Raw genomic sequence first — 126,808 nt, forward strand, 5'->3', positions numbered from 1 at the left:
AAAACACCCTGTCAAGACAACTCTCTTGATCTAATACTCCTATTGTCTGGTGGTTCTTTAGAATAAACTGATGAGAGGAAACTATGCACATCCAATCATTCTCTTGTCTGAAATTGCTTTAAGCCATCTCTTCACAGCACAGAGGTTGGTGTCACCTTAATTGGAGAGAACGGGCTTGTGGTAATGGCTGGACCGGAATCAGTGGAATGGTATCAAACACATGGTTTGATGCCATTCCATTTGCTCCGTTCTAGCCATTCTTATGAGCCGTCCACTGCTTTACAGGTACAGGTTTGCTTGTCCTTCTTTTCCATGATGTCAGACATGGAGAGTATTAAGTTGCTTCAACATCAAATACAAACAACTCGTCAATGAATGGTGTGTGTGAAATACTGTAATACAAAGCACGGCAATCAGATGACAAGTGAGCAGCATTTATAGGGCAGATGGATTTCTATCTACATAGAGTAAATGGCACATTAGTGGTTGATCAATCGGAGAGGGAACTCAAGGAAGATTGAAATTCCCACCTTGCCTGCTGTGTACCAGGAACAGGAGCCTCGTGAGGGCTGATCACATTGCAGTAACCAGAGGTGGTTACCTGATCCCACCTTGCTAGCTTTGTGTTCCTCTGGCATGCTCAGGGGTACAGCACTCACAAAGCCCCTCTTTCTATCGTTTGGTAAACATCGACTTGTTTATATTCTGGGGTTGGAGCAGCACAGTGATCCAGAGAGTTGTCGCTGAAGGTCCCGGGTGGCCCCCAAACCTCCCGTTTTGCTGCACCCCAATGAAGGCATGTCAGACGTTGCTTCCTGGAGGACCCAGGAGCACGGTGACTGGAGCCAGCCTGCAGCCGCAGCATCAGCCCCCCAGCGGGTCTGGATCTCTCTCATAGCAGGTGAGCTAGATCCATTGAAAACCACACTCTCCCTAACTGCTGCCAGAGGCATCAATCTTTACTAGGATCAATGAGTATTATATCTGGGATTGGGGTTTGTTTTATGTGGTCTCTTCTAAGCTTCACTGAAAACAGGCACGGTCTTTATTGCAATCCTGTGATTGAATGAAAATGAAACAAACAGCTACTATTATCAAGGCATGCTATCACAGATAGTGAAACTGCCACGTCCGTTTGTGACATTACAAAGAAGTTACTGTATACAATGAGCATTTTTTTTCTCCCTTGAACATCATTCCCGACGCAGCAACAAAAAAAATGTGCGCATTGTGCGACGCTCCTCAGCTCTGCTTCGTCAACAAAACAAACACAACATCCGAGGGGTGGCCAGTGACGCTGTTTCTCTACTGCGGATTCCGTCTTTAAAGGATGGTTTAATGAGAATACAAATGTACATAATGTTGTGCTTACCAAATAAACCCGAGTTGATACAAGCCTAGGTAATAAGTGAACCATCCATTTAAGAAAGCCTACCTTGAAAGGCCAGAGTTTGTCCCGGTCATGTTCTGGATTATATTTCTGTCAATTTATGGGACTTTTTTGACTTGAGCAGCTCCGGAGGCATACATTCTGTGTAGTCCCAAACTGTGCACGATGGCAACAAAAACAAGGGGTTGCTTTCAGTTCACTCACTTACTCCCTCTCATTGGGGGTGACCCACATACATACTGGCACGAGAGGATGATACCCATAGAGATCCTATTAAATTCCTATCAAGTGACATACAGTTCCTTTCGGTATGTATTCAGACCAATTGACTTTTTCCACATTTTGTTAGGTTACAGCTTTATTCTAAAATGTATTAAATATTTTTTCATCCGCATCAATCTACACACAATACCCCATAATGACAAAGCAAAAACAGGGTTTTAGAAATGGTTGCAAATGTATTTATTTTTAAATTTAAAAAAGATTCAATTTACATAAGTATTCAGACCCTTTACTCAGTACTTTGTTGAAGTACCTTTGGCAGTGATTACAGCCTCAAGTCTTGGGTATGACGCTACAAGCTTGGCACACCTGTATTTGGGGAGTTTCTCCCATTCTTCTCTGGAGACCCTCTCAAACTCTGTCAGGTTGGATGGGGAGCGATGCTGCACAGCTATTTTCAGGTCTCTCCAGAGATGTTAGATTGGGTTCAAGTCCGGGCTCTGGCTGGGCCACTTAAGGACATTCAGAGACGTGTTCCAAAGCCACTCCTGCGTTGTCTTGACTGTGTGCTTAGGGTCATTGCCCTGTTGGAAGGTGAACCTTCACCCGAGCCTGAGGTCCTGAGCGCTCTGGAGCAGGTTTCCATCAAGGATCTCTCTATATTTTGCTCCGTTCATCTTTCCCTCAATTCTGACTAGTCTCACAGTCCATGCCGCTGAAAAACATCCCCAAAGCATGATGCTGCCACCACCATGCTTCACCGTAGGGATGGTGCCAGGTTTCCTCCAGAGTTCAATCTAGGTTTCATCAGACCAGATAATCTTGTTTGTCATGGTCTGAGAGTTCTTTAGGTCCCTTTTGGCAAACTCCAAGTGGGCTGTCATGTGCCTTTTACTAAGGAGTGGCTTCTGTCTGGCCACTCTACCATAAAGGCCTGATTGGTGGAGTGCTGCAGAGATGGTTGTCCTTCTGGAAGGTTCTCCCATCTCCACAGAGTAATTCTGGAGCTCTGTCAAAGTGACCATTGGGTTCTTGGTCACCTCCCTGACCAAGGCCTTTCTCCCCCAATTGCTCCGTTTGGCTGGGGGGCCAGCTCTAGGAAGAGTCTTGGTGGTTCCAAACTTCTTCCATTTAAGAATGATGGAGGCCACTGTGTTCTTGGGGACCTTCAATGCTGCACCATTTTTTTGGCACGCTTGCTCAGATCTGTGCCTCGACACAATCCTGTCTTGGAGCTCTACGGGCAATTCCTTCGACCTCATGGCTTGGTTTTTGCTCTGACATGCACTATCAATTGTGGGACTTTATATAGACAGGTGTGTGCCATTCCAAATCATGTCCAATCACTCCAATCAAGTTGTAGAAACATCTTAATGATGATCAATGGAAACAGTATGCACCTGAGCTCAATTTTATAGCAAAGGGTCTTAATGCTTATATAATAAGGAATTTCTAAACTGTTTGAATTTCTCTTTGTCATTATGGGGTAGTGTGTGTATATTGATGAGGATAAAAAAAAATAATCAATTTTAGATTAAGGCCGTAACGTAACAAAATGTGGAAAAAGTCAAGGGGTCTGAATACTTTCCAAAGGCCCTGTAAAACAACAATTGACACAACAATCCATTAATTTCAATTTAAGCTATTATATAAAATACTTGATACAAATAGGATGCTCAGTATATGGGGCATTGAACAGTCAGCCTTGTGCAGACTCTGACTCAAGGAAACATAATCAAATAACATATTTTCTGGTACTGTCCATCGGTGAATCGCTTTTGGAGTCTGATCCCGGAATGGTTGTTATGTCATAATATCAGAGTTCAGATGGACCTGCAAACTGTATTGTTAGGGGATCTGAAAAACCACGATCAGTCAATGGGAAATATCATTATACTATTGGGTAAAGTATTTATTTTTAGGGCAACATCAGTAGACATTTTACAAATAGGGAGGTTCAGGACCATGTAAGACATCATAGTAAAATGGAGGGATGTTTCCTGTACCACAGTATAAGTCATAATACCCATAAAACCTAGCGGTCAAACAGGAAAATAGTTCCAATGGTTTTTACACCATTCATTTTCCCATAGGAGATTTTAGACACTTAAAATAAGGGATGTGTTTAATGTAGGCTTAACCTGGTGTGACTTTTTGATTACGGTGTAAATTTCTCAAGGACAGGGTTTACTTTTATCAATATGTTCGGCTCTATTTTCCTCTGAGTCGAAATATGCTTAAGCGTTTTGAAATCTGCCACACACGCTTAAGCGTTTTGTCAGAAAAAAACATGCACACATTTAAAAACAATATGCTACCTATTGTTTTATCTATAAGATGTCTTGCACAAAAAAATATCTGTATTATTACTATACTATTATTAGTATTATAATTGCTAATTATATAATGATATCTGATTCTGGTGTCACAGTGTACTTTAGGGGCAGTACTTATGTTTGGATATAAAGATACATCAAACATTGAGGATGAGATTAAGCTGAGATCAAGCTTGGTTGCATATTGTATTGCGTTTATAAAATAAGCACCATCCCCCGAATTCGGGGGATAGCCCTGACTCCATGATCCTAGGTCCAGCAAATGCCATACAACTCTCCTTCTGTGGCCTCCAATTGCTCTTAAATACAAGAAAAACTAAATGTATGCTCTTCAACCGATCGCTACCTGCACCTGCCCGCCTGTCCAACATCACTACTCTGGACGGCTCTGACTTAGAATACGTGGACAACTACAAATACTTAGGTGTCTGGTTAGACTGTAAACTCTCCTTCCAGACCCATATCAAACATCTCCAATCCAAAGTTAAATCTAGAATTGGCTTCCTATTTCGCAACAAAGCATCCTTCACTCATGCTGCCAAACATACCCTTGTAAAACTGACCATCCTACCAATCCTCGACTTTGGCGATGTCATTTACAAAATAGCCCCCAATACCCTACTCAACAAATTGGATGCAGTCTATCACAGTGCAATCCGTTTTGTCACCAAAGCCCCATATACTACCCACCATTGCGAGCTGTACGCTCTCGTTGGCTGGCCCTCGCTTCATACTCGTCGCCAAACCCACTGGCTCCATGTCATCTACAAGACCCTGCTAGGTAAAGTCCCCCCTTATCTCAGCTCGCTGGTCACCATAGCATCTCCCACATGTAGCACACGCTCCAGCAGGTATATCTCTCTAGTCACCCCCAAAACCAATTATTTCTTTGGCCGCCTCTCCTTCCAGTTCTCTGCTGCCAATGACTGGAACTAACTACAAAAATCTCTGAAACTGGAAACACTTATCTCCCTCACTAGCTTTAAGCACCAACTGTCAGAGCAAGGTGAATGCACCAATTTGTAAGTCGCTCTGGATAAGAGCGTCTGCTAAATGACTTAAATGTAAATGTAAATGTACTGCACCTGTACATAGCCCACCTATAATTTAGCCCAAACAACTATCTCTTTCCCTACTGTATTTAATTAATTTATTTATTTTGCTCCTTTGCACCCCATTATATGTATTTCTACTTTGCACATTATTCCATTGCAAATCTACCATCCCAGTGTTTTACTTGCTATATTGTATTTACTTTGCCACCATGGCCTTTTTTTGCCTTTACCTCCCTTATCTCACCTCATTTGCTCACATCGTATATAGACTTGTTTATACTGTATTATTGACTGTATGTTTGTTTTACTCCATGTGTAACTCTGTGTCGTTGTATGTGTCGAACTGCTTTGCTTTATCCTGGCCAGGTCGCAATTGTAAATGAGAACTTGTTCTCAACTTGCCTACCTGGTTAAATAAAGGTGAAATAAAAATAAAATAAATAAATAAATAAAAAATCTAATCTAATCAGCAACCAACATCTTAGCCGTTACTCCAAGAGGTCTGAAATGATTGAACACTTAAAAGTAGGCGTTTGACAAAGGTTGTTACAATATTAACAGAAGATTCAGTTGCTCATATCAAGCTATATATTTACTTATATATTTCTGGGGGATTCATAGCATGTCATGATGTTTTTTCCTGCATTTATAACTTTTGTAAATAATCCACTGGGCCATGTTGAACAGGCATAATCAAAGTGTGTTACTGATATAGGCCTCAGTGTTTACCCATATACGTTTTTATTCTACTCTCTTTACTGTGTCCTTCCCTCCATTGTCGAGTTCAGACAACGTATTTGATCGCTGATTGGTTGAGGGAGACCATGCCCTGGCAACGTGCCTTTGTGTGGCGATTGGGTTTCTGGTTACCATGTGATGTCCCTTTAAGATGTTTGCTTGTAGTCGAATGACTATCCGCAATCATGGCAGGGATTCAGGAAAAAGATTTGTGCACTGTCTGGGTAGGAAATAAGTCAAGAGGACGTCTGCTATTTGTAATGCATGGATATTTTCCTCAGCGCTGAATGAAACCAAGAGGCACGCAAATATTTTTTTGCTGCAGAGCTTTACTTTTTTTAGGGCATGGATTTCGAATTGTCAAATTACGTTTAATTTATTATTTTAGCCAGAGCAAAGTGCGTGGCTGCTAGCAAACCGCTAACTTAGCTACTAGTTGGATAGACGCTATCCTACTAAATGAGCTACTCTGTTTATTTTTTAGTGTTTACTAATATATATTAACTAGTTAGCTTTTTTTTACCAGTTTAGTCAGTCTTAGCAACTTGTTTGTGTCGATGACTCTCGACAGCCTTAAACATTCTCCTATCCTTTCAACTTTGTTTAAAATGGCAGACGACATAGAATTGATAGGAGCCTGTGAATTAATAAAAGGTAAGTGAACATTTGCTAGTTGGCGATGTGTAAACTTTCTGCTAATTAATTATCAAGTCAACGCGAGTATTTTCGCCAACCTGGCTAGCGAGCCTTGTTTTGCGAGCCAGTCTAAGCTGTCTGTGATTGACATGAATTGGTTGGAGAACTACTAGCTATGACTAACGTTACTGGCTAACCTGAAACGAATATTGTCTCATTTTCAAAGTAAACTAAGAGCGAATTCATCTGATATTTTCAGATTAATGTAGTTTTGTACGGGACGTCAGCTAGCGAGCTACCTTGTAATCACAGCTCGTGGAAAGCGAGTGACAATCGCATGAGTAAACAATGTTGCCAAGTCTTCCTTGGTGAAGTGTGTTAAACTATTTGTTTGTTCTATCGATGGTGTGATGTCTGTTTTTATGGCCCCTGAAGGTTTGCTGTTCATACATGTATGTACCCATGTTTTTTCTTCTTCAGATCGATTATATTTTGCTACCCTAAGAAGCAAGCCAAAAAGCACTGCAAACACTCACTACTTCTGCACAGATGACGAATTTATCTATGAAAAGTAAGTTTTGTTCTCCCTCGCAGTATCTCTTCGCACTTTCATTAGCTTCAGTGCATTTGTTTAGATACGGTCCACTGGACAGCGCCAACAAGTGTCGCAGGGGCTGCTGAAGAGCTGTCACTGCAATTATGTAACAGCTTTTAATTGAACGTTTTCCAATTCAGATTAATAAAGCCACTGTGTTCCACTCGGCTTGGAGTTGACCAATGGTTTACATCAATGGTTCCCAAACTTTTTACAGTCCTGTACCCCTTCAAACATTACACCTCCAGCTGCGTACCAGGGTCAGTTCAATTTCAAATGTTGTTTTTTGCCATCATTGGAAGCCTGCCATGGCAAAAAAACAACATTTGAAATTGAACTGACACTGGTACGCAGCTAGAGGTTGAATGTTTGAAGGAGTGTGATTTTTTTTGTTGTCACAATCCTGTTCGTGGGAAGTGACAAAGAGCTCTTATAGGACCAGGGCACAAATGATGATAAACCATTTAGCTCTTTATTTAGCCATCTTACATATAAAACCTTATTTGTTCATCAAAAATGTTTAATTTACTCACCACAGATTAATGAGAAGGGTGTGCTTGAAAGGATGCACATAACTCTGAAATGTTGGTTATATTGGAGAGAGTCTGTCTTAAATAATTTTCCACACACAGTCTGTGCCTGGATTTGGTTTCATACTAGTGAGGGCTGAGAATCCACTCTCACTTAGGTACGTGGTTGCAAAGGGCATCAGTGTCTTAACTAGAGGTCGGGCGATTTCAAGTTTTCATAACAATCGGCAATCTGCATTTTTGGACACCGATTATGGCTGATTACATTGCATTCCAGGAGGAGACTGCGTGGCAGGCTGACCACCTGTTATGAGTGCAGCAAGGAGCCAAGGTAAGTTGCTAGCGAGCATTAAATTTTAACATAGTTCAACATAGTCACTAGTTAACTACACATGGTTGATGATATTACTAGTTTATCTAGCTTGTCTTGCGTTGCATATAATCTATGCGCTGCCTGTTAATTTATCATCGAAACACAGCCTTCTCCAAACGGGTGATGAATTAACAAGTGCATTCATGAAAAAAGCACTGTTGTTGCACCAATGTGTACCTAACCATAAACTTCAATGCCTTTCTTAAAATCAATACACAAGTATATCTTTTTAGACCTGCATATTTAGTTAATATTGCCTGCTAACATTAACTTCTTTTAACTAGGGAAATTGTGTCACTTCTCTTGCGTTCTGTACAAGCAGAGTCAGGGTATTTGCAGCAGTTTCGGCTGTCTGGCTCGTTGCGAACTGTGTGAAGAACATTTCTTCCGAACAAAGTCCGTAATTAATTTGCCAGAATTGTAAATAATTATGACATTGAAGGTTGTGCAATGTGTAACAGCAATATTTAGACTTAAGGATGCCACCATAAATGTTTTTTTTTTTCTTTTGAAATGATGGTTTCCGGATTTGACCATATTAATGACCTACGGCTCTATGATTTGATAGAGCAGTCTGACTGAGCGGTGGTAGGAAGCAGCAGGCTCGTAAACATTCATTCAAACAACACTTGCCTGCATTTGCCAGCAGCTCTTTGCTGTGCTTCAAGCATTGCCCTGTTTATGACTTGAAGACTATCAACTCCCGAGATTAGGCTGGCAATACTATAGTGCCTATAAGAACATCCAATAGTCAAAGGTATATGAAATACAAATGGTATAGAGAGAAATAGTCCTATAATAACTACAACCTAAAACTTCTCACCTGGGAATACTGACGACTCATGTTAAAAGGAACCACCAGCTTTCATATGTTCTCATGTTCTGAGCGAGGAACTTTTTTTTACATGGCAAATATTGCACTTTTACTCCCCCAACACTTTGGTTTTGCATTATTTAAACTAAATTGAACATGTTTCATTATTTGAGACTAAATTGATATTATTGATGTATGATATGAAGTTAAAATAAATGTGTTCATTGTTCATTCGGTGTTGTTGTAATTGTCATTATTACATATATAGAATCAGCCGATTTTAATTGGTATCGTTTTTTTTTTGGTCCTCCAATAATCGGTCGACCTCTCGACTTAACAGCGAGATTTGCCAAGGCGGAATACTCTGAGCGCAGCCCAATCCACAAGTCTGGCAGTGGCTTCTGATTAAATTCAGTTTTCACAGAACCACTTGTTGCAATTTTGAGGCTCTCTTGTTCAGATATCAGTAAGTGGACTGGAGGCAGGGCATGAAAGGGATAAGGAATCCAGTTGTTTGTGTCATACTTCTCAGGAAAGTACCTGTGTAATTGCGCACCCAACTCACTCAGGTGCTTCGCTATATGACATTTGAAATTGTCCTTAAGCTTGAGTTCATTTGTACATACAAAAAATCATACTAATGATGGAAAGACCTGTGTGTTGTCCTTGTTAACTCAGACTGAAAATAACTCCAACTTAATTAATTATAGCCTCAATTTTGTCACGCACATTGAATATAGTTGCGGAGAGTCCCTGTAATCCTAGATTCTGATCATTCGGGCGAGAAATAACATCACCCAGATAGGCCAGTCTGAGAAACTCGTCATCATGTAAGAAGTTAGACAAGTTTTTATTTATTTCACCTTTAACCAGGTAGGCAAGTTGAGAACAAGTTGTCATTTACAATTGCGACCTGGCCAAGATAAAGCAAAGCAGTTCGACAGATACAACGACACAGAGTTACACATGGAGTAAAAACAAACATACAGTCAATAATACAGTATAAACAAGTCTATATACAATGTGAGCAACTTAGGTGAGAAGGGAGGTAAAGGCAAAAAAGGCCATGGTGGCAAAGTAAATACAATATAGCAAGTAAAACACTGGAATGGTAGTTTTGCAATGGAAAAATGTGCAAAGTAGAAATAAAAATAATGGGGTGCAAAGGAGCAAAATAAATAAATAAAGTAAATACAGTTGGGAAAGAGGTAGTTGTTTGGGCTAAATTATAGGTGGGCTATGTACAGGTGCAGTAATCTGTAAGATGCTCTGACAGTTGGTGCTTAAAGCTAGTGAGGGAGATAAGTGTTTCCATTTTCAGAGATTTCTGTAGTTTGTTCCAGTCATTGGCAGCAGAGAACTGGAAGCAGAGGCGGCCAAAAAAATAATTGGTTTTGGGGGTGACTAGAGAGATATACCTGCTGGAGCGTGTGGTACAGGTGGGAGATGCTATGGTCACCAGCGAGCTGAGATAAGGGGGGACTTTACCTAGCAGGGTCTTGTAGATGACATGGAGCCAGTGGGTTTGGCGACGAGTATGAAGCGAGGGCCAGCCAACGAGAGCGTACAGGTCGCAATGGTGGGTAGTATATGGGGCTTTGGTGACAAAACGGATTGCACTGTGATAGACTGCATCCAATTTGTTGAGTAGGGTATTGGAGGCTATTTTGTAAATGACATCGCCAAAGTCGAGGATTGTTAGGATGGTCAGTTTTACAAGGGTATGTTTGGCAGCATGAGTGAAGGATGCTTTGTTGCGAAATAGGAAGCCAATTCTAGATTTAACTTTGGATTGGAGATGTTTGATATGGGTCTGGAAGGAGAGTTTACAGTCTAACCAGACACCTAAGTATTTGTAGTTGTCCACGTATTCTAAGTCAGAGCCGTCGAGAGTAGTGATGTTGGACAGGCAGGTAGGTGCAGGTAGCGATCGGTTGAAGAGCATTTAGTTTTACTTGTATTTAAGAGCAATTGGAGGCCACGGAAGGAGAGTTGTATGGCATTGAAGCTTGCCTGGAGGGTTGTTAACACAGTGTCCAAAGAAGGGCAGGAAGTATACAGAATGGTGTCGTCTGCGTAGAGGTGGATCAGGGACTCAACAACAGCAAGAGTGACCTCATTGATGTATACAGAGTAGAGAGTCGGTCCAAGAATTGAACCCTGTGGCACCCCCATAGAGACTGCCAGAGGTCCGGACAGCAGACCCTCCGATTTGACACACTGAACTCTATCAGAGAAGTAGTTGGTGAACCAGGCGAGGCAATCATTTGAGAGGCAATCATTTGAGAAACCAAGGCTGTCGAGTCTGCCGATGAGGATGTGGTGGTTGACAGAGTCGAAAGCCTTGGCCAGATCAATGAATACGGCTGCACAGTAATGTTTCTTATCGATGGCGGTTAAGATATCGTTTAGGACCTTGAGCGTGGCTGAGGTGCACCCATGACCAGCTCTGAAACCAGCTTGCATAGCAGAGAAGGTATGGTGAGATTCGAAATGGTCGGTAATCTGTTTGTTGACTTGGCTTTCGAAGACCTTAGAAAGGCATGGTAGGATAGATATAGGTCTGTAGCAGTTTGGGTCAAGAGGGTCACCCCCTTTGAAGAGGGGGATGACCGCAGCTGCTTTCCAATCTTTGGGAATCTTAGACGACACGAAAGAGAGGTTGAACAGGCTAGTAATAGGGGTGGCAACAATTTCGGCAGATAATTTTAGAAGGAAAGGGTCCAGATTGTCTAGCCCGGCTGATTTGTAGGGGTCCAGATTTTGCAGCTCTTTCAGAACATCAGCTGAATGGATTTGGGAGAAGGAGAAATGGGAAAGGCTTGGACGAGTTGCTGTTGGGGATGCAGTGCTGTTGACCGAGGTAGGAGTAGCCAGGTGGAAAGCATGGCCAGCCGTAGACAAATGCTTCTTGAAATTCTCAATTATGGTGGATTTATCAGTGGTGACAGTGTTTCATATCTTCAGTGCAGTGGGCAGCTGAGAGGAGGTGTTCTTATTCTCCATGGACTTAGTGTTAGTGTTGCAGGAAGCCAATTTCTGCTTGAAAAAGCTAGACTTGGCTTTTCTAACTGCCTGTGTATAACGGTTTCTAGCTTCCCTGAACAGCTGCATATCACGGGGCTGTTCGATGCTAATGCAGAACGCCATAGGATGTTTTTGTGTTGGTTAAGGGCAGTCAGGTCTGGGGAGAACCAAGGGCTATATCTGTTCCTGGTTCTAAATTTCTTGAATGGGGCATGTTTATTTAAGATGGTTAGGAAGGCATTTAAAAAAATATCCAGGCATCCTCTACTGACGGGATGAGATCAATATCCTTCCAGGATACCCCGGCCAGGTCGATTAGAAAGGCCTGCTCGCTGAAGTGTTTCAGGGAGCGTTTTACAGTGATGAGTGGAGGTCGTTTGACCGCTGACCCATTACGGATGCAGGCAATGAGGCAGTGATCGCTGAGATCTTGGTTGAAGACAGCGGAGGTGTATTTAGAGGGGAAGTTGGTTAGGATGATATCTATGAGGGTGCCCGTGTTTAAGGCTTTGGGGGGGGTACCTGGTAGGTTCATTGATAATTTGAGTGAGATTGGGGGCATCAAGTTTAGATTGTAGGATGGCTGGGGTGTTAAGCATGTTCCAGTTTAGGTCGCCTAGCAGCACGAGCTCTGAAGATAGATGGGGGGGCAATCAGTTCACATATGGTTTCCAGAGCACAGCTGGGGGCAGAGGGTGGTCTATAGCAGGCGGCGACGGTGAGAGACTTGTTTTTAGAGGTGGATTTTTAAAAGTAGAAGTTCAAATTGTTTGGGTACAGACCTGGATAGCAGGACAGAACTCTGCAGGCTATCTTTGCAGTAGATTGCAACACCGCCCCTTTTGGCAGTTCTATCTTGTCTGAAAATGTTGGAATTTGGAATTAAAATTTCGGAATTTTTGGTGGTCTTCCTAAGCCAGGATTCAGACACAGCTAGAACATCCGGGTTGGCAGAGTGTGCTAAAGCAGTGAATAGAACAAACTTAGGGAGGAGGCTTCTAATGTTAACATGCATGAAACCAAGGCTATTACGGTTACAGAAGTCATCAAAAGAGAGCGCCTGGGGAATAGGAGTGGAGCTAGGCACTGCAGGGCCTGGATTCACCTCTACATCGCCAGAGGAACATAGGAGGAGAAGAATAAGGGTACGGCTAAAAGCAATACGAATTGGTCGTCTAGAACGTCTGGAACAGAGAGTAAAAGGAGGTTTCTGGGGGCGATTAAAATAGCATCAAGGTATAATGTACAGACAAAGGTATTGTAGGATGTGAATACAGTGGAGGTAAACCTAGGTATTGAGTGATGAAGAGAGAGATATTGTCTCTAGAAACATAATTGAAACCAGGAGATGTCATTGCATGTGTGGGTGGTGGAACTAATAAATTAGATAAGGTATAGTGACCAGGACTAGAGGCGCTACAGTGAAATAAGCCAATAAACACTAACCAGAACAGCAATGGACAAGACATATTGACATTAAGGAGAGGCATCCTTAGTCGAGTGATCAAAAGAGGTCAGTGAGTTGAGTGGTTGGTTTGGGGGTCACTGCGATTTAGACAGTTTGCCAGGACATCGGTAGCAAGCTAGCATAGGATGGAGGTCTGTTAGCCACCTCTTGCGTTCCGTCAGTAGATTCGTGGGGTTCCGTGTGGTAGAGGGGATTAGTCCAAATCACACAACAAAAATAAAATAAAAACAATAGATATAGTTAGAGGCCCAAGAAGAAACATAATAATAATTAATAATAATAATAATAAAAATAAATACATTGTCCGATTGTCTATTCTGAGAGCAGCCTGTAAGACAGCTAACGGTTAGCAGGCCGCAGATGGGCGTTCAGGTAACGTCGCGACGGAGGAGCCAGCCGGATCTCCTTCGGGTAGATAACGTCGGCAGTCCAGTTGTGAAGGCCCGGTGGGGCTCCGCGTAGGCGGTGAAACGGGTCCGGATAGGTGACTGCAGCCCAGGAGTGATTGACGGAGCTCAGGAGTGATTGACGGAGCTCAGGAGTGATTGACGGAGCTGGCTAGCTCCGGAGTAATTGATGTTTGCTCCGGAATCGACGAGAGCAGATAGACACACCGATAGCAGCTAGCTAGCTGTGAGATCCGGGAATGAATGTCCAGAGAGCAGTTGAAATCCAAGGACATGGAGAGAAAAATTGGTCCGGTATGTTCCGTTCCGAGCTGCGCCGTACAAAAACTGCCGCTAGATTTGAGCTAAAGGATAGCTGATGACCACAAACCGTGGTTAGCTGAATACTAACGATTTGCCAGTAAAGAAGCTAACTAGCTTCTGAACTAGCTTCTGATTAGCTTCTAGCTAGCTCCTGGCTAGCTTCTGGTTAGTTTCTGGCTAACTTCTTGGAGTTTCTGGCTAGCTTCTGGCTAGCTTCTTGGAGGATTGCAGATTTGAGGTAAATAATACTTATTTATAAATATAGATTGGTGAGGCGGGTTGCAGGAGAGTGTTTTGAAGATGAGTTGATGGAAAATAAAATGTATGTGAAAAAAAGTTGTAAATATATATATATATATATACAGGACCCGACAAGACGAGGACAAAAGACGTCTGAACTGCTATTGCTATCTCGGGAGAAAAAAAGTGAAAATGATCGCCAGTAAAGGAAACTTCAAGCTCTTATCTCAATAAAATAAACTTGTCAATACTTTGCCCCTTGATAAGCAACGCACTTCTGTATGTTGTGAAAGCGTTACATGGTTGCTGCCCATATCATTGCATAAGGCAGAAAATACAGGAAAGTTCAGGGGCCTTGCTTTAACAAAGTTATCCATTTTCACTGTTGTGTCAAATGTCTTTCAAGCCGTCAGGCATTCCCTTGGCAGCCAGAGCCTCTCAGTGGAGAGCCTCTGCAGTGTCCCCAAGTGGCATCAGGAGCAACTGCTTGCACGCATGTTACCACTCCACTATGTCTCCCTGTCATGGCTTTTGCACAATCAGTACAGATACCAACATGAGCAGCAGCTACATACGGACCGTTAGTGGAATTCCCACGAGAGAGTAACAGTTCATGTGATTGGATGTTAATTATTTGACTAGGCTACCTGTATTTGACATTGTGTTGTTATTTTGCTGAACACGAGATGGTTTAATTTGTATTTTTTGGCAGTAAAATGAGGATACTCAGGCGAGGAAAAAACCCCACCCAAATCTATAGCCCCGTGGGAATATATAAATGGACTGTTTGAAAATGTGAAGGGAATTTTATTTTTAAAGGGAATCGCATTTTTATTTGCTGTACCCCCAGGTCTACGTGTACCCCAGCTTGGGAATACCAGGTTTACATAGTGCAAGCGTTTGATTAACCCTCCCTGCTGAACTTGTGAACAGGAAAGTGAAACACAAAATTCTGGTTCAATACAAAAATGTAATTGATAAGAAATATTACAGATGGGGTTCATTCCTGAATTAGGATAGCTAAGTCATCTCAATATTAGGAAGTTCTATGTTGAATGAAAATGTGTTTTAACCAGTTCAGTCTGACATTTTTTAAATGTTAATTATATTTCAGCTTCTATGCGGATTTTGGACCACTCAACCTAGCCATGCTATACAGATACAGCTGTAAACTCAACAAAAAGCTGAAGGTAAGTCATGTGCCTCTCTCTGTTCGTGCCTTTCTACCCCCATTAAGAATGTACGTTATGCATCTGTGACAACAAATCAATTTGTGTAGTTCTACCTCGCACGCCCTCATTGACAACAACCGCAAGGTCTGTGGCATTTGAAAACATGCCAGCACATACAGTAGTGTAGTTTATGGGGTTAGTTATTAGATAATTGCAAAACCCACACACTGCCCGCTCGGCTAGAGTTTAGCTGCTTGCAAGGACAATACTAAATTCAGAGAGGTCTTTAGCAGTAGTATATGAGCATCTTTTTCTGTCTCCATGTCATTTTAAAACCATTGTGCAACTTGAAGGGTAGGTATGGAATTAATGGATAAAGCACAAGTCCTCAGACCATTTAAATCAAAGCTTTGGCAAAGTAATTGGCTTTCTGTTTTCAGCCACTGACTCACCTGTCCCAAAGTTGGCACTTTCCCTCGGACAGAGTCATTAGAGATGCCAGGATAATCTGTGTAGGCTGACACAATCTGCTCCAGCTCGTAGTATAGGCTACAATATTCATTCAGTGGCCAGTTTATTAGGTACACCCTTCTAGTACTAGGTTGGACTCCCCTTTGCCTCCAGAACAGTTTGAATTCTTCAGGGTGTGGAATTTAGTATCAAATGACCTAACTTGTGGAAGAAAAACATTACCCACATCACTGCCACCAGGTTGTACCAGGCAGGCTGGGGCTATGGAATGAATCATACTACTTACGCCAAATCCTGACTCTGACATCAGCATGACGGAACAGGAACTGGGATTCGTCGGACTAGGCGTTCATTTTCTACTCCTTAGTTGTATGGTTTTGGTGATCACATGCCCACTGGAGTCGCTTCTTGCTTTTAGCTGAAAGGAGGGGAACCCGGTGGTCGTCTGCTGCAATAGCCCATCCGTGACAAGGACTGTTGCGTTCCGATATGCTGTTCTCCACACTACCGTTGTCCTGCTGTTATTTGCCTGTTTGTGGCCCGCTTGCACGATTCTTGCCATTCACCTTTGACCTCATCAACGAGCTGTTTTCTCTCACAGTACTGCTGCTGACTGGATGTTTTTTTATTTGTCGCACCATTCTCGTCCGGCCGTTTCTGAGGTACTGGCACCGACAATTATACCACACTCAGTGGCATAGGTAACTCATTTAGCCCATTCTAACATTCAATCAAACAGTAACTGAATGCCTTGATGCCTGCCTGCCTGCCTGCCTCACGAATAATGTTCCCTCTAAGCTGTGTGCCTGCGCAGGCGTGAAGTAGCCAGAGACTGCCGCGCAGCTCCCCGGGACAGAGTGCAGAACAATATTAGCCACTTGCAACATACCGAAACTAAACAAACTACGCAAGGGTTCTCATGGTTGTAGGGTTCTCATGGTCATGACTCAGCCTGTACTCTAAACAGACCGGCATAAACAATCAAAGTTGCCATAGGCCTATATGCAAATAGACCATGCCATATGTGGATCTGTGCCATTTACTTTGAACTGGACTGTGTTTACAGCTGTGGTTATGAGTAGATGCACTTGTTTTAAGATCAAACTAAGAGCTGCATGCAGCATCAAACAACCTAAACATTTTCAGTCACCTCCTTGTCTGGAGGACAAGTAGATGAACAGGTTCATGTCGAGCCCTGCGTGTTTCAGAAGTCTCATGGAATGTAGGCCTACATTGAACACCACACATTGCTACTGTAGGCTTAAGGAAATGGCTGTTCTATCAATGTTAAAATATTATGGGATGCATTTTCTTCATTGTTTTTGATGGTAGGACACTCCGGTAGGAGTGTCAATTAGCCACAGTAGCCTACTTGGTCACTGTTTTAACTCTAACTTAAAGCGGGTACAGACTCATGTTGTTTAAATGCATATTTGAGAATATTCGCATAAAAATCTGTCGCCGGTTGGATGGAAACCTAGCTAGTTAAAATTATTTCACTGGTCATGCCTGTCAAGTACATGGCATGTTATTTATAAAGCTGTCTTTGTTCTTGTTTGTGGATGTGCTTTTATCCAGGAGTCATAACAATTCTGCTATTCACGATTTATGACACTAATGCCAATTTTTACATGAATTCAGTTGCTGTTAGGCTAACCTGAGAATTTGAGTTATGGTTGTCATTCTGGGTGCTTAAATTCTCCCAATATGTTTATTGTTCAGCAATCTCAATTATATTCAGAGGTATGTGAGGTAAAGGAGATGTGAAGTTTTCGCTATGCCTACTCAATTTTCAGCTCTCAATTGCCCTTTTTAAAAGCCCACCAGGCCAAAACCTCCCAACTAGCTCCCAACTTCCCAGACACACACCAATAAAGTTGCCAATTTAGTCTAACTCATGCCTTTCTACCCCATTTATGAATGTTGCTCTCATAAAGAGAGTTTAATTAATAGAGGTTCTGCGTCTTTTTGTCCTGTCATTTTTCCGTTGAAGCAGACGATCTGTAGATCTGTCATATGTAGGTGTTGGTCAGTGTTGAAGGTAAAGTCTCAATCAAGCATGATGTTTTTATGGCTGTCTCTCCCTCCCTCCCAGTCCATGCTACCACGCTTTGCCTTCCAGTGTTTGTGTTGTCAATAGTGTGTTGCCTTAGGGACAGCATTCCTTTGAACCTCCATTGGTTTGAATCTGGTACATGAAAGCTGAGATGTAAAAAAAATAAAAAATAAATTAAAAAAATGACAGGAAAAGTGGACAACCCTGATTTAAGAAATGACACCGTTTGGAGGATGTGAACATCCCATATCTGTGGAACTTGATCTGGGACGTACAGAGCCCATTTGATATGTGTTGCCCCCACTCACCTACCCCATTTCCACATCCTCTCACCACTCATGCTTGTGTCTGGCCTGGCTTCCGGTTGGTCTGGCTTAACCTGCTTAGCGATGCAGTTCACCTGTTTTAACCCTGACCTTTACCCAGAGGCCTACATCCTCTAGAAGCCTTGTTAGTTAGTCTAAGTATTTTACGTATAAAGTGAAAGTATTAGAGCAGATTGGGTCTATTTCTCCCACAGTGCATTGTAGGCTATGTCCTATTGCTCATAGCCGTCAATGTATTGGGAACACTGACAGTAGGCTACATTTTTCTGTGATAAAGCATTTTCTTCGTATGAAGACTAGCATATTGTTGCCATTGAATGCAAGAACTACAGTGGGGCAAAAAAAATCCCTGAAAAAAAAATCCCTGAAAATCACATTGTAGGATTTTTTTAAATGAATTTATTTGCAAATTATGGTTGGAAGCTTTTGTTATTGACCAAATACTTATTTTCCACCATAATTTGCAAATAAATTAATTAAAAATCCTACAATGTGATTTTCTGGATTTTATTTCTCATTTTGTCTGTCATAGTTGAAGTGTACCTATGATGAAAATTACAGGCCTCATCTTTTTAAGTGAGAGAACTTGCACAATTGGTTGCTGACTAAATACTTTTTTGCCCCACTGTAGGTTGCTTCCCTCAGGCTGAGATGATGATGATGATGATGATATTGGCATTTTTCTAATTTGGGCAAAAGTCCATCCACCACCCTCTCTCTTGCCTCTGTCCTCTTTTCTCTGTGACCAGGAAACCGGTCAAAGTGACCTCCCCTCCTCGATAGACACCTTTTCATTGAGGATAGTCCTTCGTGGAAGAGTTTTGAAATCTGCCACACCCCCTTTGAATCAGCTTTTGTTTTGTCAAAGGAGGGAAAAAAAGCACATGCTACTTTATAACTATAAAATGTCTAGCGCATGACTTAATTAGTTTATCACTTTACACATGTATTTTTGGATCCACCCCTGTAAACATAATTTGCGTGATGGGGGGGACTGGGTTTGTCCTTACAAGCCTTTGTGGTTTCATTTCCATAACCAACTTCAATTAGGCTAGAGACCCAAGCATGTTCCTCATATTGCTGATTAGCCCTGTGTAGCAGTGACTATGTGTATGGATGGATGCGTCTATCTTCTAGCTTGCCTGTGCTGCTTCTGAGTGCTTTGGCCTACTCGGGCAGTGATTCTGAACGAGAACACTGACCGCGGCATACACCGGCAGCCCATCTGCCAGCGGCTCCTCTTCCTGCATCCCTAGCGGATCGGTGGTGTCCTGAGCGTCTGAGCAGCAGCTGCCCCAGCGTCTATCTGCATCTGTCCAAATAATATAGCCTAGTGTAATATCATATACAAGCCAGAACCAGATGTGCCTTTAGGTCTATTAATTAGCCCCAAAACTGCCACGTTCTTGTGTCTTTCTTATTGAGTGCAAAATAGGAGGCTGCTGAGTTTATCGTTGTTGATTTCTGTATGTTTCATGAACACTAGTATTTATAGGACTAGTGTATTTCTAAGCTAGATAGGAATACGTCATACACAGTACTGTACAATCTTTGGTCACCTAACTGTTGTTTCGACGTGGTTGAGTTTTCTGTTACTCATCCAGTGTTTGTGCATATCTTTATCAATTATTCTAATCTAAATAGCTCTAATGTGAAGAGGTTCTAAATGAATGCGATTCGTTTTTTTTCTTACGTGTTTTTTCTCCTTTTGTCTGCAGTCGTTCACACTGACCAGAAAGCGAATCGTGCACTACACCAGCTTTGACCAGCGGAAAAGGGCTAATGCTGCTGTTTTAATTGCTGCCTATGCTGTGAGTATTGCCTTCTATCTATCTCTCTCCTCTCTCTGCAGGGAAGGAAGTTAGGCAAGGAGAAAAAAGCTTATATTGGGCCATTGCGTCATGCTGCACCCCTCAACAAAATGCAGCTCAACTCATTTTGCATTAGTATCAATGTACCCAGATGGCCCCTATGCACTTTTCCCCTAGCGTGTTGTTTTTGTTGTATCTGCAGTATTGTCTACCCAGGCCTTTTTTTCAGGGCTTCTTTCAGTCAGTGCTGATTTCCTTTTAAGGTGGCACAACCCCTTCCAGCCAGGTCTCTCTCTGACTCTTGGAGAAACGTATGGGAGAGGACTGCTATAGACAGCCCTATTGTCCTGCCACAGTGACCCCATCTTCCTGCCCCCTTTGAATGCCCAGCAGCTCCTGTTGCATTAGTCCCTATTCATTTGGTCCCTTGCTGCCAGACATGGTTGAAGGCTGTCCTTTCACTCCCAGTCGGATACCAGCCTTGACTGTAATGTGTGACGGCATCTCTTGCCAGCTGGCCGCTCTGTCACATGGCAGTAAATGAGGGGATTTATCCGGTTCTTCTGTTGTTATGCTATGATGAGGACATGCCTTATGACAGAGCCCGGCAATGGCATGATGATCTTTTCAGGCAATGTGGGTCACTAGTATTTACTCAGTGGACTGTGCCCAGTCCTTACCCCAAGGGAACAGACAGAGGAAAAGCAACTGTCATGACACACTTTGCATGTAATGTAAGGCCCTTCTCTGAATATTTTTTCATTGTGATGCCCTGCCTGGACTAGAAACATGATATAGGCTCTATCAGCCCTTCTGGTTTTCGCCCTTAATGGCTATGACAATGATTGGTAAAATGCAGTTGTTGAGTTTCTCACAGTTAACATGGTTTTCTTAACTAGCTAGTCTATATACATCCCAAAGTATATACTTATAATGGCCAGGGTTGGATTGAATAAGGACCGTGGTCTTGTTAGCCAACCCAGGCAGGGCCCCAGTCTCATAGCTCTGGGATGAGATTTGAAGCATCGTTGCAGCAGGGGCCTTGCTGGATTATAATCTGGATTTGGCATCTAATCCTGGTTGACAGTGGCAGGAGGACAGTTGCGTGCCATAATACCCCCCCCAACACACCCACCCCTGAGCTGAACCCTGTACATCATGCTATCCTATGCCCAACTGTTCACATGCTAGTTTAGTCCTGTCAGCATGTCTAGACACTAGCCATATTGACACATGATCAGATGCTTGTCAATGTCTGTCCATGCTAGAAATAATGTATTTACAGCACTTTCCAAACAAAAATAGGATTTGATCCACTCACCAAATAGATCCTGTCACTTTTCCCTTTACATTTCCTGTATTGGCCAATAGGAGACTGATGACCTTGTGGGTTGTGGGAGTTGAATTGCATTGATGGTGTGTCTAATCTGTCACTCAGTGACCCTATTAAAACTGCTGTCATTTATTCCTTCCTAGACAATCTCTCAAGGGTAGATGCACAAGGCGAGGCGCTCCGCTAAATTTAGCCTGAACCCTGACCCGAAGCCCAAGATGAACTCCCCATTCAATGACTGAAATATCAGCACCTCTTTCAAAACCAGGCCATATCATTTATTTCCTCTGCACGAGTCATTGGCTCACAAATGCACACAGAGGACATGGCATTCAGAAATCAATATCGAGCCTGACGAACTGCGTTTATCCACTTAGATGGGATGTGAGGTTTGTCTGCAATGTTGTAACCTCTGTTCTGCAGTGTGTCTAGCTATTTAGCCTAGGGGGATTGTGTTGTCTTTAATAATGAGAGAACATGCAGGGAAGGTGGCAGGGCTTTCCTCCCTGTTGTTTTCTCTCCAAGTGGGTCTACATTGATCCGGTCAGGTGATTGTGTGGGCTCCGTTGAGTCCTCCTGGGCCTGCTCTTGTTACAGATGTTTTAATACCAGTCACCCGCTTTGAACCCAAGAGAATTATATGTGTGGGACGAACAGCTGTCCCTGTGGGACTCCAAATTCTGTGTCACGTGGGACAACACACACACACACACACACACACCAGCAGTAGACTTTAAGCTGGTGCATTTCAGCAGTATCCAGTTGTCTGACTGGTGAATATTTCATGAAGTGGGAGCAGCAATAACAAAGCTCTGTTCTATTTGCTGAGGGGACACAGGCTTCATGCACTGCTTGGCCTCCATGTCACCAGACCTACTGATATACAAGCTGCATACACAAGCCCACTCTCCCATACAAGCCTCCTTCAAGACAAATCTTCCATTCAACATTTTCACACCAGCGCTGGTCGGACCTGTTAAAGTTCATAGAAAGAAATCAGTCAATTGAAATAAATTCATTAGGCCCTGATGTATGGATTTCACATGACCGGGAATACAGATATGCATCTGTTGGTCACAGCATGATCATGCTGAAAGTTGAGGTGATGGCGGTGAATGATTCGCACAACAATGGGCCTCAGGATCTCATCACGGTATCTCTGTGCATTCAAATTGCAATCAATAAAATGCAATTGTGTTCGTTGTCCGTAGCTTATGCCTGCCCATAACCCCACCGCCACCATGGGGCACTCTTTTCACAACATTGACATCAGCGAACCTCTCGCCCACATGACGCCATACACGTGGTCTGCAGTTGTGAGGCCGGTTGGACTTAGTGCCAAATTCTATAAAATAATTTTGGAGGTGGCTTATGGTAGAGAAATGAGCATTCAATTCTCTGGCAACAGCTCTGGTGGACATTCCTGCAGTCAGCATGTAGTTGCGCTCTCGCTCAGAATTTGAGACATCAGTGGCATTGTGTTCTGTGACATCTGCACATTTGAGTGGCCTTTTATTGTCCCCAACACAAGGTGCACCTGTATAATGATCATGCTGTTAATCAGCTTCTTGATATGCCACACCTGTCAGATGGATGGAATCTCATGACAAAGGAGAAATGTTCACTAATGGGGATGGAAACAAATTTGCGCACAACTTGAGAGTAAGCTTTTTGTGTGTATGGCTGATTTCTGGGATCTTTTATATCAGCTCATGAAACATGGGACCAATACTTTACATGTTGAATTCATTTTTTTTAAAATGGAGTGTCCGGGATTTACGTACAGAATAATATGAAATTCTCCGAGACCAGTTTCGTTATTTCCAGAGGGTTTGTTTACGTTCTTTGTTTACTGTGTTCATAGTTCTGCTTAATTCTCTACATCTTCAGTGGAAATGAAATAGCAGATGTGTTGGTCACATGTGTTGGTCCTTGTTACATTCCCTGTTTTATATTAGTGCTCTAAGAACAAATATTTTCAAAACCTGAGTAAATCAGGAAGCTGAAGGATTACCAAAATGAGGGAATGAACTGTGGCTTCAGTGATTCCAAGCCATGGTTTACTAACTGCGTTCTCTCACACTTCCTCTGTCTCGCTCTCTCTTACTCTCTCTTACTCTTTCTCTCGCTCTTTCTTTTTGTCTTTCTCTTCTCTCCTGTCTATCTACCAGGTCATCTACCTAAAGAAGACCCCAGAGGAGGCCTACAGGGCTCTGATGTCAGGCTCCAATGCTTCATATCTTCCCTTCAGGTAATACCAGACTAGCCATGTCCACTCTACCACACAGCAGCATGATTTCTAACCACAGAAACAATCATTTGATAATTGTCTAGGAAGCACATCTTGGCTAATTGCCTTACGTCACAGCTGCACCTGACAAAGACCCGGGTCACAGCTGCACCTGACATAGACCCGGGTCACAGCTTCACCTGACAAAGACAGGCCCGGGACACAGCGCCACCTGACAAGACAGGCCCGGGACACAGCGCCACCTGACAAGACAGGCCCGGGACACAGCGCCACCTGACAAGACAGGCCCGGGACACAGCGCCACCTGACAAGACAGGCCCGGGACACAGCTCCCTCTGTGTCTTCATCCTCTTATTAACAGGATGTGTGTGTCTTAACAGTAGATTGGGCCTGTGTGTATACAGTATCATTCAAAAGTTTGGACACCTACTCATTCCAGGGTTTTTCTTTATTTTTTACCATTTTCTACATTGTAGAATAATAGTAAAGACATCAAAACTATGAATTAACATATTATTTAATGGAATTATGTAGTAACCCCAAAAAGTGTTAAACAAATACAAATATATGGAACTGGGCTCCCGAATGGCGCAGCGGTCTAAGGCACTGCATCTCAGTGCAAGAGGAGTCACTACAGTCCCTGGTTCGAATCCAGGCTGTATCATATCCAGCTGTGCTTGGGAGTCCCATAGGGCGGCACGCAATTGGCCCAACGTCATTTGGGTTTTGCCGGGGTAGACCCGGCAAAACCCTTTTGTTCTTAATTGACTTTCATTGTTAAATAAAAATTGGCACATGATTCCAAGTGTTATTTCATAGTTTTGATGTCTTCATTATTATTCTACAATGTAGAAAATTGTAAAAAATAAAGATAAAGCCTTAAATGACTAGGTGTGTCCAAACTTTTGACTGCTACTGTATGTGTACATAATGACGTATTACCTGAGGCTCCAATAACTTCCGGAGTGTCTCGTGTCGTTCAACCAGGTCAGGTATTAGACCTGAAAAAACAGATTCTATGCCCTCTCTGAAAGTAATTATACTTCATATAGTACGGTCTGTAGCTTTCCCAGGTAGGTTTGTGGCAATGACGAAACATTTTCTATATCCTACAAGTTTAGCCAAAACATTTTCTTCAGTTATTAGATCTGCCCTACTCTGAAACAGAACACACATTTGTTTTTTACTCTGGATATTCCAACCACTCTCTCCCGAGCATAACATGGACTGATCTGCTTTCCCGTAGCATAAGACATCTATGCCTATTGTGGATCAGCAGAATCACACTTTTTAATAGGATTGGATGACATTTCAGAGGAGTGAACGTGGTAAATGGAATAAACAAGAATGTTATATCACTCACACCGCTGTTACGTGCACACATTGTTTAATCCTGATGTTAGCCTGGTTTGTTTGTCTCGTCATAACACAAACAAACAAACAGTTGTCATGCATCTGGATGGAGTGGACTGTTTAGAATAGATAGCTGGATTAGATTAAGATCTTTAATTTGGAATTATGATGGGGCTACTGTTTTCCAAGCTATAATTTTAGGATTGGTTAGGATTGTTTTTGCAATTATTCACCTCAGTGTTAGTTTGACCTTTTTCCTTGAACAAATACCAGGAACGAGGCTATAGTCGTGTGTGTGTGTGTGTGTGTTGGCTATACTCGAGTCTGTAGCAAATAGCCTTATCTCACCAGCTCTTTCCTAATGAACTGTGGAGTGAGTCACACCCTCATGACCACCGTCCCATCGGCATTCCAACCAAACTCCACATGGAGGTCAGGAATTTGGGTGGAGGGGAACATTTAATGAGGGACAGCGAGGTTACGTCGTCTGGTAAATAAAGTGAAAGCATGTTGATGTTTTACCCACTCTCTGCCATTCTCTACCACTAAATTGACCTGTATGACTGCTTTCTTTACTTGTCTTGTCCACAAAGACTGTGATTCATTGCCCTGTGACACGGGTTGGCAGCCAGGCTCTAGGATTGATTTGGGTATTGTTGGCTTGAGTTATGATAGTGACAGATATTGGCCCTGCGGGCTTGTCTCAACCTGCCTGCTTGTTTGGAGAGAATGGAGCTTTTGACAGTTTACATTAGTTGTAATGGGCCTCTAGCAAATGGGATGGCACTTGCATAATATGTTGAAATTGATGAAGAATGAACAAGGGGAGAAGGGCGAAGAAGGGGATGGCGTTCTCATCATTCCATTATTAGGCTCTCTGGTCCATCACTTCTTCAAACTGTAATGTTCATTTCATTTCCCCCAGTGTTAGCTTGAGGAATTACGAACACAAATGACTAAAGTCAAACAGCAATTTGAATTGCTTTAAGAGCTATGTGTTCATTCCCACCTAAACTACAGCATATAGGCCTTGTTTTCCATAGTTGTGTAAAGAGGCTGGACCAACCCTCCTCCTTCCACTCTGTGAAGCCAGCACTTTTTTTTTGTTTAATTTTGAACTGGGTTTGATGGATATCTCTGAGCTACTTTTAGAAAGTCTATTTCTAACTGGGCCTTTGACCTTGACTTTTCTTCCATCTCTCCCCAGTGGTTCCCTTCAGAGGGTCAGTCAGTGTGGTTAGAATATTAGCAAGCTGGGATGGAGGGAGGGGGTGATGGAGGGACAGACTGTACCCCGGTCCTCAGCTCACATAATTAGTAGGGCAGGGACAATACCTGTATTGCAATATTCACTAGTATTGTGACAAGGAAATAAAATACGAAGCGGATTTGAATTGTTTAGAGAAACGGCCCAAATGTTGGCAACAATTATCATTATTTTGTCATCCAGAGTCACATTTATTTATTTTCCAAGCTATATAACGCAATATTTTACATACTGCAGGTTTTTAAAGGACCAAGGAGTTTGACCTGCTTTGTGTTTTATTTTTTTACATGGAAAAACTATTACGGTACTGGTATCATCACAGCCCTACTAATTAGTGGTTGACTTATTTTAGCTGTGTGCAGACTGGAGTTTGAGATGGTATTGCTACACTGTCATGACAGGGAAACGGACTGACTCACACGCACAGTAGTACATTGATACACATTACGATACAGAGACTCAACACATTGTGGCATATAATCACACACATGCACAAATGTTTTTTCTGTGTGTGGTGTCACGGTAACTGAGCTCCTCATGCTTCCGCCGCACTGCTTTGTGTAGGTGGCCTCTTGAAGGTTCTTGGTTGAACCTCTTCCCATTCACGTTGATGTTCTTGTCAGTAGCAGAACGCTCACAGCCTGCAGCTTCACTCCAAGAGTGGAAAGGGAACACAACAGCTGACTTTGACCCAGATTCTTTCTGCCATCTACAATATGCATATGAAATGAGGAATCAAGTAAACTTGCGCATAATGTACATTCAGTTTGTGTGTGCATAAATGTGTTTTTGAGACAAACTATGTTATTGGCTAGGCCAAATAGGGCTGCAATGCAAATGCTTGGATTTTGTGAAGGATATCTCTAGAAAAATCTCTCCCACATTGTCTGGTGTTCTCTCTCAGGGCCAACTCAGCACGCAACATCCCCATAAGAACATGGAGAAGGTCTTCCGCTTTGCACCATGAATATTCAGAGCCCTGTTTCGAGCTCTGTTTGAAAACAACATTTTTTTTATTCTCCTTTGTCTCTGGCCTATTATTTAGTGTCCATCTATCCCATGATATGAGACACTGCAAATGGTAATTGTTTCCAAGGTGACTCAGTGTCACCCACAGCCTTTATATCAGGGGTTCTAGATCTAGGATGTCATCTGAGAAGTGTATGGTGACCTCAATGTTGTCCTGGCGCAATGCCTGGTTCTATTGGAGCATTCCTCTTGGTACCCATGTCCCACGAAGATGATATCATTATTTTACAGGTTTGGATAGAGGGTTACATTTACATTTAAGTCATTTAGCAGACGCTCTTATCCAGAGCGACTTACAAATTGGTGCATTCACCTTATGAGATCCAGTGGAACAGTCACTTTACAATAGTGCATCTATTGCTTATTTGTGTCTGTGTGCAAGTGCAATGGGGATGTTTGCTGTATTTTGAATCTGATATGGGTGTGTGTCTGGAGGGTTGTTATCAAATCACATTTATTTATATAGCCCTTCGTACATCAGCTGATATCTCAAAGTGCTGTACAGAAACCCAGCCTAAAACCCCAAACAGCAAGCAATGCAGGTGTAGAAGCATGGTGGCTAGGAAAAACTCCCTAGAAAGGCCGAAACCTAGAGGAACCAGGCTATGTGGGGTCCTCTTCTGGCTGTGCCGGGTAGAGATTATAACAGAACATGGCCAAGATGTTCAAATGTTCATAAATGACCGGCATAGTACAATAATAATGCAGACCAGTTGAAACTGGAGCAGCAGCACGGCCAGTCGGACTGGGGACAGCAAGGAGTTCGTCAGGTAGTCCTGAGGCATGGTCCTAGGGGGATGAGGATGCTACATTGGCTGTCCTCTGCCAATCTCTCTGAAGTACTTAGGAAAACATGGAGAATATATAGCTTACCCTATTCAAAGAGAACCTTGTATACCCCTCTTATCCATCCATAACTCTACCTATAAGTACCCATGTGTGGGCTCCAGTTTTTCCAATGTCTGATGTGTTCATTGCGACACTCTTATCACTCACTCATTTTTCAATGAATCGTTCACTCACGCCTTCATGTCTTTGTTTTTCAGGGATGCCTCGTTTGGAAATTGCACATACAACCTGACGATTCTCGACTGCCTACAAGGAATCCGGAAAGTGAGTTGTGTGTATTTATGGAGTTATTGGATTTACAGTTAATTGTAATGTTACATTGAACTTTAATAATTTTTGTAACATATCTTGATTGCTTTCCTCCTGCGCCCTCTCTTCCTCCCTCTATCACCATTCTAAGCACTTTTTATATCCAAGGCAAACTAACACTTTACAGGAAGTGATGCTGGTCTTCAGTTACTCAGTAACTACCATGGTACCCTAAATGTAAACACAGTACTTATTTTCGTTCTGTCCTTAGGTTAACTACACATGTCAATGTTGATGTGTAATTACCTTAATTCTGTATGAGTTACCAAATTATTTGAAACCCCAAACCATCTACATGGTATTTATGCATCATAACCTGAAGTTAATAACACCTTCAGCCTAAACTGAGGAAATCTAGACCTATTTCAACGTAATGGGTTAGGATGAGTCTTGCAGTGTGACGGGGGTTACAAATGAAAGTTTTTCATCTGTCTCATAGGACCAATTATAAACTGTGTGGTTCGTGGCCTGAATGCTGATTTGGCAGACAGCCGTGGTATCGTATACCACGGGTATGACGAAACATATATTTTTACTGCTCTAATTACTTTGGTAACCCGTTTATAATAGCAATAAGGCACCTCTGGGGATAGCCATGGAATATTTTGCTAACGGCTGTATCCAGGCACTCAGTGTTGTCGTGCTTAAGAACAGTCCTTAGCCGTGGTATATTGGCCATGTACCAGACTCCCTCAGGTCTTATTGCTTAAATAACCTGCTTTTATCCAACCAAAATTGCATTGAGATTCCATGGTCAAACAAACCTGCCATAGCAGTCTAAAGAAGTGTCTTTGTTTACAGCTTTGCCCGCACATCCTGACCTAGCATTATTAAGACCATAATCCCAGACTGAGGGCAGAGTTCTGTAGTCCGGGTGGGTGGAGGATCCTATGTTGTGTGTAGTCTATGGGGTATGAGGGTGTTCTACTTTGTTGGGGGGGGATGGTGAGCAGTAGGAAGGTAGCATGGACTCACGTGGCACAGCATGTGGGGCACACTTCCCTGCAGGTACATGGACGAAGGCACACGCTCGCTCTCTCACAGTGGCTAAGCTGGGGACTTATGGTGCCGGCAGTGTGTGCCTCGGTCTGTTCTTATCATGGCTGACTAAGCCTCCTCCGATCAGACATGGAGGTCAGTATTTGGGTAGAACGTTCCCTGTAGATGCAGGGTCTCTCAGAACGTTCCCTGTATTTATTGGCAAATCTAGTGGTCAAAAGGGAATGAGAACTATACAAACAAAACCCAGAACATCTTTATGGTGCCACCTTAGGCTTTTTTTCCTGTATATTTCTGTGTAGTGTGTGCAATTAGTCCATTTAGTTGCTGGAAGTCATGGAGAAAGCTTTACAGTGCTTGTGCTGTATTTTTAGCTACAAAGGTTCTGTCCACGTTTTGACATGGAATTGAGGGCCTCCTTTTAAAATGGGATGATGTGAACTTATTACGTACTTAGCATCAACACTTGGTTGAAACTAGAGGTGAACCGATTAATCAGAACGGCCCATGAAATAATCCCTAATTAAAAGTTTTCATAGCAATAGGAAATCTGTATTTTTGGGCGCCGATTTAAAAAAAAATATATATATATATTTTTTTTTAAATTTTCATACCTTTATTTAACTAGGCAAGTCAGTTAAGAACACATTCTTATTTTCAATGACTGCCAAGGAACCGTGGGTTAACTGGAACGAATTGCAAAAATCGCTGAAGTTGGAGACTTATCTCCTCACCAACTTCAAACATCAGCTATCCGAGCAGCTAACCGATCGCTGCAGCTGTACATAGTCTATTGGTAAATAGCTCACCCTTTTCACCTACCTCATTCCCATACTGTTTTTATTTATTTACTTTTCTGCTCTTTTGCACACCAATATCTCTACCTGTACATGCCCATCTGATCATTTATCACTCCAGTGTTAATCTGCAAAATTGTATTATTCGCCTACCTCCTCATGCCTTTTGCACACATTGTATATAGACTGCCCATTTTTTTTTTTCTACTGTGTTATTGACTTGCTAATTGTTTACTCCATGTGTAACTCTGTGTTGTCTGTTCACACTGCTATGCTTTATCTTGGCCAGGTCGCAGTTGCAAATGAGAACTTGTTCTCAACTAGCCTACCTGGTTAAATAAAGGTGAAATAAATAAAAATAAATAAAAAACTGCCTCGTTCAGGGGCAGAACGACAGATTTTCACCTTGGTTTTACATTACATTTAAGTCATTTAGCAGACGCTCTTATCCAGAGCGACTTACAAATTGGTGCATTCACCTTATGACATCCAGTGGAACAGCCACTTTACAATAGTGCATCTAAATCTTTTAAGGGGGGTGAGAAGGATTACTTTATCCTATCCTAGGTATTCCTTAAAGAGGTAGGGTTTCAGGTGTCTCCGGAAGGTGGTGATTGACTCCGCTGTCCTGGCGTCGTGAGGGAGTTTGTTCCACCATTGGGAGGCCAGAGCAGCGAACAGTTTTGACTGGGCTGAGCGGGAACTGTACTTCCTCAGTGGTAGGGAGGCGAGCAGGCCAGAGGTGGATGAACGCAGTGCCCTTGTTTGGGTGTAGGGCCTGATCAGAGCCTGGAGGTACTGAGGTTTCCGTTCCCCTCACAGCTCCGTAGGCAAGCACCATGGTCTTGTAGCGGATGCGAGCTTCAACTGGAAGCCAGTGGAGAGAGCGGAGGAGCGGGGTGACGTGAGAGAACTTGGGAAGGTTGAACACCAGATGGGCTGCGGCGTTCTGGATGAGTTGTAGGGGTTTAATGGCACAGGCAGGGAGCCCAGCCAACAGCGAGTTGCAGTAATCCAGACGGGAGATGACAAGTGCCTGGATTAGGACCTGCGCCGCTTCCTGTGTGAGGCAGGGTCGTACTCTGCGGATGTTGTAGAGCATGAACCTACAGGAACGGGCCACCGCCTTGATGTTAGTTGAGAACGACAGGGTGTTGTCCAGGATCACGCCAAGGTTCTTAGCGCTCTGGGAGGAGGACACAATGGAGTTGTCAACCGTGATGGCGAGATCATGGAACGGGCAGTCCTTCCCCGGGAGGAAGAGCAGCTCCGTCTTGCCGAGGTTCAGCTTGAGGTGGTGATCCGTCATCCACACTGATATGTCTGCCAGACATGCAGAGATGCGATTCGCCACCTGGTCATCAGAAGGGGGAAAGGAGAAGATTAATTGTGTGTCGTCTGCATAGCAATGATAGGAGAGACCATGTGAGGTTATGACAGAGCCAAGTGACTTGGTGTATAGCGAGAATAGGAGAGGGCATGGAACAGAGCCCTGGGGGACACCAGTGGTGAGAGCGCGTGGTGATTCATTCTCGCCACGCCACCTGGTAGGAGCGACCTGTCAGATAGGACGCAATCCAAGCGTGGGCCGCGCCGGAGATGCCCAACTCGGAGAGGGTGGAGAGGAGGATCTGATGGTTCACAGTATCGAAGGCAGCCGATAGGTCTAGAAGGATGAGAGCAGAGGAGAGAGAGTTAGCAGTGCGGAGCGCCTCCGTGATACAGAGAAGAGCAGTCTCAGTTGAATGACTAGTCTTGACCTGACTGATTTGGATCAAGAAGGTCATTCTGAGAGAGATAGCGGGAGAGCTGGCCAAGGACGGCACGTTCAAGAGTTTGAGAGAAAAGAAAGAAGGGATACTGGTCTGTAGTTGTTGACATCGGAGGGATCGAGTGTAGGTTTTTTCAGAAGGGTGCAACTCTCGCTCTCTTGAAGACGGAAGGGACGTAGCCAGCGGTCAGGGATGAGTTGATGAGCGAGGTGAGGTAAGGGAGAAGGTCTCCGGAAATGGTCTGGAGAAGAGAGGAGGGGATAGGGTCAAGCGGGCAGGTTGTTGGGCGGGCGGCCGGCCGTCACAAGACGCGAGATTTCATCTGGAGAGAGAGGGGAGAAAGAGGTCAGAGCACAGGGTAGGGCAGTGTGTGAGCAGAACCAGCGGTGTCGTTTGACTTTGCAAACGAGGATCGGATGTCCTCAACCTTTTCAAAATGGTTGACGAAGTCATCTGCAGAGAGGGAGGAGGAGGGGGAGGAGGATTCAGGAGGGAGGAGAAGGTGGCAAAGAGCTTCCTAGGGTTAGAGGCAGATGCTTGGAATTTAGAGTGGTAGAAAGTGGCTTTAGCAGCAGAGACAGAGGAGGAAAATGTAGAGAGGAGGGAGTGAAAGGATGCCAGGTCCGCAGGGAGGCGAGTTTTCCTCCATTTCCGCTCGGCTGCCCGGAGCCCTGTTCTGTGAGCTCGCAATGAGTCGTCGAGCCACGGAGCGGGAGGGGAGGACCGAGCCGGCCTGGAGGATAGGGGACATAGAGAGTCAAAGGATGCAGAAAGGGAGGAGAGGGTTGAGGAGGCAGAATCAGGAGATAGGTTGGAGAATGTTTGAGCAGAGGGAAGAGATGATAGGATGGAAGAGGAGAGAGTAGCGGGGAGAGAGAGCGAAGGTTGGGACGGCGCGATACCATCCGAGTAAATCTCGGGCAGTGTGGGAAGTGTTGGATGAGAGCGAGAGGGAAAAGGATACAAGGTAGTGGTCGGAGACTTGGAGGGGAGTTGCAATGAGGTTAGTGGAAGAACAGCATCTAGTAAAGATGAGGTCGAGCGTATTGCCTGCCTTGTGAGTAGGGGGGAAGGTGAGAGGGTGAGGTCAAAAGAGGAGAGGAGTGGAAAGAAGGAGGCAGAGAGGAATGAGTCAAAGGTAGACGTGGGAGGTTAAAGTCGCCCAGAACTGTGAGAGGTGAGCCGTCCTCAGGAAAGGAGCTTATCAAGGCATCAAGCTCATTGATGAACTCTCCCCTTCGAGGGAACCTGGAGGGCGATAAATGATAAGGATGTTAAGCTTGAAAGGGCTGGTAACTGTGACAGCATGGAATTCAAAGGAGGCGATAGACAGATGGGTAAGGGGAGAAAGAGAGAATGACCACTTGGGAGAGATGAGGATCCCGGTGCCACCACCCCGCTGACCAGAAGCTCTCCCGTGTGCGAGAACACGTGGGCGGACGAAGAGAGAGCAGTAGGAGTAGCAGTGTTATCTGTGGTGATCCATGTTTCCGTCAGTGCCAAGAAGTCGAGGGACTGGAGGGAGGCATAGGCTGAGATGAACTCTGCCTTGTTGGCCGCAGATCGGCAGTTCCAGAGGCTACCGGAGACCTGGAACTCCACGTGGGTCGGTGCGCTGGGACCACCAGATTAGGATAGGGTAAGTAAGGCCACGCGGTGTGGAGCGTTTGTATGGTCTGTGCAGAGAGGAGAGAACAGGGATAGACAGACACATAGTTGACAGGCTACAGAAGAGGCTACGCTAATGCAAGGAGATTGGAATGACAAGTGGACTACACGTCTCGAATGTTCAGAAAGTTAAGCTTACGTAGCAAGAATCTTATTGACTAAAATGATTAAAATGATACAGTTCTGCTGAAGTAGGCTAGCTGGCAGTGGCTGCGTTGTTGACACTACACTAATCAAGTCGTTCCGTTGAGTGTAATAGTTTCTACAGTGCTGCTATTCGGGGGCTAGCTGGCTAGCTAGCAGTGTTGATTACGTTACGTTGCGTTAAAAGAACGACAATAGCTGGCTAGCTAACCTAGAAAATCGCTCTAGACTACACAATTATCTTTGATACAAAGACGTCTTCAACTGGTCCAACGCAATAACGACCTGCCTCTCTCTCGTTCCACTCCACAAGGAGACTGACTGCCTGTTACGCGAATGCAGTAAGCCAATGTAAGTTGCTAGCTAGCATTAATCTTATAAAAAACAATCAATCATAATCACTAGTTAACTACACATGGTTGATGATATTACTAGATATTATCTAACATGTCCTGCGTTGCATATAATCTGACTGAGCATACAAGTATCTAAGTATCTGGCTGAGCGGTGGTAGGCAGAAGCAGGCGCGTAAACATTAATTCAAACAGCACTTTTGTGCGTTTTGCTAGCAGCTCTTCGTTGTGCGTCAAGCATTGCGCTGTTTATGACTTCAAGCCTATCAACTCCCGAGATGAGGCTGGTGTAACCGAAGTGAAATGGCTAGCTAATTAGCGCGTTAGTGTTTCAAACATCACTCGCTCTGAGCCTTCTAGTAGTTGTTTCCCTTGCTCTGCATGGGTAACACTGCTTCGATGGTGGCTGTGTTGCTGGTTCGAGCCCAGGGAGGAGCGAGGAGAGGGACGGAAGATATACTGTTACACTGGCAAAACTATAGTGCCTATAAGAACATCCAATAGTCAAAGGTTAATGAAATACAAATGGTATAGAGGGAAATAGTCCTATTCCTATAATAACTACAACCTAAAACTTCTTACCTGGGAATATTGAAGACTCATGTCTAAAGGAACCACCAGCTTTCATATGTTCTCATGTTCTTAGCAAGGAACTGAAACGTTAGCTTTCTTACATGGCACATATTGCACTTTTACTTCTCCAACACTTTTGTTTTTGCATGATTTAAACCAAATTGAACATGTTTCATTATTTACTTGAGGCTAAATTGATTTTATTGATGTATTATATTAAGTTAAAATAAGTGTTCATTCAGTATTGTTGTAATTGTCATTATTACAAATAAATAAATAAAAATCGTCCGATTAATTGGTATTGGCTTTTTTTGGTCCTCCAATAATCGGTCGACCTCTAGTCGAGACGTACTACAGCTGAATCTCTGTGTGTGTGTATTTGGCCATGTCATTCCAGAAAGAGTTGTCAAACACCCATTGGACAGGAATGTCTCAGATCCCACTGTACATTCCAGCTTTTTCTGCCATCTTCCCCAAAAGGCCCTAGCGCCCACCTACTCCACTACATCACTCCCCAAAAACCTAGGGAATGTCTCTTCCCATTGTGAGAGGCAGGGAATAACAACTTAATCCGTGGCGATATTGAAATTTACGGGAGATTTTAATCTCCAGTGCCCATTTATTTGAAATGAGGATTTGGGGTGAATTTAAACTTGCTTTGTTAATTGTCATGAAATGTATACAAGTCCTGGTATAGGTATAGGCTAGTATATAGCCCTCAGAACAACTTGCCCACTTCCCTTTGTTGCTGTTTTGCTGGTGCTTTAAGCACCCATTTCCCCACCTCGTTATGGTCCTGTAATGCTGTGAGTCTCTAATGTATGGTGTTGGCTCAGACGGCAGCCTGTTGTGTTAATTACAGGCTGTTTCAGTTCTAATCACGGTGATCTGTTCCATGATTCACTATTTGGCTGTTTCTCTGCCCGGGCTTCTCCCAGTGACCTCATTAGCATGCCACTGTGCTGAAGAATTAATCACTTGACACACTGTGTCGTGTAGCCGTCTTCATCGACCTGGCCAAGGCCTTCGACTCTGTCAATCACCATATTCTTATCGGCAGACTCAGTAGCCTCGGTTTTTCTAATTACTGCCTTGCCTGGTTCACCAACTACTTTGCAGACAGAAAGGTGAAATAAAATAAATAAATAAATGCTAGCCTCTGGACGCAATTATTATTTTTTTTCAGTTGAAGTCGGAAGTTTACATTTAACAAAATTTTCAACCACTCCACAAATTTCTTGTTATCAAACTTTAGTTTTTGCAAGTCGGTTAGGACTTCTACTTTGCATGACACAAGTAATTTTTCCAACAATTGTTTACAGACAGATTATTTAACTTATAATTCACTGTATCACAATTCCAGTGGGTCAGAAGTTTACATACACTAAGTTGACTGCCTTTTAAACAGCTTGGACAATTCCAGAAAATTATGTCTTGGCGTTAATTAGCCTATCAGTAGCTTCTAACTTAATTTGAGTCAACATCCCAACCGTGAAGCACGGGGGTGACAGCATCATGTTGTTGGGGGTGCTTTGCTGCAGGAGGGACTGGTGCACTTCACAAAATAGATTGCATCATGAGGTAGGAAAATTGTGGATATTTTGAAGCAACATCAAGACATCCGTCAGGAAGGTAAAGCGTGGTTGTAAATGAGTCTTCCAAATGGACAATGACCCCAAGCATACTTCCAAAGTTGTGACAAAATGGCATAAGGGCAACAAAGTCAAGGTATTGGAGTGGCCATAACAAAGCCCTGACCTCAATCCCATAGAAAATATGCGGGCAGAACTGAAAAAGTGTGTGCGAGCATGGAGGCCTACAAACCTGACTGTTACACCAGCTCTGTCAGGAGGAATGGGTCAAAATTCAACCAACTAATTGTGTGAAGCTTGGGGAAGGCTACCCAAAACGTTTAACCCAAGTTAAACAACTTTAAACAAGGCAATGATGCCAAATACTAATTGAGTGTATGTAAACGTCTTACCCACTCTGAATGTGATGAAATAAATAAAAGCTGAAATACATCATACATCTCTCCACTATTATTCTGACATTTCACATTAAAATAAACATGGTGGTCCTAACTGACCTAAAACGGGGATTTTTTTTACTGGGATTAAATATCAGGAATTGTGCAACTGAGTTTAAATGTATTTGGCTAAGGTGTATGTAAACTTCTGACTTCAACTGTATATACATGAAAAACAAATATTGTATGTATGAAAAGCTGATCCATTAAGATGTCTGGAGAAAAATGAATAAATCCATTGCAAAATAATGCGTTAAATCCTCAAGCTGCTTGGAAATTAGTGTTGGGTGTGTTCTATTTTTACTCACGCAAAAGATGTGAGGTCCTCATAGGCACTATAGCTAAGTGTACTGGGCAAAATTGGCATAAATTGTGTTGACTATCCCTGTGTCCAGTGTTCCCGCCGAGGAGATTATTTTTTCAAAACCGACAGACTGCCTCACGATCGTGCCTTGAGGACAAAGTAACGAGGCTGATGGGCGTAAAGCTTTTCCAAGGATTTGACAGTTTTTACTTCCCATCTGTTCTCTTTGATCAGGCAAAGGTCTGCTGCAAACGCAAGTAAATTAGAAGCACATTGTGTTCATCAGGCCCAGTCCTAGTAGTTCTGCTACCACCCTAGGCCAGATCAACATATGCTGCCCCTGTGTCATGTATAGTATATAGTCTATCAATCCATTCCAAAACTTGAGTAATAATGTGTATCATGTATCAACATTGTTGCCAACTAGTCACATTGGATAGTTGCAATCATTAGGATGCCTATTGCCTATAGTATGAAACAGAGTTATCAATAAGCCAACTATATCACACATGACACCAGTCATGACCCCACGATAGTTCAAATGACAAACATAATATGAATTAGCATGTTACCTTAAATGCATGGCACTGGCCTCGTTTCACAGGAGCATTGTAAAATAAGCTTTCTCTCAATGAACCAGCCTTAACAAATGTTTATTTTCATATCGGATTTGATTGTCCAACAACAGTTTTATAACGTCTTCAATTTGTGGCTGCCTTGAGTGCGTTGGGCTAAATTACATTTTTATTTTACCTTTATTTAACTAGGCAAGTCAGTTAAGAACAAATTCTTATTTTCAATGACAGACTAGGAACAGGTGGGTTAACTGCCTGTTCAGGGGCAGAACGACAGATTTGTACCTTGTCAGCTCGGGGGTTTGAACTTGCAACCTTCCGGTTACTAGTCCAACGCTCTAACCACTATGCTACCCTGCTGCCCCAAGAGGCCTAAATTGTCATTTGAAACTGCTGTGTTTTGTAATTTATTAATTAAACTGTTCATACAAATAATCAGGCCAGGTCGTTCATAATTTATACATTATACATTTTAAACCATTTTATATTTTTTTATTTCACCTTTTAACCAGGTAGGCCAGTTGAGAACAAGTTCTCATTTACAACTGCGGCCTGGCCAAGATAAAGCAAAGCAGTGCATCAAAAAACAACAGTTGCACATGGGATAAACAAAAGTACAGTCAATAACACAATTGAAAAATCAATATACGGTGTGTGCAAATGGAGTAAGGAGGTAAGGCAATAAATAGGCCATAGTAGTGAAGTAATTACAATTTAGCAAATTAACACTGGAGTGATAGATGTGCAAGTAGAAATACTGGTGTGCAAAACAAGTAAATAGAAACAATATGAGGATGAGGTAGGCAGTTGTATGGGCTATTTACAGATGGGCTATGTAAAGCTTCAACGATTGGTAAGCTGCTCAGATAGCTGATGCTTCAAGTTAGTGAGGGAGATATGAGTCTCCAACTTTCCAGTTATTGGCAGCAGAGAACTGGAAGGAAAGGCTGCCATAGGTGTTGGCTTTGGGGATGACCAGTGAGATATACCTGCTGGAGCACATGCTACGGGTAGGTTTTATGGTTACCAGTGAGCTGAGATAAGGCAGAGCTTTACCTAGCAAAGCCTTATAGATGACCTGGAGCCAGTGGGTCTGGCGGTGAATATGTAGCGAGGGCCAGCTGACGAGAGCATATAAGTTGCAGTGGTGGGTGATATGGGGCTTTGGTGACAAAACGGATGGCACTGTGATATAGACTGCATCCAGTTTGCTGAGTAGAGTGTTGGAGGCTATTTTGTAATTGACATCGCCAAAGTCGAGGATCGGTAGGATGGTATGTTTGGTAGTGTGAGTGAAGGAGGCTTTGTTGTGAAATAGGAAGCCGATTCTAGATTTACTTTTGGATTGGAGATGCTTAGTGTGAGTCTGGAAGGAGAGTTTAGTCTAGCCAGACACCATGGAATTTGTAGTTGTCCACATATTGAGTCCGAACCTTCCAGAGTTGTGATGCTGGGCGGGTGTGGGCAGCGATCGGTTGAATAACATGCGTTTTGTTTTACTAGCGTTTTAAGAGCAGTTGGAGGCCACAGAAGGAGTGTTCTATGGCATTGAAGCTCGTTTGGAGGTTTGTTTACAGTGTCCAAAGAAGGGCCAGAAGTATACAGAATGGGGTCGTCTGCGTAGAGTTGGATCAAGGAATCATCCGCAGCAAGAGCGACATCGTTGATATATACAGTGAAAAGTCGCCCTGAGAATTGAAGCCTGTGGTACCCCCATAGAGACTGCCAGAGGTCTGGACAACAGGCCCTCCAATTTGACACACTGAACTCTATTAGAGAAGTAGTTGGTGAAGCAGTCATTTGAGAAGCCAAGACTGTTGAGTCTGCCGATAAGAATGTGGTGCTGCTGCACAGTACTGTCTTTTATCGATGGCGATTATGATATCGTTTAGTATCTTGAGCGTGGCTGAAGTGCACCCATGACCAGCTCGGAAACCGGATTGCACAGCGGAGATGGTACGGTGGGATTCAAAATGGTCTGTGATCTGTTTAACATTGCTTTCAAAGACTTTAGAAAGGCAGGGCAGGATGGATATAGGTCTGTAACAGTTTGGGTCTCGAGTGTCACACCCTTTGAAGAGCGGGATGACCGTGGCAGCTTTCCAATCTTTCAGAATCTCAGACGATACGAAACAGACTTAGTAATAGGGGTTACAACAATGGTGGAGGATAATGTTAGAGGGTCCAGATTGTCTAGCCCAGCTGATTTGTACGGGTCCAGGTTTTGCAGCTCTTTCAGAACATTTGCTATCTGGATTTGGGTGAAGGAGAAGCTGGGAGGCTTAGGCAAGTAGCTGCAGGGGGTGTGGAGTTGTTGGTTGGGGTAGCCAGGAGGAAAGCATGGCCAGCCGTAGAGATGCTTATTGAAATTATCGTGGATTTATCAGTGGTGACAGTGTTTCCTAGCCTCCGTGCAGTGGGCAGCTGGGAGGAGGTGCTCTTATTCTCCATGGACTTAACATTGTCCCAAAACATTTGAGTTAGAGCTACAGGATGCAAATTTCTGTTTGAAAAAGCTAGACTTTGCTTTCCTGACTGACTGAGTGTTGGTTCCTGACTTCCCTGAAAAGTTGCGTATCGCAGTGACTATTCGATGCTATTGTCTGCCACAGGATGTTTGTGGTTGAGGGCAGTCAGGTCTGGAGTGAACCAAGGGCTATATCTGTTTTTAGCACTACATTTTTGGAAAGTGGCATGCTTTTTTAAGATGGTGAGGAAATTACTTGTAAGAACAACCAGGTATCCTCTACTGACGGGATGAGGTCAATATCCTTCCAGGATGCCCGGGCCAGGTCGGTTAGAAAGGCGCCTGCTTGCAGAAGTGTTTGACAGTGATCAGGTGGTCGTTTGACCGCTGACCCATAATGGATGCAGGCAATGAGGCAGTGATCCCTAAGATCCTGATTGAAAACACCAGTTGTATTTGGAGGGCAAGTTGGTCAGGATAATATCTACAAGGGAGACTCCTCCCCGTTTGGCAGTTCTATCTTGACGGAAAATGTTGTAGTTGGATGGAAATCTCAGAATTTTTGGGGGCCTTCCTAAGCCAGGATTCGGACATGGCAAGGACATCAGGGTTGGTGGAGTGTGCTAAAGCAGTGAGTAAAATAAACTAAGGGAGGAGGCTTCTGATGTTTACATGCATGAAATCAAGGATTTTACGGTTCCGGTATTACTGTGTCGGCAACTTGTTCTACTAGGATAAATGTTTTTATAGCGGGGAGGAAGACAAATTTTCAATAAAACCTGTCGTTGATATAAGGTCATTATACTTTTATTTTATTACAACTTGAGGCTATTTTTTATTCTGATGAATGACCATAATCTAAATGTGATTCTGAGCACCGTGGGTGAACGTCCTAAAGCCGTACACACCCAATCCATATGGATGTCTGGTAAATTAAAATCTTGCAGGTCACGTTGTCCGGCACCTCATTTTCCTAATGAAAACCGTGGTACACACGCACAAATGTACATAGATGATACGTTTTTTATTGTATCTTTTTATTTAGATCTTGTAAAAGAAAATACAATGTTATATTCTCCTACATTCCTCTCACATTCCAAACTTCAAAGTGTTTCCTTTCAAATGGTATCAAGAATATTGCATATCCTTGCTGCAGGCAGTTAGAAGTCATTTTAGGCCAAAAATAAATAAAGAGTGGATCCTTGAGGTTTTAAAGGGATCTCCTTCCTTTGTAAACCTTAACATGGTACAGAGCAGGAGTAGTACATTTTCACTGTTTACTGTGGCTGGCAGAGTGCTTCATTCACTATGGAACCTACTGCATAGGAGAACTGAGAAAAGGTACTTAACACAGGCCTGAGAGAGAGAGCAGCTCACAGACAGCGGTCAACACTACAGACCTGGCAGGGAGAATAGGGGATGGAAAAAGACTGTGCATGCACGTGCCCACGGCACGTTCACATATCCAATGTTTGTGTGCTTTTTTTGTCCATTCTGTTTCCCTGTCTGAACGGGGTAGTCTCCTACTCTGACTTTCTGTTTTATAAAGTGATTTGACATTTCATTGTTTTTTAAATAAATTAATAAAAAATCTAAGGTCCCTAAGTTCTGTAGCTCAGTTGGTAGAGTATGGCGCTTGTAACGCCAGGGTAGTGGGTTCGATCCCCGGGACCACCCATACGTAGAATGTATGCACACATGACTGTAAGTCGCTTTGGATAAAAGCGTCTGCTAAATGGCATATATTATTATTATATTAAGAACAGTGGCCATTATTCTTAAATGGAAAAAGTTTTTAACCACCAAGACTACCAAGAGCTGGCTGCCCAACCAAACTGAGAAGGACCTTTGTCAAGGTGGTGACCAAGAACCCAATGGTCACTCTGAAGGAGATCCTCTATGGAGATGGTTTTCCTTCTGGAAGGTTCCCCCATCTCTGCAGCACTCCACCAACCAGGCCTTTATGGTAGAGTGGCCAGACGCTAGCCACTCCTTAGTAAAAGGCACCTAAAGGACACTCAGACCATGAGAAACAAGATCCTCTGGTCTGATGAAACCAAGATTGAACACTATGGCCTAAATGCCAAGCGTCACGTCTGGAGGAAACCTGGCACCATCCCTACCCTGAAGCATGGTGGTGGCCACATCATGCTGTGGGGATGTTTTTCAGCGGCAGAGTCTGGAAGAGTAGTCAGGATCGAGGGAAAGATGAACGGAACAAAGTACAGAGAGTTCCTTGATGAAAACCTGCTCCAGAGCGCTCAGGACCTCAGGGCTGGGGCAAAGGTTCACCTTCCAACAGGACAACGACCCTAAGCACACAGCCAAGACAATGCAGGAGTAGCTTCTATACAAGTCTTTGAATGTCCTTAAGTGACCCAGCCAGAGCCTGGACTTAAACCCAATCGAACATCTCTAAAGAGACCTCAAAATAGCTGTGCAGCATGCTCCCCATCAAATCAAAATGTATTCATATAGCCCTTCGTACATCAGCTGATATCTCAAAGTGCTGTACAGAAACCCAGCCAAAAACAGCAAGCAATGCAGGTGTAGAAGCCCATCCAACCAGACAGAGCTTGAGAAGATCTGCAGAGAATAATGGGGAAAAACTCCCCAAATACAGGTTTGCCATTCTTGTAGCCATACCCATGATGACTCGAGGCTGTAATTGCTGACAAAGGTGCATAAAAAGTACTGTGTGAAGTGTCTGAATACTTGTGAAAATATATTTCAGTTTTATTTGTATTTGTCTAGGGGGGGGGATGGTAACGAGACCCGTAACATAACTCATGCAAAGTATAATAGTGACAAAGTATCAGTGAGAACGAAAAACCAGACAACTTAATTACCGTCAAACACTCAGGGTTTATTTGAAAACACACGGTAAAGGGGGGGCAGGAAAAGGGGCTGAGCTGGACCCAAGGAAATAAATAATAAGTATCCAAAAATACCCCTAAACTAGACTAGCCTACTTCAATACAGCTAACTAACCAAAAATACAGTGGGTGGTCTGCCCCGTTCTAACTAGTGTTTTTAAACTAAGTTTACCTACAGGTAGTGTATGCACATGGGTGACTTTTGTACCCCCTTTTCCCACCAGCAAACACCATAACACAAACAATACTCACAGGTGGGGACAAAGTGATCTGGAGATGCTAAAACAAACAAGAGAATTACCGAGAGATTGTTTTACAGAGAGAGATTGAGCTCCTGAGAAAACAGTTGACAGGGTTTTTAAACCAAGGGAATGTGAATGGGCAATGGAAACAGGAGATGGTGTGTCTTCTGATTAGCGACTGATTGGGGAATGATTGCCACCTGTGAGGAGGGGAGAAGGAGAGAAAATTAAAATTACACAAAAGGACACACGCACAGAATACCTGTATCCGCAACAGTCACAAAAGGCGACTAAATGGTTGCAAAGTTCACCAACAATGTTTCAACTAAAGCCTTCATAAACTACTCAAGTCTTATTAAACTGGTACAGGGGAATGGTGATATGAAGCTGTGTGATGAGTGCCTGTAATGGCCTGACCGGAAAGGAAATGCGTAACAGAGTAGCTCATGTCGGTGTTATGTGAGGAGCAGGGTTGGACATCTAGCAATTCTGGCAAATGCCAGATCGGCTGCACTATTTTTTTTTTTTAATGGGCTGGTCGAAATTGACACTCACAAATATTTGATAAAGGGAAAAAAAATAAAGGTGACAGGGCCATTGGACCATGGGCTTGCTAATATTGTTTTATTTTTTTTGCACAATTTCTTTACACTTAACTATAATGAGCCTTTTGCTGATCAGCGGCCCCCTGACCAAGATGGACCGGCCTGGGTTTCTCACATTCAAAGTCAAACGTGGCATCAGCAGAGACTTTTTTCCGACTCTGTCATCCGACTCTCAGCCCAGATCGTGGTTTGTAAAAAATGGGAAGGCTCCCTATAAAAGTAGAAAGAGCACATTCTACATTTTCACCTCACTCAAAACAACCTATTTTGGGGGATGCTAAAACCCTGATTTTATTAAACAGTTAAGTGCATTATCCTCATTCTTATAATGAAAGCTTCTGCCCTGTGCCTGATTCACTGGGGCATGCTGCTGTGATGAGCAAACCACTCTCCTCTGACTGCAAAGAAACTTGCACTGATCGTATAACATTTCAAAATGCAGTTGCAGGAAAAAACACCGCTTTGGAAGCTTTGTCCCCTTGTCGAAGAGAGGAGGGTCTCAGATTTCTGGAGGTAAACTTTCTGTATGTCAATTAGGCTTCATAGCAACTATTTTACAACCAAGATATTTGATATGGAGCGGCGCCCTCCCTGAAATGTGCACCGGCCATTGCAATTTGAACCTCCTTCAAACAGCACACACAAATAAATTGTATCAGTGAGTAGAAAAATGGCTTAATTGCCAAAGTTTCGCACTATCCCTTTAAGACTCAACTGGTGACATGACATGATATAGTTTATTAGTCTATCTGGTTGGCATGGAAACCCCCGCCTAGCCTGCTCAGTGTCGAAGTTTCAAGTTTTATTAGTATGTACAGGATACACATGGTATACTCTGTCCAACGAAATGCTTACCTGCAGGTGCCTTCGACAATGCAACAACAACAGAAGATAAAAATATGAACATAAAGTAAATGGCTCTGACTATAATAAACATTTTAGCATGAGTATAATACAGGAAGCTACAATTTATACTCCAATATTTACAAATTTGTGGGTGTGCGAGTGCATGTTTGCTGAAGTGCAGAGAATCAGAGCAGGTGGTCAGTCCAGTTCAAGTGTTCGGCAGTGTGATGGCTTGTAGATACTAACAGGCTTCTATCAGACCTCATGCTCTGATACGGTCTGCCCGACGGTAAGGGAGTGAACAGCTCATGGCTGGGGTATTTGTTCACAACCAGTTTTGATTTAAAAACAAAGCCCTGGTCTTCCAGTCTATTTCAGTTTTTGGTTTATCAACTTGATAAAAATAAATAAATCATCTCTTAGGCTATTATACTGACTTTGGAGTCTGTGACTGATCTAGACATGAGAAACCAGAACCGTGATGTCTGTGTCCAGTCCATTAAACCAGTTGATAATTGATTTCCTGTGGATAAAGAACCAGTCTAAACTTCCGGACCACCAGGACTTGAGCTAAAAAATAAAAAGAAGGGGGCGCTCAGCCGAACTATAAAATTCACTAAATAATTTACTTCCTTGTACAGTGTTGTGAATCATGACCCCCTAATGCTTATCGATAACAGTTCAGCAGCATATGGCTCTTACAGTGTAGTACTGGCTTCACACACACTCTTATAATCAGACCCTCCCTATTTGACACCACTGCCACAAATGTCACAGGTCTTAGACAAGAGGGACACAGTGGTGTGGAGTAGGATAGAATACTGGGAAGGAGCATGGTGATATCATGTTCTCCTCAGGCTCACCATGATCCTGGTGGCTGGATGCTGACTCGGTTGGTTGCTAACTGTTCACTGTGTACCTATCATTACCAACACTATACACTGAGTGTACAAAACATTTAAGAACACTTGCTCTTTCCATGACAGGTTGAACAGGTGCATCCAGGTGAAAGTTATGATCCTTTATTGATGTCACCTCTACCTCAATCAGTGTAGCTGACTGGGAGGATACGGGTTATAGAATGGGGGGGGTGTAACTCAATATTAAGGTGTTCCTAATGTTTGGTATACTCAGTGTATTAAAGGTTAAAGTGCACAGATAATTATCCTTAGTGATTTAGCCTCGTACTTAGCGACCGCATCGTGTCATGTTGTCGTGCCAACAATTACAGTACCACATACCATCTTGCTTTTATTATTGCTTTACTATCCCTGTCCTTTTAAGCAACAATTATCAACATGGCTTAGTTTGATACAGCTGATATTGTCTGCGGGGGTCACTTTGCTGATCTCCGCCATAACAGATTATAATCGGTCATCATGATGCTGCTTCAGGCTTCCCAGCAGACCGAGAGTTTGAGGTCAATGTAGTTCTGGGGCTGCCTGGGTCACTAGTTTTGCTTGGTCATGAATCAGTTTAGACACACAGGCCTGGCCTCCACAATCAACCAACCTCAATCCAATTGAGTTGGTTTGGGATGAGTTGGACCGTAGAGTAAAGGAAAAGCAGCCAGCAAGTGCTCAGCTTACGTCGGAACTCCTTCTAGACTGTTGGAAAAGCATTCCTCATGAAGCTGGTTGAGAGAATGCCAAGAGTGGGCAAAGCTGTCATCAAGGCAAAGGGTGGCTACTTTGAACAATCTCAAATATCAAAAAATATTTTGATTTGTTTAACCCTTTTTTAGTTATTATGTGATTACACATGTGTTATTTCATAGTTTTGATGTCTTCGCTATTACTCTACAATGTAGAAAATAGTAACAATTAAAAACCCTTTGAGTAGGTGTGTCAACTTTTGGTACTGTATGTATATATATATATATATATATATATATATTAAACTGTCTGCTCTCTTTTCTCCAGGCCCTGCAACATGGATTCTTTGACTTTGAGACATTTGACGTGGACGAATATGAGCACTACGAGGTAATGTTGTCATGGTGACATTGGACCCGCGCCAATAATAAGTGCCCACTCATCAATTTGAACTGCGAAACATCTGTAAAGGCAAACCGCAGCACACCTACAATATTCACAATCCCACTCTAAGATGTTACAAAACTTTGCGCTCCACTGATGACCTGACGTGACCTTTTAGATTCATAAATAGTCTTCTGTGAGCGTCATCAGTTTCATTTGACACAACTCTGCAAAAACAGACAGAATATTGTCACCGAAAAAAGTGTTTGGCACTTGGTCACTAAAACAAAAGCAGCAAAGAGGAGGGATTGGTCCTTTGCAAATTGAGCAGTTGTTGATAATGACCTATTGCGTACCAAACTAGCCTGTCTCTGCCGTCGTGCCATTGTTGGTCCCAGATCGGTTTGTGCAGTCTTGCCCACCTGCAGTGTAAGGTTAGGTTGTTACTAAAGATGGCTACTAACTGGAGGCCAATCTGATTAAGTAAAGGCTAAAGTCTTAGGAACGTTTTTAAGTCAGAGCAAAATGTCCATATCAGTCTGAGGCCCTGTTTAATGAGTCCTTTTATTTTTTGTACCTTTTTTTATTTAAACAGGGAAATCCCATTGAGACCAAAAGCTCCTTTACAAGGGATCCCTGCATGTACACAATTATTCAGATTCACAACATTCCCAATCAGTCGAGACAATCAGTCTTCTCCCTTCTCTCTGTGTTATAGCGAGTGGAAAACGGTGACTTCAACTGGATCGTGCCGGGGAAGTTTCTGGCCTTCAGTGGACCCCATCCCAAAAGTAAAATAGAGAATGGTGAGACGAGTTTTGGATTCAGTCCTTGACCTTTTATGTGCTCTTCCCCTTTTAAGAAAAACAGCCGCTGTTCTAGAGTAATTTAGTACAGTTGTCTCGACCGATGAACCTTGACAGGGTTCAGGTTTAGATTCAGGTAGACTTTCCCTATGCATCTGTTCTCGCTAATCCTTTCTCTTCTGTAACAGCAGATGGCACCATTAGTGTAGTAATACATTTGACAACATACTAAGGAAGATTGCTCTATGCTTCAACATAATCAGTTTTCCTTACCTACGTTTTACACAAATTAGCTTACCTTTAATCTCCTCCCCATCCCAACCCAGGCTACCCTCTCCATGCCCCAGAGGCGTACTTCCCCTACTTCCGGAAAAACAACATTACCACGGTGGTGCGGCTCAACAAGAAGATCTATGACGCCAAGCGCTTCACGGATGCCGGCTTCGACCACTACGACTTGTTCTTCGTGGATGGCAGCACACCCAACGACGTCATCACCCGCCGATTCCTGCACATCTGCGAGAGCACCGATGGAGCCGTGGCCGTTCACTGCAAGGGTGAGAGACACACACACTGCAGTATCTGTTGAGATATTTCAAATAGCTTGCCTGGTATATGGACTCTGCTTTTTTGGGACTATATTGATGTATTGCATTGGTGTGCCTGGAAAGCTAAATCACGCGTACCCTGACTATTTAAAATATGTTGAGAGGGATTTTAGAGTTCACAAAATGTAGCCTACATGGCTGAGCCAAGTTAATCAGTAATACAATGCTCAACTGTAGGCTACAATTTGTATTCTTGGCCCCAAAGGGCTGTTTTATGCAGGTCTGATACTTTGCTTAACAAGTCACATAATAAGTTGTATGGACTCATGCTGTGTGCAATAATAGTGTTTAACATGATTTTTGAATGACTTCCTCATCTCTGTACCCCACACATAGAATTATCGGTAAAGTCCATCAGTCGAGCAGTGAATTTCAAACACTGATTCAACCACAAAAACCAGGGATATATTCCAATGCCTCGCAAAGAAGGGCACCTATTGGTAGATGGGTAAAAATAAGAAAAGCAAACATTGAATATCCCTTTGAACATGGTGACGTTGTTAATACAAAGTGTTCTGTTTGGGGCAAATCCAATACAACACATTAATGAGTGCTGCTCTCCATATTTTCAAGCATAGTCATTGCTGCATCATGTCATGTGTATTCTTGTAATCGTTAAGGACTGGGGAGTTTTTCAGGATAACAAATGAACAGAATGGAGCTAAGCACAGGCAAAATCTTACATTAAAACCTGGTTCAGTCTTTCCACCAGACACTGGAAGATGATTTATCCTTTCAGCAGGACAATTTTTATTTATTTCACCTTTATTTAACCAGGTAGGCTAGTTGAGATCAAGTTCTCATTTACAACTGCGACCTGGCCAAGATAAAGCAAAGCAGTGAGACTCAAACAACAACACAGAGTTACACATGGAATAAACAAACATACAGTCAATAATACAATAGATATATTCAGTGTGTGCAAATGAGGTTGGACAAGGGGGGTGAGGCAATAAATAGGCCATAGTGGCTAAATTATTACAGCATGGCAAATTAAACACTAGGATGATAGATGTGCAGAAGATGAGTGAACAAGTCGCGATACTGGGGTGCAAAGGAGAAAATTAAATAACAATATGGTGATGAGGTAGTTGGATGGGCTATTTACAGATGGGCTATGTACAGGTGCAGTGATCTGTGAGCTGCTCTGACAGCTGGTGCTTACAGCTGCATCGCAGCGCTAGCTGTGCCACCAGAGACTCTGGGTTTGCGCCCAGGCTCTGTCGCAGCCAGCCGGTGTTTCCTCCGACACATTGGTGCGGCTGGCTTCCGGGTTGGATGCGCACTGTGTTAAGAAGCAGTGCGGCTTGGTTGGGTTGTAATTTCGGAGGACACATGACTTTCGACCTTCGTCTCTCCCGAGCCCGTATACGGGAGTTGTAGCGATGAGACTAAATTGTTTTTTTGTTTTTTAATTTCTATTGGAAGGATTTAATCATTTGCAATTATGTCTACTTATGATAAGGTAAAAGGTTTATGTTTCTGTATCAGTGGTTGATGGTAGATATATCCAATGCAAAAAACATTTACATTTAAATGGTATTAATATTTGCATTTAGTTCCATTAGTTCCTATATATTCCTGTTAATTCCCACAAAGTTTCCACCTCTGAATATTCCCCAAAATGTGCAACCCTACTAGATACGTAAACATTATTAAAGTGGCTAGTGATTCCTAATCTATGTCTGTAGGCAGCCGCCTCTGATGTGCTAGTGATGACTGTTTAGCAGTCTGATAGCCTTGAGCTGTTTTTCAGTTTCTTGGTCCCAGCTTTGATGCACCTGTACTGACCTCGCCTTCTGGACGATAGTGGGGTAAACAGGCAGTGGCTCAGGTGATTGATGTCCTTGATGATCTTTTTGGCCTTCCTATGGCACCGGGTGCAGTAGGTGTCCAGGAGGGTGAGAAGTTTGCCCCCGGTAATGCGTTGGACAGACTGCATCACCCTCTGGAGAGCTTTGCGGGTTGTGGGCGGTGCAGTTGCCATACCAGGCGGTGATGACAAAAGTATGTGGCAATTGTGCGCCGCCCTATGGGACTCCCAATCACAGCCTGGATTCGAAACCAGGGTGTCTGTAGTGACGCCTCTAGCACTGAGATGCAGTGCCTTAGATTGCTGCGACACTCGGGAGCCGTAATGAACTTATCCTCTGCAGCAGAAGTAACTCTGGGTCTTCCTTTCCTGTGGCGGTCCTCATTAGAGCCAGTTTCAACATAACACTTGATGGTTTTTATGACTGCACTTGAAAAAACTTTTAAAGTTCTTGAAATGTTCCACATTGACTGACGTTCATGTTTTAAAGTAATGATGGACTGTCGTTTCACTTTGCTTATTTGAGCTGTTTTTGCCATAATATGGACTTGGTCTTTTGCTAAATAGGACAATTTTTTTATTTATTTTTTATTAGGCTCTCCATTAGCTGTTCCAAAAGCAGCAGCTACTCTTCCTGGGGTCCACACAAAACATAATACAGAATGACATAATACAGAACATCAATAGACAAGAACATCTCAAAGACAGAACTACAAAAAAAATCATTTAAAGGCACATGTAGCCACATATCAATACATACACCCAAACTACCTAGGTCAAATAGGGGAGAGGTGTTGTGCTGCGAGGTGTTACTTTATCTGTTTTTTTGACACCAGGTTTGCTGTTTGAGCAATATGAGATTAGGATTATTTTCATCTGTATACCACCCCACCTTGTCACAGCACAACTGATTGGCTCAATGACTACCTCATGAAGCTGGTTGAGAGAATTCCAACAGTGTATAAAGCTGTTATCAAGGCAAAGGGTGGCTACTTTGAAGAATCTCCAATATAAAATATATGTATCTTGTTTTACACTTTTTTGGTTACTTCATGATTCCATATGTGTTATTTCAAAGTTGTGATGTCTTCACTATTATTCTATAATGTGGAAAATATATCGAAGAAACCTTGGAATGAGTATGTGTGTCCAAACTTTTGACGTGTGTATATGTGTGTGTATATATATATCTCAATCAGGTCTGATGACATTGTTACTTTTAATTTGTTCTATTCAATTCCTTATCCATGAAAAATTAAATCCTAATTATTTTCACTCGCTCATTCTTGTCATCAGCTGGCCTTGGGCGTACTGGCACCCTGATAGGCTGTTACCTAATGAAGCACTACCACTTCACGGCAGCAGAGACCATCGCCTGGATCAGGGTCTGCCGGCCGGGCTCTATTATCGGGCCTCAGCAGCACTTCTTGGAGGAGTAAGTACTCCTAATAGCTGGTCCTAGATCAGTTTCATTCAGCTACATGTCTCATTCATATACACTGAACAAAAATATAAATACAACAAGGTCAAAGATTTTAATGAGTTCCATTTCATATAGGGAAATCAGTTAATTGAAATAAATTAATTAGTCCCTAATCTATGGATTTCACAAGACTGGCAATACAGAGATGCATCTGTTGGTCGCAGATGCCTTAAAAAAAATACAAATATTCTCCAGCATGCCAGTGGCCATCGAAGGTGAGCATTTTCCCACTGAAGTCGGTTATGACGCCAAACTGTCAGGTCAAGGTCAAGATCCTGGTGAGGACAACGAGCACGCAGATGAGCTTCTCTGAGACGGTTTCTAACAGTAGATTTCTGATGTAGAAGTTCTTCAGTTGTGCAAACCGACAGTTTCATCAGCTGTCGAGGTTGCTGGTCTCATACAATCCCTCAGGTGATGAAGCCGGATGTGGGATGGCGTGGTTGGTTACACGTGGTCTGCGGTTGTGAGGCTGGTTGGACGTACTGCCAAATTCTCTAAAACATTGTTGGAGGCGGCTTACGGTAGAGAAATTAACATTTAATTCTCTGGCAACAGCTCTGGTGGACATACCTACATTCAGCATGCCAATTGCAAGCTCCCTCAAAACTTGAGTCATGTTTATTTTCTTTATTTTTTAAACACGATTTCAGTTTAATCCACCTGAAAACAACAAATAATACAACAAATATTGTGGTTAAATTCAAATATACTAATGGATAAAAACACTATTTTTCAAAGAAATGTTTAAAGAAGGTATAATTTTAGTGAATGATATCATGAATAGGACTGGTGGAGTTATGTCACACATGCAGCTAACACAGACATATGGAAATGTCTGCTCTACCCAAAATTACAACCAATTAATAGCAGCATTACCACAAAAATGGAAGAGGCAAGTAGAAGGGGAAAAGTAAGGAACTTGTATGTCGGCCCTGTTTTAAAGAACATAAATGGTTCAAGAAAAGTGTAATAAATAAAAACATGTACAAATTTCATTTAAGGACCAAAAAACTGACAGCTGTGCCATATAAATTGCAAAATAGTTGCGAAGAGATTTTCAATGTACCCATTCCATGGCACATGGTTTATGAATTGATAAGCAAAACTTCAAATGTTTCAATTTAAATTACTATACAAAATTCTTGCAACTAATAGAATGTTATATATATGGGGGATACAATCTTCCCAGCTCTGCAGATTCTGCTGTGAGGAGGCAGAGTCATTAGATCATTTATTTTGGTATTGTCCATATGTAGCTCGTTTTTGGTCACAGGTCCAGGAATGGCTGAAGAATTGCAACATTTGCCTAGAACTAATGATAGCAATACTGGGTGATTTGAAAAGCCATAGTCAATCTATCAATAATATTATAATTATTTTAGCAAAAAAAAATATTTTTAATTTGCAATCTGTAGAAGCTATGAGAATAGAAAGGTTCAATTTGTTTGTGAAGCATCATATCACAGTTGAAAAATATATGGCAAATAGAAATCCAAAATGGATGATGTTGAGAGATGGATGGGAGGGGTTGAATGGAGCTGAAGGGTGGGACTAATAGCAAGATAAACCATGTAAAACATATGGGGTCTGTAAAATGTATATATGTTCAGAACTTTTGTGAAATAGCACAGTTACAAATAGAAATCAAACTGGATGGACATCAGAAATAGAGGAAGAACTAAAAACAATCAAAAAATAACTATTGTAAAATAGACTGTGTCTGTAAAATGTGTCAACAATAATGTGGCCTTTTTATGAATGCATTTCATGCAATTCTACATAATTTTACATGACTGATTTTTTTTTTTAAATACCTCAGAAATTATTGAAATGACAGGGTACTTTGACACTTGACAAACGCAGAATCTGAGATCAATAAAAACGACCTCATCATGAATCCACCGATCACCTGTGTGTGTGTGGAGACGCACATATTGGACAATAGGAGGAAATTACCGTCCTAAAAAAGCTTGGCCGATGGCCAGCGCGCTCGTTCCAAAAGCCTAATCTCTCTTGTTTTACTTAGTAAAACAATGCAATGACATGCCTTTTTGGAAGTTGGTCAAATCTTTTGGTAGCCTACAGGCAGATCGGTCTTCTCTTTTCATCAGGATCCATTTGCTTTCCAACCTGTGTTTTACTGCATTTGTATTTGAAATATTGCGAAAGGCCTGTTTTTGGCTGCATGATGTTCACTGACAGATTTGCCACGCGCTCCCGAATAGGCTATGCCTTGTGATTGAACAACACACAATCCACAGCTAGGCCATTTTTTAAAATGTAACTTTATTTAACCAGGTAGGCTAGTTGAGAACAAGTTCTCATTTACAACTGCGACCTGGCCAAGATAAAGCAAAGCAGTTTGACACATACAACAACATGCTGTCAATAATACAATAGAGAAAGTCTATATACAGTGTGTGCAAACGAGGTAGGATAAGGGGGGTGAGGCAATAAACAGGCCATAGTGGCAAAATTATTACATTATGGCAAATTAAACACTGGAATGGTAGATGTGTGGAAGATGAATGTGCATGTAAAGATACTGGGTTGCAAAGGAGCAAGATAAATACAGTATGGGGATGGGTAGTTGGATGGGCTATTTACAGATGGACTATGTACAGGTGCAGTGATCTGAGAGATGCTTTGACAGCTGGTGCTTAAAGCTAGTGAGGGAGGTATGAGTCTCCAGCTTCAGTGATTTTTGCAGTTCGTTCCAGTCATTGACAGCAGAGAACTGGAAGGAAAGGCGGCCAAAGGAGGAATTGGATTTGGGGGATGACCAGTGAGATATACCTGCTGGAGCGCGTGCTACGGGTGGGTGCTGCTATGGTGACCAGTGAGCTGAAATAAGGTGGGGCTTTACCTAGCAATGACTTATAGATGACCTGGAGCCAGTGGGTTTGGCGGAGAGTATGAAGTGAGGGCCAGCCAACGAGAGCGTACAGGTCGCAGTGGGTAGTATATGGGGCTTTGGGTGACAAAACAGATGGCACTGTGATCGACTGCATCCAATTTGTTGAGTAGAGTGTTGGAGGCTATTTTGTAAATTACATCGCCAAAGTCTAGGATCGGTAGGATGGTCAGTTTTACGAGGGTATGTTTGGCAGCATGAGTGAAGGATGCTTTGTTGCCAATTCTAGATTTATTTTGGGATTGGAGATGCTTAATGTGAGTCTGGAACGAGAGTTTACAGTCTAGCCAGACACCTAGGTATTTTTAGTTGTCCACATATTCTTAGTCAGAACTGTCCAGAATAGTGATGCTGGATGGCCGGGCAGGTGCGGGCAGCAATCGGTTGAATAGCATGCATTTAGTTTTACTTTCATTTAAGAGCAGTTGGACGCCACGGAAGGAGAGTTGTATGGCATTGAATCTCGTCTGGAGGTTAGTTAACACAGTGACCAAAGAAGAGCCAGAGGTATACAGAATGGTGTCGTCTGCGTAGAGGTGGATCAGAGAATCACCAGCAGAAAAAGCGACATCATTGATGTATACAGAGAAGAGAGTCGGCCTGAGAATTTAACCCTGTGGCACCCCCATAGAGACTGTCAGAGTTCCGGACAACAGGCCCTTCGATTTGACACACTGAACTCTATCAGAGAAGTAGTTGGTGAACCAGGCGAGGCAGTCATTTGAGAAGCCAAGGCTGTTGAGTCTGCCGATAAGAATGTGGTGATTGACAGAGTTGAAAGCCTTGGGCAGGTCGATGAATACGACTGCACAGTAATGTCTCTTATCGATGGCGGTTATGATATCGTTTAGGACCTTGAGATTGGCTGAGTTGCACCCATGACCAGCTCTGAAACCAGATTGCGTACGGTGGGATTCGAAATGGTTGGTAATCGGTTTGTTAACATGGCTTTCGAAGACCTTAGAAAGGCAGGGCAGGATAGATTTAGGTCTATAGCAGTTTGGGTCTAGAGTGTCTCCCCCTTTGAAGAGGGAGATGACCGTGGCAGATTTCCAATCTTTGGGAATGTCAGACGATAAGAGAGGTTGAACAGGCTAGTAATAGGGGATGCAACCATCTCGGCAGATTATTTTAGAAAGAGAGGGTTCAGATTGTCTAGCCCGGCTGAGTTGTAGGTGTCCAGATTTTGCAGCTCTTTCAGAACATCAGCTATCTGGATTTGGGTGAAGGAGAAATGGGGGAGGCTTGGGTGAGTTGCTGTGGGGGATGCATGGCTGTTGATCAGGGTAGGGGTAGCCCTGACAGTGATGAGGGGTGGTTATTTGACTGCAGACCCTTAACGGATGCAGGCAATGAGGCAGTGATTACTGAGATCTTGGTTGAAAACAGCAGAGGTGTATTTGGAGGGGAAGTTGGTTAGGATGATATATGAGGGTGCCCGTTTTTACGGATTTGGGTTTGTACCTGGTGGGTTCATTGATAATTTGTGTGAGATTGAGGGCATCAAGCTTAGATTGTAGGATGGCCGGGGTGTTAAGCATGTCCCAGTTTTAGGTCACTTAGCAGCACGAGCTCTGAAGATAGATGGGGGGGCAATCAATTCACATATGGTGTCCAGGGCAGAGCTGGGGGCAGAGGGTGGTCTATAGCAAGCGACAACGGTGAGAGACTTGTTTCTGGAAAGGTGGATTTTTAAAAGTAGAAGATTGAATTGTTTGGGTACAGACCTGGATAGTAAGAGAGAACTCTGCAGGCTATCTCTGCATTAGATTGCAACACCACCCCCTTTGGCAGTTCTACCTTGTCGGAAGATGTTATTCAGGGTTATTGGTGGTCTTCCTAAGCCAGGATTCAGACACGACTAGGACATCCGGGTTGGCGGACTGCTAAAGCAGTGAATAAAACAAACTTAGGGAGGAGGCTTCTAATGTTAACATGCATGAAACCAAGGCTTTTACGGTTACAGAAGTCAACTAATGAGAGCACCAGGGGGAGTAGGAGTGGAGCTAGGCACTGCAGGGCCTGGATTCACCTCTCCATCACCAGAGGAACAGAGGAGGAGTATGATAAGGCTAAAGGCTATAAGAACTGGTAATCTAGTACGTTTGGAACAGAGAGTTAAAGGAGCTGGTTTCTGGGCGTGATAGAATAGATTCAAGGCATAACGTACAGACAAAGGTCTGGTAGGATGTGAGTACTTTTGAGGTAAACCTAGGCATTGAGTAATGATGAGAGAGATATTTTCTCTAGAGACGTTTTAGCCAGGTGATGTCACCGCATATGTGGGAGTTTGAACTAAATGGTTGGTTAAGGCATTTTGAGCAGGGCTAGAGGCTCTACAGTAAAATAAGACAATAATCACTAACCAGGACAGTAATGGACAAGGCATATTGATATTAGGGAGAGGCATGCGTAGCCAAGTGATCATAGGGGTCCAGTGAGTGGTTGGGCTGGCAGGAGACACGGCGATTCAGACTGTTAGCAGGCCGGGGCTTGCAAGCTAGCAGAAGGGCCTTAGAAGGACGTCGCGACAGAGGAAAGTCTGTTTTAGCCTCCGTGTGCGGTGACGTCGATAGACCAGTCGTGATGGATTAGTAGGGTTCCGAGTAGCAGAGGGGTCCAAGTCCAATTGGAAAAATAGGTATAGTGGCCCAAGTAATTGGCCGATGGATCTATTCAGCTAACAGTCCAATATGCTCTAGACAGCTAGCGGGCCGCGGCTAGCAAGCTAGCAGATGGGCATTCAGGGGACATCGCGGCGTAGGGGCCAGTTGAGTACCCCCTCGAGCAGGTTACGTCGGTAGTCCAGTCGTGAAGGATCGGTGGGGTTCTGTGCCCCGTACCGGCAGTAGAAGGGATCCGGGTATTGTAGCCCAGAAGTGGCTGATGGGCCTCTTCAGCTAGCCGGGAGAATGGGCCTAGCATGGGCTAGCTCCAGGCTAATTGGTGCTTGCTTCGGGACAGACGTTAGCCAGGATTAGTCACTCGTATTGCAGCTAGCTAGCTGTGATGAATCAGTGAAAAGGTCATGAGCTTTCGATATGAATCCGGGGATATTGAGAGGAAATAGGTCCGGTATGCTCAAATCAAATTTTATTTGTCACATACACATGGTTAGCAGATGTTAATGCGAGTGTAGCGAAATGCTTGTGCTTCTAGTTCCGACAATGCAGTGATAACCAACAAGTAATCTAACTAACAATTCCAAAACTACTGTCTTATACACAGTGTAAGGGGATAAAGAATATGTACATAAGGATATATTAATGAGTGATGGTACAGGGCAGCATACAGTAGATGGTATCGAGTACAGTATATACATATGAGATGAGTATGTAGACTAAGTAAACAAAGTGGCATAGTTAAAGTGGCTAGTGATACATGTATTACATAAGGATGCAGTCGATGATATAGAGTACAGTATATACGTATGCATATGAGATTAATAATGTAGGGTAAGTAACATTATATAAGGTAGCATTGTTTAAAGTGGCTAGTGATATATTTACGTAATTTCCCATCAATTCCCATTATTAAAGTGGCTGGAGTTGGGTCAGTGTCAATGACAGTGTGTTAGCAGCAGCCACTCAATGTTAGTGGTGGCTGTTTAACAGTCTGATGGCCTTGAGATAGAAGCTGTTTTTCAGTCTCTCGGTCCCAGCTTTGATGCACCTGTACTGACCTCGCCTTCTGGATGATAGCGGGGTGAACAGGCAGTGGCTCGGGTGGTTGATGTCCTTGATGATCTTTATGGCCTTCCTGTAACATCGGGTGGTGTAGGTGTCCTGGAGGGCAGGTAGTTTGCCCCCAGTGATGCATTGTGCAGACCTCACTACCCTCTGGAGAGCCTTATGGTTGAGGGCGGAGCAGTTGCCGTACCAGGCGGTGATACAGCCCGCCAGGATGCTCTCGATTGTGCATCTGTAGAAGTTTGTGAGTGCTTTTGGTGACAAGCCGAATTTCTTCAGCCTCCTGAGGTTGAAGAGGCGCTGCTGCGCCTTCTTCACGATGCTGTCTGTGTGAGTGGACCAATTCAGTTTGTCTGTGATGTGTACGCCGAGGAACTTAAAACTTGCTACCCTCTCCACTATTGTTCCATCGATGTGGATAGGGGGTGTTCCCTCTGCTGTTTCCTGAAGTCCACAATCATCTCCTTAGTTTTGTTGACGTTGAGTGTGAGGTTATTTTCCTGACACCACACTCCGAGGGCCCTCACCTCCTCTCTGTAGGCCGTCTCGTCGTTGTTGGTAATCAAGCCTACCACTGTTGTGTCGTCCCCAAACTTGATGATTGAGTTGGAGGCGTGCGTGGCCACGCAGTCGTGGGTGAACAGGGAGTACAGGAGAGGGCTCAGAACGCACCCTTGTGGGGCCCCGTGTTGAGGATCAGCGGGGAGGAGATGTTGTTGCCTACCCTCACCACCTGGGGGCGGCCCGTCAGGAAGTCCAGTACCCAGTTGCATAGGGCGAGGGGTCTCGAGCTTGATGACGAGCTTGGAGGGTACTATGGTGTTGAATACCGAGCTGTAGTCGATGAACAGCATTCTCACATAGGTATTCCTCTTGTCCAGGTGGGTTAGGGCAGTGTGGTTGAGATTGCATCGTCTGTGGACCTATTTGGGCGGTAAGCAAGTTGGAGTGGGTCTAGGGTGTCAGGTAGGGTGGAGGTGATATGGTCCTTGACTAGTCTCTTAAAGCACTTCATGATGACGGAAGTGAGTGCTACGGGGCGGTAGTCGTTTAGCTCAGTTACCTTAGCTTTCTTGGGAACAGGAACAATGGTGGCCCTCTTGAAGCATGTGGGAACAGCAGACTGGTATAGGGATTGATTGAATATGTCCGTAAACACACCGGCCAGCTGGTCTGCGCATGCTCTGAGGGCGCGGCTGGGGATGCCGTCTGGGCCTGCAGCCCTGCGAGGGTTAACACGTTTAAATGTCTTACTCACCTCGGCTGCAGTGAAGGAGAGACCGCATGTTTTCGTTGCAGGCCGTGTCAGTGGCACTGTATTGTCCTCAAAGCGGGCAAAAAAGTTATTTAGTCTGCCTGGGAGCAAGACATCCTGGTCCGTGACTGGGCTGGGTTTCTTCTTGTAGTCCGTGATTGACTGTAGACCCTGCCACATGCCTCTTGTGTCTGAGCCGTTGAATTGAGATTCTACTTTGTCTCTGTACTGACGCTTAGCTTGTTTAATAGCCTTGCGGAGGGAATAGCTGCATTGTTTATATTCGGTCATGTTACCAGACACCTTGCCCTGATTAAAAGCAGTGGTTCGGGCTTTCAGTTTCACGCGAATGCTGCCATCAATCCACGGTTTCTGGTTAGGGAATGATTTTATCGTTGCTATGGGAACGACATCTTCAACGCACGTTCTAATGAACTCGCACACCGAATCAGGGTATTCGTCAATATTTTATCTGACGCAATACGAAACATGTCCCAGTCCACGTGATGGAAGCAGTCTTGGTGTGTGGAGTCAGCTTGGTCGGACCAGCGTTGGACAGACCTCAGCGTGGGAGCCTCTTTTTTAAGTTTCTGTCTGTAGGCAGGGATCAACAAAATGGAGCTCTGGTTTGAGTCGCGTTGTACAAGCTGGCGAGAGCTTTCCGAGCTAAAGGTTAGCCGATGACCGGTTTTTCGGATGACTGCCTTGCCTTGTTCACCAATTACTTCGCAGACAGAGTTCAGTGTGTCAAATCGGAGGACATGCTGTCCAGTCCTCTGGAAGTCTCTATGGGGGTGCCACAGGGTTCAATCCTCGGGCCGACTCTTTTTTCTGTATATATCAAAGATGTTGCTCTTGCTGCGGGCGATTCCCTGATCCACCTCTACGCAGACGACACCATTCTATATACTTCCGGCCCGTCCTTGGACACTGTGCTATCTAACCTCCAAACGAGCTTCAATGCCATACAACACTCCTTCCGTGGCCTCCAACTGCTCTTAAACGCTAGTAAAACCAAATGCATGCTTTTCAACCGTTCGCTGCCTGCACCCGCACGCCTGACCAGCATCACCACCCTGGATGGTTCCAACCTTGAATATGTGGACATCTATAAGTACCTAGGTGTCTGGCTAGACTGTAAACTCTCCTTCCAGACTCATATCAAACATCTCCAATCGAAAATCAAATCAAGAGTCGGCTTTCTATTCCGCAACAAAGCCTCCTTCACTCACGCTGCCAAACTTACCCTAGTAAAACTGACTATCCTACCGACCCTCGACTTCGGCGATGTCATCTACAAAATTGCTTCCAAAACTGGACTCGCCGCCGGACCCACTGGCTCCAGGTCATCTACAAGTCCATGCTAGGTAAAGCTCCGCCTTATCTCAGTTCACTGGTCACGATGGCAACACCCATCCGTAGCACGCGCTCCAGCAGGTGTATCTCACTGATCATCCCTAAAGCCAACACCTCATTTGGCCACCTTTCGTTCCAGTTCTCTGCTGCCTGTGACTGGAACGAATTGCAAAAATCGCTGAAGTTGGAGACTTTTATCTCCCTCACCAACTTCAAACATCTGCTATCTGAGCAGCTAACCGATCGCTGCAGCTGTACATAGTCTATCGGCAAATAGCCCACCCATTTTTACCTACCTCATCCCCATACTGTTTTTATTTATTTACTTTTCTGCTCTTTTGCACACCAATATCTCTACCTGTACATGACCATCTGATCATTTATCACTCCAGTGTTAATCTGCAAAATTGTAATTATTCGCCTTCCTCCTCATGCCTTTTGCACACATTGTATATAGACTCCCCTTTTTTTTCTTTTTTTTTCTACTGTGTTATTGACTTGTTAATTGTTTACTCCATGTGTAACTCTGTGTTGTCTGTTCACATTGCTATGCTTTATCTTGGCCAGGTCGCAGATGCAAATGAGAACTTGTTCTCAACTAGCCTACCTGGTTAAATAAAGGTGAAATAAAAATAAAATTAAAATAAAAAGCAGTGGTTAACCTGACACGCAGGCGTCCCATCTGGAAATGCAAATGCGCTACGCTAAATGCTAATAGTACTACTTAAAACTCAAACGTTCATTAAAACACACATGAAGGGTATTGAATTAAAGCTACACTCGTTGTGAATCCAGGCAACAAATCAGATTTTTAAAATGCTTTTCGGCGAAAGCATGAGAAGCTATTATCTGATAGCATGTAACACCCCAAAAGACCCGCAGGGGATGTAAACAAAATAATTAGCATAGTCGTCGCTACACAAACCGCACAAATAAAATATAAAACATTCATTACCTTTGACCATCTTCTTTGTTGGCACTCCTAGATGTCCCATAATCACTATTGGGTGTTTTTTTCGATTAAATCGGTACATATATAGCCTAGATATCGATCTATGAAGACTGTGTGATAAACGGAAAAAAATAGCGTCTTATAACGTAACGTCATTTTTTTTTAATTAAAAAAGTCGACGATAAACTTTCACAAAACACTTCAAATACTTTTGTAATGCAACTTTAGGTATTAGTACACGTTAATAAGCCATCAAATTGATCTCGAGGCGATGTATATTCTATATGGGGTACGTCTGGAAATAATGTCCGGGTAAATCTCAACCAAAATATCCGGTCGGAGACCTGAACAAATGGCTTGTCTCTTCTTCGTTTGACCAAGAAACAAAGCCTAGGCAAATGACAAGACTGTTGACATCGTGTGGAAGCTGTAGGTATTGCAACCTCAGCCCCATTTAATGTGGTTCGCCTTTATCAATGGGTTGAAGTGGCGGATGGATATATTTTTCCATTTTCAGTGATCAGATTTTCCTGCGCTTTTCGATGAAACGTACGTTCTGTTATAGTCACAGCCGTGATTTAACCAGTTTTATAAACGTCTGAGTGTTTTCTATCCACACATACTAATCATATGCATATACTATATTCCTGGCATGAGCAGCAGGGCGCTGAAATGTTGCGCGATTTTTAACAGAATGTTCGAAAAAGTAGGGGGTAGGAGTAACAGGTTAACTGACTACTAGCTCGTAGCTGGTTGCAGTGCTCGGGTCTTGTTCCTATTCGGTCATCTGTGAAGCTGAACAGACTCCTGTCCTGGTCCTCCACAGCTTGTATCTTTAATCATCCCCCTTCCTCATCTCGACTCATCCCTCCGGACTAGCTATCTGTGAATTCCCCTCTGAATTAAATGCTGAATTTTCTGAAATGTTGTAGATTTTGGCAGGGGACCACTTCTTTCAAGTTGCTGACTACTCTGTGTGTGTGCATTGTCTGTCCATTTCCTGTTAGACTTTCCCCCATGGAGGAGTGTGTTCCGCCCTTAACACACACACACCAGTAGGATACTTTTGACAGCTTTTCAGGCTTACCCAACAGCCGTTCTGTGGGAAGTGTTTGTCTGCTCAAGTGTTTGTCTTTAAACCAGGAGTTGGAACCTAGCTGTCTTAAGATGAATGCACAAACTGTAAGTCACTCTGGATAAGAGTGTCAGCTAAATGACTACAGTGTAAATGTTGTTTGTCCTAATTCTCCAATCTGTCCATGTTCTGGGGTAAACAAAAGGGTAAAGATTAAATGGGGTTCTGTTTCCTCTGCTCCATTCAATCCTTCAACAGCAGCTATGGTCTTATCTCTTGGCATAGTTTCCATCACAGCACAATGGAATGGTATGGATGGACAAGCTGGTCTGTATCGGTCTCTCTCTGGTCAGGCCACAAGTGACACGGTGTTATAGACTTAAGGTCACATGGTAGGCGAGGATTTCCTAATGCAACCTCTCCATCTTTCCATCTCTCTCCTTCCTTCCCTCTCCCTCCCTCCCTCCCTCTCTCTCTTTGTCTCAGGAGGCAGGCAGCCATGTGGATGCAGGGAGACATGCAGCGTTCGCAGCCGAGGGGTGTGTCTCACCTCATCTCCAGCATGGACGACCTCACCCTCAGACCAACCCACACCTCTATTACCACCAGCAGCCCCGCTGGCATCCTCAGGTCCCACAGTACCGACCGCCTTCAAGAGGTCTGCACCGCCCACAACCCTGCCCTGGGTCCTGTTCATTAGGCACCAAACGGAATAAAACAGGCTGAAACAAAAATTAGATTTTCTCTTCCGTTTGGTGCCTAATGAACAGGACCCTGACAATGCCCCATTTTCCCTGTGGATGTGATGTACATCTGCATTGTTTCCAGCTAAGAGGCTGCAGATATTCTCCTACCTTTTAGTGTTCTCTCTGTTGATTGGAGAAAATCTGTGATGTCTGCGGTGTATTATTTAGTACATACCTGTATTGGAATGTGTTTAATTTATTAATCAAACCAGCACTAAACAGACTTTAGCAGCATTTCGCAAACTCTGTCCTCGGGACCCCACATTTTTATTTTTGCCTTAACACTACACAATCATCAAAGTTTGACGATTAGTAGATTATTTGAATCAGCTGTGTAGTGCTAGGGCATAAACCAAAACGTGCACTCCTTGGGATCCCGAGGACTTAGTTTGGGAAACCCTGGACTAGAGGATTTATTTTTATAGACAATTGTTCTTATACACAAAACAGTACCGTATTCTGGTCTGTTAACCTCTTTCAGCTAGGGGGCACTATTTTTATGTTTGGAAAAATAACGTTCCCAATGTAAACGGCCTATTTCTCAGGCCCATATGCTAGAATATGCATAAAATTGACAGATTAGGATAGAAAACACTCTAAAGCTTTCAAAACTGTCAAAATATTGTCTGTGAGTATAACAGAACTGATATTGCAGGTGAAACCTGAGGAAAATCAAACCAGGTAGTGGCTTCTATTTTGAAAGCTCCATGTTCCATAGCCTGCCTTCGCTCCATTTAAAGGGATATCAACCAGATTAATTTTCCTAATGCTTCCTCAAGGTGTCAACAGTCTTTAGACATAGTTTCAGGCTTTTATTTTGAAAAATGAGCGAGAAAGATAACATCGCGTCGGTGGATAGCTGGGTGTTCGCATGAGTTTTGCTTGTGTAACACAGTGGGGCAGCCACTGACTCTCCCTCTCCTACTGAAAAAGAGACAGTGCCGGTTGATATATTATCGATTATATATTTTAAAAACTTTGACATGTTTCTGTGGACATTACGGATACTATTTGGAATTTTCGTCTGCGTTGTCGTGACCGCTCGAGCCTGTGGATTTCTGAACATAACGCGCCAAACAAACGGAGGTATTTAGGATATAAAAAATAAGGAACATTTATTGTGTAACTGGGAGTCTCGTGAGTGAAAACATCCGAAGATCATCAAAGGTAAGCGATTAATTTTATTGCTTTTCTGATTTTCATGACCACGCTATTTTGATGCAAGCTGTTCATAATGTTTTTTCTAGTGATCGATGAATTTACACAAACGCTTGGATTGCTTTCGCTGTAAAGCATATTTTCAAAATCTGACACGACAGGTGGATTAACAAAATGCTAAACTATGTTTTGCTATATTGCACTTGTGATTTCATGAATATAAATATTTTTAGTAATATTATTTGAATGTGGCGCTATGCAATTCAGCGGTTGTTGATGACAATTATCCCGCTGAAGGGATGGGTAGCGTCAAGATTAATCCAATCTACCGTAGATACTTAGCCACATTATCTTATGTGATCATGTGTTCTCTCCACAGAACGACTACATTGGGGAGAATGGCCTATGCATGACGCAAGGGGATAAATTGCGTGCCTTAAAGGGCCGGCGCCAGCCCAGGTCGGCCACAACAGGAGCTCTAAGGTAAGAGCTGCCTGGGATACTCCAAACTTCCCCTTTAAGATCCTTTCACTTTATTCGTTTCCACCTTTTTGAGATCTCAAGGACTTTTCTCCTTTAGCTGTATAGCTTGTTACGTTTGAACTCTGTCCTCCGTTATATGGAAAAGTAATACATATTTAAGTATTTCAGTTACTCAACCATAATGCCATTACATCTTCTATGACAGGTTAAAGGTCTATACAGGAGATGTCAGATCAGTATACTTCAGGGTTCCCCAACTGGCAGCTCACAGGCCCGAATTTCCGGGGTAGTTTTATTTGCCCCCCCCCCTCCCCTTAAGTTTTCTGAGCAAAAAATAATAAATACCATTTTCATTGTTGGGTATAAAAAAAATGTAAAAACACCAGGAAATCAGGTGATTTTAATTTGGGAAATCTGTTCCGAAGTATTTCCACTAATAACAGAGACACGTGATCATAAACAAATGGAAGCTAAATTTATGTTTTATTCCAATATTATATCTTTTAAGGCTTCTTGCGGTTAATTTGCAGTCTATGAATTATTTGTAATTATGCTCTGACCATCCGCATAAGAAAAAATTGTCCCCCGGCTAAATCTAGTTGATGATCCCTGGTATACGTCAAGGCACTGAGACAAAATGCTGAAGTAAATAGAAATCAAACCAGAAGTATACTGAACTAAAATATAAATGCATCATGCAACAATTTCTATGATTTTACTGAGTTACAGTTCATATAAGGAATACGGTCAAATGAAATGAATTAATTAGGCCCTAATCGATGGATTTCACATGACTGGTCAGGTGTGCAACCATGGGTGGCCTTAGAGGGCATAGGCCCACCCACTGGGGAGCCAGACCCAGCCAATCAGAATTAGTTTTTCCCCATAAAAGGGCTCTATTACAGACAAATACTCCTCAGCACCCCTTCCCCCCCAACCCCCCTCAGACAATTCCGCAGGTAAAGAATCTGTATGTGGTTATTACACGTGGTCTGCGGTTGTGAGACTGGTTGGACAGACTGCCAAATTCTCTAAAACGACATCGTAGGCAGCTTAGGGTAGAGAAATTAGCATTCAATTCTCTAGAAACAGCTCTGGTAGATTTTCCTGCAGTCAGCATCCCAATTGTGCGCTCCCTCAAAACTTGAGACATCTGTGGCATTGTGTTGTGTGACGACAACTGCTAATTTTAAAATGGCCTTTTATTGTCCCCATGATTATGCTGTTTAATCAGCTTCTTGATATGCAACACCTGTCAGGTGGAGTGATTATCTAGTCAAAGGAGAAATGCTCACTAACAGGGATGTAAACAAATTTGTGAAAAACTTTTGAGAGAAATAAGATTTTTGTGCACATGGAACATATCTGGGATTTTTTTTTCTCCGTTAATGAAACATGGAACCAACTCTTTACATGTTGTTTGTATTTTTGTTCAGTGTATTTTCGCTGGCACGACAAGTTGGCATGGAAACCACCGCCCTGCTGGGTTCAGTGTCAACGAGGTTTCAAGTTGTATTAGTCGTATGTACAGGAAACGCATGGTATACATCGTCCAACTAAATGGAATGTTTTGGATTTATCTGTCTTTGTCTAGCGCAGTCTCCTAGCTAGTGAGACAGTCTGTGGCTCTGTGATCTGACTCAGGGCTCTGGTTTCCATGGTTACCTTGCTGAAATAACACAGGCACGGTCCGGCAGGTTATCCAGTACAGCCTCGAGTCCTCTTGGGTATGACGCTACAAGCTTGGCACACCTGTATTTGGGGAGTTTCTCCCATTCTTCTCTGGAAACCTTCTCAAGCTCTGTCAGGTTAGATGGGGAGCGATGCTGCACAGCTATTTTTAGGTCTCTCCAGATATGTTCGATTGGGTTCAAGACCGGGTTCTGGCTGGGCCACTCAAGGACATTCAGAGACTTGTCCCAAAGCTACTCCTGCGTTGACTTGGCTGTGTGCTTAGGGTCGTTGTCCTGTTGGAAGGTGAACCATCGCGCCAGTCTGAGGTCCTGAGCGCTCTGCATCAAGGAACTCTCTGTACTTTGTTCCGTTCATCTTTCCCTCGATCCAGACTCTGCCACTGAAAAACATCCCCACAGCATGACACTGCCACCACCATGCTCCAGCGTAGGGATGGTGCCAGGTTTCTTCCAGATGTGACGCTTGGCATTCACGCCAAATAGTGCAATTTTGGTTTCATCACACCAGAGAATCTTGTTTTTTATGGTCTGCGAGTCCTTTAGGTGCCTTTTGGCAAACTTCTAGCGGGCTGTCATGTGCCTTTTACTGAGGAGTGGCTTCCATCTGGCCACTCTACCACATAGGCCTGATTGGTGGAGTCCTGCAGAGATGGTTGTCCATTTGGAAGGTTCTCCCATCTCCACAGAGGAGTTCTGGAGCTCTGTCAGAGTGACCATTGGGTTCTTGGTCACCTCCCTGAACAAGGCCAGCTCTAGGAAGAGTCTTGGTGGTTCTAAACTTCTTCCATTTTAGAACGATGGAGGCCACTGTGTTCTTTGGGATCTTCAATGCTGTAGACATGTTTTGGTACCCTTCCCCAGCTCTATGCTTCAACACAATCCTGTCTAGGTGCTCTACAGACAATTCCTCTGACCTCATGGCTTGGTTTTTGCTCTGACATGCACTGTTTACTGTGGGACATTATATAGACAGGTGTGTGCCTTTACAAATCATGTCCCATCAATTAAATTTAGCACAGGTGGACTCCCATGTTATTTCTGTTTTTATTTTTAATACATTTGCAAACTTTTCAAAAACCTGTTTTCGCTTTGTCATTATGGGGTATTGTGTATAGGTTGATGAGGAAAATGTTTTATTTAATCCATTTGAGAATAAAGCTGTAACGTAACAAAATGTGGAAGAAGTCAAGGGGTCTGAATCCTTTCCGAATGCACTGGAAATGTGTAAACATTCTGTCTCTGGAAGTGAAACCTCATTTAGCTTTCTTGATCTTTTTTTTCAGACTTGAAGACATGAAAATGCACACCAGGTCACCATCCCAACCTTTTAGGTACCTTTACAATAGTGTTGACTATGTGGTTTGTCTAGGTGGAAGGGGTGTATCCTAGCTATCACAAAACAGTCTCCTCAATATGTGGCATCGACACCTCTCTCGAGTCTCAACGCATATCTCGGCACATGCCTGTCTATATTTCATTAAATTCGGTGCAAAGTATAGCTCAACTCAAGCTGTAACTAGGCTACCTGCAGCAAAGTGCTGGATGGTCAGAGGTAGAGGAGAAGAGGCGATTTGGGAGTGTGAAGAGGGATGGAAATGGAACTCCCTCTTTTGTGCTAAAGTACAGCCCTTAATTAATTTTCCTCAAAGAGGAGCGAGAGAAGAGCCTCTACACAGCTCTCCGTCCTTTAGCCTTGGTTCTTTCACCTATTCAAAGGTTAGCGTGTAGGTGTGTTTGTTGTGTGTTTGTTTGTGTGTCTGTGTAACAGTATAACTTTAGACCGTACCCTCGCCCATACCCGGGCGCGAACCAGGGACCCTCTGCCCACATCAACAACAGTCACCCACGAAGCATCGTTACCCATCGCTCCACAAACGCTGCGGCCCTTGCAGAGCAAGGGGAACTACTACTTCAAGGTCTCAGAGCAAGTGACGTCACTGATTGAAACGCTATTTAGCGCGCACCGCTAACTAAGCTAGCCGTTTCACATCCGTGACATCTGTATGTGTGTATCTCTGCGTGTCTGTCTGGGTGACAGCATGTGTGACTGTGTGTGTTGTCTGCGTGCGTGTGTGTGTGTTAGAGGTCGACCAATTATGATTTTTCAACACCGATTATTGGAGGACCAAAAAAGCCGATACCGATTAATCAGACGATTTATTTATTTGTAATAATGAAAATGACAACAATACTGAATGAACACTTATTTTAACTTAATATAATACATCAATAAAAATCAATTTAGCCTCAAATAAATAATGAAACATGTTCAATTGTGTTTAAATAATGCAAAAACAAAGTGTTGGAGAAGTAAAAGTGCAATATGTGCCATGTAAAAGAACATGAGAACATATGAAAGTTGGTGGTTCCTTTTAACATGAGACTTCAATATTCCAAGGTAAGAGGTTTTAGGTTGTAGTTAATATAGTATTTATAGGGCTATTTCTCTCTATACCATTTGTGTTTCATATACCTTTGACTATTTGATGTTCTTATAGGCACTTTAGTATTGCCAGTGTAACAGTATAGCTTCCGTCCCTCTCCCCGCCCCTACCTGGGCTCGAACCAGGAACACATTGACAACAGCCACACTCGAAGCAGCGTTACCCATCGCTCCACAAAAGCCGCGGCCCTTGCAGAGCAAGGGGAATAACTACTGCAAGTCTCAGAGCGAGTGACGCTTGAAACGCTATTAGCTCACATCCCGCTAACTAGCTAGCCATTTCACATCGGTTACACCAGCCATTAGGCTGATAGGCTTGAAGTCATAAACAGCGCTGTGCTTGCGAAGAGGTGCTGGCAAAATGCACAAAAGTGCTGTTTGAATGAATTCTTACGAGCCTGCTGCTGCCTACCATCGCTCAGTCAGACTGCTCTATCAAATATCAAATCATAGACTTAATTATAACATAATAACACAGAAATACGAGCCTTTGGTCATTAATATGGTCGAATCCGTAAACTATCATTTCGAAAACCAAACTTTTATTATTTCAGTGAAATACGGAACCGTTCGGTATTTTATCTAACGGGTGGCATCCCCAAGTCTAAATATTCTTGTTACATTGTACAACCTTCAATGTTATGTCATAATTACGTAAAATTCTGGCAAATTAGTTTGCAATGAGCCAGGCGGCCCAAACTGTTGCATAAACCCTGACTCTGTGTGCAATGAACGCAAGAGAAGTGACACAATTTCACCTGGTTAATATTGCCTGCTAACCTGGACTTCTTTTAGCTAAATATGCAGGTTTAAAAATATATATATCTGTGTATTGATTTTAAGAAAGGTACTGGTGTTTATGGTTAGGTACAGTCGTGGAGCGATTTTGCTTTTTTTTTAAATGCGCTTTTGTTAAATCATCCCCCAGCATTGCATTGATTATATGCAACACAGGACACGCTAAATAAACTAGTAATATCATCAACCATGTGTAGTTAGAATTAGTGATTATGATTGATTGATTGTTTTTTATAAGATAAGTTATTGCTAGCTAGCAACTTACCTTGGCTTCTACTGCATTCACTTAACAGGCAGGCTTCTCGTGGAGTGCAATGAGAGGCAGGTGGTTGGAGTGTTGGACTAGTTAACCGTAAGGTTGCAAGATTGAATCACAGAGCTGACGTTCTGCCCCTGAACAAGGCAGTTAACCCACCGTTCCTAAGCCATCATTGAAAATAAGAAGGTGTTCTTAACTGACTTGCCTAGTTAAATAAAGGTGTAAACATTTTTTTTTGCCAAAATCGGCATCTAAAAATACCGATTTCCGATTGTTATGAAAACTTGAAATCGGCCCTAATTAATCGGCCATTCCGATTAATCGGTCGACCTCTAGTGTGTGTCACTGAAAGAGGCCGAGGCTACTCAGACTAGCACAGTCTCCTCTAATTGCTGTACCGTCCTGAATGACGTTGGAAGTTCTTCAGCCCAGTACTGACAGACAGATCACAGACATCCACAAGCAGCGGACAGACTGCTTTAATGAAGGAACTGGGAGTGATTCCTCTTACCTCTTTTCTGTCTCTTATTATCTCTCTCCCTCATTCATTCACACATCTATAATACTGGTGTATTATACTAGATTAAATATTAAATGGTTATGCTTTGATAAATCCTTACCTAATCAGTAGTCCTTCAGGTACTGTTCTGTAGTCTGTGGTTACAGGGTAGAACTTTCACTGGGTGTCATAAAAGTCTTGCCCACTCTTTTGTTTGTTTCTGACAATGGGATTTGTACTGTAGGTCATTTATCTCTTTAAGGAGTGTAAACTATCCAATTAGCATGTCCGACTAAATGTTTTATGTGTGTCTAGTAGTAGAGATTGTATGTTGGCAAAAGCTCTAGTGTTAACAGCTCTTACTATTATTCACCTCACACCATGTCTATCCAATGATTCTTCCTTTCCTTCTATCTGTCTCTCTCTCTCTTCCCTCTTTCTCTCTCCCAGTAGGATGAACCTTGGAGTGGGCACTCAGTGTACCATCTCCCCACTCAAGTCCTCCAAAGTCCCATCATCCTCTGCTTCCGCCACGGCCAAGAGAATCAGCCGCAGCTCCTCCTCCTCGGCATCCAACCTCAAGAGGTGAGCCCCCCCCACGACACGTCTTACCCTATACTCCGCTTTTATCTACTCACTATTTCTTTTTTTTTTATTTCATTCTTCCCCCTCTCCTCCCATTTCTTCCTCCCTTTTCTTTCTGTTTCACACTGCGCAGCCTCCCATCCCTCCATTTATCCACTTACCCTTTCTCTTGTCTCCTATAGATTTGTATTTTACTCCTTTAACATTTCTCTTTCCCTCTCTTTCCTGTCCTGTCCTTTTTTGGCTGTCTCAGTCCCCTGGTTGTGTTTCTGCCTGTCTGTGACTACCCCATGTCCTGAGTGCAAGTGGCAGGTGGAAGGATATGCAGGGCAGGACAGGGAACACGTGTGCAGTGTGTCTCAGTGACCAGACCGATTCACAGAGAGGGTTGATGCTCTGCAGGCTGTGAGCATTCTCAACAGACCAAATCTAAATCCCCCGCATTCTGCACCACTAGAGACGGACTAGCACATAACACAACACAGAAATAGGCCACAACAATCTCTCCTCTGGAGGAACGGTACCAGACCTACTGTACTTTGTGCTCTTTTCAGGATTTGTTATTGTCTTTTTCTATTCTACCAAATTATTCAACAGTGAATGTGTAGGTAGGTAGCCATGGCAATATAGATTGGCTGAATCAATCTGCTATTACTGTCCGACTCAATCCACTATTGTAGACTGCTTGCCGTCAGTGTAAATCGGTTGTGTGTAATTTGGCTGATCCCATTTAGTCGGCTGGTCGATTGTTTGATCGATAGGGTTTGTCGAGCAGTTAAGAAATAAATAAAGATGTTTAACGCCAAGTCTTGATTGACGCCTGTCTCAGTAGACTAATCCATTGCAGAGGTGGCACACCAGTATCACCAGTAGTATATTTAACGTTAATTCCCATCATTTCTAACCTACCATGTCTGTTTGGTTACCGTCATTTCTGTTAACGCATTACATATATTATTACAGTCTTACTGTTTTCATTGTAGGAGTGGACACATTGTTTGCAGATAGCACAATCTAGGCTACACTTGTGAGAAACAAGTTTTGGTTTATTTCATTCCATTTATGAGTTGTCAATTGATTCATTTTGTTTTGATTTTGGAGTGCTCCTGTCAACGTTGAGTAAGGACATGCACCTGATTACACATAGAAGTAGGACTAGTCTACCTGGCCTGCGCGCAAAGGTAGTCTTATAAATGTTCCCATTTGGGGATCTGATATTTCTGATTGTCTTAACTCACCACCACTAATGAGCTGTGGATCTTCTCAGTTATTTTTTCATCACTTCAAACAACAAGTAAACAACGTCTGTTTTTACATCTGTTGAGAATCACAATAGTTCCTCGATGTAGCCTATTTGAACACTTTCCAGCTCTCTCCCGTTCAGTAACCACCACTTGGTGTGAATTGGGGAAAAAATGTCATGCTCTGATCCGGTGGAGACGTCATAAAATAGGCCTACCTGGTTACTTGTTATCCCTTGCACAAATACAGCTGTGTTTGTCCAGAGCTCACTGGCCAGGAAACTCTGAGGGTCCAGAATATCTTATACAATGTTGCAAGATCGTTAGTGCAAGCTTTGGGCTGAACCAAGTTGATAGTTGATACAATGTTTCAAGTTCCTTGCAGACAGGCCTTGCATAGCCAATGTGATTTATTTTTATCAGGATCTTTTCTACCTGCACGATGCAATGTTTTTATTTGTTGCCTTTATGTCAGCTATTTTTACATAGTTGGAAATGGCAATACTTTTAGATTTGTATCATTTTCATTTCGATATCATTTTTTATTAATCACATGACAACGATTTTGAGATGTAAAGACTTTATTATAAAATAAATGAAAGTAACTGGCACGCAGATTAGTAGAAATGGTAAGATAAATTGGCACTCCGAATGGAAAAGGTTGCTGACCCCTGGTGTAGCCTATTACCTGCAACTTCAGGAGCTTATGGCAGAATATGAGAAGGCCAGCAGGGGGAGGAGGTGGTTCGGGAAAAGGTTTTTTTCTTCTGGTTAGGCTGTCTTGATCTCGGAATCTCTCTTGTGGCATTTGTCTTAATTATTTAATCACAGTGCGCTTATGTAGACTACTCAGACAAGCTGAGTATCTTACATATAGTTGATTTTATTTAAACACATACAGTGTGTCTATATATGGGAAAAAAACATGTTAAAATTTCGTAGATTGGTCGAAAGAACAGATGGCACTTGGTCGACCAAGATTTTGTTTTAGTTTGTGACAGCCCCAGTGAAAATATAGTAAATCAGTCCACTATTAGATCCACAGTACCAGTCCACAGTAGGCAGTCGTCCTCTCCTGAGCCGCTGAAAGAAGTTAGTCCTCTTGTCATTGTGTTTGTTTGGTGTTTGGGATGTGTCCTATGTATTTATGTCCCCTTCCCCTTCCCCATCTACCTTTCCCTCAGCTCCTTCATTAACTGCAGGCTAGCCAGCTCCTTAGGCAACCTGTACGCAGCTGACAGCAGCGAGGGCAATAGGAAGCTGCTGTACACGCCCTCTTCATCACACTCTTCCTCCTCTCCTCCCTCCATCGTCACCACCCCCATCCCTCCGTCGGGCTGGGCCGCCTCCGTTCACGGCTACGTGGCTAACGGCGTGCACGGCGCCAATTACCACCACCATGAGGTCAACAACAATCAGTATAACTCGTCCCCTACTGGGGTGTTCAGCCCCGCGGGGGCCCCCCAACATGCTGCAGGCAGGCTGGGCCCCGGGCCTGATAAGTACAGCCCATTCAGACCCCAGCAGGAGGGCTACTCTGGGCTCAGCGGACCCTCCGGCCGCTACCTCAGCCGCTCCATCCCCGTAAGTGTGTGCCCCGCCCCCAAAAATACTCCAACATCACCATCTTTTTGGTATTTCTACACTCTTACCCTTATTTTGAACTGTCATATTTCCTCTCTGCACTTCTGTCAAACACGAGTGTCCTCCCTTTTTGTGTCGATGTTGTCTATTTATAATCGTAGCCAGTCAACATTTTTGTCCTATCTCTGCTGCTGCTAAGGGCTCTCCACTGTGTGTCGAACTCTCTGGCGGCTCCACTGAACTCCTCTGTTCCTTGTCTGTTGTCTGCATGGTGCTGAAACAGGACCTGCGATGGCCTTGTTCCAGTCTAAATGCCTACTTCATACACACTAACCATGGCTATTCGGCCATTTCCCACTCGATATCCGTCTCCAGTTAAAATCATTTACTGGCACATTTGGGCAGAAGTCTAATTAGTGTTATGAACGATGGTGCCTCTTCAAATGTGTGTTGGTGGAGAGTTATTTTGAGTACATCTAATATCTAAGCCATCTAACAACACTTGAAACATAAGAAGTGAAAGATAGACTAGTGTGTTCTATAGATGCAAAGGAAGACCGATCACACCATAATTCCCCCCCCAACGTCGTAGGCCATTATATGCCTAAGAGAGATTATAGTTTGACTCATTTCCACTTCCAATTGATTCGGTCCTGGAAACTTTTTCAGTCCATCCTGACTTTTATGCTTTTTTTCCATTCGACTGGCCAACCGAAGGCCTTTGTATACATCATTTTCAATGTCAACTTTTTTTCCATTCGACTGGCCAACCGAAGGCCTTTGTATACATCATTTTCAATGTCAACTTTTTTTCCATTCGACTGGCCAACCGAAGGCCTTTGTATACATCATTTTCAATGTCAACTTTTTTCCCCCCAAAGATGCACTTTTTGTAACCATTATTATTAAATCTAGACTATGTGGATAAGAATGTGCTAAATTAAAAACTGTACGTTTTTAGGGTGGCAGTCTGGTGCTTCTCTCTGCTATTACAAGAATTTGACACGCTCAGCCATACTGTAGCGCTCACTCATTCCCTGAGAGGCCAGCCCAGTAATCCTCTTCCTTTATAATGAATATTTGGAGGCCTTTCATAGGCCCCGACCACGAGGGGGACTGTCATAGGCCACGACCACGAGGGGGACTTTCATAGGGCCCGACCACGAGGGGGACTTTCATAGGCCACGACCATGAAGGCCAGACATCTAAGTCTAATTCCCAGAACTTCCCACACTTGATTCCGCTCAGAATAGACGGACTCTGGTTAAAAACGTATAAGGTTGGTGCAGTATCGCTGTCTTTAGATTACACAGGGTAAGCTGACGTTACTTCTCATTCTACACCACTGGTAGCATTTTGGTGATATAGGAATGATGCTTTGTGCCAACATTCTCACTACTGTTTCTCAGGCAACCTAGAGTGTTGCACCATTGTCATTCATTTAGCATTGGAGGAGGAACAGACTCAAAAGCTGCTACCCTTGCACAGATATCAAGTTAATTCACATTTGTTAATAAATAAAGTGTAGATGAAATCGCATCATCTTCCAATCTACTCCCCTAACCCTTCCTAGGTGATAGTGGCACACCATTCTGGCAGCCACAGGCCCACACACCGTGTGAATAGGGGGAACAGGTGATGTGACGGATAGTGAGTGGTTATGGCAGAGGGAGTGGTTGACAATGGGGATTATTGGATGACTATCTGTTATGAATGTCTCCGCTGTCCTCTCGTCTCTTTGTTTTGCCAGTCAGTGGAGTTGTGGCTTCATCAGAATAACATAAGCTTTTTCCTTCTCTCTCATTTGCTCCCTTCTTTCAACATGCCTCCTACCCCCATCTGTGTGTCAGTCCTGCTAATTCCTTCTCTAGCTGCATACACACAGAGACACCCTGTCTGTCTTGTCCACCATAAATGTATTCATTAGTTCAGGAAAATACATTTGGCATTTTAAGGATTGTCTATTTGAATGGCTTTTCTTTGACCTTTGCAACCAACAATTCTATTGTACCCTGTTAGAATATAACATTTCATGCAGACTTGTTATATAACAACCTTCTCCCTGCATGTTCTTTGTCTGCTGTCAACACTTTGAAAACAATTTACATGCAGCAATTTGCTTTTACATTTACCATGGATCCATAGGTTGTGTTATGATGTCATAGTTTGTGTTATGATGCCCTGTGATTCACGTTCATTACACTCAACGTCATATTGTGTCTCTGTCTCCCCTCTCCACCTCTTGCAGTCCCTTCAATCTGAATATGTTCAGTACTAAAGCTGCGGTTCTGCGTTGACCAAGACCGGACAGCCATCGTGACGACTGAACTGGGCACGATGGAGTCTCCCACCCCTCTCCATCTCCCCCTTCTTCCCTGCTTTCTCCCACATACTGAAAAGGAAATGAATAAACCAGGAGGACGTATTACATTTATTCTTCTCTCTTGGCACCTGGACGGCTGTGATCTTTGGGGGCAGGCACATAGACAGCCACAAACTCACAAGGGCTTATGGAACTTTGAGTTTTGAGCTTCTTCTGTCAGCTTCAGACGGCCTCGATCCACCTTAACTGAAGTCACTGTTTGTATAATGCTAACAAAGGGAGATTACCCGGCTGTAGTTAGGCTTGGCCAGGCTGTAACTATGTGAGTGCTCTGTCTCTTTAAAGCTGAGATATGGCCATATACTGTAGACTGGAGGTTCTCTGCTTCCCTGCATCACAGATTTCCGTTTTTATTTATGTGTACATGTGCTATACAAAATTACTGTGTACACAACACATGACATGTACTGAAAAAATAGGATATTTTTAGACGAGGATTTTATACATGAAACATGACAATTGTGTTGCCTGGATAAAGAAATATGTTTATATTTACAAGTGGGTTAGCAAACAGGTTTTGGTTTATCGCAATTCTATTTTTGTCTGAGTGTTACTACTTCACTAACAACATCCAAATATGCGAGGGGTTTATGGAGAGGTTCCTTATCAGCAATGTATTGGCAGCACAGGACCAGGCTCAGGGTGATGTGCTCTTGCAATTATGATTCTGTTTTGTGTGTGAGAATGTAGACCGCGTGCACATGCACGCTAATGTATGTACCATAGACTGTATAAAAACCTGTATGTACGTACTTACCTATGTGAGTGTGTGTAGATGAATGAGACTGCATAGTGAGTGTGTCTAGAAACCATGTGTGTGCAGTCCTCTGCCCATGGAGTGAAAGGGTGTCTAGAGAGAAGAGAATGACGTATAGGGAAGAGATGAGTGTTGTCACCTCTTCACTATTTTAAATTGTTTTAAATCGATTCAATGAACTGGTGGGATTTGGTAACCCCCAATTGGAACTAATTCATGCTTAATGTTCTCCTCTGTCGCAAGCCTACGTCAATCCTTTGAATGATTTGCATCTCAATGGGACTCACATGGTCAAGTAAAGGATAAATACAGAATATTATCACCAAAAAGGATGTAGCTAATTTAATAAACCCTCACAGGTCAATGATTTGACAACTAAAGTCATAACAATAACCAGACTAGGTTATTGTGACTAGCTATGTTGAGCATGATGAACAGTGGTCATTAGTAGAGAAAATGTATTGTGTTGTTGGACCAACACCAACCACAACATAAGCCTCAGTCCCTGCGGTATACCATACACCAGGCAGTTTAGCAATCCCCTCCACAGACACAAGATCCCACTGCAATAATGCTCTTTGAAAGGAAAAGGAGCACATTTCCAATATTATTCGACAAGCTGTGGATTATGGAACTTGATTTGTGGTAGCCTATTTTTAACACATACCTACTGTAGAACCAGTTATGTTAGTTGTGTTATCGTCAGGGCGCAATGATAACAGATGTTTGTCGCTATTACTGAAATATTTCCCAGTTTTTGTCGAGAATGTAAAAATAACGCAGAAACTTTTCCTGCGTATTACAATTCTTTCAGACTGTAGAAGGAGATAAAAACATTTCCGCTTTGCAGGTAGAGGTTCCCTAAAAAAAAAATGGAAAAGCACAACTGTCCCCCAAAATACCGTCTTTAAAATCTCATGCTGGATGTCATTGTGTGTACAATGCAGCAGTCATTATCAAAGCTTGTTTTTTTACGAATGAATATAACCTACTGTGGCGCGAATAACTCATCCATTTTCTGTTGGACCTTATAAGAGTCCCTATATGCTTTTTACTTTTTAAACTTTTGTTGAATTTCAAAGTTGATTTAAATAAATGTGTACCGAAGCATCTGTTCATGGCTGCAATGATGTTTATTTTGTTAGAGCTCTGTACATTCCTGGCAGTGAAATGTGTTTCTTTGTTTCGAGATGGGAGAATCTTAATAATGCAGGTATTCTACCTCCTTGAAATGTACAATTTATAGCGATAAAATTCGTACTTGAATTTATTTTTCAAGCAGTATGTAAAGAAAATCTATAACTGTAGATTAGTATTTTTGCTTTTCATTTTCTTACAGTAAGAATAGTACGATGTCTACTGTACTACATGTGTATATTTTACAGGGAACAGAGGTTGCTGAAGGAAGTAACACAATTAAAAAATATACTTTTCAAGATTCTTGCCTCTGTAAATGATTTATTCTTGCTCCTACTGTCTCTTTAGAACTCTTGCCATCTTGACAGATAAGAATGAACATTTTTATTATAGCAAAGGAAGGAACACAAGCTCTGACTGATTCTGGTTGTCTTGGTTTGATAGCTGTTCTATCCTTTCAGCTGCTTTATTTGAAAACGCTAACTGAATATAGCATTTATAAATGGCATATTTATTTCCAATGACAACAACTAAGGCACATCAACTCAGAGCCTCCTATTGCAATAAAGGCTCTGCATCAACTCTGTTAAACTGAGTTGTTAACCTACATTTCTTATCTTGAAAGAGATTTTAAACAGCCACAGACAATCGTTATTTTTTTTATTTTACCTTCATTTAACCAGGCAAGTCAGTTAAGAACACATTCTTATTTTCAATGACGGCCTGGGAACAGTGGGTTAACTGGCAAAACGACAGATTTGTACCTTGTCAGCTCGGGGGTTTGAACTCGCAACCTTCCGGTTACTAGTCCAACGCTCTAACCACTAGGCTACCCTGCCGCCCCGTTATCATGAAAGTCGATTACCAAATACCTTGGTATAATACTCCACAAAGATGAACTTGAAATAATGTTTTTTCTTTTTAATAGTAACTATGTTTGCCATACTGCGAAGTCAATCGAAACCGAAAGGGTCAATTAGTCTCTTCTGGTGCATGAATAAACTCAGCAAAAAAAGAAATGTCCTCTCGTTGTCAACTGCATTTATTTTCAACAAACTTAACATGTGTAAATATTTGTATGAACATAAGATTCAACAATTGAAGCATAAACTGATCAAGTTCCACAGACATGTGACTAACATAAATGGATTCATGTCTTCCTGAACAAAGGTGGGGGTCAAAAGTAACAGTCAGTATCTGGTGTGGCTACCACTGCATTAAGTACTGCAGTGCATCTCCTCATGGACTGCACCAGTTCTTGCTGTGAGATGTTACCCCACTCTGCAAGTTCCCGGACATTTCTGGTGGGAATGGCCCTTAGCCCTCACCCTCCGATCCAACAGGTCCCAGACGTGCTCAATGGGATTGAGGTCTGGGATCTTTGCTGGCCATGGCAGAACACTGACATTCCTGTCTTGCAGGAAATCACACACAGAACAAGCAGTATGGCTGGTGTCATTGTCATCATGGAACGTCATGTCAGGATGGGCCTGCAAGGAAGGGTACCACATGAGGGAAGACAGTGTTGAGATTGCCTGCAATGACAACAAGCTCAGGCCGACACCCCGCCCCAGACCATGACGGACCCTCCACCTCCAGGCCTTGGTGTAACGCTCATTCCTTCGATGATAAACACGAATGCGACCATCACCCCTGGTGAGACAAAACCGTGACTTGTCAAATCAAATGTATTTATATAGTCCTTCGTACATCAGCTAATATCTCAAAGTGCTGTACAGAAAAACAGCAAGGAATACAGGTGTAGAAGCACGGTGGCTGGGAAAAACTCCCTAGAAAGGCCAAAACCTAGGAAGGAACCTAGAGAGAAACCAGGCTATGAGGGGTGGCCAGTCCTCTTCTGGCTGTGCCGGGTGGAGATTATAACAGAACATGGCCAAGATGTTCAAATGTTCATAAATGACCAGCATGGTCAAATAATAATAATCACAGTAGTTGTCGAGGGTGCAGCAAGTCAGCACCTCAGGAGTAAATGTCAGTTGGCTTTTCATAGCCGATCATTAAGAGTATCTCTACCACTCCTGCTGTCTCTAGAGAGTTGAAAACAGCAGGTCTGGGACAGGTAGCACGTCCGGTGAACAGGTCAGGATTCCATAGCCGCAGGCAGAACAGTTGAAACTGGAGCAGCAGCACGACCAGGTGGACTGGGGACAGCAAGGAGTCATCATACCAGGTAGTCCTGAGGCATGGTCCTAGGGCTCAGGTCCTCCGAGAGAAAGAGAGAATTAGAGAGAGCATACTTAAATTCACACAGGACACCGGATAAGACCGGAGAAGTACTCCAGATATAACAAACTGACCCTAGCCCCCCGACACATAAACTACTGCAGCATAAATACTGGAGGCTGAGACAGGAGGGTTCAGGAGACACTGTGGCCCCATCCGATGACACCCCAGGACAGGGCCAAACAGGAAGGATATAACCCCACACACTTTTCCAAAGCACAGCCCCCACACCACTAGAGGGATATCTTCAACCACCAACTTACCATTCTGAGACAAGGCTGAGTGTAGCCCACAAAGATCTCCGTCACGGCACAACCCACTCCACAAATGTCTTTTTAACAAACTATAGTTTTGGCAAGTCGGTTAGGACATCTACTTTGTGCATGACACAAGTAATTTTTCCAACAATTGTTTAAAGACAGATTATTTCACTTATAATTCTCTGTATCACAATTCCAGTGGATCAGAAGTCAACATACACTAAGTTGACTGTGCCTTTAAACAGCTTGGAGAATTCCAGAAAATTACATCATGGCTTTAGAAGCTTCTGATAGGCTAATTGACAACATTTGAGTCAATTGGAGGTGTACCTGTGGACGTTTTTCAAGGTCTACCTTCAAACTCAGTGCCTCTTTGCTTGACATCATGGGAAAATCAAAAATAAATGTAGACCACCACAAGTCTGGTTCATCCTTGGGAGCAATTTCCAAATGCCTGAGGGTACCACGTTCATCTGTACAAACAATAGTACGCATTGTGGCGTACAGCAGGTCAGCCACGGAAGAGCTATTGGACTCCGGAAGTATGGTTTCGCTCGTAACCACGTGCCTGCTGATCCAGGAGACCGAAAGGGGTAAGAAGATGTCCATTTCCTGTGTTCACGGTTGACACAAAGTGGTAATCAACCGTATGGACCACAAGGGAGCCGCCACATTACAGTGGGTGCAGTGCCAGAACTGCCGGTACCTCTCCTAGTGGGACGGGATTGTCCTCTGTTCGCAGCCCTATGGGGACACGAGTTGAGGAAGAAGGTACGAGCCGGCCGAGGAAGAGAGCGGGGACGACCAATAGCCTGTGTGGCCCGGAAGCAACCGGTTAACCAGCATGGGTCTACGGCTCCAGAGTCGGAGGGGGCACCGGAACCTGAACCCCCTGGGGAACCTCTGGAAGAGGAGCCCATCCTCCCCCTCCTCGATTTCGAGGGTCCAGTCGGGACTCCCGCTGGGGGCCAACTGAGGGGACAATTCGGGATGGCCCAGTGGGAGGATCTGAACTTGAAATCCGCCGCAGCCCAAATGATAGCGGTGGATGGACAGCTACTTCCGGGAGTGAGTGACTGGCGATACCACCATTTCCAAATCAAGAATAACATTTTGTATAAGGTGTCACGCCAACAGGGGGAACTTCGAGAGGTATTGTTACTGCCCCGACTATACGCGGGAACCCTTCTTCAGCTGGCCCACACCCACCTGTTGGGGGTGCACCTGGGAATGGAGAAGACCCGGGAACGGATTGCCTCCCGGGATGAGGAGGGCCGTGGACGTCTACTGTTACAGCTGCCCGGAGTGTCATCTCACAGCCCCGAAAGCCCACTTCCGAAGCCCTACCGATCATCGGGGTGCCCTTTGAACACATCGCCATGGACATAGTGGGACCCCTGGTTAAACCAGCACGAGGACACCGGTACATCCGGGTGATAGTAGATTATGCCACCCGGTATCCCGAGGCCATTCCTCTATGGGCGGCGGTATCCAAGGGAATCGCCCGGGAGCTGTTCCACCTCTTTAGCCGGGTGGGCATCCCGAACGAGACCTTGACAGACCAAGGTATGAAGTTTATGTCCAGCCTCATGAAAGAGTTTTATCCCCCCCTGCAGATCAAGCAGATCTGGACATTTTTCACCCGCAGACGGATGGGCTCGTTGAGCGCTTTAATAAAACGCTCAAACAGATGCTGTGGAAGGTCATCGAGCAGGACGGGAAGAACTGGGACCAGCTACTATCCCACCTAATGTTCTCAATCCGAGAAGTACCCGACTCCTCCACTGGGTTTTTCCCGTTCTAACTCCTGTACGGGAGGAGGCCACGCGGCCTACTGTACCTCACAAAGGAGGTGTGGGAAGCCCAACCGACCCCATTACTTAGCGTGGTAGAGCACGTGGAGACGAAGAGGGAGCGGATGACAGCCATATGGCCCGTCATGAGGGAACATATGGAGAAGGCCCAACGCGCCCAAGCCCAGGTCTGCAATCGGGGAGCCCAGCCCCCAAGAATTCCAGGTGGGAGACAGGGTGCTGGTCTTAATCCCCACAGCCGAAAGAAAGTTCTTGGCAACATGGCACGGACCATACGAGGTGGTCTAGAAGATGGGACCTGTCAATTACCGTCTACGGCAACCGGAGAGACGGAAACATCAACAGATTTACTACATGAACCTGTTGAAGAAGTGGTACGAGAGAACAGCCTTGGCCGTGTTGTGGTCGGGACCCAGGATGCCAACGGGACCAGTGGTGGTTCCGAGCAATGAGGACCTCGACCCGGCCCAGAAGCAAGAGCTCAGGGAGCTTGTCGATCGGAACACTGCAGTGTTCTCCGAGAAGCCGGGCCACATGACCCACATCCGTACACGGCGAAATGGTAAGAAAGAGGCCATATGGGATTCCGGAGGTCCAAAGAAAGGCCGTGAAACAGGAAGTGGAGGCTATGCTGAGGATGGGCGTCATTGAAGAGTCCCACAGTGCATGGTGCAGCCCAATCGTGTTGGTGCCCAAACCGGACGGTAGCCTCCGCTTCTGTAACGATTTCCAGGGGGTGAATGACATCAGCTTATTCGATGCATATCCCATGCCGAGGGTGGACGAGCTCATCGACCGATTGGGAAAGGCCCAGTACATCAGCACCCGTGACCTGACCAAAGGATATTGGCAGGTATCGTTGGCAGCCTCCTCCCGGGAGAAGACGGCGTTTTTGACACCAGACGGGTTGTATTAGTACCGGGTACTCCCGTTCGGTCTCCACGGAGCCCCACCCACATTCCAACGGCTGATAAACAAAGTACTTTGACCCCATCAGCAGTACTCAGCAGCCTATTTGGATGACATCATCATCCACAGCCAAGGCTGGGAAAAGCACTTGACGCGCCTCCAGGCGGTGCTGGACGCACTCAGACAAGCCGGGTTGACAGCGATCCTCAAGAATTGCAAACTAGGTTTCGAGATGGTGGAATAGCTGGGGTATTTGAATTGACAGGGGAACGTCAATCCCCAGGAGAGGAAGGTTCACGCGATGCGTGACTGGCCCGTTCCACGCACCAAGACACAGGTCAAGTCCTTCCTGGGACTGGCAAGATACTAAAGCAGATTTATCCCCAACTTTGCGGCTATAGCTTCCCCCCTCACCGATCTAACCAGGGCCTGCCCCCTGAAAACAGTGAAATGGACGAATGAGACAGAAGCGGCGTTCAGCCATCTGAAGGAAGCGCTGTGCTGCCATCCGATTCTCGTAACGCCCGATTTCTAGGTCTCCGATGGTGGTCCAGACAGATGCGTGTGATACGGGACTAGGCGCCGTTCTGTCCCAGATACACGATGGGGAGGAGCACCCCATCATGTACATCAGCAGAAAGCTGGTTCCTAGAGAGAAAAAGTACTCCATTGTGGAGAAAGAGTGTCTAGCGGTGAAGTGGGCGCTAGACACTCTCAAATATTACCTGTGGGTACCCACTTCGCCCTGGTCACAGACCATGCTCTCCTGGTCTGGATGGCCAGGGGAAAAGACACAAACGATCGGGTCACCAGGTGGTTCCTGTCCTTTCAACGCTTCTCTTTTTCTGTTGTGCTCAGGTCAGGGGCGAAGCATGGAATCTCGGATGCCCTATTGAGAAGGGAGACGTACGTCGCACTGATGACATGCCAAGTCTCGACGGGCTCTCCGCCAAGGACTAATTGGGGGTGATTGGGGAGTTTGTGAGTAATCAATGTCTGATTGCTCACCAGCTGTACAAGCCCCATAAAGCTGCCAGAAGGGCAGCACACAGGAGAGGACTGGGGGAAGTAAGATGACATCCGTGTAGTTGCAGACGGTGCCCGAGCAAAGACGAGGGAATTTGAGTTTGTGTGCCCGACAGGATACAGCAAGACCCGGAGCCCAGAAGACGGTATCCCGGAGAGGGTCTCATGGGGAGATCTATCCTTTTCTTTTGATTTATTATTTAATAAACACCCTAATCATACTCTGTCTGTGTCTGATCTGTGTAAACGTCTTGACCCAACCCCCTGGTCTGCCACAGCATGTATAAACACCATGGAACCACACAGCAATCATACTATTGGGGCGGCAGGTAGCCTAGTGCTCAGAGCGTTGGACTAGTAACCGAAAGGTTGCAAGATTGAATCCCTGAGCTGACAAGGTAAAAATATGTCATTCTGCCCCTTAACAAGGAAGTTAACAAACTGTTCCTAGGCCATAATTTAAAATAAGAATTTGTTCGTAACTGACTTGCCTAGTTAAATAAAGACAAATAAAAAAATACAGCTCAACAAGGAGACGCGTTCTGTCTCTTAGAGGTGAACATACCAGAACAGCAGCAAAGGACCTGTGAAGATGCTGGAGGAAACAGGTACAAAAGTATCTATATCCACAGTAAAACGAGTCCTATATCGACATAACCTGATATAGGCCGCTCAGCAAGGAAGATGCCACTGCTCCAAAACAGCCATAAAAAAGCCAGACTACGGTTTGCAACTGAACATGGGGACAAAGATCGTACTTTTGGGAGTGATGTCCTCTGGTCTGATGAAACAAAAAGAGAACTGTTTGGCCATAATGACCATCGTTATGTTTGGAGGAAAAAGGGGGAGGCTTGCAAGCCGAAGAACACCATCCCAACCGTAAAGCACGGGGGTGGCAGCATCATGTTGTGGGGGTGCTTTGCTGCAAGAAGGACTGGTGCACTTCACAAAATGCATGGCATCATGAGGTAGGAAAATTATGTGGATATATTGAAACAACATCTTAAGACATCAGTCAGGAAGTTAAAGCGTGGTTGCAAATGGGTCTTCCCAATGGACAATGACACCAAACATACTTCCAAAGTTGTGGCAAAATGGCTCAAGGACAACAAAGTCAAGCTATTGGAGTGGCCATCACAATGACCCAACCTCAATCCTATATAACATTTGTGGGCAGAACTGAAAAAGTGTGTGCGAGCAAGGAGGCCTACAAACCTGACTCAGTTACACCAGCTCTGTCAGGAGGAATGGGCCAAAATTCACCCAACCTATTGTGGGAAGTTTGACCCAAGTTAAACAATTTAAAGGCAATGCTACCAAATACTAATTGAGTGTATGTAATCTTCTGACCCACTGGGAATGTGATGAATGAAATATATGCCGAAATAAATAATTCTCTCTATTATTATTCTGACATTCTTAAAATAAAGTGGTGATCCTAACTGACCTAAGACATAATTGTTCCTAGGACTAAAGTGTGAAAAACTGATTTTAAATGTATTTAGCTAAGGTGTATGTAAACTTCCAACTTCAACTGTATACTGTATATATAATATATACTGTATATATTTGTTTATTGTTTTATTTTTTGCCTATTGGGCCCTCTTTTGGCCTGGGCCCAGGGCCTTCCCCTGTTTACCCTGCCTGCATTAATCAGTCCCTGCCTATTTGCGCTTCTAGTTATTTCAGTATCTGGAAATCATTCAATATTAATGAACACGCTGGGTGCAATAGGCTAGATGTGTAGGCTAAGTGTTAACATCAACCTGCGTGCTGCTCCATTCTTCTTATAGGTCTTTGTTGAGCTAGTGTCTGCACTCTGTAGCATCACCACAGGCGCGCTGCGCGCATAGTCTATTACCCCCCATGCAACTGTATCACTGCCGCATTAACATGGGGAACATATCCACTGAATAGGAGATTGGCATAAACAATATTGCATAAGGACTCCTTTTCATCCTTTCGTATGAAAAACCTTTTTTATTCTTCAAACATGCCAAACGAATCGGCGCAACTGATAGACTGCGATGTGGGACACAATGCAAAATCAACCTTGCGGCAGTCTATTCTCTCATGTGCTTGTCTGGGACAATTTTAAACCTTTTGGTTGTCTACCTGGTCAAGACATTTAAGAAACTTCGAACGGCTAGTAATGCGTTCATTGTGAACGGCTGAATAGCCGAACTGTTGGTGTGCGCGATTTGGATGCCGCACGAGGCAGTGGAGATTTCTTCTGGTAGTCCTTTTCCGGCTGGGTACCAAGCCTTCAAAGATGCGCGCCTATTCCTCGGCATCACTTCTCTTTTCTCCCATTCCCTCATAGCTGTCAATCGATACGGGTTGATTACCAAATCACCAGCGACGTATCTGCCCATCTACCAAAAAAAGACACACATAATGAATGCTAATTGCGTCTTGGCATTCGGCGCTGGGATTTCTTCTACCCTGGATCACGTCTTCGCGGTACCCACAGGAAGGATGCTCATATCTCCCTGCTTCCGCAGCATCACTGCTCAATGGAGGGAAGCCCATTCTCTCTGACCCATTTGAAGCTGGTACCCTGGTGTTGACTATTATTGGTCAGACAATGGTTGTTTTGTATTGTTATTTCTAAATATTTCGAAGGGTGCAGATGAGTATGAAGAGGGTCAACATATTACATTTTCTTATCGCAAATAACCTTCCCTATTCGCTCCCCAGAAAGGACAAACGTTGGGGGTTCTACGTGTTGGCAGTGTGTTTCATATTCATCCTCACTACAAAGCCCCATTTCCGGGTGTTATTAACAGCACTTTTTTTTTTACCACGGTTCCATTGGCACTTGGGACATGTTCATGGATTAGTTTCTGCACTATCTTTGTTACAAACCAATTTCTCTACACGTGGAAGAACGAGGAGTTTAGAAAATATTTCAGATCTGTGCTCAAGGGAGAATTTTGGAGAGGGTCTGCAGTTGGAGTTGAGCCCATTACCATGAATACAATATCTCAGCTTCTCCCAAGACAAAATAGTCACATTTTTGGCCGAGATGAATTGAACATAATCTGAACTGCTATGACATTGGTTATTGTAAGGATACAGCTACTACAGTGTTTTAGAAACACTATAATGTTACTCTCAATTGGAAAATGTTAGTGATGCTGTTACAGCGTTATTCTGTAGGTCCATTATGGAATACACTGTCAACTGGAAGCACACTCAACAAATTAGTCAAATATTTGTAAAAACATTGTGTATAACACTAGTTTGTCTAGTCTCATGTATTTTTCAATATACTGTTTTATGGACCATGGTTGTAATAGTGTTATATGCTAATTGTAAATCAGTTTGTGTTCATTTTAATAAAGCAACATTTTTAAGTGCAAAACTTTGTGTCACATCTGGCCATTACAGGAGACTAGGGGCTTCTTTATCATCACTTTCACTTTGACTTACACACACACACACACACACACACACACACACACACACACACACACACACACACACACACACACACACACACACACACACACACACACACACACACACACACACACACACACACACACACACACACACACGGTTTCCTGACGCCATCATTGTTTCCATTTGGAAATGACTTAAGGAGCCCATAATAACAGGAAAAGATCTAGCTTAGCCCTTTTTCAGAATCATGGAATGTCCAGTCTTTTTAAAGTAAAGGGTGGACCTTGCACATCGAGTGGCCAAGCTCTGCAGCAAAACTTTACATTCAAGCTCAATATTCTAACTGGATATGAAAAAGATGCAACTTCTTCAACTGTGTGCCTTCTTCCATGTCACAGGTAAACATATTTTCTCTGATCAATAAATTCATATTATTAATTCCATTTATGCTTTGGATATTTTATGTATTCAATTAATGTATGTATTGTTGTTTTGTAGTCTGTAGTCAGATAGAAGAAGTCGCCATTTCACCTCCTGGGAATGAGGTATTTGTGCTAGCAGGTTCAGCCTTCCAGTTCACCTGTGCTTGCGTTGGTAGTTGTAAGACACCACAGTTCAGCTGGACAAGAGCTACTACTGACTCTGATCGTATGCGAACCAAAAACAGCACTCTCAAATTTTCCAACGTGAAGATTGAGGATGCGGGTCGATATACCTGTGATGCAAAGTGCGATGGCAGTTCAGAGAAAAAACTCAAATCTGTCAAGATGACTGTCTATGGTAAGTAGAATAATTGTAGCATGTGATGACATAACCTCAAAAACTACTGTCAATGCCTTGAGTAATGTCTTGAATAGTTTGACATATTTACACTGTAAATTATAATGCTAGTCTACTTTAGCCAAGGCCTAAATAACTTGTTTTGCCATCGTGTGAAAGAGCAAAATCACTCTCCATCAACTTCTCTCTGATTTTACAGCTTTTAGTCAACCTGTGTTGGTGATGTCAAGTATTTTGACGGAAAATGTGGCTTGTGATGTAACATGCAGTGTTGATGCATTTGACCACGTTGACAGTGTCCACATAAGCTGGTATCTAGGAAGTGAGCTTCTTAAAGATGAAACTCAGCAGACTTTGGATGCAGCTAACGTGTCGGACACACTGACTCTCACTGCCCTGAGGGACTATACTGGGAAGAGTCTGACCTGTGAAGTGAAAGCAGACATGAGAAATAACTCAAAACAGGTTTCTTACTGTCTCGACATACACTGTGAGTACCTTATTACAATTCCGATTCACTTCAGAATGGGTATTTGGTGTCTTAGTGATAGTCCCTAGTTAGTTTGTGAATAAATAATGCTAACACGTTACTGAAAGCATCCATGTATAATGCATTATGATGCAGCTATGCAGTGTAAGACTTGTCATGAGTATGTTTGAACCCCTTTATAATGTCTTATAATCCTAATGATCTGGACTAAAATGCCAGCCAGTTTGGGATGTCAGAAAATGTTACACATAGAGAAACATAGCAAATAAGACTTGTTATAAGACATTATAAAGGCTCCTACATTTAAAAATTTTTTGTTTTAATTTTACCTTTATTTAACCAGGCAAGTCAGTTAAGAACATATTCTTATTTTCAATGACGGCTTTTAACAGGTTAGAAACCATTGTATCTGGATGCTCTCAGTAGAGTGTTACCGAAATGATTCACTGTGTTCAAAGATGTCTCCTTCCAACCTTGATGGCAGTACAGTACACTTAATCCTTGAGCTATTGAACTGCTTGACTTATGCTGAATTACTAATCGCCCTCAAGGCGCCACTCCCTGGGCACTCATGTAGATCAGACAGGATCAGATAGATCCTGAAGCAATATGATAATATGATATGTCCTCAGATATCTCATAGTAACGTGTTGTTGTGTTCCAGATGCACCTAAGATCAAAATCAGTGCTTCCTCATCTGGGATGGAAGAGGAGGAAGTGGTGATGAGCTGTAGAAGTGACGGCAACCCCACCCCTACTATTGAGTGGGAGAGAAAAGGGGAGCTGTGGCCCAAGAATCTGCATCGACATGCACAAGGAAATGTCACGGGCCGGCTACACCGCAGCAACCAAGGGGTTTACCAGTGTGTGGCCAAGAACGTGGTGTCCGAGGCAAAGGAAGAGATGAAACTGGAGGTGCAATGTAAGTGTTCTACTAACTACTCTAGCCAGGGGCCAACAAGCAGGGGTTCCACATTGCTAAGCTTAAGATACCTTATCTGATGGTACTGGAACTGTAATAATATCCCCACGCTAATTGTTATGACAATGTCTTTTTTTCACCTTTATTTAACCAGGTAGGCCAGTTGAGAACAAGTTCTCATTTACAACTGCGACCTGGCCAAGATAAAGCAAAGCAAAGCAGTGTGACACAGACAACAACACAGAGTTACACATGGAATAAACAAGTGTACAGTCAATAACACAATAGGAAAAAAATGAAAGTCTATATACAGTGTGTGCAAATGGCGTCAGGAGGTAAGGCAATAAATAGGCCATAGTAGGGAAGTAATTACAATTTAGCATATTAACACTGGAGTGACAGATGTGCAGATCGTGATGTGCAAGTAGAAATACTGGTGTGTATAAGAGCAGAAAAGTAAATAAAAACAATATAGGGATGAGGTCAGTAGATTGGGTGGGCTATTTACAGATGGGCTATGTACAGCTGCAGCGATTGGTTAGCTGCTCAGATAGCTGATGCTTAAAGTTAGTGAGGGAAATATAAGTCTCCAGCTTCAGCGATTTTTGCAATTCGTTCCAGTCATTGGCAGCAGAGAACTGGAAGGAAAGGCGGCCAAAGAGGTGTTGGCTTTGGGGATGACCAGTGAGATATACCTGCTGGAGCGAGTGCTATAGTTTGCTATGCTATAGTGCTGGTTATCGTCACCAGTGAGCTGAGATAAGGCGGAGCTTTATGACCTGGAGCCAGTGGGTCTGGCGATGAATATGTAGCGAGGGCCAGCTGTCTAGAGCATACAGGTCGCAGTGGTGAGTGGTTGACCGTGTCCGCATCATCGTTTGATTCATAATTGTACTACTTGCATTTACAAATGACAGCATTTTGACATGTGTACTCAACAAAAATGTAAACACAACATGTAAAGTGTTGGTCCCATGTTTCATGAGCTGAAAAAAAATATCCCTGAAATTTTTCACATGCACAAAAAGCTTATTTCTCTCAAATTTTCATACACAAATTTGTTTACATCCTTATTAGTGAACATTTCTCATTTGCCAAGATAATTCATCAACCTGACAGGTGTGGTATATCAAGAATCTGATTAAACAGCATGATCATTACACAGGTTCACCTTGTGCTGGAGACAATAAAAGGCCACTCAAATGTACACTTTTGTCACACAACACAATGCCACAGATGTCTCAAGTTTTAAGGGAGCGTGCAATCGGCAACACAGACTGCGGGAATGTCCATCAGAGTTGTTTCCAGATAATTTAATGTTAATTTCTATACTGCAAGCCACCTCCAATATAGTTTTAGGTAATTTGGCAGTATGTCCAACCAGCCTCACAACCGCAGACCACGTGTAACCACGCCAGCCCAGGACCTCCATATCCGTCTTCTTTACCTGCGGGATCATCTGAGACCAGCCACCCGGACAGCTGATGAAACTGTGGGTTTGCACAACCAATGAATTTCTGTGCAAACTGTCAGAAACCATATCAGGGAAGCTCATCTGCATGCATTTACTCTGAAAAGCTCATTGTCATCTTCACCAGGGTCTTGACCTGACTGCAGTTCGGCGTCGTAACCGACTTCAGTGGGCATATGCTCACCTTCGATGGTCACTGGCATGCTGGAGATTTGTGTTCTTTATGGATTAATCCCGGTTTCTACTGTATGGGGTAGATGGCAGACGTGTGGGCGGGCGGTTTGCTTATGTCAACGTTGTGAACAGAGTGCCCCATGGTGGCAGTGGGGTTATGGTATGGGAAAGCATAAGCTACGGACAACGAACACAATTGCATTTTGTCGATGGCAATTTGAATGCACAGAGATAATGTGACAAGATCCTGAAGCCCATTGTCGTGCCATTCATCCGTCGCCATCACCTCATGTTTCGGCATGGTAATGCACGGCCCCATGTCGCAAGGATCGGTACACAATTCCTGGAAGCTGAAAATGTCCCAATTATTTCATAGTCTGCATACTCACCAGACATGTCACCCATTGAGCATGTTTGGAATGTTCTGGATTGGCGTGTACGACAGCGTGTTCCAGTTCCCACCAATATCCAGCAACTTTGCACAACCATTGAAGAGGAGTGGGACAACAAGCCACAATCAACAGCCTGATCAACTATATGCAAACAAGATGTGTCGCACTGCATGAGGCAAATGGTGGTCACACAGATACTATCTGGTTTTCTTATCCACGTCCCTACCTTTTTTTAAAGGTATTTGTGACCAACAGATGCACAACTGTATTCCCAGTCATGTGAAATCCATAGATAAGGGCCTAATTAATATATTTCAGTTGACTGATTTCCTTATATGAACTGTAACAGAGCAAAATCTTTGAAATTGAAATATACAATTTTTGTTCAGTGTAAATACTTTCATATTATCTATGCATTTTTAACAACATTTGTTTGATCTTTGCAGACGGACCAGCAAACACAAGTATCCAGTCCTTCCCACTGCAGGCCATTTCCTATGGGGTTCAGCTGAACCTTACCTGCTTGTCAGACATGTACCCCAAAGCCAAACAGTACATCTGGACCAGAATCCCAGATATGGCCCTACCCAAGGAGGCCATGGTTACAAACAGCCATTTAATCATAGATAACTTCCAAGAGCACCACCAAGGCATCTATGAGTGTAGAGTGATTCACCACAGTGGGAAAACAGAGAGAGCATTCTATACCGCCTCTGTTCAAGGTACGTAATAGCCACCCGTGTTGTCATATTTGCTGCCTTGTAATGATTTCCTCCATCAATAAATGTATATTGATTCACAAAATTACCAGTCTATGTATAAGTCAAGACTCTCTAACCTTCTTCTTGGAGAGCTCCTGTCCTGTTTTCAATCCAACATCAGTTGTAACTAACTGGTTCAGTTTATCAACCAGTTAATTATTAGAATCAGGTGCGCTAGATTAGAGTGAACACCTAGAGGCCGGTATCTCTCCAGGAACAGGGTTGGAGAGCCCTGGTATAAGTAAATAAAAAATGCTATCAAGGAATTAAGTGGTTAAAGAGAACTGATTTATAGATTGATAGTCATTTGTAAAAAGGAAACGTGGAGGTTTCTACATGGAGACTAACCAGTCAAACCTTACTGCTGTTCATATTGCCAGTTCCACATCTTTAAACGGCTTAGTAATACAGGCTTTTGCACTACTTGTACTACATTCCCTAAAATGCCATGTTATTTAAATGTGGTGTCCCTCTGTTGTGCCTGCAGCGGAGCCCGAGTCTAAGGTGTTCACTCAGATGGTGGGTGCAGTGGCTGGCGGTCTTGTCATCGGAATCACAGGAGGCCTCGTGGCAGGATTCATGTTAGCTAAACGGCTGAAGTGATGCTACCTTAAATCACCTCACTGTGTGGGATCTAATCTGGAGCCATTCAGATGGTCTCAACCAGAGTGCCTTATTATCAATTCATACAGCAGAGTTTAACAGCGATTAATGTACAGTACTTTCAGAAAGTATTCATACCCCTTAATAATGTATTCCACATTTTGTTGTGTTACAGCCTGAATTCAAAATAGATGAAATAGTTTTTTTTAAAGCCGATTTAAGTCCAAACTCTAACTAGGGCACCCAGGAATATTCAATGTTGTCTTGGTAAGCAACTGCAGTGTATATTTGGCCTTGTTTTTAGGAATGCAGACTGAACCAGGGTTTCCTCTAGGGTTTTGCTTGTGCTTAACTCTATTTCGTTTCTTTTTAACCCAAAAAACTCCCTAGTCCTTGCTGATTACAAGCATACCCATAACATGATGCAGCTACCACAATGCTTAAAAATAGGAAGAGTGGTACTTAGTGATGTTTTGTGTTGGATTTGCCCCAAACATAACGCTATGTATTCAGGACATGAAGTTCATTTCTTTACCACATGTTTTGCAGTTTTAATTTAGCACCTTTTTGCAGACAGGATGCATGTTTTGGAAAATGTTTATTCTGTACAGACTTCCTGCTTTTCCCTCTGTCATTTAGGTTAGTATTTTGGAGTTGTTGATCCATCCTCAGTTTTCTCTTATCACAGCCATTAAACTCTGAGTTAGGAAGGAAGCCTGTATCTTTGTAGTGACTGGGTGTATTGATACACCATTGTTGGATTCGGGATGAACTCTGAACATTGAGATATTAAATAAATTATCATAAGCATTGAATATAAGGAGTGAAAGAGACTGGGTTTTATGTCAGAAGTTAATTGTTTTCTGTAGAAAGAAATGGCTTTGGAATGTGTTGTGTGTACAGGAGGAGCAGATGGATATCTGTGGATTGGGCGAAGGAGGGATTGAGGTCAGATCCCCTGAAGGGAGTAATAATGGTTTATTACCCTATTACTCTCTTCCTGTGGAACCATAAGATGTAAGGATTGGAGAGCTGGAGGAGTGTCTAAAGTGAGGTATATATAATTGTGATGGTGAGAAATGTTATTTTGTCTGAATACACCTGTAATGACCCTTTGGGAATAATTAAACTTGGTTAAGCTTCTCTAGTGTCCGTGAGTTATTTACTCTGAAAAGTTAGAACCTAACACCATCCAAAGTGTGATTAAAAACTTCACCATGCTCAAAGGGATATTCAATGTCTGGCTGTGATACAGCCCGGGATCGAACATCTAGTGATGCCTCTAGCACTGAGATGCAGTGCCTTTGACCGCTCGCCACTCAGTCCCGCAAGAATTGAGGCTGTTCTGAGGGAAAAGGGGGTTCAACTCAATATTAGCAAGATATTCCTAATGTTTTGAACACTCAGTGTATATTGTGAAGATAACAGGTTGTTCTTAACAATCAAACGTAAATAAATGGAATGCTTGTGTTCAATGGAAGGATTTACCAGAAACCAGGAACCTTACCAGAAAGTCTACAGCGTAGGTTGTGTATGGGTTTTACTGTAATCCTACACCATCTCTATTGCAAATATGATCGGTGCCCTTCTCCCCCACCTCAAACACACACGTGTTATATTTTTGTAATGTTTTGAAGCAAGAAGATTTCCATGATATGAATAGTAATCCAGATATAACAACAATTCAAGGAAGTCCAAGAGGTCCTTCGATTTGCTTCTGATTGTTTCATACCAGATTGCAATCAATGTGTTTGATATATTTTCTCCACGAAAAGCTACAGCTTATTACCTACTGTAAAAAGTATTGCAGAGGATAAAGTTGGATATTGAAAATATTGTTAATCACATTTCTATTTGTTTCCATAGTCACCAATTTAATTTTAAATATGCAACATAGTCTTACATTTAAAATAGATCATGGGGTATTGATGGGGTAGATCGTCATCAAGGACCTCTGAGCACATAAGGCGATCTGGAGCGTAGTGACCCTCTTGAAGAGGGGTGTGATGGGTTAGATCTGCGGTGAAGAGAATCAGCGGATTCACTTTATCAATTTGAGATTTTAAAACAAAACAACAAGAAAAGGACATTCCTGAAGAAACTTTGTGCACTCAGCTAGCTAAAAGTTATTATAAAAATGGATGAACACGGAGCACTCTGTGTACTAGACTCTCTCTGTGTCTGTTTTTCAACAAGTAATACTGATTTTGAGTGTACATTCTATACCAGGGCAGTGCTCTTCCACACCCTCCAGCACCCCTGAAATCTCATTGAGATACCACAGCAATTTCATACGATCCAAAAGGCGCCTGACCATAGCCGCGGGAAGTAATTTGGGGGTGGGGTGCAGCTGTTATCCAGTGAAGCATGGTGGTGGCAGCATCATGCTGTAGGGATGTTTTTCAGTGGCAGGGACTGCGAGACCAGGCAGGATGGGGAAAGATGAACAGAGCAAACTACAGAGAGATCCTTGATGAAAACCTGCTCCAGAGTGTTCTTGACCTCAGACTTGGGTGAAGGTTCACCTTCCAAAAGGACAATGACCCGAAGCACAAGCCAAGATAACGCAGGAATGGCTTCGGAAAAAGTCTCTGAATGTCCTTGAGTGGCCCAGCCAGAGCCCGGACTTGAACCCGATCAAACATCTCTGGAGAAACCTTAAAATAGCTGTGCAGCGACACTCCCCATCCCACCTGACAGGACCTGACAGGACCTGAGAGGATCTGCAGAGAAGAATGGGATAAACTCCCCAAACACAGGTGTGCCAAGCTTGTAGCGTAATACCCAAGAGGACTCAAGGCTGTAATCGCTGCCAAAGGTGCTTCAATAAAGTACGGAGTAAAGGTTCTGAATACTTATGTAAATGTGATATTTCAGATTTGTATTTTTAATAGATTTACAAAAATTTCTAAAAATCTGTTTTTGCTTGGTCATTATGGGATATTGTGTGTAGATTGATGAGGGGCAAACTATGGATTCAATTTTAGAATAACTCTGTAACGTAGCAAAATGTGGAAAATGTCAAGGGATCTGAATACTTTCTAAATCCACTGTATATGAGAGGATACTGGTCTGTAAATCAGACTGGTCTCATCACATGGACATCTATATCATCAGATGCATTGGTGTTGTCCTAGAAATACATTCTAGTTATATTGCTATGGGTATACTTAATTCTGCATTTAGGTGGTAAACCATACACATATTTATGTTAATGGAGATTTAATTTAGCTCAATACGTGTTGTATATATTTAGGCTACCTAATGGTGCAGTGGTCTAAGGCACTGCATCTCAGTGCTAGTGGCATCACTGCAGACCCTGGTTCAATCCCTGGCTGTGATCGGGAGTCCCATTGAGCAATTGGCCCAGCGTCATCCGGGTTAGGAGAGGCTGTCATTGTAAATAAGACTTGTCTGGTTAAATTCAATTAAAAAAAATACTTGGCAGGCAGCCAGACAGATAAAATACATAAATATGTCTATGTTAGTTAACATATCATGTCTGTGATTTTCAGAGGGATCTCAAATATCTTGCTCCTCTGCTAAAATATAATTTAATCGCGTTTTAAAGGAAACCATCTTGTGTTCCATTTAAACCAGCAGAGGGGGTTGTCATTCACAACCAAACCAGACAAAGAGAGAGAGAAAGAAGAGCGAGAGAGAAAGAAGAGCGAGAGAGAGAGAGAGAGAGAGAGAGAGACAGAGACAGAGACAGAGACAGAGACTAGAGGCCACTCAAAGAGTGGGGGAATTCATCCTTGGTATTTTAAGGGGGTGTTTTAAATATATATTTTCCCCCTGTTTGTATCCCCCCTATTACAAGTAATAAATCCACAGGCTCTGGATCTGGACACTGGGCAGACCAGACACAACATCCACAGCATAACAAAGGAGGACTAAGGAAATTTACAGTCTAGCTCAATGTCTCTGTTATGGATAGTGATACTACCAGTAACAGGTAAGCTTATATTCCTATCATTCCAACAGATTTATACTTTACAATCAGTGTGACTTGTCTTCAATCTATATACTGTAAGAAGCCTACTGTGTTTCATGCATTTTAATATGATTATGGCTAGGCTTGTCAGTATTGTACTTGACGATATTTACATATGCAGCCATAGTAGGCTAAATATTATAATTTACTAATACCTTACTAATACTATTACCTTATGACTAATAATAAAATTGACTGTCATGACCTCAGCGTTCCTTAGACTACTTTATAGTTACTGTTATGTGTTAATGATTATGAATGGGAATTCTAATTCATTCTTATTTTACATTTCAGCCTTTGCATTTCATGTGGAGCTAAAACCAAAGAGTGCATTTTTCAGAGTTGGTGATAGGCAGGAGCTGCGATGTTCGGTGAAGGATTGTAACGAAAAGGTTACTATGTCCTGGGCTTTGCTGGGGGATAAGCCCATGTTTGCTAAAATACACACCTCAGGATCGGAATCCGTGGCGGCCTTTGACCCTGTGATGACAGTACATGATGACATACTTCTCTGCAAAGTCAGTTGCGGAGCATTGACCAAACAACAGCGTGTGGTTGTCAAAGTGTACTGTAAGTCCATTAAACTTGATTCAGTAAGCCATCATAAACCATTGTAATTAGCCAATATAAAATGCACATGAATGCTTATAAGTTTGTCAATGATTATTATAAATATTATGAATGCTATTGAATTGTAATGCTTATCATACTTATAAATGTTTATAAATGAAATGTGAATGCTGGTCCTTCTGTAGCTCAGTTGGTAGAGCATGGCGCTTGTAATGCCAGGGTAGTGGGTTCGATTCCCGGGACCACCCATACGTAGAATGTATGCACACATGACTGTAAGTCGCTTTGGATAAAAGCATCTGCTAAATGGCATATATTATTATATTATTATATTATGAATGGATCAATAAATTGTTTATTAATACTTTAATAATCACACAACGTATTATAAAATCAGCCGTATGTAACTTAATTCATTAGGGAATTTAATCAGTCCAATTGAATCAGTTCTACAGTGACTTCAGAAAGTAGTTACACCCCTTGACTTTTCCACATTTTGTTTTGTTACAGCCTGGATTTAAAATTGATTAAATTTGGGTTTTGTGTCAGTGAACGACACACAATACCCCATAAAAACAGTTACAGAGTGATAGGAGAAAACTGAGGAGTTACATTGTAGTTACTCCACAATACTAACCTAAATGACAGAGTGAAAAGAAGGAAGCCTGAACAGAATACAAATATTCCAAAGCATGCATCCTGTTTGAAATAAGGCACTAAGGTAAAACTGCAAAATATGTGGCAAAGAAATGTACTTTACTTCTTGAATACAAAGCATTACGTCTGGGGCAAATCCAACACATCACTGAGTAGCATATTCAAGCATGGTGGTGGCTGCATCATGTTATGGGTTTGCTTGTCATGTCAACAGCAAGGTCTACAGAGTTTTTATTAATACAAATAAATGGAATAGAGCTAAGCACAGGCAAAATCTTAGAGGAAAACCTGTTTCAGTCTGCTTTCCAACAGACACTGGGAGACAAATTCACCTTTCAGTAGGACAAGAACATAAAACACAAGGCAAATATACACTGGAGTTGCTTACCAAGATGTCATTGAATGTTCCTAAGTGGACTAGTTACAGTTTTTACTTAAATCAGCTTGAAAGTCTATGGCAAGAATTGAAAATGGCTGTCAAGCAATGAACAACCAGTTTTAAGACCGTTTATATAATGTACACATACTGTACAATTCAGGTGTGCAAAGCTCTTAAACACTTACCCAGAAAGACTCAAAACTGATATAATCACTGGCGACAGTGATTCTAACATGTATTACTTAGGTAAATTAGAGATGCATTTTAGTTTCAATAGATGTGCTAAACTATCTAAAAACATGTTTTCACTTTGCCATTATGGGTTATTGTGTGTATGTGGGTGGTAAAAAAATATATATATTTAATCCATTTTGATTTCAGGCTGTAACAACAAGATGTAGAATAAATAAAGGAGTATGAATACTTTCTGAAGGCACTGTACATGTTGAACGGAGGTCTACGAATTTCAATGTCAAACATGTGTAGCTGCCCTACGATCGACATTTGATATTACAGCATTTCCAGAGGCACCTGTCATATCAGGCTACGACCATCTTCTCTTGGGCCAGTCCAACACTCTGACATGTGAGGTGATAGATGCTTATCCCGTGGAGCACCTGCGACTTGAGTGGCTGCGAGGAGACAGCATGCTCCAGACAGACGCAGAGTCCGTTGTATCTACCTACAGGTTCACTCCTACCCCAGAGGACAAAGAGACAAGCATCACATGCAGAGCCTCTCACGATCAGGATGGTGTGCCTGATGAAGAGAAGACCAAGGAAACCACCGTATCTCTCACAGTGCTTTGTAAGTTACTAAAGTATAACTGTTAGACAAAGGGTAATCTCTGTTAACCCAGTGTAAAATCTTGCGGAATTTGGTCAGCTGTGTGATTCATTTCTGTTTATATGTGTTAGAAATTGAGAGTTCTGTCTCCACCCTCACAAAAGGAAAATCACACACCCAGGACAACTAGTTCAATTGAACTTCTATAGAGTTTGGAAACATTTGGAATTTAACTTTTATAACGTCAACAAATAATATTTTGAATTCAAAAGATACACTTACCATGTGCAGTTTAGCAATTAACAATGTCTCAATTGAATGAATAAGGATTAGATTGAGACCTACCTACAACAACCACATCAAAAATGTGCTCTTTATTTTCTCCAGATGCGCCACAGAATATATCAATATCTGAGCTGACTGCTGTGAGAGTTGGCTCCAGTCTCACATTGTCATGCCATGCTGAAGGGAACCCCAGACCAGATACACAGTGGAAGGCCATTGGTCCAGATGGACAGGCTGTTATTGTGGGGCAGAGCGAGGAGCTTGTCCTTACAGAGATGACACTGGTGGATGCTGGTCAATATGAGTGTGTGGTGAGCAACACCATTGGAAACAGCACAGCCAGCGTGAACGTCATTGTTCAAGGTAGGATGACTTTGAATTTCCCCTTAGTTTTGTATTTTGGATCATTACTGTTTGGTGTCACTAGATAGTTTAATAGTTAGGAGTAATCTTTATTGCTTTGTCTAAAAAGTATGTTTGGAGGAGCAATCTCAATAAAACAATGTCTAAACTAGCAAGCTAAAGTTTTGTCTTGTGCTCTCTATCCTGGATGATTTCCCTTCTGGCAGCTCCCCCAACCAACACTACCATCACAGTGAGCCCAGCCAGTGAGGTGAAGGAAGGGGAGAGTGTGACGGTGTCCTGCCTGTCGGACGGAGCTCCGGTGGTACGTATGGTGCTGAGGAGACTCTCTGAGGACCAGGATGTAGAACTCCAGTCCAGCAACGGATTCTCCACCTCCTTCACCCTCTCCTCTGCCCTGCTAGCAGACTCTGCTCTCTACCAGTGCCAGGCCTTCAATGAACATGGCAGTCAGAAGGTCAGCGCCTTGCTCTCTGTTGAAGGTGAGATTTTTTTAAACATTTGGGTAATATTACATTTTAAGTTGACTTTATGCTTTTGCACAGTAGTTACTATAACTACTTTAGTTACCAGAGTCAAATTATGTAATTTCAGCTTTGTACATTAAACAAGGGCAGGATTCTAATAATGGAAACTGGCCAAATTATTTTTCAAAATAGTTGCCTTGTTTCAGTGTATTACATATAATTACCAAAGTAGCTGTATAATATATTTCAATGTAAAATGTAACCTAAATACAGTATGCCCTGTTGTTCTGCAAAAAGGTCACCAGTATGTCTGGGTGGTTGTCCTTCAGTTGAGCTATAAGAATGAACAGAATGTTACTTTAGTAATGTACAGGTAAGAGGCACGTTCTATCGTAAACAGGGAATTTGTCTTAGTAAACTTACTGATAACCCACATTCTCTGGGGAGCAAACAGTGTTGCGTCACCAAGCCAGTAGGTTCCCCTCTGGGTAGAAGAGCCATAGAACAGTGGCATAGCAGATAGCAGAAATAGTAAATGATCTGTTCACACTCATACAGACATTTGAGGGACTCTCCAATGTGGATTGCTGCTATTTTCACTCTGAGGATAGGCTTCACACCTCCAGGTAAGATGAGATAAGTACAGGAGCTGCTGATATGCCCTTGAGCAAGGCATGTAACCATAATTGCTCCTGTAAGTTGCTCTGGATAAGATAATCTGATAAATAAAGTACATGTTTCTAATACTATTGGTGATGATCATGTGGAGTGGAGGGCTCTGGCAAAATATTCATTGTGTTACCCATCAGATTATTTTTGTGATGAAACTTTACTTTGTGATGTGTGTTTACTCTTCTTAATTCACTGTAATGTTTGCCTTGTTTTTTCTGTTGTAGATTAAGATGTAGAGATATTTGATTTTGCTAAGAGCTTTTCTTGCAGGATAGTAGTTTTAATTTAATTCAATTAACTGAACAGAATTTTTCGAAAATGGAACAGAATCAAATTTAACTGAATTTTTCTCTATTCAATTGAACTGGGCATAGAAACTGCAACGCCATCTATCCTCTCTCCTGTGGTTTTATTCTCTCAGAGTATCCCCTGGAGGTGGCGATGGATGTGGGGGTGACGGCTGAGATGGGATCCAACCTGGTGCTCTCCTGCCGGGCTTGGGGCTGTCCCCAGCCAGCCTTCTACTGGAGCAGCATGCTGGACATGTCCGTCCATAGCCGTGCACACACCCAGGACTCCCTCTCCCAGCTCTACCTGGGCCCACTTGGGCTGATCAACGAGCAAGCCTACACCTGTGAGGCCAAGTGTGGCTCTGTCATTAAGGCCAAGCACGCTGAGGTCAAGGTCTTCTGTGAGTATACGATACAGTGGCAAGAAAAGGTATATGCACCCTTTGGAAATACCTGGATTTCTGCATAAATTGGTCATAAAATTTTATCTGATCTTCATCTAGGTCGCAACAATAGACAAACACAGTCTACATAAACTAATAACACACAAACAATTATATGTTTTCATGTCTTTACTGAACACAACGTGTAAACATTCACAGTGCAGGGTGGGAAAAGTATGTGAACCCTTGGATTTAATAACTGGTTGACCCTCCTTTGGCAGCAATAACCTCAACAAAATATTTTCTGTAGTTGAGGATCAGACCTGCATAACGGTCTGGAGAAATTTTGGACCATTCCGCTTTACAAAACTGTTTCAGTTCAGCAATATTCTTGGGATGTCTGGTGTGAACTGCTCTCTTGAGGTCATGCCACAGCATCTCAATCGGGCTGAGGTCAGGACTCTGACTGGGCCACTCCAGAAGGCGTATTTTCTTATGTTGAAGCCATTCTGTTGTTGATTTACTTCTGTGTTTTGGGTCATTGTCCTGTTGCATCACCCAACTTCTGTTGAGCTTCAATTGGCAGACAGATAGCCTAACATTCTCTTGCAAAATGTCTTGATAAACTTGGGAAATAATTTTCCCGTCGATGATAACAAGCTGTCCAGGCCCTGGGGCAGCAAAGCAGCTCCACCATACTTTACAGTTGGGATGAGGTTTTGATGTTGGTGTTCTGTGCCTTTTTTTATCCACACATAGTGTTGTTGTGTGTTCCTTCCAAACAACTAAATTGTAGTTTCATCTGTCCACAGAATATTTTGACAGTAGCGCTGTGGAACATCCAGGTGCACTTTTGCAAATTTCAGACGAACATCAGTTGCTTCTTCCGTGGTGTCCTCCCATGAACACCATTCTTGTTTAGTGTTTTACATATCTTACTCATCAACAGAGATGCTAGCATGTTCTAGAGATCTCTATAAGTATTTACTAGACACTCTAGGACTCTTCTTAACCTCATTGAGCATTCTACGCTGTGCTCTTGCAGTTACCTTTGCAGGACGGCAACTCCTAGGGAGAGTAGCAAGTGTTGAACTTTCTCAATTTATAGACAATTTGTCTTACCGTGGACTCATGAACATCAAGGCTTTTAGAGATACTCTGGTAACCCTTTCGAGCTTTATTCATGTCAACCATTCTTAAATCTTAGGTCTTCTGAGATCTCTTTTGTTCGAGGCATGGTTCACATCAGGCAATGCTTCTTGTGAATAGCAAACTCAAATTTCGTGAGTGGTTTTTATAGGGCAAGGCAGCTCTAACCAACATTTCCAATCTCGTCTCATTGATTGGATTCCAGGTTAGCTGACTCCTGACCCCCAATTAGCTTTTGAAGAAGTCATTAGCCTAGAGGTTCAATAACTTTTTCCAACCTATGCTGTGAATGTTTAAATGATGTATTCAATATAGACAAGAAAAATACAATAATTTGTGTGTTATTAGTTTAAGCACACTATGTTTGTCCATTGTCTTGACTTAGATGAAGATCAGATCAAATTTGATGACCAATTTATGCAGAAATCCAGGTAATTCCAAAGGGTTCACATACTTTTTCTTCCCACTGTACATCATCAGAAAGATGGCTTGGTTTAGGTCAATGTATTTGCTTTGAAACGTGCTTTGCATCAGCCATCTTTTTACAGAAGTCCAATGCCAGATTGATACGATGAATTCAAGGTTATTTGGAAATGTCCAGTTGAAAACAAAGTTAGTTGGGGTTGTGTGTTTTCTTGCCTTACACTTGTTCAGTGGGACCATGGCCATAGGTTTATGTTGATACAGTAACTGTTTTGCACAGTTTTGGGTAATGCTTAGGTTCACTTCACTGACTTGGAAAGAGTACAGTGACGCTTTGTAGGAGGTTAGAAGAATACTCCTCCTCTTATGAAACCAAACGTAGGACTTAAAGCTTGAATGATCATTCATGCTGCTCTCCCACATAACATGGGTAGAGGTCCAGTTTGCTTTTGTCAGATTGCACTGGGATCAGTAGTCTGGTTCAATGTGGGAGAGGGATCACCAAGAAGTGAAGAATAATAAATACACTCCAGGGTCACTGAAGTGAAGACATTTCATATTTCCTAGATGTGAATGTCATTGTGTTGAAGGGGGTAAGGGTTGCTGTATTCCAGGTCTTTGACCCACGATTATATCCAGAGGGATGTTTCACAAGTTGTGTGGATTAATGCCTCCCTTACTGGAAGTCATTTTTTTTTAAACGGTATCTTATGGGAATTTGTCAGGTCCCAACATTAGGATTTGAAACACCCCATCTTTGAACCTTCAAAGTGCAGAGTCTACCATTCAACATGCCTGACTAACTCGCTCACATCTCTATCTGGTCTCAGCTTCTTTTAGTCACATACTAATATTTTAATCTACCCATTTCTCTCTCCTCCCCCAGCTTTCCCCTCGGACCCTATCATCGAGAACACTGGCCCCTTTCTGGAACACGGAGTTGGCATCTTTTTTTGTTCGGTAGCCAACGTCTACCCAGCCAGTCTCCTGCAGATCCAGTGGCTTGATGGGGAAATCGAGCTAGCCTCCGAGATGGGACAGTATTCCAGTGAACTCCAGAATGTGACGTCAACGCTTTCTTTCTCGATTGGACCGGAGGACCAGGGCAGACAGATCACCTGCAGAGTCAGTCTTCAGATGGATGAAGTCCCTCAGAGTGGGAGAGAGAGGCAGGCAGTGACTGTACTGGAGCTCCACTGTAAGTGGTTTTACAGATCATTGAAATCTGAAAAAACATAAACTTTTTTTATGGCCGTGGGGTAGATAAGGATTGGGATGGTCCTAGAGAGACACAAGGTGGTACAGGATTTTGTTTGTTTGTGTTCTGAATGGAGGACCATGAACAGTTAATGGCTTGAATCACATGTGTTTATGGTGGGTTGTCCACCCCCTTGGTGCTTGCAACTTAGGGAATCCTTTATGCCGAACTTCAGTCCTTGAGGTGTGAATGGCAGTTGTGTAGTGAGGGTTTATAACCGATGTCTGTGTTTATAAACCTAAACTGAGTCTGATGTTTGCTGTGCAGATGCCCCCAGGGGAACCACCATCACAGTGAGCCCAGCCAACGAGGTGAAGGAAGGGGAGAGCGTGGCGGTGTCCTGCCTGTCGGACGGAGTTCCGGTGGGACGTATGGTGCTGAGGAGACTCTCTGAGGACCAGGATATAGAACTCCAGTCCAGCAACAGATTCTCCACCTCCTTCACCCTCTCCTCTGCCCTGCTAGCAGATTCTGCTCTCTACTGGTGCGAGGCCTTCAATGAGCTCGGCAGCCAGCGAGCTAGCACATACATTACAGTCAAAGGTGGGTGTCAGGCTTCTGGCAAGAACACACCATATCAAGTCTTTATTCCGCTCCCACGGATTCATACTGGCAACAACAGTAAACTTTCCCTAACCCTGATTAGCTTTTTTTTGCTTCTTCAATGAAGTCACTGTTCTCTACACCCACATATCTCTTGTTTTTGCTTCTTGTTTATGGTCTGTTATTTGCTCTCATTTGTTGGAGTGTGGCCATTCTATCATCATGTGGCAGCTGCAGGTGTGTAAAGTATTTAAGTACTTTTTTTGGTATCTGTACTTTACTACTTATATTTTTGCCAACTTTTACTTCTCTACATTCATAAAGAAATAATGTACTTTTTACATTTTGATTGTCCAATTCACACACTTATCAAGAGAACATCCCTGGTCATCCCTACTGCCTCTGATCTGGTGGACTCACTAAACAGAGAACATCCCTGGTCATCCCTACTGCCTCTGATCTGGTGGACTCACTAAACAGAGAACATCCCTGGTCATCCCCACTGCCTCTGATCTGGTGGACTCACTAAACACAAATGCTTTGTTTGTAAATTATGTCTGAGTGTTGGAATGTGTGCCTGGCTATCTGTTTTAAAAAAATAAGACAGAAAATTGTGTTTTTCTTAATATAAGAAATTAGAAATTATTTATACCTTTACTTTTGACACTTAAGTATATTTAAAACCAAATGCTTTTAGACTTTTACTCAAGTAGTATTTTACTGGGTGACTTTTACTTGAGTCATTTTCTGTTAAGGTACCTTTACTTTTACTCATGTATGCCAATTGAGTACTTTTTCCACGTCTGGGGAGCTGTCAGTATCTAAGAACATGCTCTATAAGTTCGTCATTGGCTGAGGTGTTGTCACACTGTACCAAAATAGAATATCACACTTATACCACACTTAACACTGCACAGGAACTCAACAACATGAAATTACATAAAGTCATTCTAGATAATGGGTTCTATAGAACATGCCTCATTGATATTTCACACACTGTTGTCAGTAGTTTCACACATTTTGCTCAGTAATCAACAATGTAACAGACAGTAATTGTACGAAAATCTCATTCCAAAATCATGGGCATTAAAATGGAGTTGGTCCCCCTTTTGCTGCAATAACAGCCTCCACTCTTCAGGGAAGGCTTTCCACTAGATGTTGGAACATAGCTCTGGGAACTTGCTTCCATTCAGCCACAAGAGCATTAGTGAGGTCGGGCAGTGATGTTGGGGGAATAGGCCTGGCTTGCAGTCAGCGTTACAATTCATCCCAAAGGTGTTTGATGGGGTTGAGGTCAGGGCTCTGTGCGGGCCAGTCAAGTTCTTCCACACTGATCTTGACAAACCATTTCTGTATTGTCCTCGCCTCGCCTTTGTGAACGGGGACATTGTCATGCTGAAACAGGAAAGCGCCTTCCCCAATCCGTTGCCACAAAGTTGGAGGCACAGAATCTTTTTGAATATAATTGTATGCTGTTGCGTTAAGATTTCCCTTCACTGGAACTAAGGGGCCTAGCCAGAACCATGAAAAGCAGCCGCAGACCATTATTCCTCCTCCACCAAACGTTATAGTTAGCACTATGTATTGGGGCAGGTAGCGTTCTCCTTGTATCCGCCAAACCCAGATTTGTCCGTCGGACTGCCAGATGGTGATTCATCATGCCAGAGAACACGTTTCCACTGCTCCAGAGTCCAACGGCGGCAAGATTTACACCACTCCAGCCGATGCTTGGCATTGCGCATGGTGATTTTAGGCTTGTGTATAGCTGCTCGGCCATGGAAACCTATTTCATGAAGCTCCTGACGAACAGTTCTTGTGCTGACGTTGCATCCAGAGGCAGTTTAGAACTTGGTAGTGAGTGTTGCAACCGAGGACAGTCAATTTTTATTGCAGCACTCTGCGGTCCTGTTCTGCGAGCTTATGTGGCCTACCACTTCGTGGCTGAGCCTTTGTTGCCCCTAGACATTTCCACTTCACAATAACAGCACTTACCAGATGACCGGGACAGCTCTAGTAGGGCAGAAATTTGACGAACTGGCTTGTTGGAAATGTGGCATCCTATGACAGTGGGGTGTCGACATACTTTTATGTAAATATTGTATGTTGCATTGTAAACTGCCAATAGACTAAATGTTGTAGAGTATTTCAAACTATAACTGTACTCTATTAATTTTAAAAATCCTTTGTTGTCTCAAGGCAGTCTCAAGTGTCTTCCCTCAGCATTGATGTGTGTTCTACTTTCCTTGTGTCCAGCACCTCCTAGGAACACAACAGTCCTGATATATCCATCTGCTGAGGTGCAGGAAGGCCAAAATGTCACCATCTGCTGTCACTCTGTCAGTTTCCCCCCACCTGCTGTGGTTTTAAGGAAACTGGATAATGGCACAGAGCTCTACTCCCCGGATGGGAACTTCCTGCTGGTTAACCTTACGCCCAATGATACAGGCCTATACCAGGTGAATGTTACCAATGACCTGGGTTATGAGACCGAGATCTTCAGCATCAACGTCATAGGTGAGTGATGTGGTTCAGTGTTCGCTCTTTAGCTTGGCATGCTAGAAGAAACAGGAAGAGAGCTCTTTATTTCCCTTCACCACAAATATAATTATTATATTTGTTATTATTATATGAAATATAATTCACAATAAAACCAGTTACTTGAAACCACTTTGAACCTCGTGTTGAACTGAGAAATTGGGAACAGTGAACTCGGAGATAGACCTGACAACAGTGTACAGTAGTTTGAGAACAGTGAAGCTTGCAAAAGCCAAGGAAATTCCATCCACCAATAACAAACACTGGTGTCATTTGAGAGGACTCGAATGCTGTTGAAACATAAAATCTAAAATGTTAGCCAATCTGTCTCGTCCTCACTGTCTCCCTGTTCTTCCCCTCTTCCCTTGGTCTCCAGAGAAGCACTCCAGTACTTCACCAGACTGGAACCACGTAGTCATTCCTGCTGTCTGTGTGGGTATCATGGTGACCACCACGGGCCTAATCCTGGACTACCTGAGGAGAGCCAGGAGGAAGGGCTTCTATGAGCTGGCAAAGTGTAAGCCCGGGTCTGCATAGACTAGAGGAGTCTAAAACCTGCGGTCCAGAGCCAGATTGTGGCCCCCACTTATGCTACCAAAATGACCATGTACTGTATGAGTATCACATCGGTGAGTGTTTTGTGGTTCCTCAGGCAAAATGACTTTTACACTGTGTGCAGAGGCATACCAAGGGACAGACCTACCTGGAGTGGAGAGGGAACAGACGAGAGGTCCGCCCACTGTCAGGTCTCCGTTGAAGGGCAGAGGACAAGGCCGTATGACCTTTGGATGTTACTGGAAGAGGAAAAGAGAAGTACCTTTAAGGAGATGTGGTCTTCTGGATGTTTTTCATTTTTTATTAAACCTAAGCTAGAAGTCAATCAAATGTTTAATCATCTAAATGTCTGCAACTAACTATTATTTGCTCCTTTTTCACTTCTTGGCAGCTTTCATTGAACCCATTGATGTCTAAGTGTCACAACTATTGGATGAATGCAATATATTACATGTTTTTAAACAAAATTATACCATTTGCTGTGATAAAAAGTTGAAATTTTTAATGAGTTAATTACAATGCATTTGAAATGTACAGTTTAAATTAACTTTGTTATATCAGTATGGGAAGGTGGTTTCCCAACAATAGGTGAAGTCAGTATTGTGGTAATGTAATATAGAGAAGCAAGGTAAACTGTATTTTCCTCATAGCTTTTTTTGTATATAGGGGAAACAGCGCCACTGTCCACCCCCACAGCTGTTGTTCATGTTTTTGTTTTGTTGACGAAGCAGAGCTGGGGAGTGTCGTAGTAACAAAAAAATGGTGTTCTTCCACGCGTGCAATCATGTCCGCTGCAGGGGAAAAAACAGTGTTTGTTGTTTGCATTAACTTATTTGGTGGATGTAATATCGCAAACGGATGTGGCAATTTCACCATTAAGGATTCCAGCTTTAATGTGGACTCTTATTAGAAGTGTTTGCATGTGTGCAATGTGCATGGAGTATTTTTGTCCCACACCATTTTCTTTACTGCTGTGGGATATTATAGCCGGTTTGGTACGTGATTAAAGAAGCGGTTGTTTTTAAATCAAAGCCTATATAGAATGTATTTGTTATGTTTATGACTGTTCATACTCCTTTGTATGTTGTGAATATGTTGTGCCCTATTTTTTATGAATTGTGTTTGAAATGTACATTTGTAGAGATGTTCATTATTAAATATTTATTTCCATAACTAAAAGCTGTTCATTGAAATAGGAGCTTTGGGTTTGGGGTCTCCTGTTGCAGTGGGGAAAGCCAGGGTACGTTTCAACAAGTATCAGGGGCTTTGGGTTTGGGGTCTCCTGTTGCAGTGGGGAAAGCCAGGGTACGTTTCAACAAGTATCAGGGGCTTTGGGTTTGGGGTCTCCTGTTGCAGTGGGGAAAGCCAGGGTACGTTTCAACAAGTATCAGGGGCTTTGGGTTTGGGGTCTCCTGTTGCAGTGGGGAAAGCCAGGGTACGTTTCAACAAGTATCAGGGGCTTTGGGTTTGGGGTCTCCTGTTGCAGTGGGGAAAGCCAGGGTACGTTTCAACAAGTATCAGGGGCTTTGGGTTTGGCAGGGGGAAAGCCAGGGTCTTTCAACAAGTATCAGTTTGGGTTTGGGGTCAGTGGGGCCAAAGCCAGGGGCTTTGGGTTTGGGGTCTCCTGTTGCAGTGGGGAAAGTTTTCAACAAGTATCAGGGGCTTTGGGTTTGGGGTCTCCTGTTGCAGTGGGGAAAGCCAGGGTACGTTTCAACAAGTATCAGGGGCTTTGGGTTTGGGGTCTCCTGTTGCAGTGGGGAAAGCCAGGGTACGTTTCAACAAGTATCAGGGGCTTTGGGTTTGGGGTCTCCTGTTGCAGTGGGGAAAGCCAGGGTACGTTTCAACAAGTATCAGGGGCTTTGGGTTTGGGGTCTCCTGTTGCAGTGGGGAAAGCCAGGGTACGTTTCAACAAGTATCAGGGGCTTTGGGTTTGGGGTCTCCTGTTGCAGTGGGGAAAGCCAGGGTACGTTTCAACAAGTATCAGGGGCTTTGGGTTTGGGGTCTCCTGTTGCAGTGGGGTTTCAAAGCCAGGGTTGGGTTTGGGGTCTCCTGTTGCAGTGGGGAAAGCCAGGGTACGTTTCAACGTTTCAACAAGTATCAGGGGCTTTGGGTTTGGGGTCTCCTGTTGCAGTGGGGAAAGCCAGGGTATGTTTCAACAAGTATCAGGGGCTTTGGGTTTGGGGTCTCCTGTTGCAGTGGGGAAAGCCAGGGTACGTTTCAACAAGTATCAGGGGCTTTGGGTTTGGGGTCTCTCCTGTTGCAGTGGGGAAAGCCAGGGTACGTTTCAACAAGTATCAGGGGCTTTGGGTTTGGGGTCTCCTGTTGCAGTGGGGAAAGCCAGGGTACGTTTCAACAAGTATCAGGGGCTTTGGGTTTGGGGTCTCCTGTTGCAGTGGGGAAAGCCAGGGTACGTTTCAACAAGTATCAGGGGCTTTGGGTTTGGGGTCTCCTGTTGCAGTGGGGAAAGCCAGGGTACGTTTCAACAAGTATCAGGGGCTTTGGGTTTGGGGTCTCCTGTTGCAGTGGGGAAAGCCAGGGTACGTTTCAACAAGTATCAGGGGCTTTGTATTGAATGCTTTATTTATTTTTATTTGACCTTTATTTAACTAGGCAAGTCAGTTAAGAACAAATTCTTATTTACAATGACCGCCTACCCCAAACCCTGAACTGGACAACGCTGGGTTGTGTGCCGCCTTATGGAACTCCCAAACATGGCCAGTTGTGATACAGCAGGGATTCAAACCAGGATCTGTAGTGACACCACTAATACTGAGATGCAGTGCCTTAGACCGCTGCGCCACTCAGGATCTTACAAGCTCTTTCCCAACAATGCAGAGTTTAGATCCTTTATGTAGTCTCTTATCTTAGTCTTCTTAACTCTTAAACATTTTAAATGTTAGCTGTCCCCACTCTGGCTGGATTCCAATCGGAATTACACATCACTTTGCAAGCCAATATAATGCGACTTGCTGGCCTGATGTGGCCTGCAAACCGTGAGTTTCAGGCCACTGTATTAGGGTAAACTAGGCCCTCAAAATAAGGCCTTATGAAATATGTAATTGTATCGTCTTAAATAATGCAATGATAGCATATTCACTTAGGATCTCACTTGGGTGAAAGCCACATGACTGGTTGATTGGGGTGTTATATTCATATATATATTATATTGGGATGTTGATATTCACAGAGGGCTGAATCCTGTCATGAATCATACGTTGAGGACAATAGAAGATTAGGAATTTTTCTTGCGTTGCTCTTATGCCGTAGTCAAAAAGCGTCATCAAAGTGCATCAGTTTTCCCTTTTAGATCATATTGAATCAGATTATTTAGACGCTAGATCAAGATTCCTTCACTGAGACACTTGATACATAAGACCCCGAAACACAGTAATGGGTGGTATCAGAGAGAAAGAAGCAAACCGAGAGGGCTAAAATTTGTCTGCGTGACATGGGGATATTTCGCCTGAAGGTCAATGAGAGTGTCGAATTTGGTCAACATAAAATTGAATTCCTAATTTGCTAAGAGGGGCTTATTTGATCAAATAGAAGTGTCGTAATGTTAAGGTTGTTTAGAACATAAGTGTTTAGGATTGTTTAGGATATATTTGGACGCACATGGCATCACAGCAAATTTCAGGAAAACAATTTTTTATCAGAGTTGCGCCTGTTGTTCACGTGTGTCTTCCCTATTGTTGACTAGAATGTCCCTGCCTGCTACCGCTTGTCTTCCACCTTTGCAGACATTTAATCGCATTGTTAAAGTGGTCCGTCCAATATCTTGTCAATATATAGACCATTTTAACTCTAACATTTCCTCTAAATGCACTATGGGAAATATGCAAATCAGGCTCAACACCCAAAACAACACCCCAAAAACATCAAAATAACCATTATTGGTTCCATAATATTGTAGAAACAATAATGGTTCTTTGGAGCTTTTAATTTTTGTATGGTTCTTCAAATAACCATCCCATTTAAAGGGTTAACGGGAAACCTCACTGCTAGACACTATTTGGAGTGTTTTTCCAGGATGTTTCAGGCAGGGCCAGACGGATTACCAGGACGTGTACTGCGAGCATGTGCTGACCAACTGGCAAGTAGGCGAGATGCCTCTCAGGAAAACAAGTAACATTTGCAATGACCGACAAAGACAAACGGCAGAGGGAGTATATATACAGTGATAGAGTGGGGATTGAAACCACGTGTATGTAATGATGACGAGACAAGTCCGGGGTTGATGAGTGAAGGGCATTTGCCAGCAGTATGTTTGGCAGCAGCTAGAAGGCCGGGGATGCCAAACGCCTGAGCTGGACAGGAGGGAGAGCCAAAGCGAAGGCTGATGCGACACATTTTTATATTTCTGACATCAATTGGATACACCTCAACGGGGTGGTCCTCCACGTCCTGAAATCAATATGAATTCTGGACATTGTGGTTTCCTTACAACCAGAAAATTGAGTTGTCCTGTTTCTACCGCTAAAATGAAGAAACACTATTTTTTGCATGTATTGAGAAAATTCTGGATTTTTATGAAACATATGATATGTTAATAACATGTTAATGGACATATATTGTTAACTACTAAAGCAGTGGTGAAATGCCCCTTTGAAGTTCCCCTATGGCATCATTCTAAAGAACCTTATTTGGTTTCAACTGTTACCTTGATTTATAAGAGTGTAGTATCTATTCTTAATTACAGGGAACATTGAGTTTCTCAATTATGTAGTGAAAAGAGGCCCAGGTGTCTTATACAATCAGATTGCATGTTCAGAGAGTTCTAGCACACTGAGGATATGTCACACCAAACTAAACTGTTGAATCATTGGGTTTCAAACATCATTAGTGTCCATAACAAGCTTCCATGTTCTGTCTTTAAAGGTTACTTTAAGTGATGGCCATTGATGTCTTTAATCAAACGTATATTGAGCCCCCATGGGCACTGATAGTCGTTCTCAATATGGCAAAGAAATCAGGGTGGACAAATCAGAACAAGGCATTGCTGCTTTAACAAGGCTTTACAATGTTCCCAGCTCCTTTCTTCAGCACATTGTCTATTGTCTATTGTCTATTTTCTTTTCCCTTTCCACCATATTGGCTAGTCGCCATGGAAACAGCCCCGATGCCTGGCTTTAGAAGGAAAGACGGGTGTAATATCCAGAGGACAAAGACAACCCCAGAGGACAAAGACGTGTGAGAGAGTAGGGGAGGGGCAAATGGAGCATTGTGGTCTGTCTTGGAGAGATGGCAAAGTAAGTTTATCCAGGCCACTGATGTCTCAAATTTGACAGACAGTGAGCGAGAGACCCATTGGTAGCGTAACATGTTAAGGGTGAAGAGGATCTCCTTGGGTTTAGGTCTATTTTGTGATCATATGGATCCCAAGACTATGGGTTAAAAATGCTATTTTGCTGAATGGGTTAAAAATGCATGTTGCTGAATATGAAGGAAAAAAAACAGTCCTTCTCTGGAATTAATTAGTGTTCGCAAGCAGTTTCATTGGAATACATTTACTGTTCACCTTCATTAAGTAGACATACTGTTATTAATTTATGAAGAATTATAATATACTTATAATATATCAAATATACTTCATGGTTTTATTGTGATTTGATTGGTTTCCGATATACTAAGCAGCCCTGTACTTACACCTGAATAAGGAGTGAAAAAGCACATTGAGGGATATTGGAAATGAATATCACTTTTGATTTTGATCAAAAAACACATTTGAATCTTATTTTGGTCAGATATGCAATTGAAAACTCTTCCTATAGTATCTATTGTTGTATTAGGTTCTCTCCACAGCCTAACTTTGAACATATTAGAGTGGGCACGTGAGGTGTGCATTGATATGCTGCTCAGCAAGTTTGTATTGTATAAGAATGCACTTGGCCAGTCTAGGGCCGGCCTACGCTAGAAGAAGAGTTACCAGAAATGTCTTTCTCAAAGAGGATAATAATCGTGGAAAAGATTTACAAAGCATTTTTAACCAATTAGCTATGGTAAATCAATGGAACTCAGCTAACGTTCAACATGTGTATGGGAGTAAAGGACAGTTCTGTACATGGTGAAGCACATGAGCTGCTCTCTTGCTTCACTGGCCTGTGCCATATTGGTATTAAAGGAGATAAATATCTCACAGCTAACACTGTTGAGTGCTTTTCCATTTAAATAGCTTTCCTGTGATGGTGTTGAGTTGTGTATTTTTTTGTTGTTGTCATTTAGCAGACCCATTCTTATCCAGAGTGACTTACAGGAGCAATTGGGGTTAAGTGCCTTGCTCAAGGGCACATCAACAGAGCCTTGTAGTCTCGGGATTCAAACCAGCAACCTTTCAGTTACTGGCCCAACAATCTAACCGCTAGGCTACCTTAGCAACATGGCGCCGACAGAGATGGTCGCCTCACTTCAAGTCCTTAGGAAACTATGCAGTATTTAATTTTTTTTTATGCATTGTTAGCCCAGACAATCTTAAGTGTTATTAAATACAGCCGGGAAGAACTATTGGCAATAAGAGCGACATCAACTTACCAACATTATGACCAGGAATACCACCCAGGACAGTGGAACTTATCCCAAAAGCCAACCAAAAACAATGACACCGCAGAAGAGGCAGACGGAGCGGCCTCCTTGTCAGGCTCCGTAGGCAAGCACACCACCCACCACTTCCGAGTATACTACTCGCCAATGTCCAGTCACTTGACAACAAGGTAGACAAAATTAGAGCAAGGGTTGCCTTCCAGAGAGACATCAGAGATTATAATATTCTCTTTTTCACAGGACCATGGCTCTCTCGGGATACGTTGTCGGAGTCGGTTCAGTACCTGGCTTCTTCATGAGTCTCGCCGACAGAGATATAAACACCTCTCTGGGAAGAAGAAGGGGGTATGCATCATGATTAACGACTCATGGTGTAATCATAAAAACATACATTAACTCAAGTCCTTCTGCTCACCCAACCAGAGTCTTCCTCCTGTCCGGAGCTGCCAGAGTCTCCCTCCTGTCCGGGGCCCGCTGCGAGGGTCCCCAGTCCGAGGTCAGCGGCGAGGGTCCCCACTCCAGAGGCACCACCTAAGTGGGCCAAGCCTATAAGGTGGAGCGGGGTCGACGTCACGCACCAGAGCCGCCACCGCGGATAGATGCCCACCCAGACCCTCCCCTATAGGTTTAAGTTTTGCGGTCGGAGTCCGCACCTTTGGGGGTACTGTCACGCCCTGACCTTAGAGATTCTTTTTTTGTGTTCTATGTTTTCTATTTCTGTGGGTTTGCCGGTTGTGGTTCTCAGAAGCAGCTGTCTATCGTTGTCTCTGATTGAGAACCATACTTAGGTAGCCTTTTCCTACCTGTGTTTTGTGGGTAGTTGTTTTCTGTTTTTGTGTCTGCACCAGACAGAACTGTTTCAGTTTTGTTCGTTCTCTTTGTTTTTGTTATTCAGTGTTCAGTTCTATTAATAAATCATGAACACTTACCACGCTGCGCCTTGGTCCTCTTCTTCAAACAGCCGTTACAAGCACTGCATACAGTAGATGTGGGCATGATTCTCATACTCCAACCCGCTCGCTTCAATTGGGCAAACCATTCCGACCTCAACGCTTGCTTCTCGTTTTTTGGGCCACAAATGAGTTTTAACCCCAGACAGAATGGTCGAGACAGGGCTCGAACCCCTTTTGCCAGAGGGGCATATGTGATCCGGGTTTGGGTTGAACTCGACCAGTCTCCAACAGACCTGATTTTGATTGTTGTTTGTGTAGTTTGCACGACAAGACTGGGTGAGAAATCTTCATAGTTTATATATATATATATTTTGTACTTGTACCCCTTTTTCTCCCCAATTGGAAGTTACAGTCTTGTCCCATCGCTGCAACTCCCCTACGGACTCGGGAGAGGCAACGGTCTAGTGCCATCCGCCTCCGAAACACGATCCTGCCAAGCCGCACTGCACTGCTTCTTGACACACTGCTCGCTTAACCCGGAAGCCAGCCGCACCAATGTTTGAAGGAAACACCGTCTAGCTGGAAACTGGAGTCAGCTTGCAGGCACCTGGCCTGCCACAAGGAGTCGCAAAATCGCGAAGGCACAAGGAAATCCCGGCCAGCCAAACCCTCCCCTAACGACGCTGGGCCAATTGTGTGCTGCCTCATGGGTCTGTCGGTCACGGTCTGCTGTGACACAGCCTGGGATCAAACCCAGGTCTGTAGTGACACCTCAAGCACTGCGATGCAGTGCCTTAGACCACTGCGCCACTTGGGAGGCCCTCACAGTTTATATTTACATCACACAAAACAATTGACTTGGAATATTTCATTAGAATGCTTGCCAGTTAACTTACCATTAATATTAGTCAATAAATGTCGGAACATTTGTCTAGGGAGAAAAATGTAAGGGAATACAAGGGCAGTAGAGTGTTTATCTTCTCCGATGACCTGTGTTTCCATGTTCCCTCTTGCATGTTCCCCCTGCCTTCCCCCACATCCCTAAGGCCTTCCCAAAGCATGCTGATCCATGCAGGAACGCTATGTTTGAAGTTCCAAGTTCCTTATGAAAATCAATGAGGAAAGCAAGTGCTTGTGTCTCGAAATAACAATTTGTCCGGGATAAAGTGGTTGCACAAGGTGCACTAAGAAGTATTCAAAGTTATGCTTGCTTTCCTGTTGCCTGCTGCAGATGGGTTTATTTACTCAGTGGCGCAGCTGTCTAAAGCACTGCATCTCAGTGCAAGAGGCGTCACTACAGTCCCTCGTTTGAATCCAGGCTGTATCACATCCGGCTGTAATTGGGAGTCTCATAGGGCGGCGCACAATTGGCACAGCGTCTTCCGGGTTTGGCCTGGGTAGGCCATCATTGTAAATAAGAATTTGGTCTTAACTGGCTTGCCTAGTTAAATAAAGGTAAAATAAAACATGAATAAAATAAATTGTTTTATTAATCTACGGTGGAACTTAGCCTTTGGCCGAAAGTACTTGACCCATTGAATGGATACTTTGTCTTGCCACGTGTCTACCTTGGTTAAAGTAGTTTTAGCAATGATGATGAAAATGCTTGGCCAAGACTTGCATTCTTAATTAAGCAGAAATCTGTACTGTCTGTGTGTTCTCTGCTCTTGGAGAGCAACAGGCTGCATAATTTGTGATGACCCTATTAGAATGGTTGAATAGACATCAATACAGCCCTTTAACCTTTGTGTAGTCTTAAAATTCTGTATACTCCCCTTGTGCTACGGTTTTAAAAAATGACACTCCTTCACTAAACCCCTAAAATAAAGCATCTTAAATTAATTTTATACCCCAAATATCACGTTCGTCATAATGATGAGACCAAGGTGCAGCGTGAGTAAAGTTCCACATAATTTTAATAAACTGAAACTCACCTAACAAAACAACAACCAAGCCGCTACTGCACTGAGGCAACTATACATATACAAGATCCCACAACACAAATTAGGAAAATGGCTACCTAAATATGATCCCCAATCAGAGACAAAGATAAACAGCTGTCTCTGATTGTGAACCATATCAGGCCAACATAGACATACAAAAACCCTGAGACATACAAAAAACCCTAGACATAAAAAAACTAGAGTACCCACCCTAGTCACACCCTGACCTAACCAAAATATATAGAAAAACAGAGATATCTAAGGTCAGGGTGTGACACCAAATCTATTTTGCATGAAGAAACCTGTCATTTATCACAAACTTTGTGAATATCTGGGTTTTCCCTCTTCACAATGCAGAACGACTGCATTTAATCAGTGGACACCCCTTGTTTTTATTACAACACATCTGTCATAATTGTTTTCCTTACTAAAGTAGAGGTTTATTATTCTTATTGCTAAAGGTACTGCACAGGTGTAAACATTTTTTTTTGCAAGAGATAGCACTTGTATAGCCTAAGAAAGTAGCAGAAATGTGCAGAAAGTAGTTGTGAATGCATTTTATTGAATGGAAACAACAACAGTCTTGAACTTTTTTGGCAACATAGGGATATATTCTTATATACTGTACAACGAGGAATTCAACTACAAAATATTAGTCTTCTCCCATTTTTTAACCATTGCCCCCACTCACAAGGTGTAGCACATAGCATTTGTTTTGCAGTTTTTCTTTGGGGGGGCAGAATTTCCATCTCCTCCTCTTGCCTGCCACAGCTGTAGCCTCAGGTGGATCAGGACAAGATTCAGCACCCTGAACAGCTTTCACAAGCGCTGCAGGGGCTGCTGTGGTGGGGAGGCGCTCCCTTCTTTGAATGTGTGGAGTTACAAGTGCCTTTCTCAGCTGCTCCAGGAACACCCTCCTCTTGTTGCACTTATCAGGCATCCAGCTAGGGTTGCTCTTCTTCCATATCACGAAGCCATTGAATGAGGACACATCAATGATGTTATGGAAGATGACCAGGGGCCAGCGGGCAGTCATCCTCCCGCAGCTGTAAGTTCCAATCACCTTGTCCAGGTTGTCCATGCCTCCTTTGTTGTGGTTGTCCAGGATGATGGCTGTCTTCCTGTCCTCACGATCACTGATCTCAGCCATTTTGTGCAGTGTACTCAGGAGGACCACATTCTTGTTCCTCTTTGGGAGGTAAGAAACTAGAGTGGTGGTGGGGGTGAAGGCAAACTTTGATGAGAAGGCCAACCATGGTGATCTTCCTCTTCAGGAGCTGCTGGCTGAGTTCATAAGAGGTGAAGAAATTGTCACACGTGACATTGTGCACCCTCAGTCCATCTGTCACATCAAGCACAACCCGCATCCCCTGGATCTTCTCCGGGCCTTCACTGGTCGGCTTCCCTGTGTAGACTTGCATCTTCCAAGGGTAACTGGATTGTGCGCCACAGGTCACCCATATCTTGATGCCATACTTTCCTGCCTTGCTGGGCATATACTGCCGGTGTCACACCCTGACCATAGTTTGCTTTGTATGTTCTATGTTTTGTTTGGTCAGGGTGTGATCTGAGTGGGCATTCTATGTTGGATGTCTTGTTTGTCTGTTTCTGTGTTTGGGCCTAATATGGTTCTCAATTAGAGGCAGGTGTTAGTCATTGTCTCTGATTGGGAGCCATATTTAGGTAGCCTGTTTTGTGTTGGGTTTTATGGGTGATTGTCTCCTGTGTCAGTGTTTGTACCACACGGGACTGGTTTCGGGTTTTCACATTTATTGTTTTGTAGTTTGTTCATGTATAGTTTTTCTTATTAAAAAACCATGAACTTCAACCACGCTGCGTATTGGTCCGCCTCTCCTTCGACGGAAGAATCCCGTGACAGCCGGAAAGGACAGCGAACTTTTGACAAAAGAGATTACTATCAGCAATTAGTATCAGTGTCTCAGATAACAGTTACATAAATCAATTATATTACAGCAATACATAATAAAATTAACATTGAAAATCACTTACATTACAGATATGAAAATAAAAATGTACCTCAGAATGGAACCAGTTGCTCATCTACCTTTACTTCAGGCCCAGGGTTGTAGAGGTATGGCAGACGCTCCACCCACGTCTCCCTGTTATGGCCGCCAGTTTGTCTCTCACATGTCTTGCAGGTCTTGACTCAAGGTTATCAAATCGTAGCATTCTTGAGAAAGTGTGAAAGACTTTCAGTGGCATTGTGGCACGGAAACTTGCCCTTCCACTCTCTGCATCCCAGAGACTACATGTTGCCTTGCCTTGGGACCAACACACACACGCTAAGATTAGCAGCCATGTGTAGGCACGCAGGTCAATCTCATCCATTCTTTTCCAGTTGTCTCCATATTTACGGAAACCCTCCAAATTTGTCATCTCCATGAGGATTTTTTTCGATGGCTGGTGTGACGAACATGCAGAATGTTGAGGCGATGTCCTGGGCATGGGCAACTGCATGTCTTGTGGGCCCTGGGGTCATCCTTATGACATTTTGTCCTGCCATCCTGCCATGGTTGTCATATGGTGACAAGGACCATGTTATTCTGCTGTTTTTTGACAAAAATGTCTCTTTTTCAGCATGGGAGATTTCTTCTTAATTTGAAGATGATGCATCGTGCTCTGGGTTGTAATTCTTCCCCATCTTCTTCGACAGATACCTCCTCTTCTTCTAAATCATTGTTCTCTTGTTCTTCCTGGACATCTGAAAAAAATCTGATCTACGACCTGTTGGGCAGTGAAACGTGCACTCATGGCTTCAGCAGAGAGAACTGGGGGGATTGTCATCTGCAGCACCTTTATAGCCTCTGACTGCATTCCCAATTAGTAAACAAGGCTTTCAAGTAATTCTTATTTTGTCTGAAATTTTGTTTAATTTATCTGAAATTTTGTTTATTTTGTCTGTGAACTTGCGTCATGTGTGGGGTCGTGGAGGGGTCGTGGAGGGGAGATGCTGCACCTGCACAATAAAGTTTTAGTTTTGTCTGAGTTCAATCAGTAGCACACATAATCTACATTTCTAATTGTGTGTGTGTGTGTGTGTGTGTGTGTGTGTGTGTGTGTGTGTGTGTGTGTGTGTGTGTGTGTGTGTGTGTGTGTGTGTGTGTGTGTGTGTGTGTGTGAATTGATTTTATAACTGTCGGGTCAAAAATACCCTAACACAATCTTTGTACCCTGCTAGTGTACAGCTTTCAAGGAAATATGAACAAAGGCAATGTTTCACTTTTTTTAATGTTGGGGTCACTCTAGGAAAAGTAATCAAATTTCATTTTGAACAAATATAATTTATTCAATCAAATCAAAGTGTATTTGTCACGTGCGTTGAATACAACAGGTGTAGTAGACCTTACAGTGAAATGCTTACTTACAGGCTCTAACCAATAGTGCAAAAAAGGTATTAGGTGGACTATAGGTCCACCTATAGTGCCTTGCGGTCAGAGGCCGAGCGGTTGCCGTACTAGGCAGTGATGCAACCATGCTCACGATGTTGCAGCTGTAGAACCTTTTGAGGATCTCAGGACCCATGCCAAATCTGTTTAGTTTCCTAAGGGGGAATAGGCTTTGTCGTGCCCTCTTCACGACTGTCTTGGTGTGTTTGGACCATTCTAGTTTGTTGTTGATGTGGACACCAAGGACCTTGAAGCTTTCAACCTGCTCCACTAATGAGAATGGGGACGTGCTCGGTCCTCCTTTTCCTGTAGTCCACAATCATTTCCTTAGTCTTGGTTACGTTGAGGGATAGGTTGCTATTCTGGCACCACCCGGCCAGGTCTCTGACTTCCTCCCTATAGGCTGTCTCGTCATTGTCGGTGAGGTAGTACATTGTTGTGTCATCTGCAAACTTATTGATGGTGTTGGAGTCGTGCCTGACCATGCAGTCGTGGGTGAACAAGGAGTACAGGAGGGGACTGAGCACACACCCCTGGGGAGCTCCAGTGTTGAGGATTAGCGTGGCAGATGTGTTAATACCTACCATCACCACCTGGGGACGGCCTGTCAGGAAGTCCAGGATCCAGTTGCAAAGGGAGGTGTTTAGTCCCAGGATCCTTAGCTTAGTGCTGAGCTTTGAGGGTACTATGGTGTTGAACGCTGAGCTGTAGTCAATGAATAGCATTGTCACGTAAGTGTTCCTTTTGTCCAGGTGGGAAAGGGCAGTGTGGAGTGCAATAGAGATTGCATCATCTGTGGATCTGTTTGGGCGGTATGCAAATTGGAGTGGGTCTAGGGTTTCTGGGATAATGGTGTTGATGTGAGCCATTACCAACCTTTTAAAGCACTTCATGGCTACAGACGTGAGTGCTACGGGTCTTTAGTTATTTAGGCAGGTTGCCTTTGTGTTCTTGGGGGGTTTTCTCTGCTGTTAAACATCGTGGCGGGTCATTTTTTACCCTTAAGACAACACAAGGGTTAAAGAGCACCATTGGACAGGCAACTATATCTCACAAGTTCACCAAGGACCATCTCAGTACAAATTTGACATGCATGCATTTGTATGCTAATTTATCATAAGCATGATAAAATATTTCAGCACAAAAGTGGTGGTTTATGAGTGATGGTTTACTGTATATAGCGATTCCCCAGTCTTGTAAAGGAAGAGACTCACATTCTTCAGGACTTTGATTAGAAATGGGTATGCAAACTGAAACCAGGCTGACTTACACTTTGACCCAGTGTCTGGTTGCTGGAGAAGTGCCAAGGTAAACACAATTATTTTAGTCAGACATGCCTTTGGAGAGATGAACTGTGCGATGGTGGTCTGGAGATGAAAACATAAAATCTGGGCTATTTCTTAACAGGAGGGCGCTCCAATTCTCTATCCAAATCTATACTGTACTATACTCTAAATTTACAAAGTAATATTGCAATAATGCATTATGCAAGATGTTCAAAAACACATAGCTTGTACCTTGGACACAAGGGCTGAAAAAAATCCTGGCAAGGTTTGGATGTCTTGTGCACTGTTGTTTTGACAATTCAGATTATACAACTTTAGGAATAAACAGGCAAGACAGATCATAGGTGACATACAGAATCAGGGGATGTGTGGAACAGGATCCTTTACCTTGTGTACATTTTTCCGTCTGAGGAGCATCTGTTATTCTATAGACATAAAAGAGGAACTTGTTCCTGCTTCATGTATTAGGCAACATCTTGTGACTTGTTGTTTTGCAGACCACTTCATGTTAATGAGACCAGAATGGGTTAGTCATTCATTGACAGTCACGATTTATGTGTTATACTCCCAAACAAAACACTTGTTATTATACTGTTGTAATACATATTCATAAAGTTATTGAATGAAAGAAGACTTTGAAGACGTTGGCCCTTATTTTATACTCTGCCTTATACACCAGTCTCTTTGTCTTTTGGATCAGTACTGTACTGTGATTAAAAATGGCAAAAGAATATGAAAGTCATTATACAATAAAGTTTTGGTATTATACTTATCTTTCTTCATTTCAGATTGTTGAATAATCCTAAGATTATTCAAAGTCTACCAACAGTTTGATAAGGATTACAATTTCAGAGGCTAAATGAAGGCTTGGCATTAGGTGAAGGATGTTACCCAAATTTATGGCACTGCAACGTGACAACCAGTTTAGATGCCAGTTCCCATACTTATGCAAATTGCTAAAAAACAAACAAAAAAAATTCACAGAACAACTGTTCAACTAAATCAATCCTCGCCAAGTGGTAATTTATGAGATGGGCATGGGTGTTGTTAAACTTTTTAGCTTCCCTAACTGTTTTGTACTTTCGTCAGTTCTGGGATTTTATCAAACCAGACACGTATTGTGTGTGTCTGGTTCTTCCATTTGGATCAACAGACACAGTTACCATGGGAACATTTCCCCTCTTGGAAGCACAGTTTTAATGTTCACAAACATTGCTTTTTTTCAACTGTTTAATATTCAGCCCTTATGCCCAGTTTCTCATCATTACCTTCGCTTGTTTGATTATCTGAGAATCCAACAGCTCCCATGTTTGTGAAGTGTCTCTTTGTCACCTACTGTATGCTTCCACTTTTCTATTTTATTTCACCAGACAGATATAATTAATCCCAGCATATTAATTGGCCAGCATACCTACATTGAATAACATATAACAACAAACTTGTAGCACACACATCATCCTTCTCTAACCAAAGGAGGGAAATAGTGTTGGTGTAAAACACAGGGGAGGAGAAGACCTTCCTTGGATCTTTTTATAAGCACAGGAAGTTGCCAAACTTGAGATGATGTCACGCCCTGATCTGTTTCACCTGTCCTTGTGCTTATCTCCACCCCCCTCCAGGTGTCGTCCATCTTCCCCATTATCCCCTGTGTATTTATACCTGTGTTTTCTATCTGTCTGTTGCCAGTTCATCTTGTTTTTTCAAGCTGACCAGTGGTTTGTCTCAGCGCCTGGGTTTCCCTAGTCACGCTTTTCTCGGCCTCCTGGTTTTTGACTTTTGCCTGCCCTGACCCTGTACCCGCCTGCCTGCCGTCCTGTTCCTTTCCTTTCCGCCACCTCTGGATTACCGACATCTGCCTGTTGTCCTGTACATTGGCCTCTGCTCTGGCTTATCGATCCCTGCCTGCCTTGACCTGTCGTTTGCCTGCTCCTGTGGTTACAATAAACATTGTTACTTTAGTCTGCACTTGGCTCTTACCTTGATTCTTGATAGATGATGGTTATTTCCCAGCACTCCCTGGTTTCCCCTAATGTGGTATCCTCACTGGGATTCATGAGTTATCCTTTTATAATAAAGAGCAGGAAATGAGTGCCTATATGGATGCACTTGCAGCACTATTCTCACAGTGGAAGAATCAATGTTTTGTAGTGTTTGCAGTCCAATGTATAGCCAGTCATACGTTTTCTAAATATATTGGCTCTAATTTTTGTCTGGCTTTTTTATTCAACAGCCTAAACAGCAATGTAGATTTCATGTCATCACCAGCAATGGGGTCTAGCTTGCTTATCCAGAGCTTGGGGGGTATCTAGTGGTCAAAAAGATAAATACATTGGCAGATTCTTCATATTGCATGTTGTACCTTTCTTTTAGCAAACTCGGCCTAAAGTTTAACAAAATTGCATTACATCATTGAGGGCTTAATTTCAATACATTTCTGATAATTGACTAGTTTTCTATTATATGAAAAAAATATAGGGTAGCCTATGTTTTTCCTATAATGGAAAACTGAATTTTGGCAACCTTAATAATAGATTGTTAAATGAGGAACTCAAACTTTGTTCCATTTTAAACTTTATTTGGGAAATGTAAATTATAAGCTTCCATGAGCATGTTTTTCATTCAAATTAAAATAAATATATTATTTTGTTGAATAAATCAGAAATTACTCTGCGACACAGGATAAACATTTTTAATTACTTTTTGTAATGACATTGTATTTGTAAGCACTATTGTGCAATCAGGGTAATGTAGCCTACTCAGGGTGAAGAACTGTAGGCTGAATTGATCTGAGACAGTATCTGATGTGATGGTGAAAGTGTTGTATTAAAAAATAGTTATTTTTTTACCCCTTTTTCTCCCAAATTTCGTGGTATCCAATTGGTACTTACAGTGCCTTGCGAAAGTATTCGGCCCCCTTGAACTTTGCGACCTTTTGCCACATTTCAGGCTTCAAACATAAAGATATAAAACTGTATTTTTTTGTGAAGAATCAACAACAAGTGGGACACAATTATGAAGTGGAATGACATTTATTGGATATGTCAAACTTTTTTAACAAATCAAAAACTGAAAAATTGGGCGTGCAAAATTATTCAGCCCCTTTACTTTCAGTGCAGCAAACTCTCTCCAGAAGTTCAGTGAGGATTTCTGAATGATCCAATGTTGACCTAAATGACTAATGATGATAAATACAATCCACCTGTGTGTAATCAAGTCTCCGTATAAATGCACCTGCACTGTGATAGTCTCAGAGGTCCGTTAAAAGCGCAGAGAGCATCATGAAGAACAAGGAACACACCAGGCAGGTCCGAGATACTGTTGTGAAGAAGTTTAAAGCCGGATTTGGATACAAAAAGATTTCCCAAGCTTTAAACATCCCAAGGAGCACTGTGCAAGCGATAATATTGAAATGGAAGGAGTATCAGACCACTGCAAATCTACCAAGACCTGGCCGTCAATCTAAACTTTCAGCTCATACAAGGAGAAGACTGATCAGAGATGCAGCCAAGAGGCCCATGATCACTCTGGATGAACTGCAGAGATCTACAGCTGAGGTGGGAGACTCTGTCCATAGGACAACAATCAGTCGTATATTGCACAAATCTGGCCTTTATGGAAGAGTGGCAAGAAGAAAGCCATTTCTTAAAGATATCCATAAAAAGTGTTGTTTAAAGTTTGCCACAAGCCACCTGGGAGACACACCAAACATGTGGAAGAAGGTGCTCTGGTCAGATGAAACCAAAATTGAACTTTTTGGCAACAATGCAAAACGTTATGTTTGGCATAAAAGCAACACAGCCCATCACCCTGAACACACCATCCCCACTGTCAAACATGGTGGTGGCAGCATCATGGTTTGGGCCTG

At 43.1% G+C, this 126,808-nt stretch overlaps 3 protein-coding genes and 1 pseudogene across 10 annotated transcripts; all 4 read left to right on the forward strand.

Moving 5' to 3' along the window:
* Positions 1-5,891: 5,891 nt before the first annotated feature.
* Positions 5,892-78,612, forward strand: LOC118401499 (dual specificity protein phosphatase CDC14AB-like). Of its 8 annotated transcripts, none has more exons than XM_035799059.2 (17): positions 5,892-6,395; positions 6,858-6,948; positions 7,780-7,833; positions 15,249-15,324; positions 19,878-19,970; positions 23,475-23,554; positions 28,250-28,316; positions 46,534-46,596; positions 47,309-47,396; positions 47,723-47,953; positions 51,114-51,252; positions 63,031-63,202; positions 64,828-64,931; positions 67,909-67,956; positions 71,075-71,209; positions 73,635-74,034; positions 76,283-78,612. In XM_035799059.2, the coding sequence occupies exons 1-17, from the start codon at positions 6,299-6,301 to the stop codon at positions 76,310-76,312; spliced, it is 1,968 nt and encodes a 655-aa protein (XP_035654952.1). In that variant the 5' UTR covers positions 5,892-6,298; the 3' UTR covers positions 76,313-78,612. The 8 variants fall into 8 exon arrangements, with proteins under 8 accessions (XP_035654952.1, XP_035654953.1, XP_035654958.1 ...); XM_035799060.2 differs by having other exon boundaries at positions 71,078-71,209; XM_035799065.2 differs by lacking the exon at positions 73,635-74,034.
* Positions 78,613-86,530: 7,918 nt separating this feature from the next.
* On the forward strand, positions 86,531-87,845 carry LOC118400794 (probable G-protein coupled receptor 88; annotated as a pseudogene).
* Positions 87,846-88,153: 308 nt separating this feature from the next.
* LOC118401501 (vascular cell adhesion protein 1-like) lies at positions 88,154-94,708 on the forward strand. Its single transcript, XM_035799067.1, has 6 exons — positions 88,154-88,370; positions 88,471-88,752; positions 88,952-89,242; positions 89,907-90,164; positions 92,648-92,923; positions 93,450-94,708. The coding sequence occupies exons 1-6, from the start codon at positions 88,322-88,324 to the stop codon at positions 93,563-93,565; spliced, it is 1,272 nt and encodes a 423-aa protein (XP_035654960.1). The 5' UTR covers positions 88,154-88,321; the 3' UTR covers positions 93,566-94,708.
* Positions 94,709-95,969: 1,261 nt separating this feature from the next.
* On the forward strand, positions 95,970-110,073 carry LOC118401502 (vascular cell adhesion protein 1-like). The gene is made up of 10 exons (XM_035799068.2): positions 95,970-97,523; positions 97,857-98,132; positions 99,685-99,975; positions 100,342-100,602; positions 100,809-101,084; positions 102,163-102,432; positions 104,873-105,184; positions 105,512-105,787; positions 108,041-108,301; positions 108,699-110,073. The coding sequence occupies exons 1-10, from the start codon at positions 97,487-97,489 to the stop codon at positions 108,857-108,859; spliced, it is 2,421 nt and encodes an 806-aa protein (XP_035654961.1). The 5' UTR covers positions 95,970-97,486; the 3' UTR covers positions 108,860-110,073.
* The last annotated feature ends 16,735 nt before the right edge of the window (positions 110,074-126,808 follow it).

Source organism: Oncorhynchus keta, chromosome 22 (genome assembly GCF_023373465.1).
Source record: "Oncorhynchus keta strain PuntledgeMale-10-30-2019 chromosome 22, Oket_V2, whole genome shotgun sequence".
In the NCBI taxonomy this organism is placed as follows: domain Eukaryota; kingdom Metazoa; phylum Chordata; class Actinopteri; order Salmoniformes; family Salmonidae; genus Oncorhynchus; species Oncorhynchus keta.

Coding starts and splice junctions, on each gene's coding strand:
- LOC118401499 (XM_035799059.2), top strand. CDS start 6,299: ATGACTCTCGACAGCCTTAAACATTCTCCTATCCTTTCAACTTTGTTT. Junction 6,396..6,857: donor AGCCTGTGAATTAATAAAAG/GTAAGTGAACAT, acceptor TTTCTTCTTCAG/ATCGATTATATTTTGCTACC. Junction 63,203..64,827: donor GTACCGACCGCCTTCAAGAG/GTCTGCACCGCC, acceptor TTCTCTCCACAG/AACGACTACATTGGGGAGAA.
- LOC118401501 (XM_035799067.1), top strand. CDS start 88,322: ATGAAAAAGATGCAACTTCTTCAACTGTGTGCCTTCTTCCATGTCACA. Junction 88,371..88,470: donor TGCCTTCTTCCATGTCACAG/GTAAACATATTT, acceptor GTTGTTTTGTAG/TCTGTAGTCAGATAGAAGAA. Junction 92,924..93,449: donor CTATACCGCCTCTGTTCAAG/GTACGTAATAGC, acceptor TTGTGCCTGCAG/CGGAGCCCGAGTCTAAGGTG.
- LOC118401502 (XM_035799068.2), top strand. CDS start 97,487: ATGTCTCTGTTATGGATAGTGATACTACCAGTAACAG. Junction 101,085..102,162: donor CGCCTTGCTCTCTGTTGAAG/GTGAGATTTTTT, acceptor TTATTCTCTCAG/AGTATCCCCTGGAGGTGGCG. Junction 105,788..108,040: donor CACATACATTACAGTCAAAG/GTGGGTGTCAGG, acceptor CCTTGTGTCCAG/CACCTCCTAGGAACACAACA.